Below are 106,242 nucleotides of genomic sequence, written 5' to 3' on the forward strand. Positions count from 1 at the left end.
GTCATATTTTCTTGTTACAAGTTAATGTTCATACTGAAATCTCCAGTGTATTAGATATAAGCTTCTTGATATAACCACATAAAACCTTCTTGCGATGGCAAATACCAATCTTACCATGCCCACTTCAGATAAAGTTACGTAATTTATAGGTTCTCTAAAGAGAAATCATTATTACTACATTTCTAGTTATAGTCAATATAGTTAGTAATAGTTATATGTATATTCTTTATTGCACACAATTTTAAATTTAAAATACAAGGAATGTTTTCTTTTATCAAATGTTTTTATTTATAGAAATAAATTTTCTTCGCAACTTGAAGCTTTCTGGGCGTAATAATGACTTCAAATACTAATAGTTTTCTGCTGCGTTTGATTTGCATACAATGTTGTTTGTTAAACATTAATTTGTATATAATATCGGAATATTATAATAATGTTAAGAAATCAAAATATTAAACTCTTATAATGTAGGTAGGTAGGTACGCGTGACAATCAATCATAATAATCATTATTATCATATTATACCTACTCAGAGAAATAAAATACTAAAATTGTTTTAGTCCTATCAGAGGCTTTTATAAGATCTCATTAATACAATTTATAAGATAGCTCGTGAAAATAGAGGTTGATGTTTTCTTTCGCCTACTGAATATGATTAGCTAATTCAACTGATGTATAATTTGCCTAGATCGTGGGTTCAAATTGCGTGCTGAAAGTATGTGTAGGTGGGTAAAAATTGGTACCCGTACATATTTGTATCTATGGAATGGGTGTAAGATTTTGTTCTTGTTATAGATTAATAATAATAAAGCGCCATATAAAAATATAAAAAAAGTGTTTATTATCTTTTAGAAGACTTAACGCAGTTGGGTTGTTTTAGGCCTTCGCCACACTAGAAACTAGACTAGATAAATGTCTAGATAGGTACATAAAGATCGCAAGCCCTGTATCATTAATATTTATTTATTTAATAATTTATTTAAAAATAAATAAATAAATAAAGGTTAGAAATGAAGAATTTTCTGTTACTGGTTTCACACAAGCTCTGTACACATGAAATACTGTTTTGTCAACTCCTGGTCTGCTAAATAAATTAGAATTGGGTAAATGAATTCAAAATAAGCGAGCTTTTTCGGAATTACCTTCAGGCGCCCTGTTTTTTTTTTTAGGTACGTAGGTACCTAGTATGGTTAAATTACAGTATTTCCACGTATTTCTATGTATTTCAACATAGCGTATGATTTTATTTTTTTGATTCAACGGGAAACACATTGTACGTGAATAGTGTATCGAAAACGGAAAAATATAGATCCTTTTTCCATGATTTGGATAACGGAAAATTAAAAACATTTCATTCCTCAGAGCCATCCAACAGAATAAAGTTAATGCCTTGAAAAGTTACTTCATTGGTTTACAGTTTGGCTCTGAGTAAGTCTGAAAGTTAAATAACAATCTTCGGTTTCGCTGAAATTGTTTGAAAGCAGTCGCAGACATTGAATATATTTTATAGAGTAATGTTACTAAATTGCACCTACGTACCTACGTAACTCAAACTTCATTGGGTATGTACCTATAATATAGTTTACTGTGACCTCAGAATACAGAACAATCTGTACAGAATACAGTTTGTTCTGTATTCTGAGACTGTGACATACGATGGCTACCTACCTACTAATTATTATAGTCAGAGTAAAATGAGGCTGCAGTCTATTTAGATTTTAGGTAGGTACATATACGGACATACCTAGTACCTATCTACCTGTTTATTTATTTTTTTATTGAATTTTATTTCCTCTTATATTGAGCATAATAATTAATAATATATGTATACCTACCTAGACTCCATGAAAATATAATTTGATTCAATAACTATTGTCTTTGTTGCGTCTACTTGGTAGACCGTACGTACCTACTTAGATTAAAATCGGAGTAGGTATTTTTTTTTTCTTCCGTTTAGTTCCGCTAAAGTTGTTTACTTTTGTTGTCGTCCAAAATAGTACCGATTTAAATCAAAGAAATAAGTTATATATTATACCTATGTTATCAAAGACGTCAGCGTGAAGTGTATTATGTAGTATGTACGGATATAAAAATCGAATTGGTATGAAATCGATCTATAGAAGAGTATCAAATACTTCCTAATGTGATTACGTGTTAACCTTAATTAGTTTTTATACTCAACGAAATAGAGGCTATAATTCTTTATAGCATTAGTTGTAAAACAAGTTGGTCATGATTTTGAGTGGGGGAAGGCTCTCGCGCAGCCAGTGTGACGCTGTCGTTCGTTGGATACAATCGGTTTTAACGATTCAAATAAGAAATCGATACAGATCCGTAGTGAAAGTGCTCGATTTTTAAATGTGTAGTTTTCTTACATTCATTCAAGTGCTTGCAAATGTGAACAGTGGATCGTTTGGTTACAATTGAGAGCGTGTGTACAAATGTAGACTTGCTCGATACAAGTGATTTCAGTTTTTATTGATTGGAGGTAAAGGTGATAATTCTTTGCAGGTAATTACACATTACAGTTAATGATGACTAATTTATTATTTCTCAATTCGACGATGAAGCTTCAAATTTGAAGGGAAATTAACTTTCCATTGCGCTTAAACTTTATAGTCAGGTGGCTTTCAATTTTCATTATCATGCAATTACCTAGATCTTCTTTAGTATTTCACAAAATTCGAACTTACAAATGCCTACCTATTGGCAGCACAATAAGCAGCTTACGTAGGTACAAATATATAAAAAAGAATGTAAATCACGACCGCCGAAATAAAACAAAAAACCAGTGATGCAATACTTACTGGCGTAATGAAATTTTTTTATAATCAAACGAAGAATCTCAATTAATTATTTATTTTTATTAAATTACCTCAATGAATTAGAAATCAAAATTCAATAACAAATTAAAATAGTAACCTAACTGCTGACATCGTTTTTGACAGATTTACTACGGAATTGCGAATCACTGATAGGCTTCCTTCAAAGATTCTGGATATTACCTCAGCCATCTCAGCCTTATTTTTATTATTTAAATGATTAGACCGTGTATGTATTATAAAGTATTATCTCAGAAATTAAAAAATGTGCCATGACTACCACGTATACCCATTTAATGAAGCATTATGAGATACCTACCTTCTAGATTTCCTCCCGCGGCTTCGCCCGCGTTTCCAAATAAAAACCCGTATAGTTCCCCTTCCCGTGGGATTTCCGGGATAAAACCTATCATAGGTATATATAACACATAGGTGTTAATCCAATTACACTCTATACCTATGTATGCTAAACATTGTAATCGGCTCAGTAGTATTTGCGTGAAAGAGTAACAAACATCCATACATCCATACTTACAAACTTTCGCCTTTATAATAGTAGTAGGATAATATAATCTATTTATAATTAAAGGCAAATTAAACGTTAATAATATTGTATTATGAACCTATTTATTACATTAATTTTCGATCCACGAGGCATATAGTCTACACGAGATTTCCGGAAGATATTTAATCTGTGAGCTTTCACAGATTGGGCTGGCTTAGGAATTCTCACGATAAGTGAAGATCCGTTTATCGTTGTCGTTGTAATTCGAAATATTCAACGTTTCACTGAACATGTTGTTATTGTACATATGGGTAGGTATAATAATATGATGTATTAATTATGAGTGATATAGGTAAGTACTCTAAGTTCATGTAATATTATGTTGTCACTTGAAATACTCACTTCTCTTCGTAACTCGTAAGACACTTCGATGTTCTGAAGAACATGCAAAAAGCATGATACATTTATATTTTGCCTCATAGGGTCATTGCGCCTGTTCGCGTCCACTTAGTGCAGTTGGAAAGTTTGAAGGAGAAAATAAAAATGTTCCAGAACTAATTTCAACGCAAAATTTATGTAACGTGTTCATTACATAGTCTATTTTAAGATTTACTTTCGATTGTGTTGGAAATATCATGTGGTTTTTATTTATCTAGACAAATAGCAGAATTAGGCGTTTTACCCAGTTCGCGTCCAAAAATTCCAGTTTGCGTCCACCCGTGGACCAGTTCGCGTCCACCAGCTTAGAAAAAGAATTAAGAGTGTATTGGGTGATATTTTATCAGATAAATGCAAATAAAAATTAGATTTTAATAATTCATTTATTTACGAATATAGTAATTTAATAAAAACCGACCAAATGCGAGTGGGACTCGCACACCGAGGGTTCCTGTATAAACTGTTTTTTTTTCATATGTTTTAACTATAAATGATTATTTTTTCAATGTTTCCCTTATTTATGCTATAAGACGTTGCTTCGTACCAAACTTCAAGTGTCTGTGTTCACGTAAAGTACCCCTGTAGGTTTTGATTCCCTTGCGAATGTCGAAATTTGCGAAAATTTGCAGCATAAACGGCTGTATCTTCTGATTGCTTTGGCTTATAAGTTTGATTTTTTCACTGCTTCAAGGGACCGTAGACTTGAGTATTCAATATAAATTTCAGCTTTATATCTCAACGCGTTACTGAGAAAAAGGGTTTTGACAGAAAGACAGACCGGCAGACGGACATACAGACGAACGGATATCCTTTTGAGGTTCGGAACCCCAAAATCAACATTATTATTAATATAATTCACTGTAAGGAAACTGGAAAAACTTATTTATATATATCTTCTCATCATTAATAGAACTAAAAATTAACAAAAAACAAAGTTACGTTATGTAAATAAATAATAATCAGTTCTATTAAGATTACCTACCTACCCTATTTTTAGTTTCTAATGAATTAAATTTATTTTTTGTTTATATGATTTTCTTAACCACAGACTTATTGATTCTCATTCTCAAAGATACTAGTCTCATTCTTAGAAAACCCATTTTAAAATGAAAAAAATTGCATAAAAATTTGCTAATTTGAATGAAAATTTAAATTATCAACTTGTAGTCTTAGTCAAAAATTTACAATCTATTTTAAATTACATATTTTAACAAACAATTCATTGCTACTTAATGAAAAACAATGTGGACGCAATATGTTCTATTGTTATGCACTATAGGTATAGTTTGCGCCCACCGTGGACGCAAAATGGAAGTTGTACAAATTCGGTGTAGTAATTCGCGTCCACCTTATTTTAGCTATTAATTGTAAAAGAAATAAGCTGATTTATAATCCATACTATTCCATGTTTTGTTAGCAAAGTAAAGAAACAGTTACATATTCAAAAATTCACATTTAACAATAAGATACTTACCGTCAAACGCGACGCTGCGCACTATTTTTTTCTCAAAATCCCGCGCGTTTTAGCTCTTTCGTTTAATAACCAAAATTAAATATTTTTTTTAAATAGGATAGGCGGTGCGCAGGCATATTTTGAATATGTGTGCATGTCTCTTATACATTGAGGTATTATCGGAAATTTTTCTTATTACAATTTTACTTAAAGTATACTTATTTTCGTGAATTTTCTAAAAGATATCCGCAAAATGGACGCGAATAGGCATGTGGACGCGAACAGGCGCAATGACCCTACCTAGTTCTTTTGAGGATCCATAATAACGAGTCCCATCAGAGTTCAGACCCGTCTATTAGTTCGCGAATCAACGCTTCTCATAATTGCCCTCAGACTTGAAAGAAATGCATGATGCTTGTCTCTTCTTCAAGCAGGATAGGTTACAGGAACAGCAACTATGCGAGTTTTTTTTGACAACACAAGCGAAGTCTGTGGCAGAAACCTAGTTAAAGATAAGACCCAAATACTAGGTACATTCAGACATAATTTGAAACTCGTGGATGCTGTACAAAGTCCATATAAGAAGCAAATAACACAAAGCCTGAGATTGAAACTTGAGAAGTACTCATTTCGGTACTTCTACGCTAGTTCGAAACAAACAAACGCGTTTGGCGAAATTTGTCGTGCTGCAGATCACAAAGACTGATAAATCAGTATCTAAGCTCCTAGGTATGTCCTAGAACGCCGATACAATTTTTATGGGAAATATTAAATACCTATAGCATTACATAAAGTTTTATTTAATGCAATATTTTCTGCTGATCTATTAATGCATTATTTATCTTATTATCTTGAAAAATAACGAAATATTTTTATAACACAGCAGTGGTTTTGTAAATTGATGTAATAAATGTCAAGCACAATTTCTGTTTTATGGAAAAAAAGGCGTCAAAATAATTCGTTTCTAAATCAAAACATTGCTGAGATTCACAAGGTTTTTAATTGAAGTTTCTAGCTGTTTAATTGAAGTTTATTACAAACAAAATCTATAAAACGAACTTACGTTATATTAAATTCAAGTCAAAGGTGTTCTAACTAATAGAAATAAACCTATTTCCAAAGCCACGTATCTAGTTATACGATATTATATCTATGGCTGCCTACGCTATGTAGGCTCTCTATATAATAACGAATGTGCGCCTACATACGACATTCCTACGTCCTTAGTCGACATCGATAGTTTGAATGTATCATAAAGTAAAAGAAATCATTCAGTGACCACGTTGATCCGATGTGGTCATTTGCATAAAAATATCTTTCTATTTTTAGCAAGTAAAGTAAAAATATATTAAGTAAGTGATGTACTTTCATCATGCATAGGCATTTATCTCTAATAATAAGCTAACTAAACATAATATTTTATAATTATCTAATAATAATCCAAGCAACATAATCCATACTAATATTAGGTATAAATGCGAAAGTAACTCTGTCTGTCTGTCTGTTACTCAATCACGCCTTAACTACTGAATCAATTTGCATGAAATTTGGTATGGAGATATTTTGATACCCGAGAAAGGACATAGGCTACCTTTTATTGCGAAATATGTACCACGGGCAAAGCCGGGGCGGACCTCTAGTATAATATATAAGGACTTGTTAATCAAGGTCTTTTCTAACCCAAAAGAAATTTAATGACTAACCATCCCAAAACCGAATTCTAATGATGATTCTAATACGGTTTTGGGTTGAGTATTCATTCAATTTCTTAACTAATTGAAAATAAATAAATTACAGAACAACAAATTTCGAATGTTCTCTAGCTAAACATTTGCCAAACCGCTTTCAAAACACATGTCGACAAATAATTAGAAAAATCTATACTAGTATTATAAAGCTGCAGTTTGTTTGTTTGTTTGAGCGCACTCGTCTCAGGAACTACGTCAGATAACAGATTTGAAAAATTATTTCACTGTTAAACAGTCCAATTATCGAGGAAGGCTATATCATAATATCATCATCGCGCTAAAAACAATAGCTGCGGGTAACACCGCACGGCACAGCTAGTAAATGATAAAATAATTAAATTATTATATTTTAATAAATCATTTAAAATGAACCTTCCACTTCCTAGTATGAATTATGAAGGTTATAACCGGATTGAAAGGTTTGGTGATATCAAGTTTGTTGGCAAGGTCGAATTTAACTTCAACATTTAAACAACAATGGTTTAAACCCATAGCAACCTTCAGGGTAGGAATTATTGTAATTAACAAATAATTTTATCTAAATGCTGATATTGAACCCGCATATAATATCTACTAACCAAAGCACTTTATACATGGTATTCATTAATTATATTGATACGTGTAGTAAACGGAAATTAAATAGTAAAAAATTGGTTGTCTGTAAAGTCGGTTTACTGACGATAGTTGAACGTGACAACGTCCGATTGTGCTTCTTTGTCGCTCGTTCCGCGCTCTCGCTTGCACTTCAAGCCTTACATGGAACGCCTCAGAGCGAGGTAACGCCGCATGAGTCATGTTTTTTCGTGCGTGCAGCCGGCTCTATCGAATTATAAGACGTTGTCACGTCAAAAATCAGTGTGGTTTTTGGCAATACTAATATTTGGTAGGTAATGTTATTCTATTATATTATGTAGATACTAGCGGTCCGCCCCGGCTTCGCCCGTGGTACATATTTCGCAATAAAAGGTAGCCTGTGTTCTTTCTCAGGGTCTTAAGATTATCTGTGCCAAATTTCATCAAAATCGGTCCAGTAGTTTATGCGTTAAAACCATAAATACGTACATACAAACCTTTCCTCTTTATAATATTAGTATAGATAGGTATATCATTACCTATTTATTTACATGTCATATGCGCCAAAAAGTGGATTTCACATGACATAAAAATACAATAGCGTATCTACCAGTAATACCCCACTTTTACGAGAAATAGATGCTAGTGTCAACAAAATCCTCAAAGTAAGCTCTTTCATTTAGGTTTACAGTTCACACGTTCTTTTATAGCTGAATAGCAGAGCTATTATAGACTCTAGTAAAATGGAAATAAAGTCTCAGCAAATAATGTCAAACTACATTGAAGAGACAAGGCACGTGAAGTTAATAAACATACAAATATTCGTACAAGTTATTTATGCATATAAGGTACACCGCAATATTCGTACAAGTTATTTATGCATATAAGGTACACCGCATTTTAGAGTAGGTACAGGGTACTGTTGCTAGGCCTTTTTTATGTCGGCGTGTGTTTTTAAGCAGCTTTGTATCCCATTAAAAATTAATTGAAGAATAATAAGACGAGTTACACATGTTGCGCACTACGTCAGAATTTAGACCATATACACATTTTTTTAAACATTCGTTAGCGTATATTGTATATAAATATCATTGTAGAAAACCGTACATGTAACCTACATAATAAATAACAATGAGATAATTTTGTTATGAAATAGGTATACCATCATTAAATATTATTAAAATTTAAAACATCTCCATATTGGATCAATTGGAGATATTATATTAAAGATTTCCATTGTTTGAGTTACCCGTAGCTTTCTTGCTTTTATAGTCTGGTCATTTATCCAATTTGTAGGAACCTTTTCCTTCTGCCTATCAATCTCTATCGGGTATGAGGGATACGTCAATTTCAATCACGAAAAAGCGGTTAATGTCTTCAGAATGGTTTGGATGAAATGACACAGATAACTTATAACTTTGATTAACGTCTACCTTACAACGAATCCTTAACAGGGCTGGGGTAAATGCTAGTGCAATAATATAAGTCCGTGTAGATCTAACCTAATATTCTAAATAAATATCCGTAAATAGAGTGTGAATCTTTGAAATTTTTTACATACTTCTCCAACATAGGCACAAAGTAATACTTTATTGGACGGATAAGTTTTATCCAAGCATTGAAAAATCGGCCCTTAAAGGTAAAGCATGTGAAAGGTTTTCCATGTAGATTGTTGGTAACTAATGGTTTTATAGTTAGATGGAAATAAGATTTTATATAGTTAGTTCTATCTTTATTGGCATACTTATATATCTATTTAAATAAGTATTTATTTAGTAGTGTCGGAACATGGTCGGAACCAAACTCCAATTATTTGTTAGAATGGACGATGGTAATATTATAGTGAAAACATTTTATGGCTTCTATAAAACTTTATGGTTGTAACACTAACTTAGCCTTTAAATAACTATAATGGGTCTCGAAAAAATTGATAAATTCAATTTTAATCTATATTTGTCAAAAATATTGCAAAGGAAAAGTATATGAGATATTATTTAACATTTTTTTGTCTATTTGAGATAATCTTCCATAGGTAACTAAGGGACTTGAATGAGCTTTAATTTTCTTTACCTTTTCTTCAATAAGTTGTAGGTTTATCTTTCGACCTAACCTACCTAGTATTAGTCTTGATTATATTACCGAAGTACATGATACGTATGCTATAAATTAAATTCATAATAGTTATATGAGTAGATAGTTTGTTTCAAATTTAATTAAATCCTGGGCTGTAGTTTCCAGACGTTGCGTCAAATAAATCAAATTAATATTTTCCTCTTTAATATTTTGTGCAGTATTTCAATTCAGATAAATAATTGACCTACCTAGAATATTTCTTCTACATTATTGAACCTACCTAAATGATATTCAAGCTTCTACTTGCTTTCAATCACAGCTTTCAATGGAAAGCACAAAGAAACATTGTCAAAGTACATATGCGATGCTGTCAAGCAAATGCAATACAAAATGTTATATATAGCAGGATGTTGCTTTTAACAATTTCTATTGCAATGCGACGACGAACATTTTATTTGATCTCCATGTTGGATATGTGAGATTGATCCGAAGTAATGTATATCTCTATAATACCTGGTACATACTTTGATATATCGCGTAAAGTTGCTAAAAATGAGATTCGTAGCGTAGATTAGATAAAATGCTAATTTTGAACCATGAAACATTAATTTATTATACATTATATACTTTACCTATATTTATTTTAATCTAGACAATACTTTAAATATTATCCAATATTCAAACAAGTATTTTAAGACGAGAAGCTAAATTCGTTATACATTATTGTATTATTACACTGCCTATAGCTGTATTGTTTTCTACTTAATTACTAATTGAATTAATCCACGCTTTTCATATTCGCAGAAATGTTAGGACGTCGACAGTCATGTATAATTAACTAGCTCACGCCCGCGGATTTGTCCGCGTTTTCAGAGAAAATCTCACATAGTTCCTGTTCCTGTGGAATTTCCGGGATAAAACCTATTCTATGTGTTAATCCAAGCTATGTGTGTGCTAAATTTCATTGTAATCTGTCCATTTGTATTCGCGTGAAAAAGTAACAACCACTCATACACACAAACTTTCGAATTTATAATAGTAGGATATAAATCATAAACTTAAATTTCTATAGTAAATCACAATGTCTTAGAATACAATACAATACAAAATACTTTATTTAACACACACATAGGTACAGGAGATAAGAAAAAGAAAAGAGAAAAACATATAAGATAGGTGTACACATGTTAAATAGGCGGCCTTATCGCTTTCAAGCGATCTCTGCCAGGCAACCTTTGGATAGTATTAGTTTTATGCAGTAGAATGAGATAGGTGGTGTTTAAATTAAATTAAATTAAAAAAGATAACAGACAAAAAAAATGATATAGTTAGTAGAAATAATTAAAGTACAAAAAATAAAATAAAATAAATATAATTTAAAATGATATACATGCGTAATATATAATATGTAATACGATATCTAATAGAATAGTATTTATGGCGAAAGACACCTGATAATTGGTAATACCCGTCTCACATAAATGTATTACTACAGTGTTGCAGGTGATTTACAAGCTTTTAAAGGCCGTTACTGTAAGCCCCAATGTGGCTAGGTAGTCGGTACACGAATATTGTAGGTCTAAAAGACTATAGTGATGATGTTGTTGTACTTACTCTTTGAAGGAAGGATGAAATTTTGGAAATGTGAACAGTGAAATAAGTGTTTTTAGTGTAGGTACGGACAAAATAAGTAGGTAGGTATACTAAATACTTCGATATTTGTGCTTTTATATAAAACTAGAGGTCCGCCCCGGCTTCGCCCGTGGTACATATTTCGCAATAAAAGGTAGCCTATGTCCTTTCTCTGGTATCAAAATATCTCCATACCAAATTTCATGCAAATTGGTGCAGTAGTTTAGGCGTGATTGAGTAACAGACAGACAGACAGAGTTAATTTCGCATTTATAATATTAGTATGGATGCATTATTATTAATATTTAACACTATGATTTGGAACTAGCGCATGTGCAAGTCATTGCACAGATTTTTAAGAAAATATAATTTCATGATTAGTGCAAAAGGAAATAATATGTTTAGGTATATGTTTCAGGTAGGTAGCAAATAAAATGAGAATAATAATTAAATGAATAAAACATAAAAAAAATAAATATCGCAATTATTTTCCTGGCTGTTAAAATTTTTGCCAACCAATTGCAAGCATAATTGGGCTTAATTATAGAGAAGTTAAAAACGTACTTGAACCAACTTTCCTTTAAAGCATTGGCTTTCGAAAAGAGTTAATTTCTCGAAGGTTCTCGTCACATATTTTGACCCGAAACCCGTCAGCATTCACCTGTCAAGTGACCTAGTACATTTAAGGAAATACAGGTACTTAATAGCAATTGGTATATATGAGTTATTTATTTTCTGTAGAATTTGGGTATATGGTTTAAAATAACAGGGTGTTAACCATTGAGATAATATTAATAGGAGACGACACCGCCTACATCACTTATGTTCCACTCAACATACGTCATGTGACGTATGTTGAGCGGTATTTTTTAATGGTTTTAAAGTGAAACGCATCAAACATGCCTTCGTGTGTGTTACGATATTGCACAAATAATACAAATAATACGGAAAAGTGCAAAGGAATAACTTTCATCGTTAAGTACCTAGTTAACTAAATAATAATTTTTAAAACTTAGAGCAAAAAAAATGGCGCACAGATTTTGTTCGTGGTGTCTCCTCCATACGTAGTAATATTATCTCAATGGTGTTAACAGAAGATATTATTATCTCATCAATTTGCTTTAACTACAATATAAGATGTATGTTATGTTCAGTAAATACTTATATTTTAGATTTTACTCACCATATTTAAGTTACATAAATTATACGAAATAAGAACTTATTAAAATATAAAAAGCATTATAATTATAAACAGCAACATGATAAAGTTGAAACGAAGCCACTTATTTATTATTATATCCTTAAAGAGAAATTTGAACCTTGTGCCTGCTTATTACATACAATTTTATAATTAAGACGAAGTGGAAAGTAAATAAAATTTAAATAAGATATCAATAGGATAATTATTAACTAATCTCGTGCAAATTGTTTTCCAATAGAAATGGTAGTCTATATTCGAGACCTTAGATTGAGACTCTTCGACAATAGAAAAGGACAAGGCTATGTCATTTACAGAGTGTTGCTTGTGATATAAATTTGTAACTATATTTAAACAAATATTCTAATAACTTTTCGGATATTTAAATTCTTTTCAACTGCAGGAACAATAGACCATACAGTGAATGTAATCTTTTATATAGCGTCATTTTTGCCTTGGAGGAAATTGTACCTACTATTTACTATAGAATAAATAAGATGGAAAAAATAATGATTTGTTTATCATTACATCGTTCTTATACCTATAATGGCTTGATCGTTCAGTAAAAACAATCTTAAGTCATTGTTCTATAAGTACGCAGTACGAAACTACTCTTATTACATAAAACAGTAACCTTTTTACATATATATATCACCACTCATATAATCTCAAAGGAACATACTGTACAATAGTAATACTATTTGGTCCGTAAAGTTTGAAAACTCGATACGATGTGCGACTAATTTCTATTAATCAAAGCTCAATTCACGTGAATTAGGTGTTGGACAAACTACTCAAGTTACTCAGTCTCTCGAGTTTTGGTTTAACGTTAATTATTGTAACTAGTTTGTTTTATTTAGCATTAACTAACATTTATATGGTTTCTTTTATGTTTAAAACTAGCTGTGCCTCGCGGGTTGTATTGCTCCGCTCTTATTGGTCTTAGTGTATACAGCCTTTGTGTTAATACTAAATATGTGTGCACCAAATCTAATGAAAATCGTTTCAGACGTTTTTGCGTGAAGGAATAACAAACTAACATACAAAGTTAATTGCTTATAGTTTAATCGCACGTACTTACTACTAATCACAACAAGAAGTGTCGAATTACAGCTGTTAATCTGGCCATTAATTATAGTTTACATATCTACACGCATTGTATCCATTATTCATCTCTCTTATAATATGGATTTAGAATGCAATTGTTTCAGGATTAATTACCTATAGGTCGAAGTACGAATAGTTACAATATCTCAATATACGGTTTCATATCGTATTTTATTGTTACTAACCGAATTGTTCGCTCCTAACAATACTAATTATGAATCCACTATACAATACTAAGCGATGGCCGCAACCACACAACCAACGTGGATAGTATAATAGTAATAGATTTATTTGTATTTTGTATATAAAATTCTTATGATAGGTAATGTAAATGAGACCTAGGCAAGTAAAGCCTACAAACCTAGATAGGTACGAGGTATAAAGAAATAACGATGCTTATAACTTTACTAGTAGTTGTCTACATCTTCTATTATTGCAAGTTTGTAAGATTGTATCGATGAATGTAACTCTTACAAGGGCACACGATTGAACGGATTTTGATGATGCTTGGCAGACGGCAGTGCAGCAGATGCTTAGAGCAGATGTTATTAGTCAGATCTACATAAACTTCCGAGTTCGCGAGTAAAACCGCGCGGCACCACTAAATAGTCTTCTTATAAAGAAGAGACGGTGACGGAAGTGTAAAACCCACTTACAACCCGTAGCCTTCTATGTTACACAACAGATCCGTCTTATTGACCTTAAGTAGGTAACTGTTATGACGTTAGTGCTAGCCTTTATTAGAATGGCGTAATATTTACGTTTGTTTTATATTGTCTACAATCTATAGGTACTTGAAATAAATACACCTCATATTTTCCTCTCAGAATTTCGCTAGTAAGATTATTTTCATATTTAGAAATGTTCGAGAAATGTTCTATAAGCTTTGCCAATTCTAATTACCTACTTTCTAACATTTATACTTCGGCGCGTCCGAAATATCTTTATGTAACTGTTCCTAAAATAAATAAAATTAATATGTGATTATGTTCAAAATGTGATTCAAAACAACCTTTTTTACATAGAATATACTCGCAAAAAATAATTATCGAGTCAACGGAAGTGAAACCTTATTTTCGCATTTACAGTTTTTATCGCGATTCAAACAACGTTGAGATAATAACATCATTACACGAAATTATTACTTTTCACCACTAAACAATTACTTTTTAATTAATTACTATACCTGCTTATCAATCAACAAGGGTTCATTGAACTCTGGTTATGGGACAAAGCCCACGCGACGTTAGTTCGAATGATTGAATATATTCTATCTCCCTCACTCTTTAGCATAGAAAAAGAGAGATTATGGAGAAATTAGCGGTGGTTTATTACCAAGCGATGCTTTCACATAATAATTATGGACGTTTCAATAGCAAGCATAGTTTGTATGTTACATGCATAAAAAGTAAATGGAAAACGTATTAGCATTTTAATGGTAGTTTTTTTATGAATAACCTCATATGCAATGCGCGGGTAAAATGTAATGGTAAAATTTGATATTTAAAGTAAATAATATGTAATTTAAAGTATTTTGGTAAGGTAGACATTTATTCTGTATTTTCAGATTTTATAGTATGAAATCTTCTCATTGAGTTAATTTATACCGGAGATTGACCCGGCTGTTTCGATGCATAAGCACAGGCTATTTATTTTAAATGCACATGAGTTGCCTCCTTGTTAATGTATTAGAATCATAGAAATATTAGAATGTATCACGACTCAAATATCATTGTTAGGCCGGTTATACATTTATATATGACAAGCGCGACTATCAGTGCGTACGTCACGCACTGATGGTCGGTGAAGCTCTGCAACCGGCCTTATGTGGTCGACATTTTTGACAAATCGTTTCTTTAAGTTTCATTGCATTGCGTGCAATGACATGCAGAAGACAATGCAATCGTAAGAGTGGTGTCGAATTTAGACCACCCACTAGTCCTAGTAAAGTATTAATCGCAAGGAAACATTAAATTGCAATGTTAATTTATACTCACTCATGATTTGCATTCCAAGCATAACGTCTGAAGTGGAAAAAAATAATTATTCCAGCTTCCAAAGTGTCGAAAAGTGGCCAAATTTTGCAACAAACAAATTTACAAAGTCGTCGTCGTCAAACGGGAAATCTTATAAGTTTTAGATAGTTGCGTGTTGGCTGCAAGTTTTCAGTAGTTACACGAAATCCTGTTTGAACGTAGAGAAACTATTCAGTTCTGCTTACAAGCTTGATCGTTTAATGTTTCCCCTTCTATAGTAATTAGTTACTGATATTCCACCAATTACTCAATACAGTTAACTTTGAATATTATCATAAACTCATCCATGTTGAGAATCAACAGATTGTTACAATAAAAATATAACTACATGCTATAAAACAAAAGTTGCTGTCGCTTAGACCTGTGAACTTAGACCCTCTTTAAAAGTACGCAACGGATTTTGATACGGTTTTTAATCGATAGACTGATTTACGAGGTTGGTTTTAGTATACAAGTTTATCATCGTATTAGGTTTAAGACAAAAAGCCGGGCGGTGGAACGGGGAATGTAATCCATCGTCCGGTGCGGTGAGGCGACTTGAGACGTGTTCCGCTCATGCCGCCAACGGGAGGGAAGAGCAGGCAAACCACCTTTCCTGTTCTTGGCTTGTGCCTGGCCTGGAGATGGGCTGCCGCCGAGGGGGTCGCGGAAGAATTCTAACAAATACCCGCGGCCCCATCATTAAAGCGGCTCGACGGAACACAGTGGGGTTTTAGTCGGTAAGAATCCGACATAACCCACGGCTCCTTCCCCGGGGGCCGTGGGTATCTTTGGAAGATTTCCCCACTATAAAAAAAAAGGTTTAAGACAAAGCGGGCGAAACATCGGAAACCTAGTAATAAGTTTAAAGCAAACACTTTTGACTAAGTTGAATATTTAGCGCTGCAAATTGCAATGCAGGGCAGAGCTCTAATTATAAACTGGTTTTTCTTATCAGTTACATAACACTTGCAGAATACTATGTCATGCATTTAAATAGTCCACATTGTAATATTACATATAGGTACGTGACTAACATCCATATGTTAAAATGTCCCAAGTGAAGAGAGTGTAATTTCAATACACAAAACATATTCTCAAATATTTTTGTGGTATGTTGTCGCAGGCATTTTACTCAATACCAGATGATCCGCTTTAAGAATTGAGATATAATTTGATACAAACAGTTAAGTAGGTTTATGTATTGGAAACACTTATAAAATTGAGCATGAATATGTGTGTACATTGCTTTTTTATCTTTGTGTTTTAGCCGAGTTTTCTCGATGGATTTAGTTTTAGGTTTGAAGAAGCAGTTGTCTCTTTACTCTTTATTATTGTACAATATTTTCTATAAATTTCTTTACTCCTCCGTAATACTACTCAAAACTTCAGCTACTGTTTTAGATAAGAACTAGCGACCCGCCCCGGCTTCGCACGGGTGCAATGCTGATACTAAAAAACTGTGAACGTTGTACCTATATAAAAACATAGCGGCCCGGCCGGCCGGTACCGCCGCAAACGCTACATCCCGCAATTTTTAAATCTGTAATATCTTCGAAAATATTCACTTAAATCATACGGTGTAAAGGGCCATATAGATCTATATTAAATGAACAATGTAATCAAGGTATTTAATTGGTTAAGGATTAATGCTGTATTGGTGAAAATCGCTTCGAAAATTAGCTATTATTTGTCGTAAAAAGTAAATGACAAAAAAATGTTATTGTGGGTTATCCATAAGAAATAGACATATACCATCGCGGACTTTTCTGTAGACCTTTTCAATGTGTATAATACTTAGTACATTATTTTGATAAAACTCGTAGGGTTCAGCCTGCGTTTGCAATATAAGCGGAAAAAATGTAATTTTTTACGACATCACATTAGAAACCTTAAAAATAACAGTACTTCTCCACTATTTAATGGATGTTATTATACACATAAACCTTCCTCTTGAATCACTCTATCTATTAAAAAAAACCGCATCAAAATCCGTTGCGTAGTTTCAAAGATTTAAGCGTACAAAGGGACATAGGGACATAGGGACAGGGAAAGCGACTTTGTTTTATACTATGTAGTGATTTAAAAAATGCGGAATCGTTCCAGTAGCATTTACTACGACCATACCTACAGCCTACTATGTACTTACTCGTCAGGAATGTTAAATTTCACTTTAAATTCGTGATATCAGTGATCATCTCGTGATACAAGCTACGCATTCCAATTTGAGATGTTTATCAAACCAGAGTCTATGGACATCTTAAAATAAGTACCTACTACCGAATTTGGGTAAATGATTTAAACAGTAATAAAGCACTGGTGTAACACTACTATATTTTTACTTTAAAAACTTTCATCTCAAAACCGACAAGTCTTTTGTAAAACAGTTATTAACATACGCTAACAATGTTCGCCTTAATTTTAATATTCATACAGTCATTAGAAACTGCACTACACGTAAAAACTTAACCGCGACGCTCCATAACGCATCATTTTGGACTTCATTACACTATTGTGTGAACAATTACAAATTTAACACACGTTTAAATACCTCTGTACGTCCGGGAGACAATACGTATTATATTTAGTTAGAATCGTTTACTTGCGACCGCACGCGTCATGGTCACTGACTTTGAGTAACGGTAGGTAGCTCCGTGCTATTCGACTGCATCTGATCTTCAGTTTATAGAACTTCGATATCCATGTCAGAAATACCTTTAATATTGGAAAAAAAATGTTAGAGATGAGGTGTAATGTCTGTGTTAAGTTATGCATGATTCTTAGTAGAAGGTCTAGGTAATTATTGTTTTGTTCTTGAGAACGATTGAATATAGATTTTTTCGGCTTGCTTTTTGTCTTAATAAAACAGGAACAGGAATAAATCTTTGTCTTTCTTGATCTTACATTTAAATATGTTTATGGTTGTTTATGTCCAGATATTCAAGAACCACGCAAGAAGAGAAAATTGTGTGTCCGGACTCCGGAAACGGTGTCTTTTCCTTTCATGTAATTTTAGATTTTCTTCGAAAGACGCTAATAATAAGGCTATTATGCAAGGATTCAGAACAAAGGTTCATGTTTAACGTCTATACCGCAATCATCATTAATATCGACTAAAGAAATTACGTCATCGTTACATAATAGGCCTTTTTTATCTCTTGACTTCAGTATTTTAGCCAAAAGCCAAAAAGGCAAAAATAATTACTAAATGCATAGCTATATGTGCACATTTAACATTAGATCTACCTAGATTTAAAAATGCTCGTATTTGAAACGATCCAACTTTGTGGAGCTCAAAATATTTAGCGAAACTATTGTCTTGATACTCTTTAAGCTAACATTTATTAAAGTATGTGTTTCTATCACTTGTGAATGACATTATGAATATATGAGTAGATTGATACATAATGTTGCTGTATTTACCTCGTCGCCGTTTCCAACACCACCAGGTCTAATTAATGTTAATTAGCTCCACATATATAAGGACAATTCTTTAATAAATTTACTACTACGTATAGTATTTCATTATCTGTGCTCAGTGCTACTACCCACTATCAGAAAAACATCAGAAACTTGGTGGAAAAAGTCAATTTCTAACCAGATAGTTTTCTAGTTGTAACACCAGTACTAAGATTGAAGTGGAAAAAGTAGGTTGTAATAAAACGTTTTAAAGTCACGAATGTTGCTTATTCCACTGATACAATTTGTTATAGTGCCAGGTGTATATTACGCAATAAATAACTTTACCTCCTTGTAATATTGCTGATTTTTCCTTAACACGTTACTATTAGAAGACTGAAGAGTTATCGTTGTTAAAATGTAGTAACATAGCAAATAGTTTTAAAGTCTGTTAAACACAGTATATGCAAGAATGTTGTCTACAAAAGAGTGTTGTTATGTTACGACTTACGAGTTTCTAGAATCATAATAAAGTCCAAATAAGAATGTCAGTGACAATTGTTTTCTGTCAATTTACATGGCAGGTTTTCATAGAATTAAAAAAGTCATATCAAAATATTTTAACGATGACGATTTTGTAACCATAAAACAGGTATGGTATTTTAAGAACTCGTTTTAGCCATCATACTTCATTCGTTTAAAATAACATCTGTGACGTAACAAAATGGCGGAAACTCATTTCCTTTTCTAATTTGGCGCGCAATGGACCTCAATTATATCCTTGTTTCAAGGTTACATTCTTAATTCGCTTTCTATTGGCAGCCGATCATTTGAGGAACTTTCTAAATCAATTCCTTGTACAATGTTGTACCTAACATGAATAGTGAGTTTGTATATTCTTGTACCTAACCTCAAATTATAATGTTCTAATAGGAATAGTGAGATAAAGTAGGATAACTTGGACGAATTTAATTAATGTTATGTTTCTTTTAACATAGTTATAAAATATCTTAACTATTCTATAATATTGTATGCTTTGATTATACGGTAACAATCCTACTTTGTAATTCAAAAAAATCTAATTTATAAAATAGATTTGATACACATCAAAGTGCTATTTTCACAACCATACATACATAAGTCATAACATGATACATAACATCCTGGTTGGACAGTACGCTACTTATGATTATAAAGTACTTACTGGGGGGTTAGCATGTTATCTTAAAGCAGTATTATTTCCAGTGCGAGAAAGGGATGGTGCTAGACGACCTGACAAATGCTCACCTATAATATGTATACTGTATAGTCTGTATAGCTCTTTAATTTTTATAGACAGGATATTATATCAGATATTGCTATTAACTATCATGGTAACCCGTTTAACGTATGATAATAAAACGAATTCATTTTAATAATTCCCCAACATTTATATACAAGCTACGTTTGCACCATAGCATTTCTTTCGCCTGTCAAATCTTTGAAATCGCGATACTCCGAACCATGGTTACTTTCTACCCATCGACACTTGAAAGCGAACGCAGACTTTCTTGTCGCACACTTTCTAATGCTGTTACGTGAGTGATAATCTCGTAATTTGGCTGTGACGTGAATGGGAGAAACTGAATCATAATATTATTGTTTTTAATTTTTTGTACTGGCATCTAAGAATTTAGCGGTGATTGTTATTTTTAATTTTTTGTGCTCGTGAAGGTTTTGGCGGCGATTGCTATTTTCAGTCTGTTTGTTGGATATTAATAATTTAATAATACTTCAGGTATATTAAAACTGTATTAAGCATCTTTCTCCACATTTATTTGTTGAATGTAAACATATCAATTTCGTTTGAATGTAGTTTAAATTCTCAAATATTCCTAAAGGTTATCACAACGAAAGACAGCTCAGACAATTTTATTGTATTACAAATATTATTTATGTACGATAAAATATAAAATAATACCCACAGGTGTAGTAAATTGCCGGGCTATATCTAGTTTAAAATGAACATCGTAATTGCCACCATATAACAATAACAGTTGAATGTTCTGCACTTATTTCATTTCGTGGAAACTTTTAGTAGGTACCTACTACTCTCTCACGAGTGTTTGCAGGATACGAAATGAATAATAATAAATACTTTTCGTTTTACTAAAAAATAATTAATTACCTATATTAGTTATTGTTATATGTGGTTTTGGTTTAATTATAAAGTATGAAACTTAATTAGACATAAAACTAACATTGAAAATGCTTCTGTAAATGGTAGACCGTACACATTGGGGCGCGTAACGAGACACATATAATTACGTATATTTTGTTGCTTGTAAATAAAGTAGGTTTACTCTAGTCTTTATTAGTTAAACAAAACTATAATTAGTTGGGAAAAAGAAGAAACTAGAAAGTATTTAAATTAATTATTAATTTATCAAACCAAAATCATGCTGACCCTAATGTAATAACGAAGTATTTGTGAATTCTTTTATTATCAATCACGAGAACCATAATAGACAATAACAAATCAATTTCAAAGATAATAAAAATAAAGATTCCAGTCTTTGTTTCAATTATGAACGAAATTGAGACTCGGAAACTAAGACCATTAAAACAATAAACATTTATTATTATTATTAGAGAATTGGAACGTGGCTTTAGGTAGTACACGCTTATTTATATATTTAATTTTTGTTAGAGAAAATATTTAATTTTTGTATTTTTACGTGATTGGTGATAAAAAGCAAGCGTTGTGATTTTATTTCTGTACATTGTGGGGATCAAAATAGTATCTATTACCTATGTGTAGATAATTTTAAGAATTCATTATTTTATTATAATTATTTTTGGTATCGTCAATTAAAAGTCGAATTTCTACGCCAACATTTTTTTCAAAAGAAATGGAAGAACGATTTTATCTGATACAATTATGATTTTAGATACTTTATAATACATTTGAAGTTAAACTTTAGTTTCCGTTGGTTTATTACTGAAAATTTCAAAAATATTTGTACCAATATTTTGGCTTGCATGAAAAAAAGACATGTAGATTTAAGGGTATCTAATGCTTAATTTAGTTCAGACAAGCTAAGTTACTAATTCTAAATAATAACAGTTTTTAATTATTGTTATCGAACAAATAGAACGGTCAACTTTCTACATTAATCCAAATACCAGGCAAGCAACCATCCGTTTTATTTTATCTTCAATTTGTAAATCTCTTTTATAGTTGATAATAATAGAAATCAAAAGATTCCACGATATTGCCGTAAGGTACAGGTGTTTCAGTCTAGTCAGACAATAATATCTACCTATGTTAATTTGATGGCCGCAGGATAAGCTAAACGTTTTGCTATTGCTTATAGTTATAAATTTTTAAAAAGCTTTTTATTTCTTCTTCTTTTTCTTAACTTGAATATTTGTTTTGTTAGTTAGTTGATTGTTGTTATAATGGACAAGATCAGACACAATCGTTTTCAGATAATGCTATTTTATTTTAACCAAAAATATTGAGATAAAATTTATCAAATGTTAAAAAACAAAAGGTACGTAGGTACGTACGTGTACGTGTATATCAACGACCCTTATTTTCAAATTGTCATAAATCTCGGAGGTAAATTCAAGGTCTTTTCTACAGACATATATTTACCTATTTATTACTCGTAGTACTATACATGCCTATGTATAAACCGGCTAGGTATATCATATATCACTCGTTTCAAGTACCACATAATGCGGTTGCCCCCTACTTTCACATTGCAATCTTACCTAGTTATTCAAGTACCTAGGTAATCAATTCATTAGCCATATATAGGTAACCATGGATTTATAGATAGTATCAGTCTTAAATTAATATTAAGCTTTTGAAATCCACGACAAAGACATTCATGAACGCAAGGCGATTTGCGAATTTATAATATTATAATAACATTACCAACATTACTGTTTATGCGAAGCCGAGGTTTAGCTTTTGAGATATTGTACTTTACAAGTTAAACTTGCACCTAGCTGAGTAGTGCTCAGATAACTTTAGTCACTTACTTTAACTTAAATATTTAACATAGGATATGTCTTGACTTAATTTTCATGTAATTAAGATAAATACCTGCCGCATCGCTCAAGCTTAGGATTAAATTCATTAATCTTAATGTTCGTATCGAGACATTGATACAAACATTAAAATACACCTTGCCCTCAGGATGATTCAAATATTACATAATATCAGATAAAAGATAATCACAAAACACAACATGTATAAAAAATTGCTTATTTTGGTATTATTATACAGGTAGGTACATAAGTTGTAGGAGTTACATAGGCACTTAGGTTTTTAAATTATCCCTCTTGTTGTAAAAAATAAGCGCTCGTTAAAAATACCAAGATATTTTTCTCTAATGTCGCAGTTCATACAAATTGTGATAAGGGCAAATGAAAGGTCTTATAAAATAAAAAATAAAAAAAAACATAATTAAGTAGATTCGAAATATTTAAAAAGGTACATAGTTGGAATATGTTTAACATAAAAAAACTTTTTATTATTTACAAACGTTGAAGGTAAGTGAACAATTTTTTATTTAAATTTTGAATGGATGCGAGATATGATAAACAGACGCTCATTGCTCAGTTCACTTCGGTGGAATTTCACTTTAACACTGCGCAAGTAAGATATAAAACAGTTGTTCGTTCTACTAATTAAAAATAACAGTATAATTACGTAGCATCGTCATTGTGGGTAATTTCATTGATAGAGAGACATCTGTCAGAGACAAATCTTCTCTTAATAAGTACGAATCGCAAAATGTTATATATATAATGTTACAATAAATAATAGTGTTACATATATAATGTAAGCGCATAACTCGAGAACGGCTGAACCGATTTCCTTAATTCGTTTTTTATAATTTTCCTTCAAGTACGAGGATGGTTCAATCAGCAACACACAGTAGTAGACATAAGACTGATTAAAACTCGCTTTTGTTTCTTTAGCGAAAACAAAGCGAAGAGAGCATTGATTGAATATATGTATGCAAAATAATATGTACATATACTATTGTTAGCGATCGACATAGCGTCATTGTATATATGTTTAGTTAATTTGTTAGTGTAGATTAAAATTAGAAGATATAGACCGCATGATTTGTACTGCGAGTCGCTTATGAATAGGTTTAAGCATTGAGATGAGAGTATTGCACCCCATACCGTATTGTAATGTTTAAATGTTTTGTTTTAATTTTATATTTAAGTTATTATAGTAATTACTTACTAGATGTTTAATTACGACATTGTGCTTTGGAAATTTTGGTTACATGATGATTTATATCGCTCACTTATATGTAATGTGATGACTGTACATTGAGCACTTACAAAATAAACGCTCACTTATGTTGTGATGACTCGTAAACGTGCATATACATTTTAGTAATGTGTAAAATGTATATATAAATTCAGTAATGTGTAGATATTTTTTGGAAATAGATATTGTATACGAATAGTAAACCTGTATGTTATGTCGTGCATAAGATGTATTTATTGTTTTACTTGTAAATGATTTTGTATAAGGTTTGCTTTTAATAAAGTTACGAGCAATTAGAGGGTTGGTTGATAACAAAACGGGCGCACGAATTGAGCATAACGTACGGGCTCACCGTGCTAAACTAGTATATAATCCCCACGGCGAGCGTAGCAAATCAGTTCTCGGGAGTCAACGGTACGGAGCACACGTAACTTACGCGACTATCACCAGCCCTCGAAAGCTACTTCAAGAAGAATTGCTGCAGTTTTATTTCGCCACGTTTCGTAATATTCGTTATTGCGAAGCCCGCGTGCTTTGCACCGCGAAATACGCGTTCCTCTTATACGTGCAGAGGGTTGTATTGGCGTATAGTACGTTTCCACGGACGCTAGCAGAAGCGTCGGGAGTGAGCGTGAACCAGCGTTCGAAGGCGTTCACTCAGCGGAGATAGACATACGTTGTTTATCGGTCGTGCACATTATATCGCGTGACCTGCGTACGAACAAGCTCGTACTGCGCCTACGCCGCGATATACACGGTCGCATTTCTGTTTCCGCACCACAACATTTTTGGTCCTTCGAGCCGGATGCAACATCAACTCGCTAAGACGCCGCTACGGTAGAATAGATGCTTTAGTTCTTGCCGAGTTAGACAAATTACAAGCATTGAGAAAAATAACAGACGATCCTCGCGATGTATGTATGTTCGCGAGTCAAATAAATAACAGTGTGGCGGCTATCAAAGGTTTGAAGAGACCCGAATACCTACAAGCGCCGCATATTGTGAAAATGATATTAGACAAGCTACCACAATCGTTTTTATATCGGTGGTATGATTTTATCGGCGACGAGGAACATGGTGTTTCGGATATTACACGTGTTTCACAATGGCTTAACCGTGAAGCAGATCGATGTGGATCACACGTGAGTCTTGGTGAAACAAACAATTGGAGAATGAATAGAAAGAATTTATATTATAGTGTAGAAAATGATGTTGCGTCATATAGTGTCAGTGAAAGTAAGAACACGTGCTTTCATTGCAAAAAAGACCACGTGCTTAGTGAGTGCCCACAATTCATGAAATTAACAATACAAGAACGTTGGGATATTGTTAAGAAGCATCGCGTATGTTTTAATTGCTTAAAAGGAAAGCATCGTAAAGAAAACTGTCGCAAATCGCCATGCAAATATTGTAAACGGTGGCATCACTCGCTTTTGCACGTTGAATATGCCGTGCAAAAGCCAGACAGCGATAGTGTGCATCAAGAGCCTGTAACGACGAATACAGTGAATAATGTGTGTGCACCTATGACGTCACGAGCTTATCTCAAAATGCTAGAAGTCGAAATATTTGGGCCAAAGGGTTCGGAAAAAATTATTGCCCTGTTAGATGAAGGCTCTACAGTTACTTTATTGGACTCAGCTGTGGCAAAACGTATTGGTGCTAGTGGTGCAAAAACTCAACTTGTGATACAAACTGTGGGTGGAAGAAATATTGTGAATAGTGACACGCAAGTGATAAAGTTAAAAGTGAAAGGTATGCATAACAAAAAAGTGCAAAAATTAAATCAAGTGCATACAGTAGACAATTTAAAACTAGCCCCGCAGTTTTTCGACAAACAACGAATAAAACAGTTCCGTCATCTACGTGAGTTTACTACTCAACTGTACTACGAGGCCCAAGCACCTATGATGCTTATCGGGCAAGATAATTGGCAATTATTAGCATCAAAACAAACAAGAAAAGGAAGACCAGGCCAACCAGTGGCTTCACGTACAGCACTAGGTTGGGTGCTTCATGGTATTGATGAAAACAACACGTCAAGGTCAGTTAATTATATTGTAAACACGTGTTTTGTTGCAAACGCAAACAATGTTATGCCTCAGGGTGAAATAAATAACATAAAAAGCCCACGTGACCTACAAGTGAAAGATTATGCATTTACAACGCATAATAATACTTGCAAGTTGAAAATTGACAGAAATGAACACGTGACGAGAAAGGGCCGATATAAAAGTAACAACAATTGTTCTAACATGTCTCTTACAAAGACATTTAGAGATAAAGTGCCCTCACAACATTATATCAACGGTAAAATGAATCGTCAAGTTAACTGGTCCTCCACACGATATGAAAATTGGAAATTTCGAAAATTTGGTCCTGATGGGATACACGCTACTGAAAGTGTTTATGAAACAGGCTCGATCGCTAATCACAGAGATTAGTGCTATGCACGAGGGGGAGGACAAAAATGTTGTGGTGCGGAAACAGAAATGCGACCGTGTATATCGCGGCGTAGGCGCAGTACGAGCTTGTTCGTACGCAGGTCACGCGATATAATGTGCACGACCGATAAACAACGTATGTCTATCTCCGCTGAGTGAACGCCTTCGAACGCTGGTTCACGCTCACTCCCGACGCTTCTGCTAGCGTCCGTGGAAACGTACTATACGCCAATACAACCCTCTGCACGTATAAGAGGAACGCGTATTTCGCGGTGCAAAGCACGCGGGCTTCGCAATAACGAATATTACGAAACGTGGCGAAATAAAACTGCAGCAATTCTTCTTGAAGTAGCTTTCGAGGGCTGGTGATAGTCGCGTAAGTTACGTGTGCTCCGTACCGTTGACTCCCGAGAACTGATTTGCTACGCTCGCCGTGGGGATTATATACTAGTTTAGCACGGTGAGCCCGTACGTTATGCTCAATTCGTGCGCCCGTTTTGTTATCAACCAACCCTCTAATTGCTCGTAACTTTATTAAAAGCAAACCTTATACAAAATCATTTACAAGTAAAACAATAAATACATCTTATGCACGACATAACATACAGGTTTACTATTCGTATACAATATCTATTTCCAAAAAATATCTACACATTACTGAATTTATATATACATTTTACACATTACTAAAATGTATATGCACGTTTACGAGTCATCACAACATAAGTGAGCGTTTATTTTGTAAGTGCTCAATGTACAGTCATCACATTACATATAAGTGAGCGATATAAATCATCATGTAACCAAAATTTCCAAAGCACAATGTCGTAATTAAACATCTAGTAAGTAATTACTATAATAACTTAAATATAAAATTAAAACAAAACATTTAAACATTACAATACGGTATGGGGTGCAATACTCTCATCTCAATGCTTAAACCTATTCATAAGCGACTCGCAGTACAAATCATGCGGTCTATATCTTCTAATTTTAATCTACACTAACAAATTAACTAAACATATATACAATGACGCTATGTCGATCGCTAACAACTATATAGGTACCTACATACTAACATTAATCCAGTTTATACAGTGACATCCCTTCGCGCGATTATATTCCTTAAAATGCCCAAAAACGTGAAAATTCTCATTCAAATTGTACGCATAATCATGTTGGTTTAACAAAAACTATTTTGCTAACAAACTGTTTCAAATTGGAGCGGAAAGAAAATGTCAATAGAAGCACGAGGTTTCATTCACATTTGAACTCCATGTTAAGAACGTACTATGTAGTGTGTGAAGGTTTTAAATCAGAATAACACTGATATTTTTTTGTATTACACTTACATTTTTAGATTATTTTATCTTTAAAATGTAATGAGACAGGTTAATGTATATGTACCTATTTGAAAAGTTAACTCTTAACCTATGCAAGAAAAATCATCTAAGTAGGTAGATAATACGTAAAAATCTTCTAGTTTTATTTATTTACCTAAGTAGATAATGTGTATTATAGATAGAATATATTATTTTGTCATTATAATATGAACTAAATATAAAAGGTTGGTTATTAAAATAACAACTGTTGTCTATTATATTGAAAGGTTTGGTATCTAGATTAGTTTCTCTTAGGGTTCGCTATTTCATTACAAAATCTATTATACGCACATTACACCTTTAGTTCTCTGGTTCAACAACACAAACAATTATATATTCATTTAATAAACTAGCTGCTCTGTACGTTGTTCTGTCCTATTGCCCATTTTTCATGTTTTCTCTGCATAAGAACCTTCTATACAAAAACGTTAAAAAAAGCAGAAATATTAAATTGGTCTAGCCGATCTTGTGTTTTACGCTTAGCAACACATTTGGTGATTCATTTTTATTAAAAAGTTATAAATTATAAATATAATATACCTAGAAGTAGATACAATTACCAAGCAATGACAAATGAGTGAATCTTAATGCATCAGAGAACTTGTTAAATGATTAATAGCTTTTCCAATAAACCATAATTAAATTGTTCATTAGTCAAATACAATAGTAACCACGAGTAGTTCGGGAAAACTACATATTTAACCTTTTGACCGCCAGAGCAAAAACGCATCGCCGTGCCCTCCACGCCAAGCCACAAATTCAATGAGATAACCTTGAAAATAGTAGGGATTCCAAAATGTTATCGATAAACATAATAATTCACGTCTGAATATTTGAATAAACAGCTTATAACACAAAAATAATATTTATTTAACCTCATCTCCTACTGTAAAAACTTAAGACCACATTAAATAGCAACTATCAACAAAAAAATCAACCTTTTGAGATACAAAAATACATATAAAATTGCAGCAAGTTACAGCACTATTCTCTATCAGTTACGCCCCATTGGCATGTATACATGCCAATGGCGCGGGCAACCATCCTTTTTTTTATAATCTCTCGCTTCTGATTAGGGATGTGTAGCTGTATATTATTATAACTTATCGAGTTTATTTATTAAGTTTATATGAATTATGAACTATAGGTATTATTGTGGAGTGTTTATTTGTAAATATCAAAACAACAAAGGGAATTGCATTATGAGCTATTACGCACTGTCGACCAGTCGCCGGCGACTGGACTTACTCCTGGACGACTGACGACTAAGTGCGCAAGCCCCTATTTAAACTATAGTAAGTCACAGGCGACTGGTCGACAGTGCGTAATAGCTCTAAAACTACATATTTATTTTCCAATCATTTAGTTTAATACTTGAGTTATTACAAATACTAATTATATGTAGGTACCTATTTAGGTCAATTACCATATTTTGATATGACATAGCGACAATTTGTATCATAAGAATATTCTAATAAAGGCACTCACACTCTCGGCAATACTCGATAAAATATTTTTACAACTTTCCGCACTTAACAACACGGCACGCGCTTACGACGTCACCAGTCCGACACCTATTCATGTCAATGGCGCAGAAGGGATTGCATATCGATACTGTGCTAGGGATGCGCATGATTGGCGAAAAGGATAATATTCAAATCAACAATATCCACAATATAGACAATATGGTATTATACCAAAGAATGTAGTATTTACCTTTTTTCTCAGTGACTAAGCTTATATATTTTTTTTGTAGTTATTACAAAAATTAAGCGAATTAGAGTAATTTCGCTGAAATTTTAATGAAGTTACTTGAATATTACACTACATCACTAGTAGGCACGTATACATGTCATTGGCGCGAGAGAACATGCTTTTTTAGCCATTAATTAAGTTATTTTTTGTCATCAAATATTTGAATAACTACTTGGCAATTTTGTTTACTGTGTACAATTATGTAATAACTGGGGATTCAGTTCATAAACTGTATAAATAAAACACGTAAAAGTAAAGGTTTAATATGTTTATTTTGTATTTATCTATGATCTGTTTCTTGGCATGTATAGGTGTCGTTGGCGCACAGGGCACGATTGCGCATGACATCTATAGATGTCATTGGCGTTCAAAAGGTTAACTATCATAGAGAAAGCTGTTAATAGCACGCTCTATAGATTGTGGTCAAAGACGAGGATCCATAGACCGCAAATCGCAATAGCTTGGATTATAAAATTAAATAATTTGGAAAATCCAAAAGTGCACGCCTCATAATTTTTTTTAAATAAATATTTATTAATTATTATTTTTGTTTATTTAATAACAATTAAACCACATCGAATCAGACCCTGAAAAATGAAAGGGTTCTATTCCTGAGCATACTCAAGCGTAAGAGAAAAAAAAAGACTCGATTAGTAAAGTATTTCGGTCGCTATCGTGTTAACAAGAAAAAGGATCCGCACATACAGACACACGGACGTCCAAGACAGAACTTTTTTAAACTGTTTTTTAACTAGTTTAAATAACAAAAATGACATCAAAAATATCATGAACGTTAAAAATAGTGTTTTTTCTTAATATGTGTGTGTATGTATTATCTTACAAGTGCAATGTATGATACATAAAGACATTTTAAGTTTGAAAAATCAGATGTTTTGCGCGAAGTGACAGTAGTACCTCAACGCTTCGCTTATGAGGCGTGCAAAAATTTACATTATATTATATTCATTGTTCTATATTTAATAATCATAAATATATGTTTCTGACTGTTTTACAATGTTGCAATGATTAGATTTATAAATATAATGCTTATATTATAAATTATAATGATTTAAATTTTGACACTTTAATAATTAAAATATCTACCGACATATAGGTATGTAGGAGGAAACTTACTAATAAGTTATTAAAAAGTTTCCTTAGTAATAATCCTGCTTGTCCTATACATTGGTATAAACAAAAAAGATGGTAGGTAAAAACATAAGTTCAATAAAAAACAGGTAATTTGTAAAGTTGGTATTTATATTTATATCTACGCATTGCAATTAAAAAATATTCCATATAATTCACACGTGTTTTCTATTTTGTTCCAGATATCGAATCGAAAAATTACAGTGCAGTGTAGTGAAGTGATCAAAACATTATTAATGTGTGTGAAGTGATGTGGATATCCTTTGGGACCAGACAAATGAAGCGGCGTAGAGCACGTGTACTCCCCTACGCGTCTGTGCAGTAACTACAATGTTGGCCGCGTGGCCGTGGCTTCTCGCGGGATGTTTTTCGCTAGGTGAGTGCTCCTCATAAATGTGCTGCCCTGGTACATCGGCCTGCGAGGTGAAGGGTTCAACAAAGCAAAACTTTAAAGAATTTACTTATCTAAATAGTTTTTTGTACGTATTTATTAGTTCATGGTTTTCTTAGTTACATCAAGTGCATGTAGAATGAAACCACATAAATGCGTAGACAAAACACAATCAGAAATAAATAACATCACTAATTTCTTTAAGGGCCGATTTTTCAATGCTTGGATAAAACTTATCTGTCCAATAAAGTATTACACGATAATATTAAAATGTCACGTAAACTGTCAAATACGGGCAATTAGAATACGTTTTTAAAATGGTAGTTTTATACATTATTCGACGAATAAGTTTTATCCAAGCATTGAAAAATCGGCCCTAAGAAGCTTAATTGCCATCTAATAAATGACATTAGATAACCTCACGATAACGTAAATAATTTTTCGCTTTGATGATCTATGCCACGGGAAAATAAACTTTATGCCTTTGTTATCACGTATCACGATTGATTTTAGTCTAAGGAATTAGATGAAAGTATTTATTTTTGGCTTATATATTGTTTAATTACAATACCTATGTCCATATTTGTGTGACATTTAAATAAAAATTATTCAAATATTAGACGAATTAGATGGAATACCAGCTATTTTATAATAATGATTGGGGGCCGTTCAGTTGTGATCAAAGGACTACATTTAGCCGGCATTCACAACGTTATTTCATTTGAAATTGAAAAGCTAGAGTCGACATAAATATAAAATAAATATAAATAGGAACAGAAATCTCGTATTAGACGGAATTCCTCGGAGCATTAGACGTTCTTAGAAATTACTAGGATATAAGAACGAGGGAACAGGTCTATCTAGCCTAGCTTCACCATATGTAGCACAGAATGCACACACGTTTAGAGATCCAACTCACACATAAAACTTGTGTCCATAGACAAGTTATCTATTATCCCTGTATCTATCTCACACAGGATTAGTATGAAGAGGATGTGGGAGCGAGATAGTCGCTAAATCCCAATAAAGCCCATCCACATATTTATATGGATACGATGAATGTGTTAGCGTACACGTATCTCTTTCACATGCAGTTTAACGTTCATAGGATAGAGTGTGATGCAATATGGAAGGTTTCTGCTACGCGATATATTCTCTCATGAAATATTAGGGCAACATAAATTCAAGAAGGAATGCTTTTGCAATAAGCATGACATATTATTGTAAGAACTTCGATAATATGTACAAGTATCTACCTGCTTACAAAAACTTAGGAATAGCAGTATGCATTGAGATAACGGTTTTAAATAATAAGGATTTAAAAATCTTAAAACCTCATTATTCATTTTATAACTGCAATTTTGTAATAAACCTCAGCGATTCATAAATAATCATGCAATCTTAAATAGTAAAGTTTTATTATTTCTCTTGGTTTCGTTCTTCGTCTAGGTTTTGGTAGAATATTGTAGAAGAATTAAGTTTGTTCAAACAATCTCACGCAATGGTAAACTGCGAGTTGCGACTATAAATCGTAAAATAATTATTAAGAATACTTCAACATTTTGTAAATAAAACGTACCTACGTTTGAATTCTATGTAAATCCATACTAATATTATAAATGCGAAAGTAACTCTGTCTGTCTGTCTGTCTGTTACTCAATCACGCCTTAAGGGGGCGCATAAAGCAAAATAACCAATCTTCTATTAGATGATACGTGTAATATGCAAGACCAAATCTAAAAAATTAAATATATATCAAACTAGATGATATGTTCAACGATTCTGTTTAATCAAAAACATAAAATATTAAAATTTACTCGATAAAAAAAAATCACCAAGTTAGCTCTAATTTTCACACTTTTACGTTTTCTACTTGACATGGTAATACTTATTATGATTTTTTTTTCATAAACAATTATATTAAAACATTTGCAAGATATTTGTCAGAGCATTTTGTGTAATTACTTTTAGTTTTGGTTTTATCTGCGATAAACCACTTTTATCGTGACAAAATCAAACGTTTATCTCGAGAAAAAAAGAGCGCCAAAAGTGGTTTATCGCAGATAAAACCAAAACTAAAAGTAATTACACAAAATGCTCTGACAAATATCTTGCAAATGTTTTAATATTGTTTATGAAAAAAACTACTGAACCCTTAACCCTTAACTACTGAACCAATTTGCATGAAATTTGGTATAGAGATATTTTGATACCCGAGAATGGACATAGGATAGGTTGTATCCCGGAAATCCCACGGGAACGGGAACTATGCGGGTTTTACTTTGACTGCGCGGGCGATGCCGCGGGTGGAAAGCTAGTATATTATAATACACTAGTGGTCCGCCCCGGCTTCGCCCGTGGTACATATTTCGTAATAAAAGGTAGCCTATGTTCTTTCTCAGGGTCTAAAGATTGTCTGTGCCAAATTTCATCAAAATTGGTTAAGAGGTTTATGCGTGAAAACAATACATACATACATACATACATACATAATTACAAACTTTTCCTCTTTGTAATATTAGTATAGAGTATAGATTAAATGCTGCTTAAATATTTTCTTGTATTGCTTTCGCCAATTTTAATCAATCTAAATATTAATTATAAAAATAAGCTTCTTGAGAAAAATAAGGATGACCACCGCTTTTGATACCTAAAGCCACGTAAACTTCAAAAATAATGCAATAACTTTTCCAAAGGAATGAGACCTTATTTCTTTAATATCGATATAATTTGGTACGATTTTTAACGCTCTCGATTATTATTTGATTGGAACTCTATTGGACTCGGAAAATGAATTCGTGATCCCATAACAATGCTTTTCGACAGGGCTCAAGCGAGATAAAAGTTAAAAGCAAATAATTCAAATATGGATTATTGTTAACATCCGATTAAATGTGAAGAGATTTGTGTTACCTAGGTACTTATATATTTTGGTTATCAAGTCGATAATTCGACCTTTTTCTTTAGGTAAAAATGTCAGCCGTAATAAAGACTACCAATACCTAGATGTAAATCTTACTACTTGGTACACGTATAATTATAATCTACCTATCATTCATCTACCAAAACGCTAAATCGCAGCTAAATAAGTAGATACCTATTGTTTTCAAAAATATACCCGAATAAATTACATAATGGAATGTTACAGGTAAAAACATTTTATTTACACTTTCACTTTTAAATAGCGAATCGTTTTCAGGAAATTCCCTTAGATACAAAAAGAAAATAACGTAAAGATATCGTTTTACCGTGTGATCCTTCTTGGAATTTATAGATTGCTATCCAGTTACCAACTGTGGGAGTGTAGACTGTACGTGTTAGTTTGGATGTAACGAAACTTATTTATCTCACATAATAGAGAATACACGTATTTGTTGTCATCGATTTAATTAAAATGCCAATCGCCAAATGTTGCTAAGTGAAAAACTCGATGGCTCGACCAATTCGCCTAATTTTTTAAAGTTCTTGTGAAGGCACTAGGAAGGTTCTTATAGGGAAAAAACACGAAAATGGGGTAATAGGGCAGAACAACGTCTGCTGAGGCGTACTAGCTGCCCCCTATTTATACAAGTATATAACAGCTATGATCATGGTGAACCATTCCATTTAATTCAGCGGGTTTACCATAATGTCCAAAAGCAGTATTATTTCCATTGTGGTAAAGTGATGGCGCTACGTCCTTATAGCCCTGTCATTTTTGCACACTGGAATGAATACCCCTTGGCAGCCCTTCAGGTTCAGCTCCTCTATCCGATATTCGGGGAAAATGTTCATAAAAACAAGTATTGCCCAAGTAAATTATTAATATCACAGCTTCCAGGCGAATTTTTTTCGGATTTTTGTAACCCGACAGTGTCTCCGGCCATATAGACTTTGCGAAATGAATCGTGCTAAAATAAACTCTATATAAAGTAAATGTACCTACTAGGTAAACATAACGTCAAGGAACATTTAACAATGAGTGGGTATTATATATCCTGTAATTATTGTTATTACGCGTCAGTAATAATTAATACCATCTGTAGATCAAAGATGAGCATTGCATCTCAATGCTAGTTGCAAGATGACGTTATTATGGTTAGAAGGCAGAGGCGGCTCGTGACAAAATTTTATGGGTGTTCACTTGAAATAAAACACTTTGTTGCTTTCATCACAACCACACAACCACGGTGTTTTCACATAATATTGTTCGGATTTAAACACACGTATATGTTTTCGTTTTTGTCGTACATTTTTGCGTAAGGTCAAGTTCAGGCCGTGGCAGTCCCTTAGCTTTCAATTCAAGCCGAATTTGTAACGTTTTATCACTTTTAACACAATTTTTAATGAACGCCACATTATAATTGTTCATTTTCACACTCACAAGTAATACTGATAACTACAGACTATTTCAACACGTATCTTATGATTTTAATTAGAAAATTCCCGAATTTGCATTCGCGCGCGTGCATTGAAGTTGACTCGAGAGTCGAGTGTTTATAATATAGAGAGTGGCAACATCGCTGTCCTGTGTACGGGCGCCCAGGCGCGGCGGTAAAAACGAACCGGCAACGTTTGCGGGAGCGGCGCTCCGAATTTTGCTATTTTTCCATAGAAAATCTTCTGTTTCACGCGCGCAGGGCACTGGCAAACCCTCTCTTTCACTCCTATTGGATTTCGTATTAGGAAATGTACTAAATATTTTTTCATTGGAGCGCAATCGTGAGCGCTCCGCTTCGCGCGTTACTGTATGATACAGTATTATTCAGGTGTATGGAATGATGGAATTATGGATATATTCATTGGTATTGACAGTAGTTTTGCACGCCTCATAAGCGAAGCGTTGAGGTGGGTACTACTGTCACTTCGCGCAAAACATCTGATTTTTCAAACTTAAAATGTCTTTATGTATCATACATTGCACTTGTAAGATAATACATACACACACATATTAAGAAAAAACACTATTTTTAACGTTCATGATATTTTTGATGTCATTTTTGTTATTTAAACTAGTTAAAAAACAGTTTAAAAAAGTTCTGTCTTGGACGTCCGTGTGTCTGTATGTGCGGATCCTTTTTCTTGTTAACACGATAGCGACCGAAATACTTTACTAATCGAGTCTTTTTTTTTCTCTTACGCTTGAGTATGCTCAGGAATAGAACCCTTTCATTTTTCAGGGTCTGATTCGATGTGGTTTAATTGTTATTAAATAAACAAAAATAATAATTAATAAATATTTATTAAAAAAAATTATGAGGCGTGCACTTTTGGATTTTCCAAATTATTTTACGATTACGATTGATTTTAAATAGTAATAATTAATATTAATAATGAAATTAAGGAGTATGATTTTATTATAATTATTTATGGGAGTTCACTGCACCAGCGCTCCTTAGGGCGAGCCGCCTCTGTTAGAAGGTAGAACAAATATCAATATGCTATAATATTATTGTTAAAAGCTCAATGGATAAAATATACAGTAGGAGTCTAAGCTGTACAGCTGTATAGGAACATAACGTTATATTCCTATAATATTGTCTCAAAATATACATACTGAAAACCACCGTCAATTAATCTCTAAAGATGTTTGTTTTGTATGAAGTCATTATTTTACATGACAGAGATAATTGTGTTCGACTTCATATTATTTCAAATTATTATGTTTAAACATCCTAAAAGCACCTAAAAAAGTCTGGTGTATAAAGCAGCAATTATGACAATCAAGTACGTAAATTATTTGTTTTGTCAAAAATTAATTATTGCCTATTTAAAGGACTCCACTATAGGTACCTACTCGATATTTTTTTGTTAATAAGTCTAACTCTGTTTAAAATAATAAAATTTTACTCAGTCTAGGTACTTATCAACAATAATTTTATGTTATAATCACCAATTGAATATAGTCGTATTCCTAGATAACATGCTCTACGCACTTTGACTTCTTATCAAACGATTAAGAACACATTTAATGACTAGCAATCAAAATCAAATCAGAGTATGAATGTAGGTACAGTGTATTAAAACTAGGGATGTAACGATACATGATTTTGCCGATACGATACCGATACCGATATTTGTAGTAATGTATCGGCGATACCGATACCGATACCGATATCGATGGCTTGGTAGAAAAATAAATAGTGAATTATGCATAAAAAGTTACCAACATTTAACAGAGACAACTGTTAATCGTATTCTTTTAAATAAAAATGCCAAATCAAAAAACAACAAAACCATTTATTTTAGTATGTATTATTATTTTACGAAGTCAGTTAAACTTTAAGTAATACACATACAATCAGTACCTAATAAAAGTTTACTATTCTGCCGTCCTTTAACTAGAAAGCCGTTAAGCCCACGAAGTGAGTTTCGAGTAAATGGCAAAAAACACGGAAATCATTATTTCTTAAAAATTATGACACTTACAATAATTATTGTGAGATACATCGATCGACATTTAATTATATATAAATATTAGTTTTTACCCAGAAACTGTTACAATTTATTTTTAAATTCACTTTTTCTCGTTTAGTTCAGCATAATAATCTGAAAATTTTAACTATTTACTGGACAAGACGGCCGTTCACATACCATAGCGACTTTTTAGCTAAGTAATTTAGTATTTTTATTTTCATTTTGTGATTTTTTTTTATTTAGTAATAAAATGCTTACCTAAAACGTCGTTAAGCTACTATAACTACTTTTAAGCTATGACTTTCGTTTTAATTTAAATTTCAAAAACTTTATAATCAGCGTTTAAGGGTTTTTGGATGCTTTTGTACTATGATTCTATATAGCTGTTGTACTAAATTTTAATCTTACTAATGTTAAAAATTTGCTGCTGTCTGAGGCTTTGCTCTCGGGAATTACATCCTCTAGGTCAACCATCAACCAATGGAAAGGAAAAGGATTAAAAGCTTTTAGGTTTAAGTATTAAGGATTTAAACACTATCTAAATTAATGGTTTTAGCGTCTTATTGTGAGTAACAAGTATTTTAAACTCTTTTACTAAATGACTCTTTTAAGTTTTCGATAAAATTAACCTTTATTTCTCGTCATGTTCACGTTTATTTCATTACAGTGGCTCATTAAGGGGTTAAGATTGAGATAAATCTTCTCGCTTTTCTTTTTTGGAACCGTATATTCATTTAGAATTGCAATTTTAACGTTATTTTATAAATATTCTTCTGCGAGTCACGGATATGTGAGTACATATAGAACCACAAACATATAAACATAAATCGTTTCCTGAAAAAAAAAATTAAGACTTGTGCACAAGGTTTTTGAAAAAATAAAACCCTGGTTTCAATAGGGCTTCAAGCTCTTACATGTGGGATGCTCTTAATAAATAATGTAGAACCGCTTATCAAATGATTAGAAGACTCTTTCATCCACATTCAGAAAATATAATATACCAGAATATGTGGAAAATAGCAGGAGGTAGAAAACTTTTTATTTGCTACTATGTAAAAAATACAAATCTTAATAATCTAATACATATAAAGATAAGAAAAAATAGCAATAGTTGCAAAATGGACTCCCCGTCAGCGGGTCAAAGGTAGTGTACTCCTAACAATTTTTGTATCACCATCTCTAGTACATTGCTTGACAGTCGATTACTAATTCCACCCAAGGGGTAAATTACATAATTAATAAATAGTTTTAAAAATTAAATAGTACAGACTGTCTTTCTTCTCTTTCTCGGTTACAGAGACAAATCAGAGTCTAAACAGAGAAATACGATTGAAAGTTCGCACTGTCGTAACCATTACCTACCAAATTTTCGTAACTTTGACTTGTTATATTTTCCGTAATTTAGCTGCTAGATTGTTTAAAACTTAGTAAACCTGATCAGAAACAATACGTCTTGTAAAAGAAAATCAAAAACAATCGGTACTCTGCTTGGGAGCGACATTATTTCATCATCACTCTCATCCCCAAAAGTGATGCATCACCAGAATCGGATAACTGCCTTTTAGATAAAAAATGAGGGTTAGCTGCTTTGTAGCTAAGCAAAAAAGTGTTATTAGAATTTTTCCTAAATAAAATTACTTAACTAAAAAAGCGTTAAGGGCGAGTAACTGCAAATAAGGTAAGGATTTCCATTGGAATCGTTATATGAAAGCATATCATAAAGCAGTTATAGTCCTTTTGCGTCCCTATAGTCAAGTATAATCTGATAACGTACTTTTAGTCAAGTAAAAAGCTAAAAAATAATTATTAAATCTGGCGGTTAAGGTACTTTTAAGGAAATTTAGCGAAGTAGTGTTGGTTAGATGCTTTCAAGTTAAGGAATCGCTGAAAATTGTGTTACTTAACGGCTTACAATATTTTCATATATTTATAACTATTAATGCTAGAGAAATGATTCTTAGACAGAAAGATAGAAAATTCTGAACTCTATCACCCTACATTTAAAACTGAAAATTGACCATTTGAGGGTTAACGGCTTTTTAGTTAAAGGACGGCAGTATTGGTAGAGTTTTTTCAGAAAACAAAGTGCGCACGCGCCTCCCGCATCGTTCATTGGGCGCGGATTATTGAATTATTTGATATCAAAAAAATTGGATGTTTGTAAAGTAGGTTTACGATCGAGATGTTTACGTGATAACATAATGCAGTGGCAGCGCTCGAGATGAAACGGGAGATCGGTCCGTCTCTCTCTCGTTATACCTGCGATCGCGCTCGTGAGGTTTTGGTGTGACACATGTTTATGAACATGTCACCCGACTAAAACGATTTTAAAAACGTTATCACGTTAAAAATTAAAAAAAATCAAAATTATTTATTTATTTCCTTTACATAAACAAATTTGTGATTGGAACACTCCTAGTAAGCAAATAAAATGCTTGTGTCAGGAGGTTCCGCTCTTCCTTAACACTATTACAGAAACAGAAATAAAACAATATGAATAAATACAATGCAAAAACATAAAAGAAAAGAAATAATTTAATAAAAAAATATCGGTATCGGTTGATTTATTATCGGCGATACCGATATATCGGCTTGCCGATATATCGGCCGATATATCGGTATCTGTATCGGTATCGTTACATCCCTAATTAAAACTAACATAGGTTTTCACCATGTAACCTACACTTGCTGAGGTTATAGAAATATTTATCATTTCTTTGAATCTCTAAGTAGTCCTATAGTCCTGGTACTTGCGAGTGCACACACGTCGTATCGGCTCCGATAAATTCCATAAAACCCCGTACAGAGTATGCAATTTTCTACTTTAATACAATGTGATACGACCTTATTTTGTATAAGACTTAAATACAGAGAAACTTCAAGCATGTTCTGATAGCTTAGTCTACTAGCATATGTGCACACATCCTATTGAATCAACCTATTCTCATGATATCAAGGTCATGGTATGCTCACATGCAGCCGCCTTCTTCTATCGCATGTTATTAGTACGTATGACAGAGATAGTTATATAAAAGAACTACAGCTCTTGGGATGAAAAAAGATCACAATTGAATTCTCATCTTTAGTCTACATAATATTAGGTCTTTAAAATATATATATATATATAATACCTACATAATTCCAAGTAAATGCTGCAACGATCATAAAAAAATATAATTAGTCATAATAAACAAAACTATATAATATATGTAGTTATTGTAGATAGGTATAATCTCAGTGTAAATATTTCGACTTAATGACATCCTTATGACATCAAAGACAGCGCTTACATAAGTAAAATTTCATGACCGCAATATAATAATTCAAATTATAGCTCGCCATAAAGCTCCCTTCCGCGAAATTCAACAATAAATCCGAAAATTTAATTGTATTACAATTTACAACTGTGTTATTAGTTATTACAGTATTACTCGTATTCTTATAAGGTTTCATATTCTTCCTAAACTTCCATTTGCTCATACCGTATAGATATGTCTTATTACTGTTAACATAACACTATACCTAAAGACTGCCTGTCTACACATTTTACCTACTGCTTCAAATTGCAAAATAAAAATCTTCACAAATTCTCCAATACCTAATTAGACAGGTAAATTTCGCTTAGGCACGAACCACACTTCACTAGAAGTTAGGATTAGCACCGAATCGGAATTAGGGCCAGTCCGAACTGTGAGGTTGTGTGGAAATCTACCACTTATTAATGGAATGTGTCGGGGAAAGTTAGCCATTTAATTTAGCGAACCCTGGAATTTCATGTTATAAAGCCTTTTAACTATTTAAGGTATTCTTCGATATTAAAGAGATTTGTAAATTAATTAAATTCAATTGGTTCGAAGAAAAAAATCATTAACGGTTTTCTTGCATGAGAACAACATTCGTAGAATACTTAGTTATCGGAATTGTAAAGTTTAGGAGTACCTCTTATTCTATGGCTTAAAAATTTGGACTCTTTAAAATTACACTTTTTCCTTTTTTAAGAATTTGTTTATAATTCATACTGACACTGTAGCAATAAATCTATCATCATTCCCATAGTAGAATGACAATTTCCATCTAAATTTATTATCTATCTGTGTAAAGTATATAAAAATGAAACCCGTTTCGCGTTGTCACGGCATCACGTGTGAACGGCTGAACCGATTTCGATAATTATTTTTTTATTATATTCCTTGAAGTACGAGGATGGTTCTTATGTAGAGAAAACGTAAATATGTACCACGGGCGAAGCCGGGGCGGACCGCTAGTATTAAAATATAGGTATTCGTCCTCAACTGTGCGGAGATACAAACAATAAATTCAAGAGGAAACCATCTACAATAATACCATTACATTCGATCCAGTAATTGCGAAATTAAACTCAATCGTCATATTAAATTCGATACATTCAGTGCTTTAAGGTTGATGTTCCGACCGTCCCTCCATACATTTTTGATTACCTCTAAACACTTAACACAGACACTATTTCTTTAAAACTAATCATTTTATCACTTCTCTATAATGAAATGTGTGCGCGTTCGACCTTTTTAATCAATAATTTACAATATTTACTTAGAAAAACAACAGTAAAATACCGGAAAAATTTGACACTTCTACAGTAGTGTGCGTGACTTTTGCCAAGCGAAACACGACATAAAGCACGACATCTAGCGCATAGACTATATACTTATTACAGATCTAGCGCGTCAATGTCTAAACGAAAGGCGATGTTTAGACATTGACGCGCTAGATGTCGTGCATTCGCGTTCGTTATCTTATGCATAATGAGCATAATTCTAATAAATCAAAGTTATGTGTAAAAATTGAGTAATTTCATTTCCAATCGTTCAAAGAAAATAACAATAAAATAAAATAAAACTAATGACCTTAGAAACTATGTTTTTTTTTATTTATTACTCATTATTGTTCGTCCGTCGTAGGTCTGTAAACTGTATTGTACACTGAAGGTAAATGGTACTGTAGGTACTTTAGTTCGGCGTCGTCGCTCGTCGGCTTGATATAAAATTACATTCTTGATTTCATTGACACGCGCTATGATTTGCGCGCGGAATTTCTTGTGTTGTGAATTTATTTTTGTATGCTATGCATTTTAATTGATTCAAATTGCAATGTTTCTCTAGTATGCATTTGAGACTATATTGTAAATTGTAATAATTGATCGTGGGTATAGTAATTAATTATTCTAATAACGCAATTAGTAATATATGTATTTTCGGTGGGATTCAAAACAAAAAATTGGCCCGTGATTTTTATGAAATTTCACCACATTGCAAATCACATCAATCATAGTTCATACTTCATACACATGTATGACGAAAGTGATTAGTATTGTGGCTAACATTGACTCATCAGTTCATCACTGAAACCAGTGATAAATCAGTACCTATATCATATTGTGTTTGAATATTTTTAAACAATGATATAAGTATACAATTATTATAAATCGGTAAACTATCAAAGTAATCACAAACTTGCAAACATTGGTAAAATGTCCAGTAGTTTATGAGCCTATTCATTACAATCAAACAAACAAAGTTTTCCTCTTTATAATATTAGTGTAGACAAACACTATGAATACGATCACGAATGCAAATTCGGGGATTTTCTAATTATTGCTAAATAATAATTGAATTCGTTTTGAAATACTCTATAATTTTTAGTGTATAAATAGACATTTATAATGTGGTGCTCATTTTTTTTGTACTGCTAACGCTATTGTAGGTACCTATTTTCGTTGTTTTATTTCAAGTGAACACGGCCATACAATTTTGTCACGAGCCGCCTATGATTGTAGGTACTTTTGTTAGGCTCCTTCGTCGTCCGCGTCGGCTCGAAAGTTCTTGATTTCATTGTCACGCGCTATGATTTGCGCGCGGATTTTCTTGTGTTGTGAATTTATTTTTGTATTATTATTATTTTTTATTTTTTTTTTATTTTATTGATTCAAATAAAATATTTCACTAGTATGCATTTGAGACTATATTGTATTATGTATAATTTATCGTAGGTATAGTTATTCTTATAACGCAGTTATATTTTCGGTGGGACAATTTGACCCGTGATTTTTCTGAAATATCACCACGTTGCAAATCACATCAATCATACACACGTATGACGAAAGTATAGTGGCTATAATTGACTCATCAGTTCATCACTGAAACCAGTGATAAATCAGTATATCATATTTTATTGTGTTTGAATATTTTTTAAACAACGATATATACAATATTATTATAAATCGGTAAACTACCAAAGTACTTCCGAATTTTCAGACAGACAAACAAGTAGTTTGAACACGCAGTTTTCTTATACTAGTAGCAAAAATCAAAACCATAATATTATGTTTACCTACTATATTTTACTAAAAGTCGAGTGCGTCGAAATCGTAAATAATAATATGTTTTTCACCTTCCTGGTTATTTTCCCATAGTAAATAGTGTTTTAGGTTTGTTGTTGTAGGTAGGAATAATAATAATTATTCTTACATGTTGGTTATGAAATGTATATTGAAATAATTTACTTTTACAAATCATTAGTGATATTAGTTTTGAGTGAAAATGCTTGGATCAGCATAATATTATATGGTACTTCAAATACATGTTTTGATAAAAAAAACAATAGTGTAATAAAATAAAACTGCGTTTTATTGTAATCAATGTTGACAATTTTAAATTCCAAAATTATTGATCAATAAAATAGTTTACACCAACAAATATAACTTTTATTTTTATAACAATCGTTCATAATATAAACCGTAGCAGGTGGCGTTTTGAAGTTCTGTCTACTCATATAGAAAAATGGAAAACTTGTTTTTTTTGTAAACAATTTATTACTCATGTTGTTTGGCAACTCGAAGCGTGGTCGTCCGTCGTAGGTACTTTTGTTCGGCGTCGCGTCGTCGTCCGCGTCGGCTTGATATAAAACATTCTTGATTTCATTGACACGCGCTATGATTTGCGCGCGGAATTTCTTGTGTTGTGAATTTATTTTTGTATGCTATGCATTTTAATTGAATCAAATTGCAATATTTCTCTAGTATGCATTTGAGACTATATTGTAATAATTGATCGTGGGTAGGTATAGTAATTAATTATTCTAATAACGCAATTATATTTTCGGTGGGATTCAAAACAAAAAATTGGCCCGTGATTTTTATGAAATTTCACCACATTGCAAATTATATATTATACAATTACAATTACAATTATTATAAATCGGTAAACTATCAAAGTAATTACAAACTTGCAAAATATGCTTTTCCGAATTTTCAGACAGACACACAATTTTATTAGTTTGTTTTAGCAAAGTAGGTACCTATACCTATACGCTTACGTCGCGCGTCGCGTCGTCGAAAACGGTGCGCCCAGAAACAAACATACCTAATTCAGTTACAATCCTTTTTTTGTTCCGTAATTTATTGTATTTATTCTAATACGATTTTTTTTATTCGTCGGCCAGTTCTACTAGGTATAAAAAGATAAAATTGAAATATAATTATTGTAGCGACAGCCATATTATGTTACTATGTTTTCGTAAATATGTTTTTCACCTTCCTGGTTATTTTCACATAATCTTATCTTATATATAAAAATGAATCGCAAAATGTGTTGGTAAGCGCATAACTCGAGAACGGCTGAACCGATTTCGATCATTCTTTTTTTATTATATCCCTTGAAGTACGAGGATGGTTCTTATAGCTAGAGAGCTAGTTAGTTTAGTTTTAGTGCAGTGGCAGTGTAAATGTTGTTGTTGAGGTTATGTAAATTTAACACTTTAGTTAACTACCAAGATATAAAGAAATGAGGATAGGACACAATAACTATTGGTTGAGGTATTTATAAACTCATAATACACTTTTAAAAAAATCACGTTTTAATAAATTTCTAGAATTAAATTAGAACAGCTGATTCAAAATAGCCTAAAAAATCTTAATAATAATAATTACGCTTCACAGCAAGAAGAAATGTACCATATGTACCCGCACAAAGTCGATATTGTGTTGCCTACCGTTCGACTCAATGGCTAGGGTTGTAACTACCTTTAATAATTATTACCAAACTAATAAACCGAGTGATGCGAAATAACCATAATTCTTTTAGAGTTTGATAAAATGATCAGGCAGGTATTTTCTTTAATCCTCTGAATTCTCGGTTACTAAATTGTATCGTTGAAATTATTCTTAATCGCGTAAATTTAATAAATAATCATATGGAAAACACTTTTCATTTGTTTTTTTTACTTTCACGCCCAACTACTATACAATAATTACGTTGTTTCGGTATTTTGACGAGAAAACGCAGGAAACATCCGTTGTATCATTTTAGATAGATTGTATATTTTGTATCTGTAGAATTGAAATCAAAGCTATGTATATGTTGTCTCCATTCTTTTCTTATCGGATTGTTGATCCCAATGCGAATGCGTCACTTAAATTTTATAAAAGACAATTAAGAACATCAAAAATAAAGTGATACGTAAATATTTCACAGTGCAATATATTATGTAATTAATAATAATTATATATTTATGAAAAAATAATTACATCAGATTTAATAATAGCAATTGTTTTGAATGTACATAATATGAATAAATGATTACATCATAATAGTAATAATCACAATTGTTTTATTTCCCATTTGTTGCAACCCTAGCATATTTTCATGTAGCAGCAGAAGTACCTACACTGGCGGCGCGGCGGCATCGTGCGACATCAAAGGCATTGCCTTACTAGGTAAGTTTATAATGACTCATTTCTTTTATTATATAATTTACGTTTTACTTTTACAGAATCCGATTCAATGGATTATGAAGACGAGTCACACAACGCCATACGATAGTGATGATGAATGAACATTTCAATAAATGCATGCGTGTTTTTTTATGTTGTTTTGTAATTGTTAATTGTTTCTTAAATAAAGAAATAAACTAAATATTTAAATTTTAAATGATGATTTGTTATTTGCAACACAACTTTATATTTGAGATTCTTTACAAATGTATATTTAGTTTTGTATCATCAAATTTATAAATTTTATTCCATAGTTTTCAAAATTAAATGTAAATGACCATAAAAACATTAATAAAGTAAATCATTGATGTAAGGTCAGGGAACGTAATACATATATACATCTGACCATGTAGAAGCTAAGTCTTGTTGACTGCTGAAGTCTGTAAAGTTTTGTTGTCTGCTGAAGTCTGTACGCAATGAAAATGTCTGCCGTTTCGAAAATAAGTTTTTAAGACCCTAATAAATAAAATATATGAATGGCAGATCTGGTCAAATACTTTCAAAATTGTATTTTTTTCAGCACTTTCATAAGTGTCTGCCAGAATGTTATCCGCGTGATAATGGTCTGCCATTGTTATTTTCCGATAGTAATAATAATCTATTTTCAAATATCAAAATGGCAGACGTGGTCAAATGGTTTCAAAGTTCGCCAAAAATTTCCACCTGTCTTACCTAAGCGCGCGCCCCGTCCACCACTCTGGGCTTAGTGACTCCTCATCTCATGTATAGTAGGTATAGGGGAATCAACACACAAAAATCCAGGTCTGGTCAAATACATACAGGTAGCTTTGCGCTAGCTCTCTAGCTATTACTTCTTATGGAGAGAAAACGTAAACATGTACCACGGGCGAAGCCGGGGCGGACCGCTAGTAAATAATAAAATAATAAATAGTGTATTAGATTTGTTATTGTATCTTGTATACCTACGAATAATTATTCTTACGTCTTGTTGGGAAATGTTCAAATACCTACCTATTGAAATAATTTACTGTTACAAATCATTAGTGTTATTAGTTTTGAGTGAATAGGCATGGATCAGAAATTCAGAATATAATATGCTACTAACTACTCAAATACATACATGTTTACACAACAAACACCACTGACCTCTATAACTATAAGTTATAGAGGTCAGTGACCGTCAGTGACAAACACTATGGATACCTACGCTCGCGAATGCAAATTCGGTGATTTACTAATTATTGATACCTAGTCATTGAATTCGTTTTGAAATAGCCTGTACTTTGTAATTTTTAGTGTTATAGACATTTATAAAATGTGGTGCTCATTTTTTTGTAATAAATCATCCCGAACGCTATTGTATTTTCGTTGTTTTATTTCAAGTAAACACCTATACAATTTTGTCACGAGCCGCCTCTGGCCTCTGGGTGAAATAAACAAGTCAAATGATTTTTGTTCTAATTGTATTTTGGTAGTAGTTTGTTTAGAATTTACATTACCATTGTTTAATTTTTATTTTGTATTTGCAGTAAAATAAAAAGATGAAAAACTTCATTAGGTATATTGTACGACACCTCACTCTGAATCGCGCTAGCGAAATTTTTTCGTTACAGAGCTCATATACAACTTTCGGACAATCTTCATTGAGGCCGGCCGGCAAATCGAGTATGTCGAGAAACTTCACTTATTCGATGGAGGTATTCTACCTTCCTTCCTCCACAGTTGTGGGACCCCGACGTGCATTGAACACGCAGCTTTCTGATACTAGTAGCTAAAATCAAAACCACAGAATATGTCTGTGATCAAAACCATAATAATATTTTTACCTATTATTTTACTAAAAGTCGAGTGCATCGAAATCGTAAATATGTTTTTCACCTTCCTGGTTTTTTTTCCATAGTAAATAGTGTTTTTGATTTGTTGTTGTATGAATAATTATTCTTACTTGTTGGTTATGAAATGTATATTGAAATAATTTACTTTTACAAATCACTAGTGATATTAGTTTTGAGTGAAAATGCTTGGATCAGCATAATATCATATTTGCTACTTCAAATACATGTTTTGATAAAAAAAAAAAAACAATAGTGTAATGTAGGTAATAAAATAAAACTGCGTTTTATTGTAATCAATTTTGACATTATTTATTTCCCAAAATTACAACAAAATAGTTTACGCCAACAAATATAACTTTTATTTTTATAACAATCCTACTTGTTTTACATTCACGCCATCTAGACTTAAATCTTTATCATTTTTGTATACGTCTGTGTGTGTAAACGACCCTGTATGCAATGACAGATGTTATAATGCATTTTTTTACCGAATTGGGTGGATTTTAAGGCAATGATATGACATATTTCAATAAAATATAATATTCAGTAACCGCCATGACTATTCCTACGACCTTAATCTTTTCCAATTACGCAAAAACTCAAATAAACTAGAAATGTAGAATTCAGCGCCATCTAGCGGGATATTGGCTGGGAACAGATCGTAGCAATCACCTTAATGAAGTAGGACGCTTCATATTCATTAAGTTTAAAAGGAAGATGAATTTTACAATACATAATTGCCATTATAGATGCATATTTTTATTTATCATCCGAGCTCACAACGTAGATACCTATGGAGTTTTAATTTAAGCGATTCAGGGATTTTATTCATATCCACATTCATTTGCAGCCAGTATGGTTAATATTTATTTATAAAAGCTTGGTATTAGCATAGTATAAAGAGAGTTCTCTTTATACTATGGTATTAGTTTTATTATGTATTTTTGTTGAATGATGAAATACATAACATTAAAGTGTGGATAATATTAGTCACCATGGTACCAATACATAATATAAAAGATGCAAACACTTCTATTAGATTAGTATATCATTTACATTTTATAAGTATGTATAACTATAGGTACGACACTACATAATATTGATAGCATTCAATCACAGGGATCGGGCAGCTAAGACAATCATGACGACTAAGATAACTAAATTAAAAAAAAAATTGCAATTTGCACCAGACAATATATTTTTCGCGTAGGTAGCCCAAAAACATATGTGGAAAACCCAACACAGTCCTTTGAAATTGAATATAATATTATTAAATGCGTGGTGATGTTCATATTACAATCCACTTGAATGTTCAAGGTGAACCAGTATTGGAATCCTTATGTTTTGCCGTACGTTTTTGTACGCACAAATCTTCCACTAATTCGTAATAGTCGAAAGTTTTTATACTGAAGACTGTTTTTAAATGTAGTTTGTTTGAATTCAATTTAAGAAAAATAAGACGAATAAATACAATTTCAATTAGACAAAGTAATGGTAAACTCATTTTGAGAGATCTTTAAATAAAAACAAAAATGTTAAGGTTTAAAAATGGCAATTCGCAGAATTGTTATGGCTAGAATGTTGTTTGTTTTTCACTCAATAATATTTTACATATATCAAAGCTTGTTTGATGAATGTAATTCAAAGAAATTTCTAAATTTATTCGTGTTATTTTATTTGTGTATGTTCATGTTTTTATTTTATGTAAAAAATGAAAATACAAAAGATCAATGGAATAATATAGCTAATACAATTTATCTAAGGTTAAGCTTTCGGTAAGTTCATTCTATACTAAATTTCATTTTAATAAAGTTACAAGTTGTAAAAAAAACCGGCCAAGTGCGAGTCGGACTCGCGCACCGAGGGTTCCGTATGTGATGTAACTAAAAATTTATGGTTTTCGTAATTTTTCCTTTATCTATGCTATAAGACGTTGCTTCGGACCAAATTTCAAGATTCTGAATTCACGGGAAGCACCCTGTAGGTTTTGATTCCCTTGCAAATGTCGAAAATTTGCGGCATAAACGGCTGTATCTTTTGATTGCGTTGGCTTAGAAGTTTGATTTTTTCACAGCTTCAAGGGACAGTAGACCTGAGTAATTGATATAAATTTGTGCTTCATACCTCCACGCGTTCCTGAGAAAAAGGGTCTTGACAGACGGACGGACGGACGGACAGACGGACAACAAAGTGATCCTATAAGGGTTCCGTTTTTTCCTTTTGAGGTACGGAACCCTAAAAATATTGAATACCGCGAAAGGGTACAGGATAGGGAAAATTCTTTTTTTTTTCGCTATTTAAAATCATTCTCACTGTTTTGGAGTTGGACACAGTTACAATAATATTTTCATGTTCCCACAAATACTTTTTTGTTGTTTTAAATATTAATTGTAACTGCATAACTACTAAATATATGTATAAACCATTGCATAATAAATATGCTCCTTTGTAATGTGGTCCACACTATTAAAAAATTAATTGACAAGCTAAACAGATTATTTTTAGAAGATATTTACTACGGCTATCGCCCCGAATGCCAATGCCTGTTTCATGTCTTTGAATTATTTCAATTTAAATTGCTTACAAACTAAAAAGCTTTCAGGATCGCGACTAGTTTATATTTTTAATTTATTTCTTTGATATTATTGATTTAGTGCCTAGTGATAGTATACTAATATGATACAAGTATCATACATTCATACTACCTATTATGAATTTTAAGAAAGAAATTTAAGACTTCGGTGGATTTGTAATATTAAGAAAAATAAGATCGCATTTCGTTTGCAAGTCTTTAATTTATTTGTAAGGGTAATATAAAGTCACAGAAGCCAATCATTCTTACTGGCAAACACAAGAGCCTCTCTTTATATCTAGTTCTTTATTGTAAATTATTCTATTCGCTCGATCGTATAATAATTGTTGGAATAAATTGCATCTAAAGTGCAATCAACTAAGAAACCATTTCCGTTTAATCTTGCTTCAATAAAGAATTTTCAAGACTAATAAATCTTCGTCTATCAAATGCACTTATAACTTCTGTTTATCGAAGTAAAAATATTCTATTCTTCATGAATTACGCAGCCGTTCATCTTCAATCAACGACAATCGTTGTACACAACACTTCTTTTACGTAACTTTTATTTTTCCGTACAAAGATATTATTAACCAATTTAAAACAAGGGGACAAACAAACAGATGTCATTTATTAATATGATGTCAGCTACGGTTCTAGGTGTGAATACATTTAAATTAACTTTAACATCTGAAAAAAATCTGCAAAATTTTTGGACTGCAGGTAATAAGATAAACATGGACACGAACGCACACACGAAAACATTTATTAAACTAACCTCACTAATTATTACCTACCTAGGTAGGTACCTATTTATAGTATGATAGAACGACTGCAGAACACTATTCCTTATCTTTATTGTTTTCCACGGATCGTGGTATCTTGTCAAATATTATAGATATTTTATTTCATCACCCTTACATTTCCTAGAAACAACAACCATTTTTCTGTAGGTAGCAACTTGTCAAAAATTAGTAATTACAAATATATGTTATTTTAGACCCTTATGAATGAGTTTTGTTATCTCAAACAACTCAATTACAGCATACAGCGATATGTTGATAAGATAATGTAATAAGTGAAAGTCGCTTTCACTGCGCCCGCGCATTAAGGTGATGAATTAATTTTTCTAACATTTACGGCCCTTTTCAAACCTTCGTAATTTTTATATTATTAAAGTTGTCGTGATGAAAATTCTTGACAAGAAAGTTCAATAGTAACACAATACGTCTACCGTTTTAGAAACATGATTCCATGATATTTTCTCGATAGAAAAAAAATACAAAGTTATCATTGTTATTTTTTTTTAATCTCTGGCATCTGCAAAATAACAAACGTAAAGTTACGACTTTTTGGATATTAACTATAAAATATACAACCTATACGTCTACCGTGTTAGAATTTTGAAATATGCGATGGTTTTGAAATAAACAAGAAATAGGTACTTGAAATTAGCGCGCGACCAGCCAATATAGCGAGAGCCGCCCTGTACCTTCCTACCCCGATCGCTGCACGAGTCATTCCCGCTACGGCCGTCACACGGGGAACTTGTGTCGCTCGCGCAATCGTAAAAAAGGGTGACAACACGATAAGACAAAATGAGACAAATGGGGACAATAAAGAAAATAAGAAGAAGAAACATAAAGGTTGGAGGAAAAAGAATGCTTACAATTGGAACAAATTAATGAAGTAAGTTGGTTTTATTTTAAATTTGATGATAATTGTATTATAGACGATGTTTGATATGTACCCCTGTTTTAAGTACATAACAAATGTGTAAGATTTTTTCATTTATAGCATAAATAATCTGTTCAGAAATCCGGAATCCAGAAGGAAAATAAACCCACTGATTGTTCACAATGTCAATCCACTCCTTCGTAAGTACCTTTATTCAGTCAAAAATGTATGTTATCAAAGCTCTACTGGTTTTATCGCATGATTCCATTTTTAGCAAAAAGCAACAAAGTGCAAAGAAATAAAAAATCATGGTGAACTTAGTGGAAGTATGGCGGACATAATATGGAACAGGAGCTCATTGGAGTAGTATTATAAATATATTAGAAATAATTTCAAGAATTACATTTCTTAGAAGGTGGTAGATAAGTATGTTGTATAAAGAATTTGATGTTGATATTTATTTCATTTATACTTACTACACCTGTGCGGGAAATTGCTTAGTAATAAAACAGGTTTATATTCATATTTACATAGTAATGTGAGTTTTCATTTCGAAAAATTTTGTGTAAGTATATTAAATTGAGTTCCTGGGTGATCTGGAAACACAATTGGGCCCGGAAGATGGCGCTGCAGTCACTCCTCCTAATGACATGAACCGATTTGGATGAATATTTGTGTGCACATTTCATTTTTGTGGGATGATTGGTTGATTCGCTTTCACATTAGCTAATATTATGTATTTTTGTTGTTAGAAAGTAAATTTAATTTAATGTTTATAATACATTATTATTGGTATAAATAAGCCAGTGTTCGTCTCACATTGCTGTACCTGCCTACCTACCCTACCAGGGCCTAACTTTGTTCTGGCTATTTTATTTTGATTATTTGTAATGAATAATTACAATTATAATAGAGTGCAAAAAATAAATACATGCGTCAATATATTTTGTGTTTTTTTTAAACAATTTTTTTTATTTAAAAAAATATCATTCCGACCGCGGCTTTGCCCGCGTGGAATTAGATTATATCGTGAATCCTGTCTTATCCCACAGAAGTGTTCAGTTCGGATAAAAAGTATCCTATGTGTAAATCCAGGCAATTAGCTATATTTTATCAAAATTGGTAATGTAGTCTTGACGTGATTAAGTAACAACTAACAAAAAAATATACAAATTAACATCCAAAGTTTCGCATCAGTTTTACTGTATTAGTGATATCTTCCACTCTTGACTTTGACTGAGAAGAATTAGGGTTTATAACTTCTTTCAGAAATATTACCTTTCATTTCTGGACATGACGTAATATCTACGTCAGCATCAAATTCTATCTAAATCCATTCAGTAGTCCGCGTTATTGAGTACCATTTCATTTTTTCAGAGTAACAATATTTTTTGTTATTTTAAAGATTATTTATAACCTGTATTATTTTGTAATAAAGTAAACATTACGAAATAATAATAATTATTAATAATGTCTAAGTAGTTGTTAAAAAGAAGATTATTTGTTTATAAGCAAGAAAATAAAACCAATAAATCAACAATTAAATATATGTATAAGAATATTATAACTGTATGACGACTCCATACATGTTTGTCCCGAGTCGGCCAGCGGCAGCGCGGCGAGTTTGCAAGAATGACTTCGCGCACACCCGCGTTCGCGATAGCGAGCTATTAGACTCCGCCCGCCAAGCAGTAGATTTTTTTTTGTGTATCGTCTTAAGTTGAACTTGCATCTCGGTATAATTCGAGTGATACATGAGAGATACATGAATTATGTTCTCAGCTTGAGTATAAAACCTTTTTTAAATGTTTGTATCATTCAGAATTGATGCAAATTCCATAAGATGTAGCTAAGAACTCAACCAAATTCATATCTACTAATTATTATTATTATTTATGTAGCGACGCTTCTATCAGAGTGGTTAGTTATAGTATCGTAAAGTGATCGTAAACTATAACCATCGTTTTAATTAAATCTCTACTTAATTTTTTAAGACTTATAGCGATAGGAAACGAATATTCATGTTCAAAAACGAGTGCTAATTTGTTTCGTATTAAATTTTACTCAAACTATAAAACAATTATAAAATATTTTAAATATTCTTTAATAAAGTATGCTTCACTAACCTATTCCGAAATATATTTATAAAATAGCTCAACGAGCAATAAATAATAGGGTCTGTACCTACTTTCAAAGACTATAATTATTGCATGTCCGTTAGCTACAGGCTACAGGAAGTCAAACAAAGTCTTTGTTCTTAACGTAGGATATAGTATGAAAGTAAACTTAATTTTCCCAATATTTACGCTATTCTCTTGTCATATTTTACATAGATTGATCCAGATAATATCAAACCAGTAAGAAAAGCACATATTCAAGAAAATTTAGTCAAAAAGCGTATAATTAAACATTATCTAATAATAACGCATAATTATACCACTCTTGTAGGTACACAGTTACGTAGATCCTCAAGGTCAAACATGAAGAGTAAAATTCTAAAATAAAATGTCTATAACTATGGTCTATAATTAATATTCGGTTCAACAAAGCAGATAAATTGAATTTAAAACAAACTTTTCTTTGTACTGAGTGTAGTAAAAGTTACGACACATAATTTAATGGTTTTTCCATACGGCTAGGCACAGTTATACAGTTAATTTTCATTTGGAATGTTAGAAAAAGTTTTCAAACTAAGCTCTAGGCTGAAATTCGTTCCCAATACATTTAAATTCGTCGGGATCTGTATCCTATACCGAAATATATGAATTCTGTAGATTTTGTCAAACTAAAATATTATACGCGGCGTTGGTATATACCTACATATTTTTGAAAAGTAGTAAAGTCCCTACCTATTGCGTATCTGCTATCCAAATACTTTGACTTTATATTGGTATTGCGCGGTATACAAAAAAGCTATTCTTGACAACGTACCTACCAAGGTGCTTATAATAATATATCCCCATACAAAAACGACAACTTAACATAGATATTCAATGTTAACGTAAATGCTTTCCCCGTAGGTAGGTAGTAGGTAGGTTGTAGGTATTCTACAAGGCTTCATTTCAGTTTGCTAGGTAATAAATATTTTATATAATATCTATTACTTATATATAACTGGATCTACCCCACGTGTATAAATTTTCTTTGCTACTCAGAAATGCTTGCATTACATACACAATTACCCAGACTTTCCCTTAAAGTGCGAATTCTTAGCAATCCATTCTTAACAGAAAGGGACTCTTGATATTACATATAATAAAAACTCTATATTCAATAGTTTCCAAGACAGGCTTTAATAGAAGAAAGATTTTCTTATAATGGTACTCGTGATATGGGTGGTTTGCACGTGTTCAAATAAGCTTAGGAAGGCATGAAAGATTCTTTTGCATGTCTTTCCGTATTTAGTAATAAGTACTTAAATATACATTTTAATTTAAGAAACTTTAGTTACGACGCTTTGATATCCTTACCAGAAAGATGTCACAAAAAATGAACATACGTTTATAACTATAGGTATATCTAACCAATAATTTATCACACTAGAAATTTAATCGCATTTTACAACCCTTTATTGTTCTTGGATCATTGTCAAAATTTCGTAAAAATATCTAATCAATCAACCCGATTTTTAATTAAATGACAAAAAGTACCCATGACGTTGATGATGCACCCACACGGTCATATCATCGTTTTGCCAAAATATAAGTAGGTATTTTTGTTAATATTATTTTTTAGACAATTAATGTTCATATTCTTATGGATGTTCTTACTCTATAAAGTAAATCTATGTTAGGATTTTGCTTTGGTTTCAGTTGAAAATTATTAAAAATGATGAGATTATATTTTCTTAATCGCAATGACTGTGCTGTTCTTGGAAGAACCATGATTCATTTTCAATAATTATTTACTTATAATATAAATAATACTGTTTTAACGTTTAATACGTTAAAACAGTATTATTTACCTATTTATTATTTATCATGAACATGAGCATTAGCAGGATAGAAGTGATGCCTTTTGCACGGTGAAAATTTCCATAAACTTTTTTATTTTTGTCGTCGTAGGAAGAGCTCCATTAAGCACTTTGGTAAAAAAATATGTTCCTACCCACTTTCTCCTCAAACAAATATTCTATTCTATTAGTAGAGTAATTGTTACCTTAGTTAGTATTGACCTTACCGTATTAATTAGGGAATATTATCCTAAGAACATTCTTTAATTGTATTCAGTCTTTACAGCGTTCCCTGTATAATGCTACTTGAAAATAAAATACAATAAAATTTTGTTGCTATTTGTGGTGGACGGTTGTTGACTCGTTATTGTTACGGTGCTTTGAAATCACAATGATGATTTTTAATTTAATTAATTCTTGATTGTTTGTAAACAGTTTATTTGTATGCGTTGCGAAATTGCGCTCTATTCAATTGTTGTACCCACGGATATTGCAAGCATTTTTGAAGTGAAACTTCTTTAGGCGCGTTGAGAGTAAAATTTCGAGGTCTAGACTCTAGTCATGGCAATACCGTCACGTCATGGCGTAAGGCGACGATTTTGGTATCTTTGAATCTTGTCAATGAAGTTTCATTTCTGGCACGTGTGCTCGGCACACACGTTCTGTTTTCTAGGAATAATTGTTTCAATATACCTAGTTGAGTAAATAATAAATATGTACCTAGTAGGTTGGTTTAGGTAGGTAATAAATAATAATTATTTACTGAATACGATAATATTTAATAAAAGTATAAAATTCTTATGTCGTGATGTTTGTAGTTAACTCCTTCGAAAGGGCTTTCCCGATTCCCATGAAATTTTGTGTGCATATCGGGTAAAAGAATCGGACAAGATCTATTTCTACCCAAAGTGATAAGAGTATAAGACAGAACAACATTTTCCGGATAGCTCGTCTAAACAAATAATTTAGTCAATAAATAAGGGAAATTCTCTTCACAAATTGCTCCACATTAGGACAAAAGTCCCGTTATAGCCTGATGTTCTTTAAAGTGGTGCGATGCTAGTAAATGTGACAAGATTACTTCAAATGTTATTCTGAGAAATAAAGCAAAAATACTTTAGGCGACAGTGTCACATCTATTTTTTATTATAATCTATCTTTATTTGAATGTACAGTCAATCAGGGTATGCACAGGCACAAACACAACAACAGGCACAACAGGCACAACTCCCAATAAACTTTTAATGTAATGATTGATATTGTAAATAAAATATGATAATGTAAATAACTCTTCCAACTGTTAATATTTTTCTTTTCGAGTAGGTATTCCAAAATTTATGATATCGATTTTCAATTACGAAAATACTTTTATAGGGAGTTTTTTTCAATCATATTTTAAACAATTTCTAATAACTTATGGGTAGAAAGAAAATAACTGAAATATTTTCAAACGAATGAATTTAATAATTTGGTTACCTAATTCCAATTTATAATTTATCGTAACCAGTATAATTTTCTTTTCATTCTGCGTCAATTCAAGTCAACAAGGCCTTTGTTTTAAATATGCCTCTTTATTCTTTCTTATTATCTGCTTCAATGGAAAATCTTTCATGTGTATATAAAGTTTCATTCATTATTACAATGAGTGCTTCGAGCTTCAATTATAGGTCACGTTATTGTGGTTACCGAGAAAGAAAATGTTGAAGTGAAAACTTCTTTAGCGGCGTTGCACTTTTTCTGTAATGGGTAGGTATAAAATCTTAAATTCGCGTCAGGACACGTGACCTGATCGAAAAAGCGTAAGACGGATTTTTTTTAGCCCTTATATTCCATGCGTAAGACGGATACCATTCCAAAATATCAAACATGCTGAACGTTAATAATCAAGTTTTCACTTCTGCCGGCACTCCCGGAGTGCAACCCGTCTTTTTTTTATATTTAAAGAGAATTTGAATTTAATTTTCTTTAACTTTTAATACCTAAGGCAACAAACTTGTGAACTATGACCATTTTAAAACCAAACGTTGCTGTGATTATTTTTGTGGTCTAGCAAAAACGTCATTAAATTCACCATAATATTAGTTAATTGTATAATGTCTAAGCATTTCAATTCACTTAAATAGGTATAATATTGAAGCTCAATTACCTATTATAAATTCAGTACAAACGATCCACAAATAGATTAGAATGAAATTATAAGCTAAAGAGAAAAGCTCTATTGTGATACAATTTATCTTAAAGGTTACCCGAACTCGGGCTTAAATTTGATATAAACCAAACAATAGAATTTAGGATAGTGTTTCTATACGCTTGTCAGTATGAATAAAGCATAAGCAATATTTCGTGGAAGACTTCAATACTGATAACAATTAAGGTACTTGAGTAGTCAGAGAAGTAAATAAAATGTACACATCTGAAGATTATTCGATTAAATCAGAACTTATCAATTTGGAATTTTATCGGTATAAAAGTGATAACTGATAAAGATAACATAATATACACATAAAAGTTTACAACAATCATATAAAAGGTTATGTTAACCTCGGTTTCATAAAGAAATATGATGTAAAACATCCATTTAATATTTTTCAATTTATATAACATTTCGTATAATAATTAACATTTAAATTTGAATAAGTCTAGTCACAGACATTATAAATACCTACTAATGCTGTTATAACAACATAGAGATTAACGCATAACTACAGTTTTAACTCGAAATTAAATCCTTTGACTTTAACTTATAAGCCGCATTAGTACAATTAGCTCTGCTAATTACCTGCCTTTTAATGGCCTGGAATTAAACAATCTTTGAGCATGAACATCTTTGGCCCGCGGATTCGTTTGCGTGAGTTCTATTCTATCTCTTTTATCTATTGATAAAAGTAACAGTGCGTTCAATAGTTTACTTTATTGTAAAGAGCAGGATAGAAGATTATTTTTCTTTAAAATTGTATACACCTACAATGGACACGGATCCTTCTTGTGTGGAGCAGTGGCAAGATTTCAAAGAGAATATGTAATGGGGACTATGTATGGTATTGATATTAGTAATACGAATAAAAGTGTCTTCTCTTAGGTTAATTTTTCCTGTTAAGAGTCTTGGTTATTATAATAAGTATTTAACAAAACAACATAAAATAAGAACAGACCATATTTCAAAAATTCACATTTTATTTCCAGGACTATCACAACTGCCTCCCGGGTTCAATTTGCCCGCGATCACTCATGTGGAACGGAACTGGTATGTGATGGCCACGGACCCGATAGGTACCAGGGTAACACGAGTGACCAGGGAGAGGACTGGGAAACAGAATGTGACGTTCGGCTTGGAGACCAGCGGACCGCCCACGCCGTTCGCAATAGATCCTCATACAGGGGAAGTGTTTGTAAATGACACGCTTAAGGATAAGGTAATTTGTGGTTTTATTATTAGCTTCGTATAAATTGAAATATTCGTAAGACTTGGTTAGATTAGGTAGGCTTTATAATAGATAGATCATGTGCGCCCAAGAGTTTGCATAGTTTCAATTTTCTTTTAACTTTAATTTTGTTAACACTTTTTGTTGTGTTTGTTATTTTACGGAAGTGCCTGTATGCGCCTACACTATAACCTATAGATTTCCAAATAAATATTAGGTGTTACTTCCGAAATAGAGTTGTCAATTTTATTTATTATTTATTCATACGTATAAATTCAAATCGTGAAGATTATTCCGAATCCGGGTCCTCACGCGATTTGGTGTATATTGGATTCCGGCATGATAAATTGAACTAGACGGATTTTTTCGACGGATACCTAAAACTTGCGTGCGGATATAAAACCTTTATTCCTTTTCATTTAATCATTTTCCAAGCTATCTATGCTCGTTACTTTGTTCGTTCGTTTTGTATACCTAATTAAATTTTTCTTTATAAATTCCAGTAATTATTAAAATAAATAATAATATTAAAATAAGTAATTATTAAAATAAATAATAATATTAAAATAAGTAATTATTAAAAATGTATATCAAAATGTTAGATGTAGTTGAGACCCAATTATCACATAATTAGTGAAAATAATTAGTGGATTTTGGGCGAAGCTTTATCAGTGAATTTATTTTTGTTCATGTTAATTCAAACAAAAATAAATTCACTGATTAACCTAATGATTAAATCTATTTTACAAAACACTTGTTTCTTCAACGTTCTATGTATTGAATTGAAAGAATAAACTCAAAAAAAAAACAGAAATAACAATCGTATTCAAAGTTTCCTTTTAGTATATCATAATACTACAGGCAACTGTATATGTTCGGATATTATTGGTATTTGTAGATTTGTCTGTATGACTTTGAACTTTCCACTTTACACTGCATTAATTTAATGTCTCTCTGTTACAGGAAAACAAATCTTACTCGTTGTGGGTTACGGCATATGATGGCGTATCACTCCCTCAACGGACTGAAGTACTTGCCACCGTGATAGACAGTTCAGGCGTCAGACCGAAGGTGCCCAGACCACCAGCGTTCGCGATCGCCAACTACCCCAGCATGGCGCTACAACCAAAGTTCCCAAAGCCCCCACAAAGCACCACCAAAGCATTTGATTATATACCAACAGTACCTGAAACGACAGTCGTAACAACACTTAAACCACCTAAAGCACCCGACGATATACCAAAAGAAGTTAAAGAGAAACTTGACACAAACGAACCCAAAAACAGTACGGGCATTAATGAAGTACACGTGGAAAATCCTGTTACTCTAACAATTATACCATTGATTGCGATCGGTGCGTTGATAGCAATAGTGGCTGGTGTTATCGCTTTTGTATGGAAGAAGCGACATATTAAAGGAACCAAGAGTACGAAGGATGACATGGTAAGTTCATTGTAAAATAGTTTAAAACTTGCTTATTTTTTAAACTAAAGGACATTGTCCAAGACAAGGTTATGTTATTTATTGCATTTAGAATGCAAAACATTCGAATGCTAAAAATTTATAAAGAATAGAAAAAATTCGATCACTAATCATTCGATATCAAATTCATTCGAATGCTATCATAGCTTAGCAGCATAATAATTTGTAACTGCTTTAATATAATTATCATCATAAAAATAAATTGTGCCATTACCCCCTATTATTATTATCATTACTCATATATTAAAATAAGGAATCAACAAGTAAATATGTGTTAGTACACATAGTCTATAGTTAGACTTGAAAAAAAAATATAATTGAAATATACAAGTTACAAAATAAAATAAGAACAGGCGAAATTTCGAATTTCAGGAAGTCGAAACTTTAAATCCGACAAAGCAATCCCAACAGAGATATCTAATATCATAATGGATGTGGTATAGGAAAGGATTTTCATGGGGCTATGCATCTTTTTCCTTTTTTAATTATTCGAACTTTGCTATCAAGTCACAAGCGAAATATTTTAAAAATATTAAAAGTTTTCGCGTACTGTAACACACAAACATAGTATGAACCGAATATTATTAATAATCTTAATATATATAAATCTCGTGTCACAATGTTTGTCCTCAATGGACTCCTAAGCCACTTAACCGATTATAATAAAATTCGCACACCATGTGCAGTTCGATCCAACTTGAGAGATAGGATAGTTTAAACATGTAGGTACCACGGGCGAAGCCGGGGCGGACCACTAGTTACATAATATAGGTCTCTATACTGTCTCAAGTCTAAAATCGACTTATCAATCACCTTGCCATAATTTCGCTACGAAAACCGCAATTATTTATTATACATAATTGATTCAAATTAATTTCTTCAGAACAAATTATAGCCTATATCTGACCTAAGAAGTTTCATCAAAATCCGTTCAATAGTTTTTGCTTGTAACCCGGGCAACATATCGTAAAAATGTATTTTTCAACACCGAACGTGCGTGTACATACAGCTTAAAATTGATTTCGCGGGTCACTCATTTTGACAGTTACAAACGTCACTTGCTTTTGCGCGCCATTTCATAAAAGTCCGTTGTCCACAGAGTAAAGAATCGAGTGGGATTGTACTACAAGATTCCTCAGTCAACATGTGGGACCGCCCACGCGCTTACTCGAATCAGTATAAGTCCTGGGACAACGGTCATTTACAGGTCAGTCTGGCCATTTTGTTCATTTGTATTTAAAACTTAAAAAGTAACATTGACATACTTGCAATAGTAGGTATAAATTTAGTTACAAAGCTACTAGAGAACTCACTACATCATAATAAACCTAAGTAGTGTATCAAAAGAAGTTGATATTGTAAAACAAAGTATAATATCAAGAGAAAGATGAAATTATATTCGAAGAAACATACTAAATTATATTAAGACGATAAATCAATAATTAATTTAAACAATAATTATTTTAACTCATTATTTTTTTTTTATAAGTATGTACCCATATTAGTACACAATACAGATTATTAAAGCTGATTGATGATTTCAGTATAATTCATATTATCAGTCTTTATTTATATTAGAATATTTGAATAATACTTGAAAATGTGTACTAAATTAACTTATACCTCATCTGTATTCGTTAATGAAATTGCGATATATAATAACTAGGTAACCCATTCTTATACTAAATTTAGCGTGCGGTTTATTAAATTTTTAATATTTCACGTGTATCTGCTTACTAAATATGAGTATCAAACACGCGTAATCTTATATATAAAAATGAATCGCAAAATGTGTTGGTAAGCGCATAACTCGAGAACGGCTGAACCGATTTCGATAATTCTTTTTTTATTATATTCCTTGAAGTACGAGGATGGTTCTTATGTAGAGAAAACGTAAACATGTACCACGGGCGAAGCCGGGGCGGACCGCTAGTCTTATATATAAAAATGAATCGCAAAATGTGTTGGTAAGCGCATAACTCGAGAACGGCTGAACCGATTTCGATAATTCTTTTTTTATTATATTCCTTGAAGTACGAGGATGGTTTTTATGTAGAGAAAACGTAAATATGTACCACGGGCGAAGCCGGGGCGGACCGCTAGTACATAATATATATCTTGCCCTAATAATAGATAACAATTGAAGTACGATATTAAAAAATATTCAATAACAATTTTAAGCTTCAGATTCGAAATGTTTTATTCATATTTTCTGTACAGTGTTAAATGCGTTCCGTACGAAAGCAAATAACTATATGTACATCCAATATGAAAACAGAAAGGTAATTACTACATAATACCTGACGTTCGAAGTCACAAGATAAAACAATTGTCAATATAAATTTTATGAGTTTAATAAAACAACAACAGGGAAACACCAATTATATATTCCAATTAAAAACGCATCATGAAATTATCCATTTAACGATAACACTGTAATCTACTAAATAACTTAAGATCAATTAATATTTCTTCTGTATATTAAGTTTCTTTATTTACAAAAAATTACTCAATTGTATTGGAAAAAATAATCTTAATAATAATTCAATTTAACTTAATAACTGTCTGTCTTGTTATGTTTTAACAAGAGAATGTTTGATAATAGGAAAAGTGAATGATTGCTTCATAAATATACTTGGAATCTGGCCTGTCGTAATAAAGCGAAATAACTAGATTACTTACGATTCAAAAGGTTTTAAACACTTTTAGATGGAAAATTAAAATTCTTTTACTATACGTTAATAAAGCAAATAAATTTAAAATTAAGAGGGAACATGATATTTAAATATAATTTAGTCCTTTTGGACCTTTCAATGCGAGGTAATAAGCCTGCGGGTAATTCTATTTGAATAGCTGTAGCTCTGTAAGTGACATTGCCATCTTGTGATCTTAATTTTGCCGGATTTGCCGCCAACATCAAAGGGCTGTGCAATGGGCGACGGTTTATATTATGGGCACTCAATGGTCAGCGATGGGCGAGCAAAGGCAATCACGATACGATAGTGTAGGCCGTCATTGTAGGTGTTATTTTCATCGACATCGACGATTTCAACATCGACGATCATTTGCTGGACCAATGTTGCCCAATGTGAAGAGAGCCCTTGATATATTTTAGCTCATTGTTCTTCAAAAAATTAAAACTGTTCATTGAAGAGAAAAAGCAAAAAACAAAGCTGATAAAGCCTTTACATTCATAGTACAGTTTTGACACGTATTTTAACGTTTATTTAATTGTATTAAATAAACGTTTAATTGTATTAAATTCTGGTTGTTCATGTAAATTAATTCAGCTTGTTTAACATTGATGCAGCAACAATATTTGCTTTTTCCAACATTGTTTAAATAAATAGACATAGGTAATGTAAACAGACGATGCTGTTTTTTCGCAAAAATATTGAAATCAACGGTATAGAAATTACTGGATTTGCAACGTAGCCTATTTATAATTTGTTTAGAAGGACATGGATATATAGAAAACGCATAAAAAGTACTTTATATTTATAGTCATGTATGTCAGTTTGTACTGACTACATGGAGTAAGTAATTAATCTAAGGAATTCCAACGAAAGGAAATTCCGCTAAAATAAACGAAAGAAAACTTTTTAAATTATCCACGCTATACATAGATATTCGTAGTTTTAAATACATTTCGCGCCATGCAAACGACAACTATTGTTCCTTTGTATCACTTAAATGAGGGTTTTGCATTCAATAGCGTAGCAATTATATGGACTGACATGGAAATAAATGTATAATGTAAATAGTGCCGTTGTTAACCGACCAGTTTAAAAAGACCCCTCCATTGTATGACAATTCACACGGCATATAGACCAAACTGTTAGTTACAGTTTAACCATTATTGAAATGCGTTTTTGTAAAATAGGAGTGAAATGTATTTTGTGACTAATATCTCAGAAGACATTTCGTGTTAATTTTTGGATATTGGTGTGATAAGTAAAATAAAAAGGAGAAAGCAATTCGAAGTACTAAGTCTCAAAGGCACCAAGTCATTAAATATCTGTACTAAGCGTTTTTTTTACTCAGAACTATGTATTATTTATTATTACTTCTAAAATTCTATAAAGAAAAACGTATGTGTGTTTCCTGTTTTTTTCTAGACATTTTTTGCTTTCTTAAACACACACAATCGTGCCTTATAGCATTTAAAGCATATGTTTTTATGTACATGACTTCTTTCAATAATAAAATGATAAGTAATAGGTTTAAAACAAGAACCTAGAAAATCTTATCTAAAATTAATGGCTTACACCATTAAAGAGCAACTTGAAATGGTTGATTAATTACTTTCCTTTACTTATTTAAATACTTTCTAAATTAATCGCTTAATCTCTTAATCGGCTTAAAATGATTCAAAATACTCATAGACAGTCAATTGATAGAAAATTTACTTTAAAAGTTTTCTATAAGTACGGTCTACCTAATTATCGCAGTAGCCTATAGACTTAACTTTTGTAATAATAATATTCCTACTACCAGAAACATCATATGAGTTGAACATTGCGTTTTAATAACTTTTAGATGCTCATATATTAAGCATGAGATGCTTATGTATAAACATGGACGTATAAAAAAAGACGGACGGTATATCGCCTAAACATTGAGTGTAGCCTAGTAATGGCGGCGAAACATCCATGTGTGTGTGCCATGTTGCCATGGCAACAGCTGTGTTGATGACAATGGCGGCTGTATTTTTTTCTATAAATTTTGCCGTAATAATTTTGTCATTAAAACATAAAAGAAATAACTTGCTTCCCTGTGGAATGTAATCCCTTGTGATTTGTTATTTAAAATTGTACTGTTGCGACACAATTTAACCACGCAAGACGGCATTTTAAATATTTTTTGTGAAACAGTGACGCAGTTAATCAGTCGGTAGTTCACGACGTAATGGCGGCCGACTAGCTTACTATGGTGAGAGTGTGTGCGTGTTTATTGTCTTTACACGATCGCTAGCTTACTATGGTGGCTTCACGTTGTTAGTTCGTAATACGGCGTCCGTCTTTTTTTATACGTCCATGTGTATAAAATTAACTAATTATCAGATGGCTTATTTTTATACTTAATTTGTCACTAGATGACGTTGTATTAAATGTCAAGAACATAAAATATCTATCTATTAAAAATGTTTTTTACAAGAACAATAAACACAACCAGTATTTCTTTCAGATATCAGAAGAGACAACAATAAGCAAAGAGGAACCTCGCGACGAGTGGGAGTTCCCGCGGCATCGACTGAAGATCTTCAATATAGTGGGGGAGGGTGCGTTTGGACAGGTCTGGAGGGCCCAGGCGATTGATATTGATGGTAAGTTACCGTGGAAACTTCTAGAAGCTTCTAGTAGCATTGTGATTGTATGGTAGCACGAAACATGGAATTGTTTCTTGACTTGAGATTTATATGGATTTGTATACCTACATATTGTCTATATTATCTTTACATCTTGTTATATCTATCTAATATCTAATATTCTAATATTCTATTATAAAGGCGAAAGTTTGTAAGGATGTATGGATGTTTGTTACTCTTTCACGTAAAAACTACTGAACCGATTACAATGAAATTTAGCACACATATATAGGGTAACTTGGATTAACACATAGGATAGTTTTTATTCCGGAAATCCCACGGGAACGGGAACTATGCGGGTTTTCCTTTGCAAACGCGGGCGAAGCCGCGAGCGGAAATCTAGTTGAAGTAATAAAAGAAATAATAGGCGAGACACGACTCGGCTATTTAAACTCAAACAGTAGTGCATTTTAAACTTGTGTTAAATTCATTTATCACTCGAATACATAAATAAAGAACAAATAATAAAAAACAATAAACACGACTTTACTAACATTGTTTTGAACGTAAACGGATTACTAAAAAGTATACATTTTAAGGTAAAAATGTATTTATTTACATAACCAATGTCACTTTCAGGTACTTTTTCATACACGAATACACAAAATATCAAAAACCTGATTTAAAAACATCGTAGTTGAAAGAATAACACACGTTGCTAACAAATCCATCTTTTATTTGTAAGAGAGTTGTAAACAACTGATATTTGTCGTTATATTGAGTTTCTGTGTACAATACAGCAAACTGATTCCTATCATAATATTACTCTGTTACAGTACAGCGTTCTTACTTCTTACGTAGATATCAATTGTACTTGCATTCTTTTAAGTAAGTAAATTACTTTGAAACGTAAAGAAAATAAAATGAAATGAAGCGCCTTATATCAACAAACAAATATCCCTGCAACAAAACATTTTCAAATTTATGCTGAATAATTAAATATTATAATTAATATCATTCCGACATCCGCGTCGCTTCTACGACTTTGTAAAACAGCTTTATACTGTGGCTTTATACAAATCACGTAGAAGAGGCGTGTGATAGGATAGAGAACAATTAACTTCAATAAAAACGGTTCATCAGAAATTAAAACACATTCTCTATTCTAAAATGAATGAATTCTCGAATAAATAATACATTTTATTAAGATATAGCTCCGACAAGGAGCAATAAAACAAATTATGCAGTAAGTAAATAAATAACTACTGGAATAGAAAAGCGTAAAATTTCTCACCTGCGTCTCGTTTCTAAGTAGGTATTCCTTGTGTCGCAATTCCATTCATTTTGTGTGTAAATACAAATATACGGGCCATGCTTTGCCTTCGTTTTCTTCGTTTTTACGTCTACAGCTTGAGTTCTATATTTTTCTCAACATTTCCTCGTAAATAACTGCATAATTCGCAATTTTATGTACTTGGTTCATAAAGGCAATGTAAGCCTGTCCATGTAATTCATAGCGTTTGTATAAAAAGAAACAACAATACAGATTTGTATTAAAATCAAATACATACCTAATTATTTATCATTAACTTTGTTTTTTTTTGTGATTCACGCCTTCGTTTATTAGCTTGAAACTAGATAGCATTTTGTCAAAATATCTACTCGTAGGTATTTACGCATATTTTTGTTATAAGTAAATATACAATGTAATTTTTTTACATATTTTCAATATCGAGGTCATTGATGAAAGCAAACTATTTGTTATGATAACCTCAATTCATTTTCCCAGGTCCACGAGTTACATTTTGTGTTTACATTTGCATTCATATATTTATTTAATTAATATATATACAAATAACAATATCCAAAGGGACATAATGCATTTTATTATTAACAAATTCAATTGAATTATTCAATTTAACAAGTATAAAACTGATTAGCTTCATATTTTATATTTTAATTCTCCACTGTAAGTTTAATATTAAATTCTGAATTCTACTACTTACCAGGTATCTGTTCTTATACCGTATACGATCTCCTCCTCAATACTTTAACGTGCCCGTATCAATATTAAAACGTCACTCCATTCTCAGGTAAAAAAGGGGAGCAAACGGTAGCAGTGAAGACTCTAAAAGGAAATGCTTCAGAGAAGGAAAAAACCGATTTGATACAGGAGCTAGCTGTAATGAAGACGTTAGGGACGCATCCCAACGTTGTTAGACTCGTCGGATGCTGTACGGAGAAGGTATTTATTTGTTTATTTAAACACTTTATTTATATGTGGTATCATAATGTAACTTAGTTTGTACATTTTAAATATTTCTTACTTTCACAACTTTAACCATTTTTTTTTTTTCTTTAAAATCTTTTTGATAAAAAGATATTCCGTTTTCAAGGGACAAATTCAATTATTTAGATGGTTGTTACTAGGTATCATTTGTTGGTAATAGAAGAAATTGGCTCAAAGACGGACATTACTCAGATCACATCGTAATTTCAGTTAATGTACTTGATATAATACCAAATTTCGGCTTTAATTTTCAATCTGAAGTCGGGTTGTGTGTGTAAATTATTGACCTATAAAAAATAATTTAAGACTTCTTTCCTTGACCGGATTTATTTTTACACAGCTCAAGCGTATTTATAGTGATCAATTTCATGGACAATTATCCGAGACAATTGCAAGTATTTTACCGGATTATATTATTTTTTGTACCGGATTACTTTTCTTACTTTTTGTACCTTGTAAAATTGTGAAGAGCTTTTTAAGTATTTTTGTCATTTCCACGAGAGACAGAACATAATATAATACATCTATAATTAAATTCTTTAAACTTTAACGAACATAATTCTACTCCCATTATACGCTGATGTCATTTTTCGATAAAAATTATGCATTTTAAGGGCTATGCATACACTAGGTATGTAGTTTTATTATTAATGGTATCAAAAACACACAACGTTCCTTTAAACTAAATAAATAATAGATTCGTATACTTGCGATAATCCCTTTTAATTTACTTTTCTTCATTGCCCCTGTCTATGTATAAAATTAACTTAAAAAGGACAAAGTTATAGAGTAATCTCCCAAAATATCAAATAACTAAAAATACCACAAAAATACCTATTATGAAATTAATGCAGACTAATATTTGATTGACACATAAATCACATAATCACACTGGCTTAAATGGATATTTTGAATGGATTCCATTGAGAATTAGCAAGCGTTATTACTGACAATACTGTATCAATAACGTAAGATAATATGGAAGCCCGTGTATAAAGTTTTGCTATTGTTAACTAAAGTATGCTCCGAGTATTTCCTGGTAGATAAATTTCCTATTAAACCTGGATATGGCCAAAAGAAAGCGTAGCGAAGGCAGGAGCCAGGAACATTGTGTACAATATTTCTATTAGCATGCTTCATGGAGAAATGTTATTAATTTTACGTAATATGTCTTGATATATGTACTTGAAAAAGTCTTATATCCTCCAAACGATTATACCGTTATGGTATATGAGATTTAACTGAATTAAGGTAATAATGACGAGAAAAAATGTTGAATAGGTTGGTTATAGTACGATCTTTTAGATTGGATTTTATTAACCATATTGACAAGATTGTGCTACTAATTATCGTTAATTCTAGTGTGTGTGTATTCATCACGATAATAATATTGTGCATACAGTTGAAAAGTTTCACAATTATTAAAACAAGGGATTTTGCTCCACGATCCAACACTAATTTAAGCTTTGGTTTTAGGTATCATGTTATTCGTTGTTTCATGATTTATATTTTAACTAACCAGAAACAGGATTTAATTTATTTATATCGTTTAAATACAAATATCGAAAAATGATCCATTGAAATGTTACATTTTTTAGGCCTGACCTTGCATTTTTTAGAGGACGCAATTTTATTTTTTTGATGTGTAGGGGGGGTCAGTGTGAAGCTAAAACCAAGTTTGTGGGGTCGCCACCCTTGTCCCATGGCCGCCATCTTGAAAATAGCGGTTGAAATGGTTTTAACGATATATCTCTTAAACTATTTATCTGATAATAAAACAATGTAACATTATTTGTTGCAAATTAAATTCCCTACAACTTTGATTCAGTAACTTTTTGTCGTAGAACTATAAATAAAAAAGTTATAAGCGAAAATGTTCAGAAATTAGAGCTATTTATATTTTTCAATAAAACTTTTTTTTATCATTTTACGAAGAAATGATATAAGACTATTTTTGTAGATTGTTTTTCGAGGAACAACTTTTATATACAACATTTTTTCATTACGTCAATAGCTAAGGTTTTACAGCGCTCAGAAGTGAGTACTATTTTTCAGTAGTAACTATACATAATAAATTGGCTATTGGCTCTTTTCCCAGACTCCACAACAATGGAAGCACACTGCAGAACATTTCAGCCCTGCTTTTCAACGTAAAAAAAACGCACTTCCTCCTGGGTTGTGGGGAAAAGATTCAATAATTAATTATTAATAATATTGTAAAATTAATTATTAAAAATATTATTATAACAAAAATAAAATAATTACTGGTGACAAATTATTATTAGTACACACATATCGTATTCTGTATAGTAAAGAGTACTTAAAATAGTACTCGCTTCGGAGGGCTGTAAAACCTTAGCTATTTACTTAATGAAAAAATGTTGTAAATAAAAGTTGTTCTACGAAAAACAATCTACAAAAATGGTATGATATAATTTCTTCGTAAACTTATAAAAAAAAGTTTTATTGAAGAATATAAACATCTCTAATTTCCGAACATTTTCGCTTAGTTATAACTTTTTTGTTTATAGTTCTACGACAAAAAGTTACTGAACCTAAGTTGTAGAGAATTTAATTTGCAACGAATAATGTTAACATTGTTTTATTATCAGATAAATAGTTTAAGAGATATATCGTAAAAACCATTTCAACCGCTATTTTCAAGATGGCGGCCGTGGGACAAGGGTGGCGACCCCACAAACTTGGTGATAGCTTCACACTGACCCCCCCTACACATCAAAAAAATAAAATTGCGTCCTCTAAAAAATGCGACCCCAAATGTAACTTTTCAATGGACCAAAAGTCGATCCTTTTGTATCGTTTATGACAATATGCATACACGTATGAGTTTATAATTTCCGTAATATCTTTTGACATTAATTTGCTTGTTTTCTCATTATTTGAGTTGGATACAGTAGGATACTGTTCAGGTCTGTACCTATATTTCTTATATGAACCATCTTACAGGAGCCTACACTAGTAATCATGGAGTTCGTCAGCTTGGGCAAGCTGCAGCAGTTCCTCCGTGACTCCCGAGCAGAGCGTCACTATGGCAACACGCATGGTGGTAGCCTCTTCCTTACGTCGCGGGATCTCACGCATTTCGCCTTCCAAGTCGCGAGGGGTATGGACTTCCTTAGCGCTAAAGGGGTAAGTCAAAAATAAAATAAATGTATTACTTATTAAGCTATTGTTAATAAATTGGCAATTGACTGGCAGTACTCTATTTTGAAGCCAAAGGAGGGACAACATGTAAACCAACTTTCTAGTTGATTACACTAATTAACCTATCGTAACATTCTCATCCACAATGCAGATCAATTACTATTGGTGAACAAATGTTTGCCATGAATACGATACTTTCATTGTAGCTTATACACAATTAGTTCATTTGCACTGTAAGGAAATAGGATGTACCTATTATTAGTTATATAGGCCATTTTATTAAACTACCTACTAATTTTGAGAGCTCCGCATCTTATTGAAAAACGATCTCTTTGTCAGTTAGTTTAACTATAGCTTTTTAGAGCACAAATAAATCCGCCAGTGACTTCAGCAAAGACAAGTTCATTAAACTTTAACCAGAAATCGTCTAGTTAATTTAACTTTACTATAGAATGCTTTCAAGATAGCAATGTAAATAAAACCGTACAGTAACTTCATTTTGAATCCTCTGTTAGTAGTTTTTGTGCAATTGGATAAAACATGAAAAAAAATAACATATTCCAAATCATGGCGCGAGATTCGAACTTCATTTGCCGTAGCAATGATTTGAATGAATGATTTGATTTATTCAAGTCTTTAATTCAATTGAAATATTTATAAGCAAACTTAAAACTAATAATATTAATAGAAATATGATTTTCTTATAGATTATACACCGGGATTTAGCTGCGCGAAACGTTTTAATAACAGAAGAGAGGACGTGCAAAGTAGCCGACTTTGGTTTCGCGAGAGACGTCGCGGGCACCCACGTGTATGAACGGAAAAGCGATGGGCGGTTGCCAATCAGGTATGTTTTTAAGCTATTGCATAGCTTCTATCGCGGGCCTTGAGCGCGGGGACCGAATCCAGAAATTCCGTAACGAAAAAACCTCACGCTCCCCACTCCGACAGGCACGGAGGTGTGGCTTGAAGGCATAGCATGCAATAGCTTTACCGCGGCAGTCCCCGAGTGCCTCACGTATTTTTTTATATTTTTTAACCGATTTTAAAAAAAGCAACACGTTCTCATTTAGACTGTATTTAAGATAGGGCTGAATGTGTTTATTTTGTGTAATAAGATTAAATAGCAGGCGGTAAATTGAATTTTACACGTCAAAAGGGGATCCATTTTATAATAAAATCTTATTTAACATATTATGTAAAATAAGGAGAATAGATTAACTAACTTATTTACAAAAAATCATTAACCTATTAATTTACCAATTTATCAGTCAAATAATTACAAACGCTTACAAAATATTTTTTTCTGACATTTAACAACACCCAACGCATTCATGAAACATCGAGGTGCGATCTCTAAGCTTTTAATCACTTAAATAACTGCCTACTACCACAGATCACATAATAGTTACTACGTTTACTACATCTACATACGTACTACGTAATATATTCCGTATTTACAGTTTCGTATTTGGGAATACGCGCAGTAACTAACATTACATAACATGAATTTGTGGCATCTCATTGGATCAATCGGGCGATCGAACTAACACTTGGTTAACTGAATCGGTAGCCTGCGGCAAGTTGACATTCTCGCTTATTCCTCTGTAATACGATGCAATTTATATTTGTGAAGGAAAATAGGTGTTTTATACGTTTGAATATTTTACAGGCTAAATTGTTTCCTTTAAATTTAGCAAAGTTAAAGGATAGGTCATTAGGACGTTAGATGAAGACGTAGATAAAAACTAATAAATCTACGTAGATACGAAGGATTTGTATTTGATAATATTTATATCCGGAAAGTTCTAAGTGAAACATTAGTTCAGGTAGTTTAAAATATTGTTTTTTTTTCTATGTTCGTGTAAATCTATACTTGTCTATAGTTTTTCTTGGGAAGTTTAAAATCGTATTTCTAAAACTAATATATTTAGGTAGCCAAACTTAAAAGCACCGTGAATATAAGATATTGAAACTTTTTCGACATACATCACTCGAGAGATTGCTCGGCTATTTATATATCACTCGCCCTGTGACCTACAAAATTAACCCCGGTTTTGCGAACCAGCTATAATTACTGGGAGTAACAGCTTAATTCATTTACAATTTGTTTTTAATTTTAGATGGATGGCGCCCGAATCCTTATACGATGATATATTTAGCGTGAAATCTGATGTTTGGAGTTTTGGTGTATTGCTCTGGGAAATTGTGACGCTGGGCTCCACTCCATACCCTGGTCTATCAGCTGGTGACGTCATGAAAAAGGTAAAGAAGCATTAATTTACAAGTCACAGCCTATTTTATGAATATTAATTTAAAAAAATATAAATTTTACTTGGCTGATCAAACTTCCTGAAATCCTGCTCTACCAACCATATTTATTTGAGTTTAATGAATAATTTGGGCACAATTGAATTTATATTTCTCATATATAACTTTCCTGCGCACCTTCTTGGAATACAAAAGCATTCCAATATATCATAATAAAAAACTTACACCGAAATCTTCCAACTTACCACTTCATTACTTACACCAGAAAAGTCTTTTTCTTCAAATTTTCCGGATTATTCATCTAGAAAGTTCCACAGGTCCGGGACGGTCACCGTTTGGAGAAGCCGGAACACTGCCGTCGCGAACTGTACAACATTATGTACTATTGTTGGGAAGCGGAACCGGCTTCCCGGCCCGAGTTCAAGGAAATTGTTTCGATGCTTGAGCGCCTATTGTGCACTGAAATGGACTATATCGAGCTGGAGCGGTTCCCTGACCATTCGTATTATAATGTCCAGCATTTGGACGGGGAGAAACTGTAGTTAGAAATAGATTTAGGAGTTAATATTGTTTAAATTCGAATATCTTCAAGGTCGCATTGGGCCAGTCAGGTTTAACCCTTAGCCTGTTTTCAAGGAAATTGTCGCAATGTTCGAGCATCTATGAAATATGACGTGTATTGGTCGGGAGTGGTTCCCTGATTATAATGTATTTGGACGGTGAGAAACTGTTATTAAAATTAAGAATTAATATTGTTATAGTTCGACATGTGACCTCTCAGCATGTCCAAATGGCCTTAACTATTTCATAGGAAAGATTTCCTACAGAGGGAACAAATATAGCCTGATAATAATGATGAAGTAGATTGTGATGAGTGTTGAACGACGTCTATAATTATATTGTATTGTTCAGAACGGTATAGATTGTAACGTAGAATAAGGTGCAGTTTTAATGTAAAATACGTGTTTTTTAAACAATAAATTACCTCTTATGAAGAGGACTATATATTTTAGTATTAGTGACAATGAACTTACTACTGTCTGCTACTGTTTTTAATTGAAATCCTTATGTGATTACTGAGTATCCTCTTGTTCTCGTTTGATTTCATGTATTCTAGTATCATGTAAAAATTAAAGAATTAATGAATTCAATTCTTAATGAAATAGTGTTTAAATTTCGTTAATATAATATCTTATTTGTTATTTACTTGTCTTGTATTGTTTATGTTAAAAAAATATTTTAAGCGCATACTGGGTATAAAGAATATGAAATACGTAATAAATTTAAAAATGAGTTGAGTACTATATTTTCAATGTAAAGCAACAAAAATAAAATGTTCTAATCCAAGATGCGTTGTAAAATGTTCTAAATTTGTATATAACATTTATAATACTCTTTTTATAATGTGATTAAGAGGAACAATCGGCTTAAATTGATGTGCAATATTTATAATTTGTAAATATTTTTTTTATGTATCAATTGAAAATTCATTGAATAAAGTATTAATAAAATTTGGAAATAAATAATAACAAATCATGCAGATAAACCCGCTAAAAGCAAAATCATTTATAGTAGAAAATTAAGGTATTTTCAAGGTATTTTCTTAATTGAACGTTTTATTCCACAATTATACTAATAATTAATTATTAAAAGCTAAAATACACAATCAAAACATCAACCGTTACTTTAATATTTCTCGGAAAATTAAAGCTTTTAAAGCTAAAGGTTTTCTAATAAATGTGTCAATTTACAATTAAATCAGAAAGTAAAGGAAATTTATTGAATACGTTCTTATTATTACTCCGAAGAAATTACGTTTTGAAGAACGTGTGACATCTATAAATACGAAGGTTTCCCGTAGATTTTATACGATCTTTTAAGGAAAATCATTTGTAACAAGCCTTCCATTGTCTGAGATAACAATGAGACAGTGTTTGGTTTAAATATTATCGACTTATATTTGAACTATGGATTTCTTTTCACCATATTTATATACATAAATCATAAATATGTATATGTTAATGCTGACCTAGAAACGCTTGAAAACGACTACATCCATACGAATAATTTTGTGATAATTTAATATTGTATAATAATAATAAACGTATTGAAATGCAAAAAAAAATCAAAACAATGCAAAAAATATCGTTATATTGATGCTTAAAATGTTGGTAACATGATGTATTTCGGGATTTTTGCAAGCAAAATTATAAACATCGAGTCTAAAAGTCTTGAATCCTGGGACTTACGTAGGTTTTTTGTGTGTATAAATAAATTAAAATATGTATAGAACTTGGTATGAAACACACATTCAACAATTGAGTACTTGCAAATGAATTAACAAGATTCTTGAAGGGAACTTTCTAAAATCCGTACTCTTGTAAAACCCATTCTATAACAAGATGTTTTATGTAGTTATACTAAATCTTACAAATATAAGCTTAAAGAAGTGTGATGGTATTATATATTATTATATAATGTAAGTTTGTTGAAATAAAAAATAAAATAAGTACCTACTGGTAACGAAATGCTTTAGTACTCTTCGGCATTCAATATAATAATTAATACTATTATGTAGTATTGCTTATATATTTAAATGAGATTTTTGTATAAATGTAGCTGTAGCGACTAGTCCTTAGTGATAATGATAAAGGATACTGCTGTAATTTAGTTTAGGAGACGGTGTAAAATGTAATTTTTTGTATGCACAATTTCAATAAAAGTTTTGTTTTTAAACTTTTTTTTTTATTTTTCCTTCATCGGTCTAGTGCGACGCAGAAAGGTAGGTTAACACATAATTATGTATTATACTAGTCCGTATTTCTATAACGATCAGTAAAACATTCGATGTAGGTAAATTGTATCTACCCCATACTGTAAATTACTAAAGGTAGTTAGGTAGGTAGGTAGGTAGGTTCTAGTGTGCTACAGGTGGACACAGGAATGCATTTTTTGAATGGCGCCTTACCTCAAGATATAAACGAATTCTGTGACCCAATAAAACTGAATGCATTGAAAACAATATTATTAGATGAACCTATTCGTATATTATACTGCGTGCTCAGCTCCTATTGGTCTTAATGAGTTGAAAATATATTAGAAAGCTTATAAGGTTTGAGGTTTGAAAAACATGTGAACAAAATAATTTCAAATTGTTTTTATCGTCTTAAGGTCTTATATCGTCTGAAGCGTTATATAAATTCTGAAGTAAAGGTTAGATTATGTGAAACATTAATTCTCTCAAAATTTGATTATGGAGATACTGTATACGGCCCTCGTTTACTTAAAAGAACTAAAAATGCTATTCAGCGGGTTCAAAATGCATGTGCTCGATTTTGCTGGAACATAAGGTATGTTTCAGTTCCTAGGCATCATATATCACCTTATCTTAATAAAGCCAAAATATTAAATATGGAAAATCGAAGGCACATGCATTTTGACACCTTACTATTTGGAATAGTAAAGTCTACTAAACCTGAGTATCTCCATAATAAAATAACTTGGGGGCGTAACATAAACAGTAGGTATAAATACTAGGGCAACTCCGTATATAATGTATTTTCAAAAATTTCATACAAACGCATTCAGAGGCAGTTTTAAGTACAATGCAACTAAATGTTGGAATAACCTGCCTCCTCCTTATCGTAACATTCAATCTGTGACTAATTTTAAAAATAAATATAAAAATTATCTAATCATAAGTCAGGTAGGCCAGCTTTAGTTGCATCGTAACTAAATGTTTCACATTGTTTGCTCCCCTTACAACCTAGTCAATATATATGTAGTAAAGTTTCTATAATTATTCTATAACATACAAATTATAATGTAATTATGTATATTGTATATTTATGTAATATGTTTTTCTTTTTTAATATATTAATTATTTATGTATAGGTACCTATTGCTTTCTCTTAACTATATAAATATAATATTATGTAAAAAATTTACACTGTTCCTTTGACTGTCGAGGAGCGCCCACTGAAAACCGGTGCTGCGATGCCTCTGCATCGCAGAATATCACCGAGTGGTTCCCTTTTTTAATGTTTGATGCTGCACAGACCCTATGTGTTAATGTTAAAATCAGTATTGAATATAATTTTCTGTTTTCTTCGCACTCCAAACTTTATTGTATTTTACTATTCTCTGTTTTTTTTCCTGTGTGGCAAGACATTAAAATAAATGTATTTTCTTTCTTTCTTTCTATAAATTATTAGGTACTAAAACAATTAACAAATCAGACCGTAGTTCCTGAAATTATAAACAACCAACACTTCAACTTCATAATATTAGTACTTATATTACTTAAAAATCTTTAATTTCTAACTTACACGTGTCCATTGTCCAACTAGTTACTGTTAGACCTGCCTCAGACAATAATATTTACTTTAAATCTTGGCTTGAACGTATATTCTCATTGTCCTTAATGGATAAGTAAACATACCTACTTTACTGAACGTAACTATTTCATAAAGAGCTATTTAATATTTTAGGTAAAGCTCTGTTCTTAAAAGGTATCCTTTTAACTCTGCCTTTAAACTCAAGTTGTTTAAAAATAGAGTGTAGATTTTGTAAATATTGATTTATTAAAGTTGTCAGTTCTCGAATAGGTATGTAATAAAATGTATTTGCTACTACGTGCCTACATAATAACAAGAAATACATTGTTATTATTGATTGGCTGTTGGTGTGTTCCATATTATATGAGGTATAAATATCTCGATAGAATATTATCCATACAATATAATCGATACATTATTGAGGTAATCGGTGAGATTGCTCAGGATTCAAAGAGATAGTTCTGTGATACTGATATAGATATATATTATTGAGTTAGTTTTAAGTGTACACTTAAAACTAACTCAATAATTCACTTCACACGATAAATAAAACTCTTTACCGCATGTTACTTCCAATAAGTTCCAATAGGTTGAGTTACAATATACGAAACTTTAGGGTATAAATAAAGTTTCATCCGAGCAACGTAGAACATGGTTGAAGCTCCATTGCAAAACAGTAAAACAAGTACCTACTTTTCGAGAAAAATTTATTTATTTATTTAAACTTTATAACACAAAGTACATAGTAGGTATTTTTATATGCTAGGTATTGATATATTATGTTATTTAAATCGAAGTAAAAAAATAAAATAACGTTAAATAATAACGGAAATATTATTTTCACGCAATATGCATTTATCTGTTGAATGATTCAATAAAAACAATTCCATGAGAATAAATATAAATATTTGAGACCGCAAAAATATTATTATAAAGCTTGTCACACACTAATTGAAAACAGTACCTACATGTTTGCATACAGCGACTGATGTAGAGAGATTTTGAATTAGGTACCTACATCCAGTAATGATAATAATTTGGATCAAACGTAAGTACATATATACCAAAGTAATTAAATACGTTTTATCTTATATGTACTTTCGTTTTCATGATAGCTGCTTAAACATTTCCTATGTAACTAGAAAGTTTTATATATTTCATAAATTCCACCACGAAGCTGCAATGTGGAAGAGATATGTAATTTAAATATGTACCTACCTATCTATAAACTATTCCCTTGTCTCTTGACAGTTGACTCTATAGACTCATTGAATCGGGAATAAATAATTGCGCTATGCAATATTGTGTCGAACATCTATTTACAATTATGATGAAGCAGATATATTTCATTTAGGTAAGTAGTAATTTTATTTTAAAATTAATTTAACCATTAATTTCAAAACAGACAGAGACTGTTGACTGACTTGTATCAATTTTTATGCATGTTCATTCATTTATTTGTAACTATGCACTATGAAATGAAAGGACAAAATTTATTATTATAGTAATAACTAGTATAATAACATCTACCGGAGACACAATTCATACTATACCTAGTACATACCACTAAACTGCCTATGGTCCGTATATCCACTCTTCCCTTATTTTTCTTTATTTTTACAAAAGATATAGGCAATTTCAGGCGTTATATGAAAAGTGACATACATAAGGTTTGTTATTCGTTAATATTGTGTTATTATTTTAGCTGCGAAAATCATGTCTCCAATGACAACGTAACCTAATCCGGGAAGGATATTTGAATCCGAATTTATATTGTATGTCCACGTAATATATTATTAGGGAAAAAGATAACACGTTAAGGAAGGAAAATTGGAACATTAACAAAGGTCCATTATATTCTATAGCTTATTCCATCTATATAATACTAGCGGTCCGCCCCGGCTTCGCCCGTGGTACATATTTATGTTTTCTTTATATAAGAACTATCCTCGTACTTCAAGGAATATAATAAAAAAAGAATTATCGAAATCGGTTCAGCCGTTCTCGAGTTATGCGCTTACCAACACATTTTGCGATTCATTTTTATATATAAGATTTAAAAATGCGCAATTTAAAACACAAAACATTATATTATTTAACTAGATTTCCGCCCGCGGCTTCGCCCGCGTTTGCAAAGGAAAACCCGCATAGTTCCCGTTCCCGTAGGATTTCCGGGATAAAAACTATCCTATGTGTTAATCCAAGTTACCCTCTATATGTGTGCTAAATTTCATTGTAATCGGTTCAGTAGTTTTTACGTGAAAGAGTAACAAACATCCATACATCCATACATCCATACATCCATACATCCATACATCCTTACAAACTTTCGCCTTTATAATATTTATTAGATGTATAGAAGCCTGGATATTACATGATAATTTAACATAGCTATATTGATTTTTATTTCTAAATGTTTATAGTCTAGAGGTCCCAAAAGTGTATTTCGCAGATAAAAATTATCAGTTTCCTAATATATGTATATTAAAATAGGGATCATCTCAAGTTTAAATGTGGTGTAATCCATACTAATATTATAAATGCGAAAGTAACTCTGTCTGTCTGTCTGTTACTCAATCACGACTAAACAACTGAACCAATTATCATGAAATTTGGTATGGAGATATTTTGATAGCCGAGAAAGGACATAGGCTACTTTTTATCCCGGGAAAATGACGCAATCCCGGAAATCCCACGGGAACGGGAACTATGCGGGTTTTTCTTTGACTGCGCGGGCGAAGGCGCGGGCGGAAAGCTAGCTATTGTATAATTATTTCTATCATTCATGTTTAAAAAAAAATAATTGTCTGTATAAAATCAAAAACTTTAAAAAATATTCAAGTACATAGCAATCTATCTTTAACGTAGGTACAAAGGTAGGTAAAAAAAACTACTTAATAGTAATTAACCGCTTATCTAGACATGAGAAATTAGAGTCTATACTCTATACCATAAAATTCATTATACTTGATTCATTTTATGTGCTTGTGTCCTGAAATCTTGATTTATAGGCAATAAAAAGCTATAATTTATATCACCCACTATACAGAAGATTAATTTTTCCAGAGGACCTTTACCCAGCATTTATCCTAACTAATGAATTGGAACGGAACCCTTTTCGGCTCATGGTTCGACACCTATGCGACCTTTAATTCACTACAGTGCCGTCTTTAAGGCAGGGCCCGCAGGGCCCTGGCCCGAGGCCCCGAGGTAGGCAGGGGCCCCACAATTCTGAAAATTTTCGATATACAACAACAAATTTTATAACATAATAAGAAAAATATCAAATCACACACTTGTTTATCACACATTTATTGAACTCTCATATGTGGGGTGTTAAGAGACGGGGTTACGATTTAGCCTATTGCGTTATTGTAAACTGAAAAATGATAAAGTTAAAATTTAAGGATTTTCCATCCCTTACATAGGCCCCAGCCAGTACCTTGGCCCATAGCCTCGTTGATCCTAAAGACGGCACTGACTCACTACCTATATCTTCACAATTACCGTGTTACCTACTACCATTGAAAAATTTATCTGAGTTTTGCTATTTTTTGGTACAATGTATGCGTAGTATTGCGTAGTTAGTACATTCAGCAAAATAATAATTATTATTTCACTATACTTTGCAATATTTTACTACGCGCTTTTTAACGGTTAGTTCGCAAAAGTATTTTATGGCCAAATACAATCAATTTTTAAAAAATTATAAAATAAATTATTTAGAGAATATCTATAATTGTAGACGTAATAAGTAATAACACTATCAAACGGCCACGAGAAATACTTTCTGCCTTTTTTATCCATTGACTGTTCATCAAAGATCTTAATTAAAAGAATGGCGTCGATTGCTACAAATTTACTTTTTCTCTCTGTGGATTTTATTCCACTTAAATTTCTTATTGCACGTTTTATAAGTGTGGCTTTATGTTTAATAAAAAGTACCTATGACGAGTAGTACCTACCATCATTATTTTTCGGGAGTCGTCTAGGTATACTTACCTACTTACTTACCTCGTCTTGGCCTCCGAGACGAGAACTCTCCACCTTCCCCGGTCCTGAGCGGTCTCTTGCCAATTGTCATTGGCTTGGAGCTTACTCAGGTCCCTCTCCACTTGATCGCGCCAGCGATACTTGGGTCGACCAACTGGCCGTCGGCCCGACGGACGACCCAAGTATGCTCTCTTCAGACCTCGCTCCCCACCCATTCGCTCTACATGCCCGAGCCAACGCAGTCGTCTAGGTATACTTATTATTTTTATTTCTAGTAGTCCCGATAAACGTTGTTTATCTACTTAGGGGTATTAACAACAGATGTTGATCGATTCTCATAAATTTACCCGATGGGCACACGAAATTTCATAAGAATCGATCTAGTCGTTACGGAGGAGTATGGTAACTAACATTGTGACATGTATATTATAGAGATTGAACTAGTTGACTGACACACATCTGACATCACTTCCTATATCCTAGTGGAATACTCCAATTACCGTTGTATTGATTCAATCCGATCTCAGCTCACCTGTAATAAATCTTGTTTGAAAATATAATAGTTTCCTACTTTTATCAAGTTTATACACTACGTTATATATTTTTATCGTTTTGATATTTTGATATAGCATTATTAATTTTCATTATTAATTATTAATAATAACAATAAGGGCTAAAGGCTGAAGGAGCTGTTGTTTTTTTTATTATTATTAATAACTTCAATGTTTTGGTTTACAAAAAATAAGTTTTATATCCCTTTCATTTAACATTCATTTCAATCATTTTAATTATTATACTACCATTGAATAATGGTACCAAAATTAAAGTTGATATAATATTAACTTAAATAATTACTCGCATGGAAATAACTTCATACAATCTGCAAAATGTATTTAATTAATGAGCTGTTTACACTTCTGATAAATTGCCTGTAATGTGTTCATTATTAAGATATTTGTTTGTTTAATTCGGCTTTAAATCATGATAAAATTTAAATGTTGATACTGGATTTTAATCACAAATCAAAATTGAATGATCATCTGGTATCCTATGATCATCGCAGGTTTTTACACCTAAGTTATGGTTTAGGAGTTTATATTAATTATAAATCACATTATAGTTGGCACGTCAATAATTATTATTTAGTACCTAAGTATGTTTAGCCCGGGGTAGTTGCGATTTTTGGTAAAGCTTTCAAAATGTTTAACAGTCATCAGATTTTTTTTCCATTTATTCAGCATTCTGGTTTAATAAAACCAACGATCTTCTATATGTAATGTGTATCTATAGATCTTCTCTATATATATATAATTTTAGTGTCACAATGTTAGTAACCATACTCCTCACAAACGGCTGGACCGAGTCTCATGTAATTTTGTGTGCCTATTGGGTAGATCTCTGATTTTAATACCCCTTAGTATTAAGATTAAAGCAGAACAATGTTTGCTGAAACAGCTCGTAATATACCTAAGTACCTATGTATTTAATTTCCACCAAAGTATCTTAACCACAGATCTTAACATATCTTCATGCGTGTCTTTCGTACACACAAGTCACGCAATCTGTCTGAATTGATACGATAGTAATAATGTCAATCCCATTTTATTTCCATTGATAAAATCACATGTTTCGAAAATGTGATATTAAAATATTAGTTAAAAATGTAATAGATATATTTTGTTAAAATGTGTTTTAACAAAATATATCTAAGGAATGTTTTCAGAATTTTTGGGCTATAATTTCGTGAAAGAATTTCATTTTCTTGTTTACCCAAAGGTTAAGAGGCAGACAAAAATTCATCAAATTAAATACTATTAGTGGGAATGTAACCAATCATTAATTAATATTTATAATTTCTTAATGGATATTGAATAAAAAAAAATGTTTAACAGAGATGTTGGCAAAATAATTAATTAACAATGAAGTTGGCAAAATAATTAACTTCAAGATGGTTAGTAATTTCGAAAGACACACACCTTTAGGGTTTTAAGCCATGATTTTTAAGTTGGTAGTCAAATTACCAGTCTTAGTTTAGCCTGGCCTCTTCGGCCAATTTGTATGGTAATTGGGTTTGCATAGCAGCGCGATGTTTAAACTCTGCACTGGAAATATCTTGGAGCCAAAAATCTCAACGTGATATATAAAATAAAATTAAGGAGATAGTCATTAGGCTTCTTTGGTAATATAAAAATAATCGGTATAAGTACCTATTATAAATACGATCTTTGAAGCTGAATGCTGATCTTGTCCTGAAAGAAAATTGAAACAAATGCATTTATTATGAACGGGATCCCACACAATTGTTATATTTATATCTAAATATTATGTGTATCAACTTAATTATAATGCTCCTGTGCGTATTATTTTCTCATTTTTGTTCGTCTCAATACAGGGATGGTTTACGAGAAAAACACTTAAGCAAGAAGCCTAAGGAAACGAAAAGTTAACAGACTTTTAGAAGTTCCTTTTACTGAAAGGTCAAAAAATTCAAAAATAAAGGATTGTATCTGTATGTAAGGGTAAGTTTCTCGTCAAGTAGGTAATACAAAGTCAATTATTTATTTCTCGTTATTATATCAGCAATTATTTTGAAATTAATTGAGTAACTCAAATTCAGCTTTCAGAAATAGCGTTGTTACCACAAACGACGCTCACATTTTGATTTCATTCATATTAATACCTTTTATTCGAATTCTCAGTCTTTCATTATTCTAAAAACGTAGCCCATTTAAATTTACCTCTAATGTCGTTATTTCTGCGAAAAAAATAAGGAGCAAGAGCTTTTGCAATTTAAGTAATAATGCAAAAGGCCATGTTGTTTCCTTTATATAACAGTCCTTTTTGCATAACGATAATCTACATTAATATTTTAAAGCTGAAAAGTTTATTTGTTCCTCGATAAATGGGTCATCTAACACCGACAGAATTTTTCAAATCAGACCAGTAGTTCGTGAGATTAGCGCATTTAAACAAACAAAGAAACAAACAAACTCTTCAGCTTTATAATATTGAGTACCTAAATACCTATAGATTACGCTACGACCAAAAGGAACGGAGCTTTACGGGTAAAACTGCGACGCAAAGCTTGTGATGTTATAACATAATATTATAGAATATAGTCTTCGACCTAAATGAATTAGGAACAAATTTGTTCAACCGCATATTTTACATTATCTTTGATAATTCTGGCATGTCTAGATTGTAATTGCTCGCAGACTTCGTTGTTATCTTATGTACGTTACGCACATTTTGATAATTTATGTATATGTAATTTAAAACTGTTTGAGAACATGTGTGAGTAGTTCAGATAGATGTTCAGAAATAATTACCGTATCTACTACATACAGTACATTAGGTATATACATATACCAATGATATATAGACAAACATATACTCGATGTATACATCAAAATTACTAGGTATTTGTACTTAAATATGTACCTATTGAATTCGTCTAAATATTATATGGGTTTATTGTATTTTTTTATAATAATATTTTCTGAAAAAAATCCATAAAATTGAGGTATCCAGTAACCAACTGTCCAATAAATATTTTGATTTATAATTGTTTGTCATTATAATATAACTAGCCGTGCCCCGCGGTTTCATCCGCATTTCTTCACTCCTGTTGGTCTTAGTGTGATGATATATAGCCAATAGCCTTCCCCAATAAATGGGCTATCTAAACACCGAAATATTGTTTTAAATCGGAACAGTATAGTTTCTGAGATCAGCGCGTTCAAACAAACAAACATACAAACAAACAAACTCTTCAGCTTTATAATATTAGTATAGATTAATATCCTTTTAAGACAGAGTTACAAATATTACTTTGTGAGTTACAAACACAATACCAAGAGGGCTTCGATCAAATTCCAAAACAAATAGTAATACAATACGTACCAAATTAATTTAGTATGTTTCAATTTTAATTTAATTTTGTTAAATTAAATACAGTTTTCCCAGAGTCTTGCTACAGTTATTAGATATTAATTGCTAGTACATACTTTGAAAACTGGACTTTATTTATTGAGGCAAAAGGTAGAAAGTTTAAATACTTCATTACATATAGATGAAATCCAGTGAGTATGTAGGTTTTTTGTTTGAGAGTAATAAACATTAATCCATCCCAACAAATTTTCGCATTTATAAGCTTTCCATAGGATTATTCTTTATCCCACCTTTCTGAACAATTTTCAGCTCGTCTGCCTTGTCAGCCTTTGTTGGCCTTTGTCAAAAAAGTTAAGCACTTATATAATAAAAATTATGAATTGAAATGAAAAATTAGAGCTTGATGTAAACATCAGCTTTGTGTGGGCACAAACCACAATACTGCGATATTATAATAGAATATGAAAAATAAACAATTCTGGCAATGTTTAATTTCTAAACTAAAAATAATTTAAATAACTTAATTATTATGAATAATAAAATCAGCCGTTCTTTCGACTTCTTACTTGGCAAAAATATACATTATAATTAGTGTTTAGAGAAAGAGTTAAAAATCGCTTGTAGAGTTGTTAATTAAATCAAAACATACAAACAAAAGATTTAATGTTTCTTACTAAAATATTAAAACAGAATCAGATATTCCACCTACACGCATTTAATAATCGGGATTTACAATAAAACACAGTTCGATTTAATTCGGATTTAATGGTCAAAATATTTTTTTAACATTCATATAAAACAAACAATCTTAATCCAAAACGTTTTGTATAATACATATATGAATTTACTTTATTATATCTACACTCCATTTATAACTTAGACATTTACATAAATTATAATTTGAATTCAATAACAAATAGACATTTAAGCTTAGAGCTATATTTACAAGATGAGATCATAGTAACTATCATAATATTAAATTCAACATAGGACTGATTCTTACTTAGAAACACAGTATTCATTAGGCGGGTTAACACAGAGCGAGCAACCGCTGCGCGAAGCAGCTCGCTCAGTGTGGACGTGGTTCGGAACTTCGGACGAGGAAAATAACAATATGTGCTGTCATGATGGCATATACCTCGGCCAAGAAAAGTCTAATTATTATTGATTCGCGAGGCAGCTCACTTTGTGTGGACCCGTCTATTACAATAAAATAACAAGAAAAACACAAATCGATTCTATAAACGCAAATTTAAAAGGACTTCTTAATATCATGGAATTTTCGAGAAGTTATCATCACACTATAACAACATATTATTTTGGCGATTATTGTGAGAAATTATCGGTACGCTTTCCAATCGGTCGTTTGTGAATTGTGAAGTCCCCTGGGTGTGATTTCAAAAGAGCAAAAAATATAGTAGGTAGTAGATAAAGAAAGAGCAAAAAATATAGATATTAGAAAGATATGTTACCACTTATTTTTTTAAAGATACTACTAGTACTCTTGCTACTTGCGTATGAATAAAAGTTACACTTTAGTTACACCTAAGTGATTCTTGTTTCATTTTCAGTTACAAGTATTTCTTTTAATAAACCTTAAATTTAAAAGTAAAAACAATATGTTTTTGCAACAACCTTTATAAATAATACTTTTTTTTCACAACATTAGCTTCAAATTTGATTATCAACTATAACAATACATACTATAATGTTTAATATATTATATATTATCTGGTTGTGAATAATAGGTATGACTAGATAGGCAGATAAATATTAAATTTAAAAAATTCTTAAAATCTATATCAATCGTCAATGACTAGAAATAAAATATTATAATTTTTCAAATTATAATACAATATCCGATAAAATATTTTATGAAAGTTATATATATATTATATACATCGTTATAATTTAGATATTAAACAATCATCTTAATAATTAAGCATTCAAAACTCAATCGTCATAATAACATGAATATTTACAAATTAATAATATATACAGCAATTCACATTGATTAAACCTTATTAATTTACTGAAAACATTTGAAAATGTAAATACATACGTAAAATTATTAACGACGTCCGTCTGTCTCTCCGTTATCTACGTTTTCACGGCTAGGTATATCAAACCACTGATTTGGATGAAATTTAGAATTAAGATAGATGACCCACGTTCAAACATAGCCTACAGTTTTTGTTCTAAAATCAACCCCTACAGGGTTGAAATAGGCGATGGCTAGTAATAAAATAATTTATGAAACTTAAATATATTATCAGAATCAGCACCAATACCAATCTTTAACAATTATGTAACGTTTAGAATTAAAACTAAAGTTATAGTCACATTAAACACATAATTGAATTATTATATGTACAGAGTTAATTTGTTTATTCTTATAGTAAGGACCTATTTAAGCTTTCGTTCCATGGATGTAAGCTGAAACAACAACTTGTGGTTAACATTTTCTCTTTATATTATTTAACCGTATTCATGTTATCAAATAAACATTGTAAGGAATATCACAACCATACAATTTTGTATGAATAAGAGAAAGCAGTGCATATAAAAGGGTAAATTTTGAGAACATAAACGGCAAAAATGCGGAAATTAAAACTTTCTAATTTCCTGCCACTAGCCGTACGTATTTGGAAATTCTAATGTAAGTTTGAACATTCTACAGTAAACGGAATATGGTTTGAATAAAAAATAACTATGTTACAACGATAAAATCTACGAACGTAGTAAAATTTGTATGGAAAAAGTATTTTTTACTGTATAAAGAACCAAACCAACGCTAAGTGTCCAATAAAGATTTAATGTTTATAACGACCATAATGTATCAGCATTCATAATATAAAAATTAAATACCCTATAGATTTTAATAGGGTTATTAATCTCTAAGCTTTATATGCGGTGGTCAATTATCTAGGAGGACAGAGAATCTACTTCAGGGTAAAGAATATCGATCACTGGAACATGTATAATGCATCTGCCCCGTGCTGACACGGACTTTTCAGATAGTTACATATAAAATACGTAACCATTTTCTTATACCAATCGATAGATAAGTTTTCGAATCAATTCCAAAATGATATACCAATGATATCTATTAGGTGTTTTTTTTCCTATATAAGAACCAGTTTCGTACGCGCGTAGGTATTTGATTTAGGAAAAATGACGCTTTCTACTAAAAAAAAAGTATGAAATAGGTTCAGTAGTTTCCATATTTTTGTCATTTGTCCGCTAAGAAGCTGATTGGGCGCCTGATTGTAAGTCCTAGTACCACCAATGATCATTTGCAGAGGTCGCAGACCTTACGCCGCCGTTAAAAAAAAGGATTGTCGATGTTAACGGTGACCTCAGGCCTCCACTCACGGAAAGAAAAACAGTATCATTGCTACCTACGACTATGTTTTCTGGTGGTACTTCCCCGGTGCGAGCTTGGCCAATACGAATCGTGCACGACTCCTACACTATTGGGTACAAACACTTCAAACATACATACAAAAGCAATATTTTTTTATTTGTAATATTAATTTGAATTACCATCATACGTCCGATGCGGGCACTTGGGGCAGCTAGCAGGCAAAAGCGGTCTCGGCGGGCGGTTCTGCTCCCGATACATATGGGGCCATTCTGCCACTGCATTTCCTCTTGACCCGATGAGCGCCTCTATACCTGTAGATACACAGACTATACGGACATTATACGAATAGTTCTTCTGGGATTATTTTATTCATATACTAGATGTGCCGCGCGGTTTCACCAGTGGGAAAATTCAGGTATTTATTTATTCTTTATTGCCTTTAGAATTTTACAATAAGGCTAAGACTTAACCTAAGAATAAATTTAAACAATGGCCAGTCTTATCACAATGTAGCGATTTCTTCCAGACAACCAGACATAGGTACGGTACGGAGAGAAATAAAATTAGAGGAAAGAAGAAAGTATTTCTATAGCTCATGTGTCATTCACCTATATTAATCCGTTCAGTAGTTATAACGTACATTCATACATTCATCCTCCCATTTCGCATTTATAACATTAGTCGGATAATATTTCTGGACTCAATGTTATAATGATATGGACATAAATCTAAATCAATGTAGGCAGTAGGAGATATTTATTGAGACTTTTGTTATAACCCTCATAACAGGATCTGTAATAAATCGGCTATGAATGACACTTGTGTTATGAAAGTATCAGAATACATGCTTGTTAGCCTTTATCTTTTTTAGGGTTCCGTGCTCAAAAGGAAATAGGGACCCTATTTCTTAGACTTCGCCGTCTATGTGTATGTACGTTTGTCTGTCAGCAGGATGTGGGATGTTAATTCTATAGGTAACAAATATAATGATAGCTAAAAAAATCGAGATACATAATTAGAGAAACATTTATTTGTCACCACAAAATTTCAATTACTTTATTGTTATGTTGTAGAAAAGGGGATAAATAAGTGAAATTATTTTCAAAAGTATGAAATTGATAGTAATAAGTTTGAAGTAAATGATAAAGTACAACATAGTTTTTCAATGATCAATAAGCCAGACTATTTTCTTAAATCCTTATAATTTATAACGAGTACCCAATCGTCCTTCTTATTTAGAAATTCTTATAATACATAAGATGTTTAGATGTCACTAACATCCGAAGGGACCTTTGTCTGATAAACGATTGTATAAACAACTTTAATTAAGAGAGTGATTTGCCAATTTTCTCAGAAGTCCCTAATGGCTTAAATCACGTGGATTTACCTTATTAATCTCTTACTTAAACCCACACTTATATGAACTTAGAGAGTGATTAATCTAAAATCTAAACAATGACAAACAAGGCATACCATTATAAACATGAAAACCAAAGTGAAAATATTTAGCTTAAATCACGAATAGCTTGCAAACACGTAATTATGTTAAAATTATTGTGTCCCACTATTGGTATACTAAGCGCGAAAAAACTTGTAGTTTTGCATACACTGATCATGTAAAAAATACTTAAACAACAAAATTACATCAAAAAATTTTTGCTAAATTTTTATTCCTGAAAATCCATACGTTTTCTTCTCTAGCTTCGCGCAGCCGGCATATACCGCTTCGCTAATGTGAGTATATTGTATAATATGAAGACATAATCTTAAACGATAGGTCACGTGCTGGTAGCAAAGCTGGGCGAGTTGCTTGTTATGGGTGTACACATAGAGCTTTAAGAATTCATCTATTTGAAAAAATCTGCGTCTGGAATTTTATAAGTATTTTTACGTACTCAGCGTATGCAAAACTATAACCTCCTATTAGTATACCAACAGTGGGACACCCTGTATATATCACAAATAACCCGTCAACAATTTAAACATTAAAAAAAATACTTTTTAATTGTTTAGTAGTAGGTACGTTCATATAAATTGTGTTGCAGGAATAAAAATATCATAGGAGGAAGAGCCTAGCAATACTTTTGTTTTAAGAATTATTAAATAGGTTAAAAAGTGACGATAAGTCATTTTTTAACCTATGACGAAGAATTATATTAGTTATTTTATATAAACGAGAGTTGTAAACAGTTTACCTCATCTATTTTACCTAACATTGCGCTTTAAATATTGTAACTTGTAAGCCAATAGAACCTGTGTAGTCAAACAAATCTGTACTACACAGTTTAAAATTATCCGCTTGTTTTTAACCTTCAAAACTTCCGTGCAGAGTTGTATTTTAATGCATTTAGCATAAAACATATTTTGGCTTCGCAAAGTTCGTATTTTTGGCTACATTTGAAATGTCAACAAATCTAGTGGGACGCTCGGCGGTGGAAAGTTTCGTTTTCAATTCATCTCTGTATTTACATCATAGACTAATACACTTTAGATTCTATTAGTCCATGTTTACATTTTAATGTCCAACTTTTAATACGTAGAAATTTAATTGGTAATTCCTAACCTAAGCTTCTTACTGTATTTATTTAAGGTGACAGGTTAAACCTTAATTACTAGGCATATAACATTTGGCTTATACCATTGTATTATAAATTTTCAATTGAAAGGCGTTTTATTTGTTGTTTTAAGCAACATTATTTACCTGAAAAGTATATTCAGTTATATCTGAATTTTGTCAAACAAGTTAAATTGTATTAAGTGATTGATGATAATAGATTTTATCTATTTAAAGTACTGGAAGGCCCTATCTTAGTAAATGTTAAAAACCAACGCCGAAGAATTATCTATAGGTATATCTCCACGGCTCTCGATATTCTCACAGGTATCGTTCATTATTAAAATGGTATTTAACCAGTGTACCAAAATTGTTATATATGGGCTAATTTGCTGTTATTATTATTAATTAACAGATATTAATACCGGTAGGCATATAGGAAGACTTATAATTGTTAACCAGAAATGTAAATTTTGATATAATCACACAGAAACGAAAATGTACCAAACATTATTATAATAATGCTTTGAACAAATCACGCTCAGTAATTCGGGAACATGTTAACGACATAATGTACAAAATCACCCCAATTAATGTTTACATTTGTTGTTTAAAAGGCTGAAAGAAGAACATTTTACAAAGTATCATTAGTAATGATACATTTTAAATTTATTGATACCTTTTTTGGAGGTATAATAGCCATTTATGTAATTCGTTTTATCGTTTTTTCATGCTAGCTCCTAACAATACATATAAATCTTTTTAATTACTTTAGGTGATGTTTATTTCTAAAAAACTGGTTTTATCATATGCATGTGGTGTTCAGGACCTAGGCTGCTACATTAGTTTTATGACTTTGGAAGATAAACGATAAACTATACCAACGCCTGATGTTAAACAACACATGGCACGTAAGAATAGATATCATTTAGAGTTTGTTCAGAAGACCTATTTATGCTCATGTCAGCTGGCCTAGATGATGTTTTATGTCCTTTTTATGGGTCCTATGGGTTCATTTTGGCACACTTTAATATGGAAAGTGCTGGATATTGAATGATTTGAATCCTCTCGCTAGGTAGATAGGCTACGCGTAGCGTTGACGATAGAGGTGAGAGCTTTATATTCCAGTTTTACACGCAATCAACTTATTTAGCTATTGTATCGATGCACGTGTATATTATGATAAAATAATTACATATTATTTAAAATATTAACTCAACAGTCTGCCTGCGACTGTCCTTAATAGGAATGAAGATACCTAATTAACCGTATGGAACTAGTATAAAAAAACTGCTTACATGACTAAACGAAAATAAAATTCTACTCTAAATACGAAATTTCATACAGATCCGATCCGTTTTTGCCAAGTTTGAACGAGTAAGTAAACAATATTCATTCATCCAAAAACTTTCACATTTATACAATAAGTAGGAAATTGGACTTGTATTCTAAAACAAAATAGACTGCAACATTTTCGTTTATGTTAAAATGAAGGAGAACCTTTCCGTTTTAATTTTCAGGACATTCCATCGCTTTAAAAGCACTGTATTACATTTCTTGTTGTAATAATATTCATTAAAATACAATTACAAATTCTAAGAACGTTGTTGCAATCTCGTTGTCGTCGTCAGCCATTGGACGTCCACTGTTGGACATAGGTCTCCCCCAAAGACTTCCAGAACGGCCGATCACCAGCGGCCTGCATCCAGCGGCTCCCCGCCACCTTGATCAGGTCGTCTGTCCATCTTGTTTGAGGCCGTCCTACGCTGCGTCGTCCTGTACGTGGTCTCCATTCGAGAACCTTTCTGCCCCAACGGCCATCGGTTCTACGGGCTATGTGCCCAGCCCAGCTCCACTTCAACTTGCTAATCCGGTGGGCTATGTCGGTGACTTGAGTTCTTTTGCGGATCTCCTCATTTCTGATTCGATCACGCAAAGAAACCCCGAGCATAGCCCTTTCCATAGCTCGTTGAGCGACGCGGAGCTTGTGCACAATGCCCGCGGTTAGGGACCACGTCTCAGATCCGTAGGTCAACACTGGCAACACACACTGCTCGAAGACTTTCGTCTTCAGGCACTGCGGGAATTTATTAATCTCGTTGCTTAATTTGTAATTATAATCCCACCAAAAACATTTTCATGTAAAATGTTACCAAGACGAGCCCATATGACTGGCACTGTCAAAAAGTTATCAGATCTCATGTAGAGCCAAGCTTCTAACACTACACGCCCTAACTCTACAAGGCCTAACTTCACAAACTCTACACCTTAGTCAAAATATGTGGCTTGGCCATTTCGCTACATTCACATCGGCGTAAGGTGAAAAATTAATTCACTGTTCATTACTTTTGTGTTATACAATAGTTCTTGTAGTAACGAACGGCCAAGCCACATATTTTGACTAATGTGTAGAGTTTGTGAAGTTAGGCCTTGTAGAGTTAGGGCGTGTAGTGTTAGAAGCTTGGCTCTACATGAGATCTGATAACTTTTTGACAGTGCCAGTCATATGGGCTCGTCTTGGTAACATTTTACATGAAAATGTTTTTGGTGGGATTTCATTTCTTTTTGTAACTAAGTTGTTTGTAACAATTTTTTTTTAACAAGGACAACCTATACATATTGTATATATCTAGGGGAACCAAGTTTTAGATTATTAGATTAGACATCTAGCATAGCGTCATCAAAATTTAATTTAAAATTACAGGTCTCATACAAAATCCCATCCCCTAGTTTAAGGGGTTGGGGGATGAAAGTTACAAGTTTTATAATTTTTTTGTTGTTTGTGTGCTAATACTAGCTTACATACAAAATTTCAGCTTTCTAGGACATTAGGAAAAACCTTAAGAATTTTGATGATCATCAGTGAGTCAGTGACGAAATTAGCGTTTTTTAGATATAAATAAAATCTGAAGTATAAAAGCTAATGTAATTAAAACTTAATATGTTCAATAAGTCCGCTATTGACAATATATCCCGAAAATTTTGTTGATCTAGCATAATCCAAACCCAAGTTATGAGGGTTCAAAAAAACGTCGAAGCGCTTCGAGAAAAGGTAGGTAGTGCCCGTGCGCCTCGCTTGGCTCGTCTTGGCGGGGGCACTACCGTGCCCCCAGATCCTCGTGAATGTTCATCCTCGCATCTATATTATTTTGTAATAGGTAGAGTACTAACTGTAGTATGTAGGTTATGTTAAATTTATTAAAGATATTTAAAAAAAAATCAATAACAATAAAAGGCCATAAAACTATATTGGGTCACAGTTCACACAGTTTTTTAACCGTATAGTGTGTGTATCTCGCGCGGTATTGCGGCTTAGTGGAAAAGAAACGTAAGAGTTCTAACACACGAACGGCAAGTTGTGAACGGCAGAGACGGCAGCAGTCAATACGTCGACGGACGTACACCTACACTTCGATGACTGCCATCGACATGTGGCGTCGGCTGAAGTAGCCTCTGCCGTTCATAACTTGCCGTTCGTGTGTTAGAACTGTAATGCGGCTTTAACCTAAGGACTGATAAAATACATTGCTGTCTTGGTAAAAAAGGTTCATGTCTCTAGTGGGTTATGGGGCAAAGTATCACATTTGTCGATCGAGTTTTTCTTAAGTAGATATTCTGCAGCCTTTTATACCCTAACAGATCAATTTCTTGTTTGAGTCTATATTGGGTTGAAAGCCAAATCCTTTTAACGACTACTTAATCACTACTTTAAAAAGATTGCTGCGGTTTGAGACTCCTTGAAAAACTAACTAATGTACGTAAAACAAGTCAAAAGTATATAAAAAAAATGTGTGCGTGTACTAGTGTACACACGTAAGAAGTGAAACTTATTTTTCATTTGAATGTAATCATTAATATTTACCTTTGTACCAAAGCAATAAAAATAATTTAGATCACTTTTAAATAGAACAAAAGCTTTCTCGTTTCAATTTATGTTCCTTGTTTATTTTTTCTCGTTAGACGAAATAACCTTATTATATCATGGCTTTCATTTGAAATAACTTCAATTGTTTAAGATTTTTGTTTTGATTTTGAGTCGTCTCTATTGTCTATTTCCGCCTTCACGGAATCTTATGTAGAATTCCCAATGATCCTTTTTTTTATTTTAAAGGTTAACAAGATCTGATGTTATCAACTAATCGGTTGAGTCTCATTTTTGTTCTAAAATGGTTTCAAAATTTAAAAAAAACGCTCACAATACAAGGACAAAGTCTTAGGCGACACAATCGTCTCGTCACTCGAAAGGGAGATGAAGAGATATAAATAGATTTAATATTATCAAAACACTCATGAATAATTTATATAAATTCCTACGAAATATAATATTAGTTTATTTTTACTATCAAAGAGGAATAAACATCTGAATTAGATACGGTTCAATAAACATAGGACAACGAACATTTTTTTGCTATTCATGATTATTAAAGCACATTTTTCGGTTACTAGTCCATTGAATGAGTCCCTCCAAGGGGGGTCTAGAGTGCGTGAGTTAGTAACGTAAGATGTTTCTTCGGAAATATGTCAAGAGTCCCTAGGTAATAAACATACTAAAACCCCGGGACACTAGGAGGAGCCCCGGAGTGGGGGGAGGGGGGAAACGGGTCCATTTTTTCATTTTTCGCTTAAATCTCAAAAACGGTTCATGTTAGAGAAAAACTTTCAAGGAAAAGTTGAAAGGCCATAAAATTATCTACAAGTTGTACCTCAATCATTTTTTCCTATATCCTAACGTTTCTGAGTTATACGCAGTAAAACATGATTTTGGCTCAAACAATTTCCACATCAATCGATCAAAAAATATTTCTTTCTTCCAAAAAACTCAAATGTGCAACTTGTTACCGGTACTGATAGATTGCTCTTAATTAGGTCTATAAATGGTAAAATAAACACATTCCTCCATGGAAGCCTTTAGGAGGAATCGATTGTCAAAATATTATATTAGGGTAGTTTGAGTTACTGAACTTGATCTTTTTATTTTTTTCTTCCAAAAAATCAAAAAAGCAACTTGTGACCGTTACAGATAGATTGCTCATAATTAGGTCTATCATTGATAAAAATACTAGATTCCACCACGGAGGCGTTTACGGGTAATTGAATTTTATTAGGGTAGTTACGATACTTGAACTTTTTAATTTTTTCTTTCAAAAAACTCAAAAGTGCAACTTGTGACCGGTACCGATAGATTGCTCATAATTAGGTCTATCATTGATAAAAAAACCAGATTCCACCATGGAGGCGTTTAGGAGGTATTGAATTTTATTAGGGTAGTTACGATACTTGAACTTTTTAACTAACTACACTAATAAAATTCAATTCCCCGTAAACGCCTCCATGGTGGAATCTGGTTTTTTTATCAATGATAGACCTAATTATGAGCAATCTATCGGTGTCGGTCACAAGTTGCACTTTTGAGTTTTTTGGAAGAAAAAAAATAAAAAGTTCAAGTATCGTAACTACCCTAATAAAATTCAATTCCCCGTAAACGCCTCCGTGGTGGAATCTAGTATTTTTATCAATGATAGACCTAATTATGAGCAATCTATCTGTAATGGTCACAAGTTGCACTTTTGAGTTTTTTGGAAGAAAAAAATAAAAAGATCAAGTTCAGTAACTCAAACTACCCTAATATAATATTTTGACAATCGATTCCTCCTAAAGACTTCCATGGAGGAATGTGTTTATTTTACCAATGATAGACCTAATTAAGAGCAATCTATCAGTACCGGTTACAAGTTGCACTTTTGAGTTTTTTGGAAGAAAAAAATAAAAAGATCAAGTTCAGTAACTCGAAACTACCCTAATATAATATTTTAACAATCGATTCCTCCTAAAGGCTTCCATGGAGGAATGTGTTTATTTTACCAATTATAGACCTAATTAAGAGTAATCTATCAGTACCAGTCACAAGTTGCACTTTTGAGTTTTTTGGAAGAAAAAAATAAAAAGATCAAGTTCAGTAACTACCCTAATCAAAATTCAATTCCCCGTAAACGCCTCCGTCGTGGAATCTGGTATTTTTATCAATGATAGACCTAATTATGAGCAATCTATCTGTACCGGTTACAAGTTGCATTTTTGAGTTTTTTGGAAGAAAAAAATAAAAAAGATCAAGTTCAGTAACTCAAACTACCCTAATATAATATTTTGACAATCGATTCCTCCTAAAGGCTTCCATGGAGGAATGTGTTTATTTTACCATTTATAGACCTAATTAAGAGCAATCTATCAGTACCGGTAACAAGTTGCACATTTGAGTTTTTTGGAAGAAAGAAATATTTTTTGATCGATTGATGTGGAAATTGTTTGAGCCAAAATCATGTTTTACTGCGTATAACTCAGAAACGGTAGGATATAGGAAAAAATGATTGAGGTACAACTTGTAGATAATTTTATGGCCTTTCAACTTTTCCTTGAAAGTTTTTCTCTAACATGTACCGTTTTTGAGATTTAAACGAAAAATGAAAAAATGGACCCGTTTCCCCCCTCCCCCCACTCCGGGGCTCCTCCTAGTGTCCCGGGGTTTTAGTATGTTTATTACCTAGGGACACTTGACATATTTCCGAAGAAACATCTTACGTTACTAACTCACGCACTCTAGAACTTTTTATTCAATGGACTATACCTACAATAAAATGTACACGTTTTACGGTTTGCATGTTATTTTTAGCTCTATGTGGATTGTTTTTACATATTTTTTTGAGTAAAGAGAAATAAATATTTTTGGAGCAACTATAATATTAATTTTTAGAACTATATTCTACACTAGCGGTCCGCGCCCGTGGTACATATTTACGTTTTCTCTACATAAGAACCATCCTCGTACTTCAAGGAATATAATAGAAAAGAATAATCGAAATCGGTTCAGCCGTGACACGTGATGCCGTGACAACGCGAAACGGGTGCAGACCCGCCGCCTTTTTAATTTTTATAGCTCCCGCCGCGCAGCGCGTCGAACGCGGCAACTGATACACAAAAATAATCCTTATGGCATGATTCTGTATTCACGCGCGATGACTTATAACGTATTTCATGTATAACTTTGGTGTTTCTACACAATGATATTTTATGTATAGATACGTTATATACTCACAATATATCCAAAAAAAATGCTTCATATGCAGTGTCAGGCACACACAAATACAATTTTCATTTTACTTAATTTATTACATTGACAGACTGTATAAGAGAGATGGCTCTAATAAAATGATATAAACAAAAAAGACAAAGATAGTTTGTCACTTCCGCGCAGGTGTAAGCAAAAGTCATAAGAATTCGCCAATTAAATATAAATAAACAAATAGTTGCCATGGTAATTGGCATAGACTAACGACACAGAAGGTTCAATGTTATAGATATTATAGATGTTAAGATTCCTGCACAAGTAAATAAATACAGTGACAATTTCATTTACTATTTTATGATTATTATGATGTCGTATTACAATGAAAAAAAAAATTTTTTTTGGAGATATAACTGTATTAAGTATTTATTACTAGCTGTGGTGTTCGTTTTCGGTCATCATCATTTCACCCGATAAACACCCACTGCTGAGCATACTGCATAATCCTCCTTATGGCTGGCGTTCACTAGGCGGATCGGGCCGGGCCGCATCGCAACGCAAAAATACGCCGGCCTATGTTTTGTATGAAACATCGTCCATTAGTGACGGATCGGGCCGGGGCGGGCCGCAACGCATTGGCGGATATCGCTTCGCAGGCGGATTTCTGCCGGCGGTGCGCTGCGGCCCGGCCCGCCCCGACCCGTCTAGTGGACGCAGGCAGGCGGATGTGAGCGGCGAGCGTCTGTTAGATAAAATCCGCCTAGGCGATCCGCCGCGCCCCGTACAGGTGGACGCAGGAGCAAACAGCGCGTCCATTAGAGACGGCCCGTTGCGATGCGGCCCGGCCCGATCCGCCTGTAATGGACGCCTAGCATTATAGAACTCCATAAGGACCGATCTTACGCTATTCGTTTCAAGGCAGTTCCCGAAACCCGTACAAGGTCATCACTCCAACTTGTAGGATAATTATAATAATAGTGGTGCCTAGATGAAGTATAAGCCTTTTTTATCTAAAACACGAATATATGTTCAATAGCTATTTACAGAAAAGCAAATAGCATTTATCGTCAGTAGCGATAATCTTTTCTTTAATGTTTACGTATATTCAACATCATTTTATTTTTATTTATCATTTTATTATTGCAAACAAACATTTTTGGCATCACGATTTCATTGTATATAATAAATAGCTATATTTGTTAATTATATGCACTGGATGTAAACTGTGGATTTAAATATAAAAATAATCAAGTATTTACCCAAATCGAAATTAATAAAATAACCGTTCTATTTTCAATAATCGTATCTACATGATAATCTTTGAACACAGTGTACGCTAGCTTTGTCACACTAGTGATTAAAGCAATGTTTTATCCCTTTCATTATTTCAATACACGTGTCAAGCAAGTGTCATTCATAAAGAATTGTAAATTGTTATTTTTACTCTTAAACTGTAATAATTTAATATATTTTGCTGTGATATGATATTCCTTTATCTTTTTTTATTTTTTTGCACGAATACGTGCACTTTCTGAACACACAGGAAGGCATTTTCGACAACTTTAATGTACCTATCGGCATATACGCTCACTGGGACCGGTGACAATCTGACTGATTGCATTGGTCCCAAATAGGACCAATTCACGGAATCAGTTTTGGTGCGTTGATGACGTATCTACCTCTTGTTTCTATATAATATAATATCATTGTTTCTACACCGATTTACATGATTCTTTTACTATAACCTGCCCAGGAGTATGAAGAATAATTGTGCCAAATTTAGTTAAAATCCGTCCGGTAGTTTTTGTTTCTATAACGAATATACAGTCAGACAGACAGACAAAAATTTTACTGATTGCATTTTTGGCATCAGTAGCGATCCCTTATCACCCCTTCATAGTTTTTTTTTAAATATATTTCATGTACAGAATTGGCCTCTCTACAGATTTATTATAAGTATAGATTTCAGCTTCTATATTCAAAAGAACTGCAATACATCATCCATGTTGGTTTTATACAAGGAATTTAAAAGTAAAACGAACAATTACTTATCGGTTGTAAAATTATATGCGTAAAAACCACACATTCATGAAAAATATTTAAACAAAAGAAAGTTCAGCTATATCGCATTTGTCTATTCGAGATCTAGAATATCTTTACCTAAGTCTCATATTTATTTTTTAAAAATTAGATAAATCTTAAAAGTTACTTTGCATTCATTTTTTATACGAAAACTAAGCAAAGAAATAACGTAGGTATATTCTCTCCTAAAGAGCAATAAAGTATCTAATAGTTAAGTTAAATAATAATAAATGAAAATAATGAATGAGGCTGGGTAATTGAATCTGTTTGTTTCTAACATTAAGATTTTAAACAATTATTAAAAATTAATTAGAAAACTGTTCGTGTTCTGTTAAAGCAGTTAAAAAACATTTTTCAAAAGTGGGGGTGCAAATATCTTCTGATTGCAAGTATTTCTGAAGGATATTGTACAATGTTTATAACATTATTTAAATGTTGGGTAGTTAATTGTTAAGAATGTTTATGCACGAGTAATTTAGATTAAAGTCATAAATAAAATCTTTTATTTCGGGCACTATTGACATTTTAATAATTTTAAGCGAAAACACTTTTAATTTTGTATTCAAATTTGTATTAAAATTACCTTTTCAATTTTAAATAAAGTGAAACTGTATTTAGGTAAACCTAATTCCAGGTTAAAACAGAAACTGTTTATTCATAGTACGTAATAACCCACTTAATGTGGAAATATATGAATCTACATTTTGATACAATTCATTGAACAAACTACACTAAAAATGGACACATACATACATATTGCAAGTAAACAAGTAAATGTTATTACGCTGTGTCTTGTGGACTCATGTTATTATTTTAGTACTAACTGACCCGGTAAACGTTATGACTGCACCGTAATCACCTAGCAAAGTAGATATACTTTACAACTAATTCTCAAGTCTACTGTATACATATTATAATACAAAAAATAATCATAAAAATCAGTCATGTCCTTTAAGAGGAGATAAGCCATAATATTATTATTTGATTTAATAACCCGGTTGCCGCAGTGCTAAGTGAATTAGACAATAGTTTCAGATTTGTGTCTGGTTACAGCATTGTGTAGTACATTAGTTCTAATCACTGCGGCTGAAAAAAAAATACCGCAACATAATAATAATTTTCTGTATTTCCGTAGACATAATATAATATGTTATGTTATCATAATTTATATTTATCAAAATATTGAACATAATTTATTAATTATCTAGTTTGTAGAGTACCTACAAGCTTTTCCAAATTTACACTAAAATAATGTTGCGTAAAAATATTCGGAAATATTTACGTCTTACGAAAAGTTATGGAAGACATAGGTAATTATTCAAAATTATCAATAATTATACTACTTTGTAGTCCAGTTATGGCGACAATTTTTTTCCCATTCATTAGAAATAAGTAATAAAGGCACGGTTTTCGTGTCCAATTATATAAATTACTAGCTTACCGCCCGCGGCCTGGCCCGCTTTGTCTAAAACCCAATTAATTATATACTAAAAGCTTACTCTTGAATCACTCTATCTATTAAAAAAAACCGCATCCAAATCCGTTGCGTAGTTTTAAAGATTTAAGCATACAGGGGTTACATGTTTTTCTATTACTTGTTAATTGTTATAATATCAGAAAGAAGATAAATTTATAAAACAGATGTGTTATTCTACCCATTTTCATTTCCTGCGATACTTAGCTATCTTTCTCTTTCATTAATTGAGTTTATTGCTATACGAAAACTAAAAAGTTCTGAAATAAAAGCGGTGACAGGCATCTTTGACTCATTATACACAAATTTACATAATGGAATGTGAATTTGCGTATAATGTACAAGATAGTACCTAAAATCACTTGGATATACCTTTTTTTATGTGGGGATTGGGGAATTCTTCCAAAGATACCCACGGCCCCCGGGGAAGGAGCCGTGGGTTATGTCGGATTCTTACCGACTAAAACCCCACTGTGTTCCGTCGAACCGCGGGTATTGCTTACTTGGTCGCGGAAGATAATCCAAGTGGATTATACCTAATATGTATAACACTAACATAATAAAATATGTCTTACAAGCTTCAGCCTGGCGACGTTTACTTAATTTATTATTTTCGAAGCGAATATAGCATGTCATGTTAGAATCAAATTACAGTCAAATTCGTTTAGTACTTTTTGCACGACTTTCTCATAACACACATAAAAACTTTCGCAGTTGCAGGATTAAATGAATAATAGATAGTATTTATGACTGTAACCGCCTTCTTGGAACAGTGATTAACGCGAGAGCGCTGAACCGAAAGGTCCCGGGTTCGATTCCTGAAAAAAGAAATGTCTCGGTTTGACATAGAAGGCTGATACCTACTTGTTCCCTTAAGAAAAATCGATCAATGAAACAGATGTATGCATATTGCATAATGCCCCATACCCCACTAGAAGATACGGGACTATACTTATTTCTGATTGTGATGTAATATTGTGGAAAAGTACCTACAAGAAAGAACAATTTCTAACAAATAAAAAAAGATATTATTTGTCACTGCAGTAAAATGTTGCACAACTTTAAAAACCACTGCGGCATTTCCTAGTCGACAATTTTAAGTTATTGCTTGTAACCTGTTTACATAATACTTTTGTAAACAGCTTTCGTCTCTTTGATATAATATTTTTCTTGATGCAAGATAAATTGCCAAGCTTTTTTAATCTGTTAGTAATTTATACGTAATGTAAGTTATGTAACTTTGGGTTGAAAAATTGAAAAGATTCAATTATGAAGTTTATACTATCATCATGACGATAGTATTTAGCTACTTTCATTTTTAACCCGCCATTGGTGACCTCATATGTCTGTGAGACCGGGCAGTTAAAGAAACCCAAATATTTTTGTCACCGTTTATCGAATTGCATTGTGATTTCGAGTAGCTGCCTAATTTCGCGCCCCCTACCCTACCCCTACCCCACGACAGCGACGCGGGCGCACGTTACTGAGTTTTGGCCAAAACCCGGTGCGTGAGACCGGCGTCACCAACTAAGTAAGTAAAATGGTTATTGTGTATTTTTTTTATTTTACTTATTTTGATAAAGCTATTGTTGTAATTAATAGTTTAATCATATAATTCTATTATTAGTAAGCGTTTTGCTAGATTTGATCGATATTTTACAAGAAATTCCGTGTTTTTTGTTCAAATTGTGAACACTGTTTCAGCATGTCTTACGAAAGTAATCAGTGTCGTCTCGAGGCTCTTTTGCAAGAAGCAGTATCTGATGAGGACAGATTACAAACGTCATCGGAAAGTGAATCTGGAAGTGACTTCGAACCAGATAATTTCGAACCAGATCGCACGTAGTACCAATAACTTGCTCTAGTTGTTTGGCTGTTGAAGATGAGTGATTTTAGTATTGTATATTTTTTTTTTTTGGTCGAAGTATTACCATTTATGTTACTTCATTTTATGTTTTCAGTGTCATAAGACTGACTAAGCCTAATTTTACTGTTAAATAATTAAGATTGATGCTTAATTTTTGAGTTTTAAAAAAACTTTGTTAAAATACTTGACAATTTTAGTTATTTCAAATATGTTGTCTTATGCTAATAAAAGAGATTTGATTTATTAAATACCTATGTTTTATTGACAATAAAAGATCAAATTTTATATCTATCCCAATGAAAAGTAGCATGAACCGTAAATTACAGATAAACTCGTAGTCAAAAACCCCGGTGCGTGAGACCGGGGTCACCAACGCTGTAAGTCAAATTCACGTCACCAATGGCGGGTTAAATGTATATCCTATCCTTCATTTATTTATATTTTATCTTATATTTTAACGTGAAAGAAAACTAATAAATGAATAATATTATATTCGTAGTATGTAATTTGTGTTCTACAGTACTTAGGTAATATGCACGCGAAGCTTTATTAATATCCGTCTAACAATGGCCGTTTCTCACGGTAAATGAAATTAATGTCTGAAATGAAATCTTTTTGCATTTGAATTCTTATTCTATCTTTTATTGAATTCTATCTTTTTATTATCTGTAAGTAGATAATAGCCTTGTGTTCAACGTAGCTATTACCTACATTATAATTGTTTACTATGCTAATAACTCGGTTGATGAGTATTAAAATATTATATACGTACAAAAATACAATAAATTTTATTTCAAATAAACTTTATGATGTTTTTACTTATCTGTTTGCTTGTCTGCTAGTACACAATGAGTATAAATGGTACTATAATAAATTTAGGTACTTATCTAAAAATTAAAAATGTTATAATCTCAGCAACAGTAGGTACAACAACAGATTAAAAAGTCCTTGTGATAAAGTAGCCAGTAATTAGAGAGCAAGGATATTTAAAAGCTTTGTTCAAATATGTATAATTATAATTGAACCCAAACGGATTAACGTCTACACAATATTAAAGAAGTCAAGCTTTCTCTTGAAAATATTATGAAGCTTAATATCTTTCGTCATAACAT

At 32.2% G+C, this 106,242-nt stretch overlaps 2 protein-coding genes across 3 annotated transcripts; both read left to right on the forward strand.

The window, feature by feature from the left end:
* The first annotated feature begins 2,263 nt into the window (after positions 1-2,263).
* On the forward strand, positions 2,264-77,241 carry Cad96Ca (tyrosine kinase receptor Cad96Ca). Of its 2 annotated transcripts, XM_090106074.1 has the most exons (11): positions 2,264-2,511; positions 31,160-31,353; positions 59,751-59,980; positions 60,953-61,432; positions 62,571-62,678; positions 66,659-66,797; positions 68,873-69,024; positions 72,037-72,219; positions 72,942-73,081; positions 74,358-74,499; positions 74,823-77,241. In XM_090106074.1, exons 2-11 carry the CDS (start codon positions 31,308-31,310, stop codon positions 75,045-75,047), a joined length of 1,845 nt encoding a protein of 614 aa, XP_089962200.1. In that variant the 5' UTR covers positions 2,264-2,511; positions 31,160-31,307; the 3' UTR covers positions 75,048-77,241. The 2 variants fall into 2 exon arrangements, with proteins under 2 accessions (XP_089962200.1, XP_089962201.1); XM_090106075.1 differs by lacking the exon at positions 62,571-62,678.
* On the forward strand, positions 49,641-54,327 carry LOC149905233 (uncharacterized). The gene is made up of 4 exons (XM_090106504.1): positions 49,641-49,715; positions 52,380-52,627; positions 52,736-52,815; positions 52,890-54,327. Exons 1-4 carry the CDS (start codon positions 49,641-49,643, stop codon positions 52,928-52,930), a joined length of 444 nt encoding a protein of 147 aa, XP_089962630.1. The 3' UTR covers positions 52,931-54,327.
* Positions 77,242-106,242: the final 29,001 nt, after the last annotated feature.

This window comes from Colias eurytheme, chromosome 10 (assembly GCF_061535395.1).
Source record: "Colias eurytheme isolate Ceu_HAF_F1 chromosome 10, ilColEury1 Martin Lab GWU primary, whole genome shotgun sequence".
NCBI lineage: Eukaryota > Metazoa > Arthropoda > Insecta > Lepidoptera > Pieridae > Colias > Colias eurytheme.

Bases quoted from the DNA above. Each gene is read 5' to 3' on its own strand.
- Cad96Ca (XM_090106074.1), top strand. From the start codon at position 31,308: ATGTTGGCCGCGTGGCCGTGGCTTCTCGCGGGATGTTTTTCGCTAG. The intron at 61,433-62,570 runs GTAAGTTCATTG...CGTTGTCCACAG, and splicing joins AGAGTACGAAGGATGACATG to AGTAAAGAATCGAGTGGGAT. The intron at 74,500-74,822 runs GTAAAGAAGCAT...AAAGTTCCACAG, and splicing joins CTGGTGACGTCATGAAAAAG to GTCCGGGACGGTCACCGTTT.
- LOC149905233 (XM_090106504.1), top strand. From the start codon at position 49,641: ATGCGTGGTGATGTTCATATTACAATCCACTTGAATGTTCAAGGTGAA. The intron at 49,716-52,379 runs GTACGTTTTTGT...AACAAGAAATAG, and splicing joins TGGAATCCTTATGTTTTGCC to GTACTTGAAATTAGCGCGCG. The intron at 52,628-52,735 runs GTAAGTTGGTTT...TTTCATTTATAG, and splicing joins AATTGGAACAAATTAATGAA to CATAAATAATCTGTTCAGAA.